Source organism: Rana temporaria, chromosome 4 (assembly GCF_905171775.1).
Source record: "Rana temporaria chromosome 4, aRanTem1.1, whole genome shotgun sequence".
NCBI lineage: Eukaryota > Metazoa > Chordata > Amphibia > Anura > Ranidae > Rana > Rana temporaria.
Window position 1 is genome coordinate 454,171,921 of NC_053492.1, and position 130,410 is coordinate 454,302,330.

General features: G+C 45.1%; 1 protein-coding gene across 2 annotated transcripts; it reads left to right on the forward strand.

Annotated features, from left to right (window-relative positions):
- Positions 1-23,933: 23,933 nt before the first annotated feature.
- Positions 23,934-121,265, forward strand: GTF2A1L (general transcription factor IIA subunit 1 like). 2 transcript variants are annotated; one of them, XM_040351595.1, is made up of 9 exons: positions 23,934-24,077; positions 28,678-28,779; positions 42,363-42,486; positions 51,430-51,470; positions 54,154-54,247; positions 58,523-59,145; positions 106,331-106,570; positions 114,225-114,314; positions 120,912-121,265. In XM_040351595.1, exons 1-9 carry the CDS (start codon positions 24,048-24,050, stop codon positions 121,017-121,019), a joined length of 1,452 nt encoding a protein of 483 aa, XP_040207529.1. In that variant the 5' UTR covers positions 23,934-24,047; the 3' UTR covers positions 121,020-121,265. The 2 variants fall into 2 exon arrangements, with proteins under 2 accessions (XP_040207529.1, XP_040207530.1); XM_040351596.1 differs by lacking the exon at positions 23,934-24,077 and adding an exon at positions 24,371-24,389.
- The last annotated feature ends 9,145 nt before the right edge of the window (positions 121,266-130,410 follow it).

Here is a 130,410-nt window from a genome sequence, read left to right on the forward strand (position 1 = left end):
TCACCTGGAAGGGAAAAGACAGGAGGATGTTAGTAATGCATGTGCCCCTCGTGATGTCTGCATCATGGGGGGGGACAGTCATACCTGACACCCATGTCACTCACCAACCAGCCAACTGTCCCCATACACATTCTGCTCAAATTGTCTTGGGATGTCACTTTGCCTGAATATAAAGCTGTCATGGCTGGATCCGGGGTGTTTTGCACGGACGTGCCATATGAGGCCATGTGCATCCACGATCACTTGGACATTGATAGAATGCCAATGTTTTCTGTTGCGGTATATGTGCTCGGTCTCGTGGGGGGGGCTGTATTGCCACATGGGTACAATCAATTGCACCCACAGTGCGTGGGAAACCATCAATTAGGCAGAAATCTGTCATTGCCTTCAGCCGCATGTCCTCCTGGGTGGGTCTGATTATGTGGTGCGACATGCGTCGGAGTATTGCGGGGACAACTTGGTGCACGCATCTACTCATGCTGGTTTGGGATATCCCAACCACGTCTCCACTGGTTCTTTGAAAAGAGCCTGTGGCAAGAAAATGCAATGTTGCCAGGACCTTCACCAGTGGCTGCACTGCATGGGATCGTTGTGTTGGGCTGCTGATGTCATTCTTCAGGGCTCTGGTAATTTCAAGGATGGCATCTATAACGGTGATACACATCCACATCAGCCATGCCAAAGAGGCTAATGCGCTGTGGGTAGATACTCTCACGTGCCCTCCTCCGTGCCCTCCTCCTTCTAAGTGCCTCTTCCTCCTCACACACTAGCAGTGCTAAGACCACGCCTGCCCCTGGCATGTTGGCATACGAATGTGTTGTCCGCAAAATTTGGTTGCTCAGCTCGTCCGGGATGGTGCTGCTGTATTTGCTTTTTTCAAGCTTACTCAGGTCTGGAGCAAAGTTAACCGAGCTTTATAAGGGGTAACTTTCAGCCGGACAATCGTCTTACGCGCACAGCGCGTAGCCTAAGCCGATCGCGCGTAGGTTCGGGAATCAGCGCATCTACATCATTTGCATATTTGAATACTAATTCTATGGCAGCCTAGGATGCCATCAGCTGAAATATACGCCTACGCTGCGTAAACTTAAACTAGTTAAGACGGACAGGAGTAGCCTGATTTCTGGCGGATCTGGTTCTGTGACTATGGCGCATAGATAGGACGGCGCATCTTTACACTTACGCCGCGCATCTCCATATACGCCGGTGTAACTTGTTTGAGAATATGGCCCATTATTCACAAATGGAGATAACTTGGAACAGTGATGAACCTTCCCAGGAGTGGCCGGCCTACAAAAATTACTCCAAGAGCATGACGACGACTCATCCAGGAGGTCATAAAAGAACCCAGAATAACATCTAAAGAACTGCAGGCCTCACCTGCCTCAGGTAAGATCAGTGTTCATGATTCAACAATAAGAAAGAGACTGGGCAAAAATGGCCTCCATGGGAGAGTTCCAAGGCCAATCAGTTATCCGATGAAGCTGACTGATGATCAGTCGTGCCTACACACCATCAGTTAAAAAACCGATCGTGTCAGAACGCAGTGACGTAAAACACAACGATGTGCTGAAAAAAACGAAGTTCAATGCTTCCAAGCATGCATCGACTTGATTCTGAGCATGTGTGGATTTTTAACCGATGGACGTACCTACAGACGATTGTTTTTTTCTATAGGTTTTTTATCCATCAGATAATTTTAAAACAAGTTCCTATTTTTTTAACCTATGGATAAATAACCGATGGGGCCCACACACGATCGGTTTGGTCTGATGAAAACGGTCCATCAGACCGTTTTCATCAGACTAACCTATTGTGTGTACGCGGCACTAGTCAAACAGGGGGCTTAAATCCAATTGAGATGCTGCATCATAACCTTACAAAGGATGTTCATGCTGGAAAACCCTCCAATGTGGCTGGATAAAAACAATTCTGCAAAGAAGAGTGGGCCAAAATTGCTCCACAGCAATTTAAAAGACTCATTGCCAGTTATCGCAAATGCTTGATTGCAGTTGTTGTCGCCAAGGGTAGCACAACCAGTTATTAGGTTTAGGGAGAAATTACTTTTTCACATAAAGCAAGACAGATTTAGACAGCTTTTTTGCCTTAATAAATTAAACCATAATATAAAAACTGCATTTTGTATTTACTCGGGTTATCTTTGTGTAATAATATTTTTTTTTTCGATGATCTGAGTCAAGTGTGACAAATATGCAAAAAATATATAAAAAATCAGAAAGGGACAAATAGTTTTTCACAGCTTTGTATATCTGTAGTGTGTGTAATTGTCTCTCTCCAAAGCTCTAATTGCTGTTTCTCTCTGCTGCTCCTTTCCTCTCTAATCAGCAGAGTAAATTCTGACAAGTTCTCCAACACATGAGATAACAGCAACTAAAAATTGGTGTCGGGGAGAGAGGGAGATAAGCAGAGAGCTTGTCTATTCAGACTGCAGCTCTGCACATTCCTTCGATCCTCGGCCTATGTGGAGGGAGGGTGTGTGCCTTTTCTCCAATCAACTCTCATACAGTGTAACCCCAGACTCCAGACCCACTGCTGGAAAAGGAAACAAGATTTCTAACACGATCTTCACTTTACAAAGCGTTTAGAAAGCGAAAGACAGCAGATAAACATATGTAGGGAGATTTGTTTAATCTCTTTGTATTATCTGAGGCTGTTCCCTTCACTGGGTATAGGAGAGGGTTTACATCCCATTTAAGTCTTCACTGTGGCTCCTCTAGCTTTTCTGCCTCCCGAGGCAGAGACTCTCCTGAAGGACTGGACCCAGGAACATTGCCCTTTGCTGCCAGGTCTCACTTATTGGCTCTCCCTCAACCTTCTGGGCACTCCCCCCCCCAAGGATTGCTTGGTGTCCCATAAATATTCAGGCTGATTGTTTTGCCCTATTCTCCCACTATGCTTCCAATCCAGAGGCCTCTAGAAGACAGGGTAGAGTAGCCGATCAGCAGCCTGTGAAACACTGAGAAGCCCAGAGAAATCAAGCCCTGCTCCACTGTTTAGAGGAGCTAAACTAAATTTTCCTAACAGCCTACTCTGAACCAGGAGGGTACTACAGTTTAAAAATAGTACGTCACAGGGTTTTTCCCAAAAATTATATTCATTGTAATGGGCCTTGAAATATATGTCACCCCCAACCTATCCCCAAAGTGCTCTTCTTACCATGGTTCATTGCTTTGGTACCTGGTTGTCAACCATTCCATAGACTGGTGACAAACCAAAACAGCTTTCCAACTCACTTGCTGACCCTATAGGCTAATGAAGCCGTAAATGTACAGTTGGAAAACAACATGATCAAGGATGTTGTTAAAAATGCATGCAGGTACCTGAGGATGACCTTACATTAAAAGGCACTATGTGGTGAACAGATGCCAAGGCCCTCTGGCACAGGGGGTAAGACTGGGGAGAAATGGTTATTTATGTAGAGACTTCTCTGGCCTATGCGTAGCTTTTTCATGACCGTGTTATTGGATAAATCCTGAAAAAAAAAAAAAAAGACTTTCAGCCAGAAAGTAAATCTACATTATTGTTCCTGAGGTTTTTCTTCAGGTCAAGATGGCACTAGACAGCTGTGGTCCGGTAGCAATGACAGTAAGCAATCAGTATAGTTTGTTGTCAAGTAATCACTATGACAGTCAAAGTGGTTACAGAGAAAAAGCTGTTAATAAAACTTGTCTTTCTATCTATTCTTGTCAATCTCTCTCCTGTCAGATCAATTTTATCTGTGAAAAAGAGACAGCAAGTACAGATAGACAGATACCAACAAAACTGCATTTTATAAATATTTCAAACCCATTTCCTCATATAAAGAAAAAAAAAATAAGAGGGGCATAATCCATCATTTAAAAAGTCATGGTCGATTAGGTAGAACAATTTACAAAATGTTACACCTTCAGAATCTGAGCATGCAATGGTTAAGCAAAAAATAAAAAAAATAAAAATTAATGTGGGTATTCTTTTTAATACATGAATACAAAATGCATCTGCTTACCTAGGATATGAACAACGGCATAAAGCAAACAGGAAAACAATGTGAAGCATAATATATAATGCCTGGTTAACAATGTGATGTGTCATAGATTCTCTAACTGCACTCATTAATTATCCTCATGTCCACTGCCCTTTCCAGCCGCCCAGAGCCTCTCGTAGTCTTGTCCTTTCTCTTGACCCAAGGCGGCAGATATTGACATTGAAAGATGGTGATACATCGGAAGGGCATTACCTTGGAAATTGAGCTTTTAATATTAAGGGTGGAACACATTAGAAATAATATTTTGCTGCTGAGTTGAAAAATAGTTTTTTTTTTTTTTTTTAGACTGGTAAGGCAAGACATATACAATGAGGTTACCGCTTCCTATTTTATATAATTAGGCCTTAGACTGTACTGATACCAAGAGGACAATGAGATAACAAGAACAGCAATGTATTAAAATGAGATAAGTAAGAAATAAATAGCAATGTTTAAAGAAGCTAAGAGAACCAGTTCTCACTATAGAAATAGGGCCAGATTCACGTAGATGAGCGGCGGCGTAACGTATCGTAGATACGTTACACCGCCGCAATTTTTCATCGCAAGTGCCTGATTCACCAAGCACTTGCGATCAAAACCTACGCCGGTGGCCTCCGGCGCAAGGCGGGCCAATTTAAATGGGCGTGTGCCATTTAAATTAGGCGCGCTCCCGCGCCGGACCTACCGCGCATGCTCCGTTTCCGAACTCCCGCCGTGCTTTGTGCGAAGTGACGTCATTTTTTCGAACGGCGACGCACGTAGCGTAATTCCGTATTCCCGGACGGCTTACGCAAACGACGTTATTTTTTAAATTTCGACGCGGGAACGACGGCCATACTTTATACAGCAATAAGATTGCTATGTAAAGTTAAGGCACCAAAAAAAAGACTAACTTTGCGACGGGAAACTAGACTAGCGGCGACGTAGCGAACGCGAAAAAACATTGTGGATCGCCGTAACTCCTAATTTGCATACCCGACGCTGGTTTACGACGCGAACTCCCCCCAGCGGCGGCCGCGGTATTGCATCTTAAGATCCGACAGTGTAAAACAATTACACCTGTCGGATCTTCTGCCTATCTATGCGTAACTGATTCTATGAATCAGTCGCATAGATAGAACAACAGATACGACGGCGTATCAGGAGATACGCCGTCGTATCTGCTCTGTGAATCTGGCCCATAGTACCTTATTCCAAACACAATATGGACGAGTCTTCGTGCAAATTTTTTAAAATATTATTTTTACAGTTATTTTTTTATATTGAATTAATATTTTATATATTTAATTAATATGAATATTTGTAAAATGTTATATTATTATATTTATTATATTTTATATTATTGTATTTTTATATTTATTAACCACTTGCCGACCGCGCACCGCCGTTCTACGTCGGCAACTTGGCTCTGTTGGGCGAGAGCACGTAGTATAACGTCCTCTCTCTCAGCCGCCGCGCCCCCCGCTCGCCCCCGACTCCTGTGCGTGTGCCCAGCGGGCCCGATCGCCGCCGGGCACACGCGATCGCTCGTTACAGAGCGGGGACCGGGAGCTGTGTGTGTAAACACACAGCTCCCGGTCCTGTTAGCGGGGGAAACGCTGATCTTCTGTTCATACAATGTATGAACAGAGGATCAGTGTTTCCCCTAGTGAGGCCACACCCCCCCCCCACAGTAAGAACACACCCAGGGACATACTTAACCCCTTCCCCGCCCCCTAGTGTTAACCCCTTCACTGCCAGTGGCATTTTTATAGTAATCCAATGCATTTTTATAGCACTGATCGCTATAAAAATGCCAATGGTGCCAAAAATGTGTCAAAAGTGTCCGAAGTGTCCGCCATAATGTCGCAATACCGAAAAAAAAATCGCTGATCGCCGCCATTACTAGTAAAAAAAATATATTAATAAAAATGACATAAAAATACCCCCTATTTTGTAAACGCTATAACTTTTGCGCAAACCAATCAATAAACGCTTATTGCGATTTTTTTTACGAAAAATAGGTAGAAGAATACGTATCGGCCTAAACTGAGGAAAAAAAAATGTTTTTTATATATTTTTGGGGGATATTTATTACAGCAAAAAGTAAAAAATATTATTTTTTTTCAAAATTGTCTCTCTATTTTTGTTTATAGCGCAAAAAATAAAAAACGCAGAGGTGATCAAATACCACCAAAAGAAAGCTCTATTTGTGGGAAAAAAAGGACGCCAATTTTGTTTGGGAGCCACGTCGCACGACCGCGCAATTGTCTGTTAAAGCGACGCATTCCCGAATCGCAAAAAGTACTCTGGTCTTTGGGCAGCAATATGGTCCGGGGGTTAAGTGGTTAATACAAACTGTTAGTCCACCTACACACGATAAGTTAAACAGAGGACAACGGTCTCATGGACTGTTTTCATCGGTCAAAACCGATCGTGTGTGGGCCCCATAGGTTATTTATCCATAGGTTAAAAAAAAGCCAACTTGCTTTAAATTTAACCGATGGATTCCCAACCGATAGGTCAAAACCGATTGTTAGTAGGCACAACCATCGGTTAAGAATCCACGCATGCTCAGAATCAAGTCGATGCATGCTTGGAAGCATTGAACTTCGCTTTTTTCAGCACGTCGTTGTGTTTTACGTCACCGCGTTTTGACACGATCGTTTTTTTAACCAATGGTGTGTAGGCGCAAGGGACCATCAGCCAGCTTCATCGGTTAACCGATGACAACGGTCCATCAGACCGTTCTCATCGGATGGACTGATCGTGTGTACGCGGCTTTACATTTAACCCATTTTGTAGTGAAGTCTTCTCTAGATTTGCTGGAGGTCTTATAGAACAAAATGGACCCAATGTTCCAGTGCGAGCAACATGTAAAACTAGACTTAAGCCTCGTACACACGATCGGATATCTGATGGAATCTAATCCGATGAATTTTTTCGTCGGATATCCGATGAAGCTGACTTTCATCAGTCTTGCCTACACACCATCAGTCAAAAATCCGACCGTGCCAAAACGCGGTGACGTAAAACACTACGACATGCTGAGAAAAATTAAGTTCAATGCTTCCGAGCATGCGTCGACTTGATTCTGAGCATGCGTGGATTTTTGACTGATGGACTTCCACACAGACGATCAAATTTTTTATTCATAGGAAAAATATAAAACATGTATTTTTTTTCACCGATGGAAAACAAACCGATGGGTCCCACACACGATCGTTTTTGTCCTATGAAAACGGTCCACCGATCGTGTGTACAGGGCTTTAGGCAGGCCACCGAAAATTTTATCTAAGAATTTTCGTTCGTATTTCGCACCATTAGGCCTCTTTCACACGGGGCGGATCAGTAATGACAAAGGCATAAAGAGCTAGTATGCATAGCATACTAGCTCATTATGAATTACTTACCTTAGATCAAAGCCCCCCGCAGCAGTCCTTGTCCACCCTCAGGCAGCAACATTTCTCCTGGGGGTCACTTTTAGGAATCACGGCTCCGGCGTTGTGATTGGCCGGAGCCGCAATGACGTCACTCCCGCGCGTGCACACGGGAGCCATCAGTAACAGCACATGGACTGAAGCAACGGCACATGCAGAGAACAGGGGATATCTTCTAAACTGTGCAGGTTTAGTAGATATCCAGGGTAGCTACAGGTAAACCTTAATATAGGCTTACCTGTAGCATTAAGTGGTTGTAAAGGGTTTACAACTTTAAGCCCTGTAAGTTGCGAGGTGGGGCCTTCTTGGACTGGACTTCCTATAGTGCATCCTGGTGTCATCTCTTCCCCAAGTAAGTGACACACACGCACCCAGCCATCAACATCATGGGCGTCCGCTGAAATTTTTTCAGGGGGGGCGATTCGGCATTTAACCCTTTCTTCAAACGCTAGCGGGGGTTAAAAGCGCACCACTAGCGACCGAATAGTGCAGCTAAAACTATGGTTAAGCACTTTACCGATAACGCGGCCAGCTGGCAGTGTAAAATAGCTCTTGAGATAATTCAGCTTCACTCCATGCCCATATAAATATAGCCTAGACAATGTACAGACCCCCCTTCAGCACAGACCAACCCATTCAAGACAGATGGACCCCCCCATTCAGCACAGATCCCCCCATTCTCCACAGACCCCTCCCTTCAGCACAGATGGACCTCCCCCTTCAGCACAGACCCCCCCCCCCTTCAGCACAGACCCCCCTTCAGCACAGATGGACCCCCTTTAAGCACAGACCCGCCTTCAGCACAAACCCCCCATTTCAGCACAGACACACCCTCCCTCCCCCATCCCATTCAGTACCTCATATCAGCCATCAGCGCAGCACAGCATGTTCCCTCCCCCTGTGTACGCATAAACACTGGAGGAGGAGGCGGCTTCACTCTGCTCGCTGTGCCTGTGTGACATTCGGCCCGGACCGCTCAGACAGCCCGTGGCCGCAAGAGAAGGAGTTGGTTGGTCAGGTGCAGTGGTGTCACCCCTTACCAGACCACCCCCGCCCCCCCCCCCTGCAATGCCACTGCCAGCAGTTTGCCACTCTCTCCCTGTTCTAACCTGCCTGTCACCGCAGCGCTCTTCACTCTTCAACACCTTCTTGATTTTCCAGGGGGGGTCAATTGCCCCCCCCCCTTGCCCTATGGAGCGGACGCCCATGATCAACATGATATAAAAAAAAATTGTGATGCATCAGACCAGGCCACCTTCTTCCATTGCTCCGTGGTCCAGTTATGATGCTCCCGTGCCCATTGCAGGCACTTTTGGCTGTGGATTTGGGTCAGCATGGGCACCCTGGCCAGTCTGCGGCTACATAGCCCTATACACAACAAGCTGTGATGCGCTGTGAGTTCTGACACTTTTCTATTAGAACAAGCATTAATATTTTTAGCAATTTTAGCTACAGTAGCTCTTCTATTGGATCAGACTACATGGGCCAGGATTTGCTTGGCACATTCATCAATATACCTTGACTACCCATGACCTTGTCACCAGTATGCCAGTTTTCCTTCCTTGGACCACTTCAGACCAGGAACATCCCACAAGAGCTGCAGTTTTGGAGATGCTCTGAACTTGTTGTCTAGCCATTACATTTTGGCCCTTGTCAAAGTCATTCAAATACTTATGCTTACCCATTTTTCTACTTTCATAACATCAACTTCAGGGACAACATGGTCACTTTCTGCCTAATATATCCCACCCACTTTCAGATGCCATTGTCACAAGATAATTAATGTTATTCACTTTGCCTGTCAGTGGTCATAATGTTATAGCCAGGGCCGCCATCAGGGGAGTACAGGCATTACACCTGTAAGGGGCCCAAATGTCTCCAGGGGCCCGGCCACCCCCCCCATTTTTTTCCATTTGACCCCCCCCCCACCTTGAGAAACACGCGGCAGGGCAGGCCGTTTTTTTTTTAATTACATTTTTGTATTATTTATTTAATTTTTCGTCTGACCCCCCCCCCCCACTTTAGCAACTTGCGGCAGGGGCCCGCCCCCCCTGTGTAAGGGCCCCCAAAATTTGTGATGGCTGCCCTGGTTATAGCTAATTGGTGAAAATTTCAGGGGATGTCTTTAATCTACTTAGTGCAGGGGTGCCCAACGTTTTTAAGAGCAAGGGCCACCTAAGAGACTTGGTAACCGGTCGCGGGCCACAATGAGCGGAGCGGGTAGATGGCAGCCTACTCGGCTCTATAGAGCCCACTCTGCTCTCAGCACACCAAACTCGCAGGTAATAGAAGCCTGTTGCTCAGTGCAGGTAACTCGCAGGTGCACTTTTATGCACCTGTGGATCAATTTGAAAGCAGCCCAGTAACCACTGAGAACAGATATGCCCATATATGCACTGTGTTTTTAGTAATAAACTTACCTTTAACCACTTAAGCCCCGGACCTTTAGGCAGCTAAATGCCCAGGCCAGGTTTTGCGATTCAGCACTGCGTCGCTTTAACAGACAATTGCGCGGTCGTGCAACGTGGCTCCCAAACAAAATTGGCGTCCTTTTTTCCCCACAAATAGAGCTTTCTTTTGGTGGTATTTGATCACCTCTGCGGTTTTTATTTTTTGCGCTATAAACAAAAATAAAGCGACAATTTTGAAAAGAAATTCAATATTTTTAACTTTTTGTTATAATAAATATCCCCCAAAAACATATAAAAAAAATTTTTTTCCCTCAGTTTAGGCCGATACGTATTCTTTGACCTATTTTTGGTGAAAAAAATCGCAATAAGCGCTTATCGATTGGTTTGCGCAAAATTTATAGCGTTTACAAAATAGGGGATAGATTTATGGCATTTTTTTTTACTAGTAATGGCGGCGATCTGCTATTTTTATCGTGACTGCGACATTATGGTGGACACATCGGACACTTTTGACACTATTTTGGGACCATTCACATTCATGCAGCGATCAGTGCTATAAAAATGCAATGATTACTGTGTAAATGTGACTGGCGGGAAGGGGTTAACCTGTAGGGGGCGGGGAAGGGGTTAAGTGTGTCCTAGGGAGTGATTCTAACTGTGAGGGGGATCGGTTAGTGTGACATGACACTGATCACCGCTCCCGATTACAGGGAGCTGTGATTCTGTGTTCTGTCACTAGGCAGAACGAGGAGATGCTTCTTTACATCAGCATTTCCCTGTTCTTCCTCTCCATGAGACGAACGCGGGATCCCCTGCGGACATCGAGTCCGCGGGACCCGCGGTCAGACTCACGGAGCTTGCGGTGGGCGCGCCTACAATGCCGCATCTTAAAGGCGATGTATATATATATATATAAATATATATATATATATATATATATATATATATATATATATATATATATATATATATACACGTCGATCTGCCCAGCCAAGCCATTCTGCCGATGTATATAGTTGTGCAGCGGTCGGCAAGGGGTTAAAGCAATATTCCGCTAAATATACAATAAAATCATCATTAGCAGTAGGCATGTGCAAAAGGGAAAAATTTGTTTCGTTTCGTTTTAATTCGTTATTTAATTAATTTCGTTAAGTTAGATTCGTTACATGTGTTAAATTCGTTTTCGGAATTCGTTCGTTTTCGACCGAATTTCGAAAAGTCCGGTCGAATTCGAAAATATTTTGACCGTATTCGAAAACAAATAGTCTCTTTTCGAATAGAATTTGTTTTCGAATCGAAAAGATTTTTTTTTTTTTCCGAATTCCGATCGAATTTCGTCCGCGGGTTTTCGATTCGGAATCGAAAACGGTCGTTCGGATTCGGTTAATTCATTAATATTGCAATTCGAGAATTCGTATGCATCCGAATGTCCGAATAATGAAAAATTCGTCCGAATTTCGATTCGGAAAGAAACTAAATGCACATGCCTAATTAGTAGACACAAATACAGCATAACTCACATACTTCCTGCTAAATCTAAAAGATAAAACTGAGTTAATACATAAAAATGAAGATGAAAAAAAAATACAGGCTGGAAAGTAAAAAAAAGAGAGCCGAGAGATCAGCTTTCAGCTGCTGGATGAAGAGTTCTGCAATTGTCGTCCATCACTAACCCCCCTCTCTGTGTAGGGCCCCCTGTGCGCTCGGGCCCCCTACAAGAGGACTGTTGGTCTCCCCCTATCAGCGGTCCTGGCTATATTGTTATTGAAAATGTTTACATTATTCTGTAACAAATTCTTTCACCATGTAAAACTTGAAATACGTTTGCTAATGTGTAGCTTCAAATTAAATTTACATATCATTTTAGCTGAGGTTGGTAAAAGGCATGTGAAAAAAAAAATGAACAAAATAACGTGTAAGTTATTAAAGTCGGTCTTTTAGGATTTAGCATTAGTGGCCATTTCAGCGCAGATGAAAGACGAGCGTTGCAAGGCTCGCGTGCATTTGCTGATAAAGTTAGCAGAGACACATTAGAAGTTTAATAAAAATTCTATATTTAACCCTCCAACAACTCCTGGTAGGGTCAGGATATTTTTTTCAAATGCAAGTATCAAAAGAGATGACAGCAATTATACACCCACCACACGATATAAACAACACTAATTAAGAACAGAGAGCTTTCAGACGGATACAGTCAGATAAAGAGCTAATCATCAGATCATTTGAAAAGGGAGGCGATATTGTGGTGTTAAATAAGGAAACGTAGGAAACAAAGCCCTCTGCCAAATAAGCAGTGAAACGACCTCATAGAATTTGACACAACTTTTCAAGTTGAACTGAAGGGATAAAGACTGGTGGCCAGATTCACGTACGGCGGCTTAAAGGTGTGCGGGCCTAGCATATGTAATTTACGTTACGCCGCCGCAAGTTAGAGAGGCAAGTGCTGTATTCACAAAGCACTTGCGTCCGAAGTTACGGCGGCGTAGCGTAAATGTGCCGGCGTAAGCGTGCCTAATTCAAATTGTGAAGAGGTGGGCGTGTTTTATGTAAATAAAGCATGACCCCACGTAAATGACGTTTTGAACGAACGGCGCATGCGCCGTCCGCGGTCGTATCCCAGTGCGCATGCTCCAAATCACGTCGCAAATGCTTTCGACGTGAACGTAACCTACGTCCAGACCTATTCTGAATCGACTTACGCAAACGACGTGAAATTCGACGGCGGTTCCGACGTCCATACTTAACATTGGCTGCGCCATCTTTTTGGTGGTTTATCTTTACGCCTGAAAACGCCTTACGTAAACGGCGTATCTTTACTGCGACGGGTGAGCGTACGTTCGCGGAATAGGCGTATCTCGCTGATTTACATATTCTAGGCGTAAATCAGTGTACACGCCCCTAGCGGCCAGCATAAATAGACAGCTAAGATACAACGGCGTAGGAAGACTTACGCCACTCGTATCTTAGCAACATTTAAGTGTATCTCAGTTTGAGCATACGCTTAAATGTAGGACGGCGTGGATTCAGAGTTACGACGGCGTATCTACTGATACGCCGGTGTAACTATACCTGAATCTGGCTATGGGAGAGCGGTGCCCACCCGGTCACCCAAATAAGGGGGATTTTAACCACTTCAGCCCCGGACCATTTGGGTGGTCAGATACGCCTCACTGTTGCCAAGAGGGGTGCATATTTACGCTGGCCACTAGGGACGCTTCCGTATATTTCCGTGTCGAATATACAAATGAGCTAGATACGCCGATTCACGAACGTACCTGCGCCCGGCGTATTAAAATATGCTGTTTACATAAGGCGTACGACCAGCGTAACTTTACCCCTCATAAAGCAGGGGTAAGTCATGTTAAGGTATAGACGTCGGAAACGATGGAACAGCGCCGTATTTTACGTTGTTTGCGTAAGTCGTACGTGAATGGGGATGGGCGTAGGTTACGTTCACGTCGACTAAGCATTGAGCCGGCGTAATTTACGGAGAAAATTCGACGTGATACTGAGCATGCGCGCACATGCGCCGTTCGCTAGGCGCGTCATTTACTTGGGGTCACGATTCATTTCCATACAACACGCCCCCTACCAGCCTACTTTGAATTACGCGGGCTTACGCCGGCCCATTTACGCTACGCCGCCGCAACTTACAGAGCAAGTGCTTTGTGAATACTGCACTTGTCTGTCTAAGTTGCGGCGGCGTAGCGTAAATAGGATACGCTACGCCCAACTAAAGATACGCCATTGTATCTGAATCTGGCCCCATATCTTTTACTTTTTGCTATAATAAATGAGGAGGAAAGAGGTACAGAGGGACATTGCTCCAAATCAAGGACAGTCCCTCAAAATCAGGGACAGTTGGGAGCTATGCTCTCCTCTGACTGTCCTATGAGACTGCAGGAACCCTGAGCCTCTGTCTGGACAGTGCTGATTGAGTTGAGTTGAGAGGTATCTTGATATAGCGCAGTCTTACCCTGATGGGTCCCGACGCGCTTGGGCCAATTTAGACAAGATCCGATTAACCTACCAGCATGTCTTTAGAGTGTGGAAGGAAACCGGAGCACCTGGAGAAAACCCACGCAGGCACAGGGAGAACATGCAAACTCCAGCCAGATGTCGTGGTCGGGATTCAAACCAGCGACCCTTTGCTGCTAGGTGAAATTGCTAACCACTACACCACTGTGCTGCCCGATTGGCCCAGTGCTGATCACATGCACCCTCCCAGTAAAAATAAAAATAAAAACGCTCTTGCAATACACACCAAACTGAGCATGTGCAGAGTGCCTCCAAGGCTCAGTTTTTATCAGGAGATGGATTGGGGACAGTGGAAGGAGGGGAGGATCAGAGAAGACAGGAGAAAACAGCCTTTTCACACAATGAGACTGTATATAGAAACTGATTTTACTGGTGTGGGTTTAGTAACACTTTAACCTAATCAAGTTACATTTAACAACAACAAAAAAAAGAATATGATAAAAAATATAACAAGATAAAATATTCCCTTTAGCATCTATCAGGTGTCAGCGGGATAACTTCACAGATATTTATCAGCACACCTAAAGGTCTTTGCTTTGAGAATCTGTTCCAGCAAAGCCCACAATCTCTCTAGCACATAAATAAAAGACCTCAGTGATAGAGAAAGAAAAGAAAATGACAGTATATCTAAAAGTAAAATTGCCTGAATACAAAGCCAGAGTCAGAGAAAAGGCTTTCTCGTGTCTGGAGGACGAGAAGTGGCAGTCATTTATCACAACCTGCCAAACTAGGCCAAATATAATGCACTGGCATCATACAAAAAATATCACTATTGATTTCACTGTCACTGTTGGCTGCTGATAGATTTGAGGCGGCTCCGTGACCCAGTTATGTAGCTGGAAGGCATTGTTGCAAGAGCTGAGCAGCATACAATGGCATGAAACCCCTTCAGAGAACGCGGAATATAAGATAATACCTTGAATAGGTGCCGACGGCCATTTTGCAAAGCGTACATTAGTATTAGCAGAGAAGATGGCCTCCATGTACAAATCATGCCAAAACGCTGACGCAAAGAATGGGAAAAATAAATCTCCAGCTTATATGAAGAGGGCATCCTCAACGTCCAGATGGACAGAAAAGTTTTGACTGAGATAGGTGATAAGGCAGCTGCCATGTTATAGATGTAGCACCCTGGTGTTTAGGCAAGGGCGCTAACAAATTTAGTCTGCCAGGTAGTAAGGGGGTAATCCACAAAGATCCGGCGTAACTTAATTTTTTCCATTTAAGTTACACTGCCTTAAAATTTCTACCTAAGTGCCCGATCCACAAAGCACTTACCTAGAAATTTTAGGCTGTGTAACTTATATTCCGCTGGCGCAAGGCGTTCCTATTTTCATGGGGGCGATTCCCATTTAAATTAGGCGCGCTCCCGCGCTGGCCGTACTGCGCATGCTCGTGACGTCATTTTCCCGATGTGCATAGCGCGAAATTGCGTTACGCCAAGCTTTGTGGATTGCGACGGGTCAATAAAGTTGCGTCGGGAAAAAAAAAAGATACGGCGCGAAAAAAAAAAAATTAAAAACAAAAAAAAAAATCGCGTTGCTGGACAGAAGGGTCTGTTTTTACAAGGTGTAAACAGTTTACACTTTGTAAAAGCAGCCCTAATTTTGCGTTTGCAAACTAAAACTTACGGAGAAAAAACGAAGCTGAAAAGCTTTGTGGATCTCCGTAAGTGCTAATTTGCATACCCGAGGCGGCATTTCGACACAAAATGCCCCCAGCGGCGGATGCGGTACTGCATCCTAAGATCCGGCAGTGTAAGTCCCTTACACATGCCGGATCTTCTGCCTAGCTATGGAAAACTGATTCTGTGGATCAGTTCCATAGTTAGAAACAGGGATACGACGGCGTAACAGCAGTTACGCCGGCGTATCCCTTTTGAGGATCTGGCCCTAAATGTCCTGGCTAATTGTTAGAGAATCCACTGGTTTTTCGCTAAATCTGTATTTGCAGCACTTCTTTTTTCTGTCACTGGGTGGCACTGTTGCCGGTGACATTGGATTGATTAGAGTCTACCAAAGTCAGACCATTAGGTGGATTCAGAAAGAGTTAGGCCGGCGTATCAGTAGATACGCCGACCTAACTCGGAATCTGCACCGTCCTAAGTTTAAGTGTATTCTCAAACTGAGGTGGCGTAGCCATTAGCCAATGTTAAGTATGGGCGTCGTTTCCGCGTCGAAATTTGAAATTTTTACGTCGTTTGCGTAAGTCGTCCGTGAATAGGGCTGGACGTAATTTACGTCCACGTCGAAACCAATACGTCCTTGCGGCGTACTTTGCCGCAATGCACACTGGGATATGTACACGGACGGCGCATGCACCGTTTGTAAAAAACGTCAATCACGTCGGGTCACAGTTAATATGCATAAAACACGCCCCCCACATCCTCATTTGAATTAGGCGCGCTTACACCGGCCTATTCACGCTACGCTGCTGTAACTTAGGAGGCAAGTACTTTGTGAATACAGTACTTGCCTCTCTGACTTACGGCGGCGTAGTGTAAATACGCTACGCTACGCCGCCGCAAAGATGCGCGCCCCTACCTGAATCCAGCTATATGAGTGGATGGGTTGTCTCGGCCAATTGGCAGGGGTCTCTTTAGTCCCTTGGCCTGCTGGGAGAGCCTATTTATTTGGGTGGAGTCAGGTGATCGTGGTTCTGTGCCACCTGGATGGCTGTCTGGGTGGACGTGTGTTGAAATGCCCCAGGTTGCAAGACCTGAAGCCTGAGGACTATCCTGGGAGTACCAGGTTTCTAGGCTGTCTAAGGCCTATCTCAGAGTAGGAGAAGCAGCGCAGGGTTGGGACTTCAGGCTTGGAGTCCAACCAAGTTGCAGAGGTTCAGCCGGATGGGGAACCAAGTTGTTGCTATTGGGAACGATCATTCCGGTTGCTAGCGACAATCATTGATCAAGGTCAGAGGTAAACGTAAAGCAGTTGCCACTAAGTGACCATCCTTCCTGTTATCAGAGGGCCAGTTTATGGAAGTTTGAAAGAAGTACCAGAGCAGCCTTTTTCACTAGCCGGGGATGGTGAAAAAGTGAGAAAGCTTCAGCTGAGTGTCAAGCCAGGGATCCAGCGGGTTAGTGGGGGCGACGCGGGTTAGCGGGATAGCTGTGGAAGAGCTCAGAGGATCCAGTGACGACTAGGATCTTGAAGTCCAGTGAGAGACCAGGAGCTCAGTGGGATCTACAGTGGGACACTGTGAGATGTAAGAAAAGATCTATACCAAGTGTAGCGCGTTCTGCCGCTCAACCCCAAGAACTGTCTCAACCCCTCTAGCACCTGTTTAACAATGTTAGTGTAGAACCCAGCAACAGAAAGTGACACAATAATGAAAGAGCATATAGTATATTTACAGAGCCGTCACTTCATCAGTTGTGGCAGTAAATGGAGACTCACACAAGATATCAATAAACAACTTGTAAAAGTTTACTATGATGAAAAATACCCGTATTTTCTGGTGTGTAAGACGACTTTTTGGATGCAAAAAGATGCATCCAAAGTCGGGGGTCGTCTTATACGCCGGTGACAGTCTCTGTCTGCTGCGAGCGTCCATTATTTAAAAGCCGCTCCTTCTTCTCAGCGTGTCCTATGATAGGCGGAACACAAATCTTCCCAGCAGCGCCTCTGTTCTGTGTTCCTCCTATCACAGATGCCTTCTCATCCTCAGACGAGAGGACGTCCGTGATAGGCGGAACACAGAACAGAGGCGCTGCTGGGAAAATTTGTGTTCCGCCTATCACAGGACACGCTGAGAAGAAGGCGCGGCTTTCAAATAATTGATGCTCGCAGCACAGAGACTGTCACCGGCCTGGAAACAAATTAGCAAAACGTGAGTGATGGCACTGTTGGCACAGTGGGGGCAAGTGATGGCACAGTGTAGGCAAGTGATGGCACAGTGTAGGCAAGTGATGGCACGGTGGGGGCAAGTGATGGCACGGTGGGGGCAAGTGATGGCACAGTGGGGGCAAGTGATGGCACAGTGGGGGCAAGTGATGGCACAGTGGGGGCATGTAATGTAATGGCACAGTGAGATTTGAAAAAAGCCTGTTTCTGTGAGCGGTTCCGGCTACCCCTCAGCTTCCAGAAAGACTAGAAGGAAGGGGGTAGTCTTATATGGCGAGTATATCCCAAAACCAACATTTTTCCTGGAAAATTAGGGGGTCGTCTTATACGCCCAGTCGTCTTATACGCCGGCAAATACGGTAGTGAAGAATAACATAAAGAAATGATGTGAATAACAGATAAATAACACATGTATTGATTGGCAGAGATATTTGTTAAAGCAATAACCGCTGTATCCAATAGCAACCTGATAAGGGTATATGTGAACAGGTGCACAGTGGAATAGATCCACAATACCTTAATACCTTTATTGAAGCACCTCCCCACTGAGGCCTCAGCACACAGACCACTGCATGCAGAATACACAACAGTGAACACAATATTAAAAGTACAAGTTCCAACTATATGTTGCTAAATGGCTCCCCCTAGAGTGCAGTTCAGAGTGATACAAAATGGTATAGCAGTAAAGCCTTGTGAAAAAATAAAGTATTGAAATTTCCTCCAGGCTGTGCTGTGACTCAGCATTGTGGGTTTGTAGCTTGGCATTGTGGGTTTGTAGTTCCTAGCATGATTTACCAACATGAGTGCCATCTCATTGTCCTATATATCCCACAATGCATAACTGTTTTTCTTAACCAGAAGGAAATATCCTAGCAGTTCTACAAATACAGTGACCGTACCCGGCCAGAATAAGGTGACCAGATTTTTTTAATGAAATCCGGGGACATATTTTTTCTTTACTAGTAAAAACAACAATCAGCGACTCTCTGCCCGTCGTCGCCCGCCTCACAGCCTTTTCAAGTCTAATGGCCCGTACACACGATCCGAATATCGTACGACGGATCGTACGACTTTTTTCGCTTAATAGTCGCAAGTAAAGTGAAATAGGTTAATAAAGTCACGAAAATTCTCGTACGACCGAAAAAAATAATCGGAAGTGATGTCATGTGTTGTAATGTATTTGTATTGTATTGTCGGACGACAACTGTACTGACTAAACGAAAATCGTACGATCTTACATCGTACGAGGAAAATTTTCGTGCATGTCCGATCGAAAAATATCGGATGAACGGTCGTGATCGGCTCTCGAAAGTAGTGTACACACGATCCGAAAATCGTACGATTCTTCATCGGACGATCGTTTTCGTCCGATATTCGGATCGTGTGTACGGGCCATTACACTCCGGCTACTACTGGATGGGGAGCGGAGGAAGATCACTCCGCCAGGGAAGGCAAGGAGATAGGCAGGTGGCTGGCCGGGATTTGAGCCAAGGCAGAAGAACATGCGAGCGAAGCTGAATGGGAATGCACCCGAAACTGAAGAAATATTCCCTCCGCTCCGACCAGCACATGATCATCAGAAAGGGGCACAGATAATGGGAAAAATACAACCCCCCTATGCTAGTAGGCATGGCGGAGCGGGGGGGTGTAATTCTAATTTTTTTTATTTTAATTCTGCACTGACTGTCTTTGAAATTGCCCCTGCCCCCTATTAAATCCAATCTGGGGACAAAACCAGGGACAGACTTGGTCTGGGGACAGTGTCCTCAATCAGGGGACTGTCCCCTGAAACTGGGGATGTCTGGTCACCCTAGGCTGGAAGGCCCTTAACCTATATAGCTGCCTATTTTGTCTCGGAGTCTGCCAGTTACCATTGTATCTGCCTAAGGCTGCATTCACACCTCCGCGAGTGTGTAACTTTTTTTTTTTATTTAACAAAGCCTTCCCATTGCTTTGTATGGCCGAACGCCAATGGCGCCTGAAAAAAAGGGTCCGGGACTTTTTTTCAGGCGGCAGGCGTACGGCGTTTATGCGATGTGAACCATCTCATAGACAGCAATGGGAATTCTCCCCTCCAGCGGCACGAGCGTCCGGCGTCGGGCGTTTTGTCGCGGAGGTGTGAAACGGGCCTAAGGGTGTCCTGGCCCTAACCCTCTCTCCTCCAGTTCTTGTTAAATTCAGCCATATAGTTTGTATGCAGGGCCGATCCGCCCTATAGGCTCACTATGCAAGCTGCTTAGGGCCCCACAAAGCTGCGGAGGGCCCCCCAAATTACTAGAGGCTGCCGCCTGGTGAGAAGTAATTTTCGGCCCCTCACCCCGCTCCTTAACTCGCTGGCGGCAGCATAGGAGAAGAGGTAAGAAGTCAGCACCCCGCTTCTGAACTTTAATCTTTAATGTGACATGTCACTGTCGGCAGCGCCAGCCTCCCCCCCCCCCCCCCCCCCCCGCTTCTCAAATTAATGTGACATGTCATTTTGCTTAGGGAGGTCAGGATCGGCACTGTTTGTATGGCTGAAATCACATCGCATTCAGACCAAAACGTTGAAGGACCTTTTTTTTTTCGCACTGGAATCAGATCACATGGGTGTTGAGACCCATGCGATTTAATTCCCGTCCAATTTCACAGTTTTCACTGCATTCTGAAAATCGATATGTGGTTGTCATTAACTTTATATTGACACCCGCAGGGGTTCGCAGAGAGCAGTGTGAACGGCCTGCGAGTCAGATGCGATAACCCGCACATGAGCCTTAGTGTCACTGGTTCCCACAATGTGTCAAAAGTGTCAGTTAGTGTTCGATTGTCTGCTGCAATATCGCAATCCCACTATAAGTCGCTGATCGCCGCCATTACTAGTAAAGAAAAAATAAATAAAAATTTCAATATATATCCCATAGTTTGTAGACACTATGGGACAGGTCCACGTACAGCAGCGCATTTATCCGCCGGGCGTAGCGTATCTAAGATACACTACGCCGCCGTAACTTACTTTTTTTTTTCAAATCCACAAAGAATCCGTGCCGTAAGTTACGGCGGCGTAGTGTATCTTTGGCAGGGTGATGGCGTTTTTTTTTAACTGCGCATGCGCCGTTCGTGGAGGTATCCCAGTGCTCATGTTCGAAATTAACCCGGAACAAGCCAATGCTCACGACGGTGACGTCATTCTACGCAAATCCCTATTCGCGAACAACTTACGCAAACAACGTAAAAAATTCAAAATGCGAGGCGGGAACGACAGCCATACTTAACATTGAGTACGCCTCATAACAGTAGCTTTAACTATATGCCGGAAAAAGCCGAACGCAAACGACGTAAAAAAATGCGCTGGCCGGACGTACAACCGTGGATCGCCGTAACTAGCTAATTTGCATACTCGACGTGGAATTCGACAGAAACGGCACCTAGCGGCCGCCGAAAAATTGCATCTTAGATCTGACGGCGTACTAAGACGTACGCCTGTCGGATCGACCCGAGATGCCGTCGTATCTTGTTTTGAATATACAAAACAAAGATATGATGCAGGAAATTTAAAATTACGCCGGAGTATCAATAGATACGCCGGCGTAATTCTTTTGTGGATCTGCCCCTATAACTTTTGCGGAAACCAATCAATATACGTTTATTGGGTTTAATTTTTTACCAAAAATATGTAGGAGAATACATATTGGCCTAAATTTATGAAGAAATTTTACTTTTTCAATTTGTTTTATTGGATGTTTTATAGCAGAAAGTAAAAAACATATTTTTTTCAAAATTGTTGCATTTTTTTGTTTATAGCGCAAAAAAATAAAAACCGCAGAGGTGAGCAAATACCACCAAAAGAAAGCTCTATTTGTGGGGAAAAAATTATATACATTGAGTTTGTGTACAACATTGCATGATCGCAAAATTGGCAGTTAACCACTTGCCGACCAGCCACCGTCATTATACTCGTCCCCGCAATTCGCCGTACTTGTACATCGGCTCCTTTAGGAGCTATAGTGGGCACGCATGTGTGCGCCCGCTGCACAGTGGGGAAGCTGATGCATGTGGCCGCGATGTCTGCCGGCCACCCACGATCGCTCCACAGAGAGCCAGAAAGGGGATCTGCCAATGTAAACAAAGAGATCCCTGTTCTGACAGGGGAGTACAGAGTGATCGTCTGTTCCTAGTGATTAGGAACAGCGATCTCTCTGTACTCCCAGTGAGTCCCATCCCCCCACTGTTAGAAACACTTCCCAGGGATTGGGAACACTTAACCCCTTGATCGCCACTAGTGTTAATGCCTTCCCTGCCAGTGTCATTTATACAATAATCAGTGCATTTTTATAGCACTAATAGCTGTATAAATGTCACTTATCCCAAAAAAGTGTCAAAAGTGTCCGATCTGTCGGCCGCAATGTCGCAGTCCTGCTAAAAATTGTGTATCACTGCCATTACTAGTAAAAAGAAAAAAATGATAATTAAAATGAAATACATCTATCCCCTATTTTGAAGGTGGTAACTTTTGTGAAAAACAATCAATATACGCTTATTGCGATTTTTTTTACCAACAATATGTAGAAGAATACATATTGGCCTAAACTGATGAAGAAATTATTTTTATTTTTTGGAGGATATTTTTTATAGCAAAATGTAAAAAATATATATTTTTTTCAAAATTGTCAGCCTTTTTTTGTTTATAGCAGTGGTCATCAACCCTGTCCTCAGGGCCCACTAACAGGCCAGGTTTTATGTATTACCTTGGGGAGATGCAGACTAGAATACTGCAATCACTGAGCAGCAAATGATATCACCTGTAATGTTTTTTAGGTATATTGCAAACCTGGCCTGTTAGTGGGCCCTGAGGACAGGAGTTGACCACTGGTTTATAGCAAAAAAATGCAGAGGTGATCAAATACCACCAAAAGAAAGCTTTATTTGTGAGAAAAAGGACGTCAATTTTGTTCGGGTACTACGTTGCACGACCGCGCAATTTTCAGTTAAAGCGACGCAGTACCATATCGCAAAAAATGGTGTGGTCATGAAGAGGGGTAAACCTTATGAAGGTCAGACAGCAGATGTTTGATTTATTCACTGGCTTAAAGGGGTTGTAAAGGTAATCCCCCCCCCCCCTAAATAGCTTCCTTTACCTTAGTGCAGTCCTCCTTCACTTACCTCATCCTTCCATTTTGCTTTTAAATGTCCTTATTTCTTCTGAGAAATCCTCACTTCCTGTTCTTCTGTCTGTAACTCCACACAGTAATGCAAGGCTTTCTCCCTGGTGTGGAGAAAACCTCTTTAGGGGGCGAGCAGGAGAGTCAGGACGCCCACTAACACACAGCTCCTTTCTATATCTGCAAAGTAGAGAGTGTCCTGACCCTCCTGCTCGCCCTCTCAAGAGGCTTTTCCGACACCAGGGAGCAGGGGCGGACTGACACCTCATGGGGCCCCCGGGCAATAGGAGATTATGGGGCCCCCAGGCAATAGATTATGGGGCAACACAGTATACACACACACATAGAGTATACATACACAATATACACACACAGTATACACATACACCCTGATGGGGCCCCCTAGTGGCATGGGGCCCTCGGGCAGTGCCCGAGTGCTCGAATGGTCAGTCCGCCCCTGCCAGGGAGAAAGCCTTGCATTACTGTGTGGAGTTACAGACAGAAAAACAGGAAGTGAGGATTTCTCAGAAGAAATGAGGACATTTAAAAGCAAAATGGAGGGATGAGGTAAGTGAAGGAGGACTGCACTAAGGTAAAGGAAGCTATTTGGGGGATTTTTTTTACCTTTACAACCCCTTTAAGGCTGGGTTCACACATATGCGTTACGGGAACCAGCACAATTCCTGTGCGGGTTCCCGCATTGCATCTAACTCAGGGGCAGTTCACACTGCTTTCTGTGAACAATAGAAAGTTAATGACACCCCCAAATCAGTTCGCAGAACGCAGTGCAAACTGTGGAATCAGATCGCATGGCTGTGAACACCCATATGATCTGATTCCAGTGTGGACCAAAAAAAGGGTCCTGCATCATTTTGGTGCGAATGCGATATCAGCCATACAAACTGTATGGCTGAATTTGTATCGCACAGACATCGCATGTCACGTGATGTGCACAGCAATGCGCTGCGAATCACATGTAATGTCTGGCATCGTAAATGTGTGAACCCAGCCTCAATGGTGCAGCATTGAGCATACCCTTCTAGAGGGTAGCTGGAAAGACATCTTCCAGGTAATGGCGGGGTCATGTGATTTTATGGTCATGTGATGCAGCTACTGAAGAGGAGCAGGTGGGGCAGCCTGACACAGCAGGTGAAGGTTGATGGGGATGAGTCATGGCTCACTCTGGTAATCCCAATCCTGTGGTAGGTAAAATACCATAGTAGTATTTAAGTCTTTATGGGCCGCTGTATAAAAACTGGAGGGAACAGCTGCTTACAGCATCCAGATTGCTTGCTTGATTTTTTAGGCCTCATGCACACTTGTGATTCGCTCCTGGGCACATACTGCATTTGCACTGCTCGGCCTATCGTCAGGCTTCAGCCTCTCCTAGAGTGTTACAGGAGACCGAACAAAGCCCTGCGGTCTCATGCATTGTGACTGAACACCCAGCGTGTGTGAGGCCTAAGAGGAGAACAACACCTAATTGTTTGCGAAGGCATCCATGACACTTTTTTGTAGGTTGCTGTGCAGTTTTTTTTTTTTTTAATGCTTTCCAGTTTATTTGCTAATAAATTTAGGTCTCATTCACACGGGTGTACATCCCTGCAAATGACCGTCTTAACCTGCAAGGGGTGCAAGCATTGGCATGCAGGCAGTCCCATTTGTGTTTACTGGGATGTAGTGGCTGCGCGAACACAGATGCTAGTCCCAATTTCACAGCCATGCAGACAGTGTGCGTTTGGGGACACGCACCCGCATGGTACACATAAGTATGCTTGTGTGAATGAGGCACCAGTCCACATGCTAAAATGTGTGCTCGCTACTGTGCATGTGAAGTGACAGTGGGGGGGGGGTTGTAATATGTTGTTATTGCACTCTACTGTGCATGTGAAGTGACCGTGGGGGTTGTGTAATGTTTTTTGTTATTGCACTGTGTATTTTATTTCTTTTTTATTTTAACTTTATTAATTTGTCACAAATTTACACCTCATTCAAGCATGCTTTTTGCGCTGCGTAAAAAAAGTGCAGACTTGGCCCTCATCCACCTCAAACACGGCTTTTTTTTTTTTTCACTTCAAGCTGTCAGCGTGAAATTAAAATAAGCCGTGGCTTTTGTTAAAGGGTCATCAGTCCCCTTAGCGCCCGAATGTGCCGCATACCAGTGTCACCTATCACTGCCCACCAGTGCTGCCAATCAGTGCCTCCTCATCATTGCCGCCTCATCAGTGCCCACCAGTGCAGCCACATCAGTGAAGGAAAAAATTACCTGTTTGCAAATGTTATAACAAAATATGAAAAACGTTTAGGTTTTTTTTTTTTCAAGATTTTTTAGCCTTTTTTTTGTTTGTTTAGCAAAAAATAACTCCAGTGGTGATTAAATACCACCAAAATAAATCTGTTTGTGTGAAAAAATGATAAACATTTCATATGGGGGACAGTGTTGCATGATCGTGCAATTGTCATTCAAAGAGTGAGAGCGCTAAAAATTGGCCAGGGGAGGAAGGGGGTATAAGTGCCCAGTAAGCAAGTGGTTAATTCCGTAGCCAGGTATAGTCTTTCAAAGATCAATCCATAATAGGTCTAAACGTGAATCTATGTAAACTGACGCATTTTCACTTGCATCTATGTAAACTGATGCGTTTTCAGGCTGAATAAAAAATGTACATTCCTACAATAAAATAAAATATATTTATTATATTACAATAATCAAACATGTACCAACCAGGGAATGAGGGGGGAAAAAAATACAGTAACAAATCAAACTTTTTTTTATATTATTATTAAACTTTACAGAGCAGTCCCCGTTACATTACTGTAATGTGATGGGGGGGACTGAGGACACCGATATAAAGGGGGGGATGTGGTGTGAAGGGGGCCTGAGGACTGACTCCATGAATATCCCATCCCCAGTTCAACAACCTTATCGCCACCTCTGCCATGAAACCGGTCCCTGGTGCCAAAAAGGCTGGGGATCGCTGTCTTAACATAACCATATCTAGACAATATAACGGCTTTGCACATTTGTATGTATGCCTTGTAATACAGAAGCAGAATCTAATGTTTTTGGCCCCACAGATTTTAATGCCCCATACACACGAGCGGAAATTCCGTCGGAAAAACCTTGGATGTTTTTTCCGACGGAATTCCGCTGAAGCTTGGCTTGCATACACACGGTCACGTGAAAATTCTCTGAACTTTCGACCGTTAAGAACGCGGTGACGTACAACACTACGACGAGCCGAGAAAATGAAGTTCAATGCTTCCGAGCATGCGTCGGAATTTTGCGCGTCGGAATTGCTACAGACGATCTGAATTTCTGATCTGAATATTTTTGTTTGAAAATTTGAGAACCTGCTCTCAATCTTTTGCTGGCGGAAATTCCGCCAGCAAAAGTCCGATGTAGCATACACACGGTCGGAATTTCCGACCAAAAGCTCACATCGGACTTTTGCTGGCGGAAATTCCGACCGTGTGTACGCCGCATAAGACTGTCTTCACACTTGGCCGCTCTGAAATCGCGGGCAGAATTGCGGCAAAACTCGATTGCGATGCCATTATTAATGGAACCCAAAACATGGTGCAATTTTTGCCATGTAACAAAATGTGCATCGCCAAAAGCGCCTGGCTCAGTGTCAGAATTTGGTACATGAGTTTCTTCGGCACGTTTATCACGAGTAGGGCAGCCCATTCAAGTGAAAAAAAACGCAAAAGAATATACTTTTATGAACTCTATGCAAAAAGTGATGCAATGCTCGGGTGTATTGAGTGCCTATTGAGAATTATAGGATTCTTCATCTTGAACACTGTTGCATTTCGGGGAATTGCATGAAAAAACTCTCCCAGCTACAAGTGTAAACTAGGTCCAAGTTGACCTTTTTTTTTTTTTTTTTATCTATCTCAGAAAGTTAGCAGGGCTATAAAACCCTCCATAGGCATGTGCCTGGACATACCCTAATCACCCTGTGTGCTGCATATTACCCCTGTTTAGACCCCTGATATTTCACCAAAGCCCCCTAATGGGACTCCTAACTTTTTTATTTTTTTTTAAATAATAAAATAATAAAAAGGACTGACATTGTCCACTGCCCTACTGACAACGGTAGTGTGTGTGTGTGTATATGTACATATCTCCACATGCACGCGCATAGGTGTGCGTAGCCTATTGCAATAGGGTGTGCACCCCAAAGCTCCAACACACACACTACTGATCAAGCACGATGTTCATTCAGAAAGAAAAGGGGCCAGTAAATGACATGCTTACTGGCCCCTTCCTCCACTCATCCTAAAACATCCCCACAGCAATAGTCGACAGGAGGAAAGCCGGAAGCAGGGCAGTGGTGGGAAATTGTGCTGCGCAAGGTGATTAGGGTGTGCCTGGGCACACCTGGCACACCCTGTGCGCACCCGCATATGTGTTTGAGCTTTGAGGTGCACACCCTAATGCAATAGGCTGCCCACACTTATGAAACCTTCTATAGTAGGGTGACCAGACATCTCCGGTTTCCGGGCACAGTCCCCGGACCAGGTCTGTCCCCGGATTGGATTTGAACAGGTTCTCGGGCAATTTCAAAGACGGTGCAGAATAAAAAAAAACTGAATTGCACCCCCTCTCCGCCGCACCTACTAGCATAGGGGGTGTATTTTTTTTCCATTATGTGTGCCCCTTTCACATGATCATGTGCTGGTCGGAGGGAATATTTCTTCAGTTTCGGGTGCATGCCCATTCAGCTCCGCTCACATGTTGTTCTGCCTTGGCTCAAGTCCCGGCCAGCCGCCTGCCTGTTTATCTCCTTGCCTTCCCTGGCGGAGTGATCTTCCTCCGCGCCCCACCCAGTAGTAGCCGGGCCCCGAAGAGTGAGACTTGACAGGCTGTGAGGCGGGCGGCGGCAACGACTGGCAGAGAATCGCTGATTGCCTCCATTACTAGAAAAATAAATATATCCCCGGATTTAATTAAAAAAAATTGGCCACCTTATTCTATAGGCCTCATTCACATGAGCATACTGATCTGTACACTCTCCACCCAGTAGTAGCCGGGCCCCGAAGAGTGAGACTTGACAGGCTGTGAGGCGGGCGGCGGCGACGACTGGCAGAGAATCGCTGATTGCCGCCATTACTAGAAAAAAAAAATATCCCCGAATTTAATTAAAAAAATGTGGCCACCTTATTCTATAGGCCTCATTCACATGAGCATACTGATCTGTACACTCTTGCGAAGACCAGTTTTCAGACTGCGTTCTGATCTGTGCATTGGAGTCCAGGATGCACTTGTAGATTAGGTACAGGTCCACCTTTCATTTCAACCGGGCATCGTGTGGGTGAAAACATTCCTTCGGGTGTATGGATTGGTATGTCTTTGAATGTGGCCCTAAAACACCAACATAATTTGAATATCTCTCTGCGTTCCTAAATAAAACCACCTGGGTATTGTCTGTGAATTCTTCTGAAAGGTTTTCCTAAATGTCAGGTGATTTTAATCAGAAAGAAAGACTATCAGGAGAAATTAATTTTATAACTTGCAGGACGGCTCACGTTGGAGGGACTGCATTTATTAACAGCGCCCGTCAAAAATGTTTACTTGAAAAGTGCAAGCCTTAAATGTCAATCCTCTGAAATGTTGATTGCTGTTTATTGAATTGGTAGGGCAGGCAGAGCTCATGATGGAAGACACATTGCACAGGTATTCGTTTTATCATAAGTTAGCAGAATGAGAACAGAGATGGAAGGAAGCGCTAGAACTGTGAGAACATTCCCAACAATGACTGACAGCCAATGCCGACTGACCTTTCTGTTCTTGCACAGCCCAAACTCTACAAGTCTATTATCGAAGATGTTATTGAAGGCGTAAGTGAACTTTTTACTGAAGAAGGTGTTGATGAGCAAGTTCTTAAGGAGCTTAAGCGAGTAAGTGTCAACATTTTTTTAGCTATTTAATAAATGTTATGCTGTTTATCATGTCCGTTCACAGTGAAGGGAACCTGTTGGCATGAAAAGGTGATCATTTTAAAGTGGCATAGTTCTCCAATAGCCAGCATTCTAGGATACCTGCAGATACGAAATGTTCTCATGAACGCAGCTGCTGGTTGTACCTTAAGAGGGAAGAGGAGGAAGGTGGGGAAGGGAGGGGGTGCAGATGTCCTTGAGGCCAAAGTTGAACACCTTGACATGCCTTCACATGACATACAATGCCAGGCAAAAGTGTACGTTCTCTAGAGAAGCGTTTCTCAACCTCTTTTTTTTCCTGTTGTGGCACCCTTTAAAAATATGTGCAATCTCGAGGTACCCCAGTCTAAATTAAAAAAAACATAAAGATTACTTATCAGTGGAAAATCTGAGCCTTCAACAACACATACAATCACTTTGATGAAATTAACACATCAGTGGTTCCTCCCCTATCACGTCATGGGTTCCTTCCCCTCCCCTATCACGCTAGAGGTCTCGTTCTCCCTCCCCTATCACGCTAGAGGTCTCGTTCTCCCTCCCCTATCACGCTAGAGGTCTCGTTCTCCCTCCCCTATCACGCTAGAGGTCTCGTTCTCCCTCCCCTATCACGCTAGAGGTCTCGTTCTCCCTCCCCTATCACGCTAGAGGTCTCGTTCTCCCTCCCCTATCACGCTAGAGGTCTCGTTCTCCCTCCCCTATCACGCTAGAGGTCTCGTTCTCCCTCCCCTATCACGCTAGAGGTCTCGTTCTCCCTCCCCTATCACGCTAGAGGTCTCGTTCTCCCTCCCCTATCACGCTAGAGGTCTCGTTCTCCCTCCCCTATCACGCTAGAGGTCTCGTTCTCCCTCCCCTATCACGCTAGAGGTCTCGTTCCCCCTCCCCTATCACGCTAGAGGTCTCGTTCCCCCTCCCCTATCACGCTAGAGGTCTCGTTCCCCCTCCCCTATCACGCTAGAGGTCTCGTTCCCCCTCCCCTATCACGCTAGAGGTCTCGTTCCCCCTCCCCTATCACGCTAGAGGTCTCGTTCCCCCTCCCCTATCACGCTAGAGGTCTCGTTCCCCCTCCCCTATCACGCTAGAGGTCTCTTCTCCCCTTCCCCCTATCACGCTAGAGGTCTCTTCTCCCCTTCCCCTATCACGCTAGAGGTCTCTTCTCCCCTTCCCCTATCAAGCTAGAGGTCTCTTCTCCCCCTCCCCTATCACGCTAGAGGTCTCTTTCCCCCTCCCCTATCACGCTAGAGGTCTCTTTCTCCCCCTCCCCTATCACGCTAGAGGTCTCTTTCTCCCCCTCCCCTATCACGCTAGAGGTCTCTTTCTCCCCCTCCCCTATCACGCTAGAGGTCTCTTTCTCCCCCTCCCCTATCACGCTAGAGGTCTCTTTCTCCCCCTCCCCTATCACGCTAGAGGTCTCTTTCTCCCCCTCCCCTATCACGCTAGAGGTCTCTTTCTCCCCCTCCCCTATCACGCTAGAGGTCTCTTTCTCCCCCTCCCCTATCACGCTAGAGGTCTCTTTCTCCCCCTCCCCTATCACGCTAGAGGTCTCTTTCTCCCCCTCCCCTATCACGCTAGAGGTCTCTTTCTCCCCCTCCCCTATCACGCTAGAGGTCTCTTTCTCCCCCTCCCCTATCACGCTAGAGGTCTCTTTCTCCCCCTCCCCTATCACGCTAGAGGTCTCTTTCTCCCCCTCCCCTATCACGCTAGAGGTCTCTTTCTCCCCCTCCCCTATCACGCTAGAGGTCTCTTTCTCCCCCTCCCCTGTCACGCTAGAGGTCTCTTTCTCCCCCTCCCCTGTCACGCTAGAGGTCTCTTTCTCCCCCTCCCCTGTCACGCTAGAGGTCTCTTTCTCCCCCTCCCCTGTCACGCTAGAGGTCTCTTTCTCCCCCTCCCCTGTCACGCTAGAGGTCTCTTTCTCCCCCTCCCCTGTCACGCTAGAGGTCTCTTGTCTCCCCCTCCCCTGTCACGCTAGAGGTCTCTTGTCTCCCCCTCCCCTGTCACGCTAGAGGTCTCTTGTCCCCCCCTCCCCTGTCACGCTAGAGGTCTCTTGTGTCCCCCCCTCCCCTGTCACGCTAGAGGTCTCTTGTGTCCCCCCCTCCCCTGTCACGCTAGAGGTCTCTTGTGTCCCCCCCTCCCCTGTCACGCTAGAGGTCTCTTGTGTCCCCCCCTCCCCTGTCACGCTAGAGGTCTCTTGTGTCCCCCCCTCCCCTGTCACGCTAGAGGTCTCTTGTGTCCCCCCCTCCCCTGTCACGCTAGAGGTCTCTTGTCCCCCCCCTCCCCTGTCACGCTAGTGGTCTCTTGTCCCCCCCCTCCCCTATCACGCTAGTGGTCTCTTGTCCCCCCCCCTCCCCTATCACGCTAGTGGTCTCTTGTCCCCCCCCCCTCCCCTATCACGCTAGTGGTCTCTTGTCCCCCCCCCCTCCCCTATCACGCTAGTGGTCTCTTGTCCCCCCCCCCTCCCCTGTCACGCTAGAGGTCTCTTGTCCCCCCCTCCCCTATCACGCTAGTGGTCTCTTGTCCCCCCCTCCCCTATCACGCTAGAGGTCTCTTGTCCCCCCCCCTATCACGCTAGAGGTCTCTGTCCCCCCCCTCCCCTATCACGCTAGAGGTCTCTGTCCCCCCCTCCCCTCCTTCCAGTGCTAAACCTTTCATCTGATTTCTAAATTGCTGCATTTGTAAATTCCAAGAGCCAATATAAAGGAATAGTAGTGGTAAAAAAGCACTTGTGGGTTTAACCAATCTTGTTTTTTTGTACAATTCTCCTTTTTAAGGGGGCGTGGCTGGGTGTGTGTCTTATACCGGCATACTTTGACTGATGGGTGTCCCTCATTCTCATCTCAAAACGTTGGGAGGTATGCAGCAGTCGCAAGAAGCAATTCATTCCTCTAAGATGCCTCTCTGACTATGGGTGCGACTTGCTGTAGGGCACATCTAAAATACAGTATCTATACTTTTCAATGTAAGGTAAAAAAAAAAATCCAAGGCCTGTGCGCTTTAAAAAAGCAAAGTCTCTTTTCTAGAAAGTCAAGTTCTGTTTATAAAAAATCTTCTGCAGGGGGAGAAAAAAAAAACTGCCTTGACACTTCAATAGCTTTATAAAGCTTCTGTGTGCCAAGAGAATTTTACTTGTATTTCAATTGATGTGGATTTCAGCAGCTTTTTTCCCTGCTGGGTGAAAATGCTTTAAGTAATGTATTTTGATGGCAGGAATCTTTTGTGAGCACCAGTGAGAATATATAATAAAACAGAATGCGGTAACCCATAGAAACCATTCAGCAATCTTTTTTTTTTTTCATTGCTGAGTACTAGTATGTGGTTTACTGTACATCAGAAATGCTGTTTGCTCCGGCTTATTAACTAAACCAGCATGTGGTGAGGCCTTCAACCACCTATATATGGTGCCCTGCTGAGAGGTGGTGGGTCTCATGGGATTGTCATTTAGCGTTGTATCACGACTGGGCAGATATTACAATCAAATTACTGTTTTCAAAGAGAAATGGTTACAGTATGTGCTTTTATTTTTTTTTTTTTTTTTTTTTCTTCTCTTTCGTTCATAGACGGACACAGCATTCTTTGACATTAGGGTTATATCCGCTTTCACTAGGAGAGTTTAGGCAGAAAAAAAGCACTTAAAGTGTTAAAACAAACCTCAGTGCAGCTCCTCCCAGGGGGCGTGGCCCCCCCGATATAACCCACACCCTGCTCTAGCAGCCTCAGTTTTTTCCTGCCTAACCGTCAGGAGAGTCAGGCACTCTGGAGTTCCTGTACTCTGGAGAATTTTTTCTTGCGATTTTTCTCGCTTTTTATTATTTTGTTCCTGCATTTTTGGAATCCTGTGATTCTTCTATCAACAGCCGACTGGGTGACAGGCTGGGTCCTCGACTCTTGTAGTCCCCCCAGGTTCGGCCATCGAGCGTGTGCCGGCCCTCAGCTCAGCTTTGGGACGTCCACGACAGGCCCCATTGCTCCAGGGGCGGCCGGGGAACTTCGGTTCTAGGGCACACATATGACCGGTCTTTTATGGCCTTGTCACAGTGTGTCTGGCCGACAGCCATGCCGTTTAGCGGACGTTGGATCTGTCTGGGATACCTCCAGCCGGGTAGTCGCAGGACGGGTAAGTAGTGGCCTCTTGCTCAGGTAAGTGGTCTGGCTGGAATTTTCCCCTGGGGAGGTTGACTGAGGGTTTGCCCTGCTTTCCTCTCTCCCTTTTTTCCTCTCCCTCCTTCCCAGTTTCTGGGTGATGGCCGTGAGGTGGGGGCCCCGCTTGGGGGGCTCAGTCTGACCTGGGGGCTGCTACTGCTGTGGGTGCTGTGTTTTTATGTGCTACATATGTGCGGAGGGGGTCCTGTGGGCCTGTGTACTGCGTGTGTCACTGGGCTTGGCTGTGTGTTTTTTATTTTTTTATTTTTGAAAAAAACGCCGTTTTCGGGCGCCATTTTGCCGCTGACGGCGGTGTTATATGGCGCAGTTGTAATTGCGGCGGCCATTTTCTCGGAGCCCGCAGACATATCGGCGGCCATCTTGAACAGCTCTTGTGCCTAGGATGACGGCGCGTACGGCTCTGCATTCTTTCCTTTGAATGGCGCAGCACAGGCAGCGTTTTTGGCTCTCGGCAGCGGCGGTCTGGTCGGACAGTGAGTCCTCTGGGGGGGGTTTCCCTGTTCTCTGTGGCGGCTGAGGGGATGTCCTGTGGAGCCTGCCAGTACTAGGGGATGTTAACCCTTGGTGTCCCTATTCCTGCAGCCTCCAGGGATGCTGTGCTGGCAGTCCCTGGGGCGTTTGGGTCAGGATGGGGGTGTTGGAGGAATGTGGGAGTTATAATTCATTCCCCCCTCTGCCTCCCTCTGGGATGTTATTATTTTTTCTGACAGGGAATCAGGCCTCGCTGAGGCGTCCGGCTCTGGTTCCGTTTTTTTGTCAGTAGCTGCTGGCTGAAGTCCACATGGACTGTGAGGATGGCCCTGTTTCAGGGTCAGCACTTGATGGTGCTGTTGTTGGGGCTGTTGACACTGCGGTGCGGGTTACCAAAGCTATGGTGGATTAGGCGGTGTTGTCAGTCCCTTTTGGGTTCCGTGCTGCCCCGCATCGCAATATGTGTTTTTTCCTTGCTTCCATGTATGGAATATGTTGTGCAAGGATTGGGTTCAGTCGCAGGGTACAAAATACTTTGCGGTCTGTCCGCTCCCCCCCCCCCCCCCCCTGCTGGGTAGCTTGTTTTGATACACGGCTGCCACGTTACCTGTGGAAGGGGCTCCCGCTTTTGGGGACCCTGCTGATGGGGGTGCTGTGGACACACGCGAAAGGTCCCCGGTTCGTAACCGGGCAGACACACCATGGTCACCCCCATATTCATAGCGGGGGGGCGGCGGTGAGTCCGGTTTTGGCCGGGACTCTGGTGTCGCAGACATTTCCCGGACGGGGAGCTGGAGGCGCAGAATGCTTCTGTGACCTGCGTGGTCCTGACCCACTAGTTGGTACTAGGTCAGATATTTGTCTGTGTGTCGACCCTGTATATGCTCCCCTTGCTATCCAGGGCCTCCGCCTGCGCCATGTTTTTCTGCCCTGCCTTGTATGGCTGGGGGTTGGTCTGCGGACGGTCTTTTCTGTAGTCCCTGGTGGTATTGCCCTGTGGGGGTGTACGCAGGGGTGTCTCTGATTGTCATCATAAAAGATGCCACGGGCGGTGTGAGCACTCTGCTCCCGCCATCTGACAAAAGGATGGGTGCCTCACTGTAGGCAAGGGCCCTCATTTACTATTCCCCATGCGGTTTCGTTTTCGCCCGCCAAGTGCGGCAGGAAAACATTTTCAGGGAGCTAGGACGTCCACTGAGGACACAGGCGCCCCTGGTGCCGCAAGCCCAGCAAGCCTGCTTCCGTTTGGAGGTTTGCCTCCACTCACATCTGGGGTGGGGGGCTGGCTCTGCGAATTTGCGGCTCGATTGAGGTCTCTCCTCTTTAACCGTTGGGGTTGCGGAGTAGTTTCATCTAGGTACGAGATTGGTTTTCTCTCTTGTCTACCAGACAGGTTTTTTTCCCTCCATCCTCTGGCTCGCTGGGTGGCTCTGTCAGGGGCTGTCCAGGATCTTCTGGTCAGGGGAGTGATTGTGCCAGTTCCCTCGTGGAACAGGCTCGGGGGTTTTTTCTCCAATCTGTTTTTGTAGTCCCCCAAGGAGGACGGGGTCCGTCCAATCCTGGGCCTCAGGCCCTTGTTTGTTTTTTGTCAAAGTGCAAAATTTCAGGATGGGGTTTTTTTCTGGCGTCTTTGGATGTCATGAACGCATACCTGCATGTTCCCATATGCTCAAAGCACCAGATATTCTGGGCTTTGCGGTCAGGGAGGACCATTTTCATTTTGTGGCCCTCCCGCTCGGCTTGGTGTCGACACCACAGGTTTTCACCGAGGTGCTCATCCCGATACTGGCCCGGCTGTGGCAGCGGGGGTTTGTTATTGTGGGATGCCTGTACGAAATTCTCCCACACGCTTCTTCGAGCTCTGAATTAGTGGAGCCGTGTCTGTCACATGTCAGACTCTCCAAGAGTTTGGCTGACTTCTGTTTTGTCCAGAAGTCAGTGTTGGTCCCGTCTCAGGGACTGGAATTCCTGGGACTAGTCCTGGATTCCGCCGGGGCGGGAGTTTTTTTCTCCTAACGGAAAGAATTCAGACTCTGCAATCTGCTGAGCAGCAGTTGTCGACCTAGTAGTGGTCATCTCTGCGATTCTGCATGAGGGTTCTGGGTCTGACGGTGGCCTCTTTCGAGGCGGTTCCGTATGCCCAATTCCACACCAGGGTGCTACAGAGGGAACTGCTGTCAGACAAGCTTCCGTCATCTCTGGATTACCAGGTTCAGTTGTGTCAACTGGTCCCTGGTGTGGTGGCTGACGTTTCCGGTGCTTCGGGCCGGGAAGTCGTGTTCTGCCATGTCACTGGACAGTGGTCGCGGCGGAGGCCAGCCTCTCCGGTTGGGGAGGGGTTTTTGGGACCCCAGTCAGCCCTGGGGCGCTGGACTCCGGTGGAGTCCCCACCTACCAAGCGGTGTTCTGGATCAAGCTTTGCCTTGCCTGGTGGTCCCTGGATCTACAGGGCCGACCATTCGGGACCCTGTCCGACAACGCTGTGGCGTATGTCGACCATCAGGGAGGCACACTGAGTTCTGTTGCAGCGACGAGGTCGCGCACATCCTTCGGTGGGCCGCAAGGTCCGTTTCCGGCTCTATCGGCCGTGTACATTCCGGGAGTACAGAATTGGCGAGCCGACTCCTAAGTCGGACTGCGCTAGACCAAGGAGAGTGGTCTCTCCACCCATAGGGGTTTTCAGTGTCTGTGCCGAAAGTGGGGCACTCCAGGCGTGAACCTGCTAGCGTCCCGCCTCAACCGGAAGGTGCCATGTTTTGGCCTGGTCAAGGGACCCGTGGGCTGACGCGTCAGGCGCGTTGGTGGCTCCTTGGGGTCACTGTCGCCTACTTTAAACCTTCCCTCCTCGGTAGCTTCTTCCTCGCCTGCTGCACAGAGTGGAAGCCGATGGAATTCTGTCAATCCTGATTGCCCCAGATTGGCCACGTCGTTCCTGGTACGCGGACCTGGTGCGTCTGGTGGCAGACGCCCCCTAGCGTCTTCCCCTGGGGGTTGATCTTCTGTTACAGGGTCCGATTTTCCACCCTGTTTTTACAGCCACTGGCTTAGCGGCGTGGCTGTTGGGAGCCTGGGGCTGAAGGTCCGAGGCCTATTGGGCTCGGTGGTCTCTACCGTGCTGCCTGCACGGAAGTCTACCTCACGTAGGATTTTACATCCTATGTGGAGGGCCTGCATCTCTGTGCGTGAGGAGATGAAATGGCACTCTCGTACATACGTGGTGTCCAGGATTCTGCTGTTTTTTACAGCTGGGAGTGGATCAGGCTCTCGCCTTCAGTACAGTTAGGAGTCAGTTTTTCTGCTCCGGCGGTTACTTTCATTGCGCCTTGGCGTCGCACTCCTTGGTGCGTACGTCTGGTCTGGGGGTCTGGCATGTGGCCCCTCCACTACCCCCATGGGGCTTGAATTTAGTCCTTTCGGTTCTTCTGGATGCTCCCTTTGTGGACATTCGGGAGATTTTTTTGTTGACTGTCACAAAAAGGGAGCAGGTTTAGCTCGGCGCTAGAGTACCTGCCCTTCATGCATTTGTCTCTGGGTTCAAGCCCAGGAAGGTCTGCGTTGTCACCTGGCCATGGTTCAGTGTGGGCATCTCCACTGTAATTTTTCTGGTAGCAAATTACCGCGATCAGACGAGTGTCTGTCTGTTCTGGCAGCCTTGTCTTGCAAGGCTCCCTACTGGGTCATCCATGAGGATGAGATGGTGCTGCGGCCGCAGCCGTCTTTTCTCCACAAGGTCGTTTTCGGCTTTTCACGTTGATGTGGACATTGTTCTTACACCCTTATGTCCTCGGCCGAAAGGCAAGGAGGCGGCCTCTTTACATCCTCTGTATGTGATTCGGGCCCTACGAGTGTACTTATCTGCTATGATTCCGTTCCGGAAGTCGGACTCACTGTTCGTGTCGCTGGCTGGTCCTACAAGGGGGCCTGGTAGTCTCGTTGGCCACCTTTTCTGGGTGGATCCGATGGTTTGTGCTTCAGGCCTATGCCCTGAAGGGGCTGGCGCCTCCCTTTTGGGTTACGGCGCATTCGACCAGGGCGATCGGAGCCTCTTGGGTTTTTTTCTGGCATCATGCCTCTGTGTTACAGGGGTATATGGCAGCGACCTGGTCGTTGATCCACACTTTTTCAAGGTCTTACGAGGTGGATGTGTGTGCATCTTCTGATGCCTCCTTTGGCCGCAGATGTTACAGGCGGCGTTTTATGCTAGGAGTTTCTCCGTTGAGTAACTCCGGTTTTGTTTGGGATGTAACCTGTTTTGCTGTGTTAGTTTCCCACCCCTCTAATTTTTTTGACACTGCTTGGGGACGTCCCTAATGTCAAAGAATGCTGTGTCCGTCTATGAACGAAAGAGAAAATAGGATTTTTGTACTCACCGTAAAATCCATTTCTCTGAGTTCATAGACGGACACAGCACCCACCCCTCCTTTGTTTGTACTGCTTGTTACGAACTGAGGCTGCTAGAGCAGGGTGTGGGTTATATCGGGGGGGCCACGCCCCCTGGGAGGAGCTGCACTGAGGTTTGTTTTAACACTTTAAGTGCTTTTTTTCTGCCTAAACTCTCCTAGTGAAAGCGGATATAACCCTAATGTCAAAGAATGCTGTGTCCGTCTATGAACTCAGAGAAATGGATTTTACGGTGAGTACAAAAATCCTACTTTAATCTTCTGGTCTTTCTGTGGGCAAAACGCAAACAAGGATGCATGTAAAATGCATGTCAGTTTGAATGGGACATACCCCCCCCTTATCATTCTAGAGTCCTGCAGTGAGTTATGTGACTCTGGGTATCTTTTAACCACTTCAGCCCTGGACCATTTGGCTGGCCAAAGACCAGAGCACTTTTTGCTATTCGGCACTGCGTCGCTTTAACTGACAAATGCACGGTCGTGCGACGTGACTCCCAAAATTGACGTCCTTCTTTTTTTTTTTTTTTTTCAATCGAGCTTTCTTTTGGTGGTATTTGATTACCTCCTGCGGTTTTTATTTTTTTGTGCTATAAACAAAAATAGAGCGACAATTTTTGCTATGATAAATATCCAGCAAAAATATATAAAAAAAAAGTTTTTCCTCAGTTTAGGCCGATGTGTATTCTTCTACATAATTTTGGTAAAAAAATCGCAATAAGTGCTTGGTTTGCGCAAAAGTTATAGCATCTACAAAATAGGGGATAGTTTTATGGCATTTTTATTACTAATTTTTTTTATTGGCGGCGATCTGTGATTTTTATCGTGACTGCGACATTATGGCGGACACAACGGACACTTTTGGCGCTAGATTGGGACCATTCACATTTATGTAGCGCCTGTGTACTTTCAGTACAGGTGCTATTTTAAATTTAAGGGGGATGAGAGAGTTAGTTGGCTCTCATCCAGTTGATTTGTCCAAATTGGGTCTCTGTTTCAGCTGGGCTGTACTGTGGGCTCATTCTGTTGTTGCTGGGGTGCTGTGCCACCCCGGAGAGACAGGTGGCGCCAGTGGAGTCCAGGCTGGGGTGCCTCTTGCCAGCAGCCAATCGGGAGGGGTTTTCCCTTGCGGGGCATGCTGGGAGAGGGTACTTCTGGAGCAGACGCCATTTTGGCAGGGTTCTTGTTCCGGGTGCGTCACCCACCTTCAGGGTGACCACACGTCACGGCTCCCCGGCGATATGGCCTACCAGGCCGGGGGGCGCGTGCCACGTGGAGTTCCTGGTTCCGGGACCATGTTCGCCTGGAACATCTAAAGCTGTGGCGGGGCTCCAGTAGTCGACTGGGCCCCAACTCCGAGAAGATCCCAAGCAAGTGTAGCTGTTCGGTGGGGAGTTCGTCTGAGGAGCGCCAATGAGAGGTTGGCGGTCCAGCAGGGCCTAGACAATCCACCGGGATCGAGGTAACCGAATGCTGAGGGGGTGGATATTAGCCACCTGTCAGTTGGTAACCTAATTGAGACTACCTGAGCGAGACCCAGGCCAGAAGAAGTTTACTGAGGAGAACAGTCTCCATAACCTAAGTTCTGAGGCCAGGTCTGTGGCAGAGACCTGTTTCCTCTCAAAGTTCCGAGTGATATCCTGGCTGCCAGGTCGGTGTGAGAGGCCTGTCCAGATACACTATACCCACTCCGGCTGGGGTGGCGACGAAGGTGAAGTGTCATTGGAAGCAGGATTGCTTCTGTGCTGTTGGGCCTGAATCTGTTACTTCTCCTCCTCATCTATCCCTGCTATCTACCTCAAGTTTGTATTTTACCCTGTTGGGTAAAATAAAGCACAAGAAAAGACACCTGCTGTTTGGACATTCCATCATTGCTGTTGTCATCATCATCTACCCCTAGACGCTCACAGAGGTAACACGCAATCCCTATTCTATCCAGCGACTCCTTCGGGGGTGAGCGCTACATTTATAAAGCGGTCAGTGCTATAAAAGCGCACTGATTACTGTGTAAATGTGACTGGCAGTGAAGGGGTTAACCACTAGGGGGCTAGGAAGTGGTTAAGTGTGTCCTAGGGATGTGTTCTAACTGTTAGGGGGCGTGGCTACGAGTGAAACGTCACTGATCGCTGCTCCCGTTGAGAGGGAGCAGACGATCAGTGACCTGTCACCAAGCAGAACAGGTAACACCGAGTTTGCGGGTCCTGCGGGCACGGAGCTTGCGTCAGGGTCGTGCACGTGGCCACACGGCGGAAAATTTAAAGGGATGTACCTGTACGGCCATTTGCCTGTCCATGCCATTCTGTCGACGTATATGTTCATGCAATGGTCGGCAAGTGGTTAAAGCTAAACTTAGGGAGTAAAATATTTTCTTCTGCCCCAGTTTTATGTCATTTGTCTGTTTTATTGAACCAGAATAGGTTATTAGTGTTTTTTTAGTATGCTGACATCTAAGTTTTGGGCCACTGCAACTACGCTATATTACCAACAGTATTGGGACACCTGCCTTTACACGCACATGAACTTTAATTGCATCCCAGTCTTAGTTCGTTGGGTTCAATATTGAGTTGGCCCACCCTTTGCAGCTATAACAGCTTCAACTCTTCTGGGAAGGCCATCCACAAGGTTTAGGAGTGTGTCTATGGGAATGTTTGACCATTCTTCCAGAAGCGCATTTGTGAGGTCAGGCACTGATTTTGGATAAGAAGGCCTGGCTCACATTCTCTGCTCTAATTCATGCAAAAGGTGTTGTATTGGGTTGAGGTCAGGACTCTGTGCAGGCCAGTCAGGTTCCTCCACCCCAAACTCGCTCATCCATGGCTTTATGGACCTTGCTTTGTGCACTGGTGTGCAGTCATGCTGGAACAGGAAGTTGGGAGCATGAAATTGTCCAAAATGTCTTGGTATGAGGACGCCTTAAGTAAGAGTTCCCTTCACTGGAACTAAGGGGCCAATCCCTGAAAAACAAACCCTGCGCCATAATCCCCCTTCCACCAAATGATTTGAACCAGTGCACAAAGCAAGGTCCATAAAGACATGGATGAGCGAGTTTGGGGTGGAGAAACTTGACTGGCCTGCACAGAGTCCTGACCGCAACCTGATAGAACACCTTTGGGATAAATTAGATTAGAGACTGTGAGCCAGGCCTTCTCGTCCAACATCAGTCCCTGACCTCACAATGAGCTTCTGGAAGAATGGTCAAACATTCCCATAGACACACTCCTAAACCTTGTGGACATCCTTCCCAGAAGAGTTGAAGCTGTTATAGCTGCAAAGGGTGGGTCAGCTCAATATTGAACCTTACGGACTAAGACTGGGATGCCATTAAAGTTCATTAATGTGTAAATACAGGTGTCCCAATACTTTTGGTAATATAGTGTGGTTTACTATGTGATTTTTGGTTTCCCCTTTATCTACTCCTCCTATTTATTACTTGTTAGTTCAGTCCTAACTAGACCCTCCACTTTTTCTTACATTTTTCCCTTTGTCAGTGTTAGTACTTTGCAGAGACAGGGCTTTCTAAAGCCATTGGGCCAGATTCACAAAGACTTACGACGGCGTATCTCCTGATACGCCGTCGTAAGTCCGAATGTGAGGCGTCGCGTCTCTGCGCCTGATTCAGACTCAGATACGCCTCACTGTTGCCTAGATACGAGCGGTGTAAGTCTCCTACGCGTCGTATCTTGGGGTGCATAATTACGCTGGCCGCTAGGGGCGCTTCTGTAGATTTACATGTCGAATATGTAAATTAGGTAGATACGCCGATTCACGAACGTACTTGCGCCCGCTACGCCGTTTACGTTGGGCTTACGTCTGGCGTAAAGTTACCCCTGCTATTATGAGGCGCAGCCAATCCAAAGTATGGACGTCGGCAAGCGTATCTTTTTTATGTAAGTCGTACGTGAATGGGGATGGGCGTAGGTTACATTCACGCCGACTAAGCATTGAGCCGGCGTAAATTACGGAGTAAATTCGACGTGATACTGAGCATGCGCGCGCATGCGCCGTTCGTTAAGAGCGTCATTTACGTGTGGTCACGATTCATTTCCATAAAACACGCCCACCTCTTCCACATTTGAATTAGGCGGGCTTACACCGGCCCATTTACGCTACGCCACCGCAACTTACGGAGCAAGTGCTTTGTGAATACTACACTTGCCCGTCTAAGTTGCGGAGGCGTAGCGTAAATAGGATACGCTACGCCCGCACAAAAATACGCCAGGGTACTTGAATCTGGCCCATTGTCTTGATAACATGAAAACATCCTCTATACTGCAATTGCTTGAAGTAAAATTATGTTGGATTTAACTGCTGTGTCTTATTGAAGAGTTAAGCTACTTGTGGATAGTGCCAAGTCAGCAGGTGACCAATACTATCTAGACCAGGGGTCTTCAAGCTATGGCCCTCCAGTTGTTCGGGAACTTGTACACAGACCCTTTTTAAAAAGCACCCTCTGCAATGCATTATGTAAAAATAAAGTGTGGTAACACTGGAAGGCACTTCGATATCTTTTCTCTGTTACAGTTATGGGAAACCAAAGTTATGCAGTCCAAAGCAACGGAGGGATTCTTCAGAGATCACTGCAACGTGCCGCAGTTTGTTCTGCAGTTGCCACACCATTTGCACCAGTCTCTTCATACAACAACAGGTTGGCTGATTTATGTTTTATTTTTTTCTTGAATTTTTTGATTTATAGATCAATATAGTGTACAAATGAGGCATTGTACACTCCTAATCTGTCAAAAATAAAAGGCACATGTTGCGGCATATGTGACGCACCTCCATAACTAAGCCCCGTGGGCGGGGTGAAACGCATTGGGGCTTGGACAGAGTCTCTTACTTTCCATACAGGGTTTTGTGTGATGTGCGGCATTCAGGACCGTCTTCCTGCTTGTGGTGCACTGTGTTGGGTATGAATGAAATTGATGTGCCATGTGTTGTGGTGGGCAAAGGTGCTTTGCAGCGCAGGTAATATGTGGAGATGTTTCAGTAACACACGTGTAAATGGGCCCCAATTGCAGGAAAGTGAAGCTGAAACTATCACGCGCCTGGTAGCAGTGCCTGAAATGATGAACACTTCTCTTACACCTCAAACCCTGATATTGAGAACAGAAGGCAAAGAAGTGCAGAGTGGCATGAGTGCCTGTAGGTCTTGCCAGTAGCAGAGCGGGTATCCACACCAGACAGGAGAGGAGGTCAGTAGACTTCAGTGAAGCAGGCGGGCTGGTAGACAGCTGGTGGATGGCAGACTGAAGCAGGCTGGTACTGGCGACTTCGGGCAGGTGAGGTATGCACTGGTAGCAGACAGTAGAACGGCAGGATGTGTCAGGAAGCAGGGATGGGCAAGCCGGGTCATTGACTGGCAGGACGGATCAGGTACAGTAAAAGTAGCCTCAGCCCAGCTCCTTCCAAGCCACGCCTCTGACACGTTTCACCCCACCCATGGTGCTTCGTTATGGACCTCCATTACAAAGTGCTGTGGGTGGGGCTAAACGTGTAGTAGGCGTCGCTCGGACTGAGCTGGGCTGATGCTGCTTTTACCTAAGTGACTGTTGGGCATGGTGTGTGACGCTCGGGACATTTCTCTTGCTGGATTTAGTGCACCGAGTCAGGATGGGCCCTCCCCAGCCAGCACACTTGGTGTAAGCCAACAGATGGGATCAATGGTGAATGAGTCTGGAGCAGCACCTACAGTTTTCTGAATCTGGTTCAAGGCAGCCATGATTGCTCAGAGACTAGTCTGAAGCTATTCAAGAGGGGCATGTGAGGATATGGAACATCGGCATCCTTAACCACAATTAAGAGCAGAGGTGGCCTGTCCATTAAGGGCACACAGGCACCGCTCCCTCTATCCACGCCACCCCCCTTGTATGGTTAATGGATAGATTTATGCCTAGCATGAATCTATCCACAGCTGTGGCCACCCCCTAATAATGCCTTTGCTCCACGGGAACCCAGGATGGAAAGGGTTAACAGCAGGCACTCAATGGCAAACCAGCTCCACTTCATTCGGTTAGGACATAAAAAAAGGTGCACCATAGCGTGACTCCGTTTACAAAAGGATTTAATAAAAAAGATGAGATATACTCACAAGCATAAGGATTAAAACTGCGTGTAAAAACAAACAAATGCCGGCCGGCATACAAGGAGCCCTCCTCCTTTGCGTGGTGACGTCATTGCATAGCCTTCCAGACGCGTTTCGTCATCAAAGGACGTTTTCAATGGCAGTTTTAATCCTTATGCTGACACTTTCCAATTTTTGCCAGCACCCCCCGGTTCTCCGCTCGCGGCAGGAGAGAGAAGGAAGAGGTGAGTGAGTGAGTGAGTGAGAAACTTGTATAGTGCAACACATGCGAACTGAATCGCCTCTGAGCTGACACTTTGGAATTTCGCCCCCCCCCCCACCCCGTCCGGTTCTCTGCTCGTGGCAGGAGAGAGGTGAGATAACACGTTGGAATTTCGGCCCCCCCCACCCCCTCCGGTTCTCTGCTCGTGGCAGGAGAGAGGTGAGATGACGCTTTCAGATTTTCGCCAGTACCCCCCCCCCCCTGTTCTCTGCTTGCGGCAGGTGAGAGGTAAGATGACACTTTTTTTTGTTTTTTTTTTAGATTTTCGGCAGCACCCCAATACCCCCACCCCTCGGTTCTCTGCTCCAGGGGGGCCGCCATGCCTGAAGCTGTGTAAGGGGTCCCAAAATTTGTGATGGCTGCCCTGCCCCACGTGCAAGGGTTAACAATCCCGTTCAATGCCTGGCATAGCACAAAAAATACATCACAAGGGGGGAACCAGTTGTGTGGCCCTCACTTGGCGCCCACCAAAAAAAGAAAACCTGGAGGATATGATGGACAACCGGTCAGGAGACTGCAGCTTGCATAGTCTCCTGAAAAATGAATAAGATCTGAATAAGTCAGAGCTTTATGTTGCCCATTCACTAGCTATCCTTACTATGCCTCCCATCAAGATCAGCAAACAGCCAATCGCTGCTTGGAAAGAAAATTATCTGAATACTTTTTGTTTATTTTTTGAAGTCCAATCTACTATCATCCCCTACTCCTGCACTCTACTTTCCTCCCACCCAGAATCAATTAAAAACTAGTTTTTGTTCTCCTGGCTGTAGGTTACTTCTTCAATACATATTTTCTTTTTAATTTTCACGAAGAAAGCATTAGCAACAGTTACAAAAATGCATACCTCCTACCCAAAAACCCCTGAAGCCCCTTTTTATATTTTAGAGATCTTTAGATTCAGCTTTTTTCTCTGTTAAACTCCATGAATCGCTAGCAGATGACATTTTTCGTTACTTATTCCGTTAATAATAATCACCCCCTCCCGTGCGCAACATGTCATTTTTAAGAATAACTGCTGGAATGAAGTTCTAGGGTTATGCTTCATGCCCTGCGTAATAGTATAAATAATTTTTAAGCAATGCTTTTTAATATCATTCAATAATTCATCAAAGCACATTTTGCTCTTTTTTTTGGAGTCAAAAACAAACTGTGAAAACATTTTGCAGATTTATGAGGTTCATGCAAAGTGCAAAAACAGTTCATGTGAACAGCTGTGTTCTTGTGAGATACTCGTCATATGAGAAGAAAAATCTGAATGTTCAAAGTAAACCATTCGTTTGGTTAGATTTCATAACTAAAATTCTGTTCTTGCATTGCTTGACAATGAAAATTATTCGTTGTGCGCTCAGATTTAATGAAAAATATTACTTATAAGGTTGGTCCGCGTTCTGGTTTATTTCCGAGAAATGTGTTTGGCCTATGAACTTCATATACTATTGTAAATCAACTTAAACTCTCAATTGCATCCTTTTTTTTTTCAGTGTTCAGTGGCTCCTCATAAATCTTAGATTCTGTGGGAAGTTGTTGAACAAATCTGTTAAGAATAATTTCATTTGCTATTTTTAAAGCTCAAAGTTAAGGATATCTCTGGTTCTGGCTACTGGTTAGAAATTCAATTCTAGTTTCAGATTATTGGACCTTTTTGCTGTTGTTCTAACATTTATTATTATTATTATTATTCTTCTTATTATTATTATTATCATTATTATTACCAGGGCTTTTTTATTTATTTATTATTATTATTAATAATAATAATAATAATAATAGTAATATTATTATAATATTATTACCAGGGCTTTATTTATTATTATTATTATTATTATTAATTATATTACCATGGATTTTATTATTATTGAGAATAATAATACCAGGGCATTATTATTATTATTATTATTATTATTATTATTATTATTATTATTAATAATATTACCCTTTTTTTTTTTGATCAGAACAGGTGAAGGAATTCCTCCCTTCCGTGTCACCCTTTTACTCCACCCCCCTACCCACCTCCGAGCACCATTCCTTTGTTCAACCCACCTACCAGAACCACCCCTTTTAGAGAATACAGAACCAAGTATCATTTTGTGGTGCTAAGTATTTTGCATTAAATTAATGATAAAGGCAGTAAAAGAGATCTAGTAACAATAGACCCACCCCAGCAACAATAGACTCCCAATAGCCAGCATCAATAGACTCTCCAGCAGCTAGCAAAATTAGACCCCTACCTCAACAGTAGAAATTTCCCAGCAATGGTTGACCGCCTGGCAACCTAAGACCAGCCCCAGAAACAATATATTCCCCCTCTAGCAACAATAGACCCCCCCTCCAGCAACAATAGATTCCCCAGCAGTCGGCAACAAAGACCCCCACTCAACAGTAGATGCCTCCCAGCAATGATTGACCCCCCCAGTAGCACAAGACCCACCCCCATCAGTCAGCAACAAAGACCCCTCACTCAACAGTAGATACCTCCTAGCAATGATTGACCCCCCCAGTAGCACAAGACCCACCCCCAACAACAATGGATTCCACATGAGGAACTGGAGACCTCCCCAGAAATAATAGACCCCCTCCAACAATAGGTCCCACAGCAGCCAGCATCAATAGACCCTTCCAGCAGTCGGAAACAAAGACCCCTCCCTCAACAGTAAATCCCTTCCAGCAATGATTTACCCCCCCAGCAACATAAGACTTTAAGCAACAATAGATCCCCCACAAGTAACAGAAGAGCTCCCTAGCAACAGTAGTTCCCCTCCAGCAACAATGGATCCCCTAGCAGCCAGCGTCAATGGACCCTCCAGCACACCTCTGCACCCCTTGCCATTACATACATTTGGTTCTGGAAGTCCCAAGAACTGCGTTCCTGCTGAAAAAAGCTGTGATCATTATTAATATTGTACAGGATTTATATAGCGCCAATAGTTTGTGCATCACTTTACAACATTAGGGCACAATTCCATACAGGAGGAATCGGAGGGCCCTGCTTGTTAGAGCTTACAACATTTAGGACTTGGGCCAGGGAAGGAACAAGACGGCTTACAAAATGTGCCAAAAACTGTGGTTTTGCATGCATTTTTATGTGCGTTCATGTACGTTTGATGTAAATGCATTCTATTGACCAAAATATTTTATTCTGCCCATTAGAATGCATGTATAAGGAGTAATGAGGGTTGCCATAGGCACCACATCCTATTAACGTGGAACATTATGGGTAGTAGAAAGATGGATTTTCTTGTTGCCAAGACAATCGTACAATATAATAAAAAATAGAAGGTTTTTATTCCAAAATTAAATAATTAAAAAAACATTAAAACTATACCAAATACAGTATACAAAAGTGTGGCCTCCCTTTACTTAAAGGGTTGTAAAGTCAATAATTTTTTTTACCTTAATGCATTCTTTGCATTAAGGTAAAAAATAGATGTCGGCATCGCCCCCTCAGCCCCCCTTTACTTACCTGAGTAGGAAAGTATAGACATGTTTGTTATTTAAAAAAAAACACTAATGTTTACCTTTACAAACGCTTTAACCACTTAAGTCCCGGACCATTTTGTTAGCTATGATTAAGCATTGACACTCAATGCGAAACGTGTCAGCTGTTTATCCCACTGTGTGCTGATACCTGTAGTGCATTTTTTCCTGTACCCAATAAAGGGCACGTCTTTTTTCAAGTTACTGGAGTGCGGCTGTCCATATCCTTATTGTTTTTGCACTCCCGGACCATTTTGTTGCTGAAGGACCTGGCCACTTTTTGCGATTCGGCACTGCGTCGCTTTAACTGACAATTGCGCGGTCAGGCGACGTGGCTCCCAAACAAAATTGACGTCCTTTTTTCCCCACAAATAGAGCTTTCTTTTGGTGGTATATGATTACCTCTGCTTTTTTTTTTTTTTTTGTGCTATAAACAAAAATGGAGAGACAATTTTGAAAAAAATTCAATTATTTTTTTACTTTTTTGCTATAATAAATATCCCCCAAAAATATACAGTTTAGTCCGATACGTATTCTTCTACACATTTTTGGTAAAAAAAATCGCAATAGGCGTTTATTGATTGGTTTGCGCAAAAGTTATAGCTTCTACAAAGTAGGGGACTGTTTTATGGCATTTTTAATATTTTATTTTTTTACTAGTTATGGCGGCGATCAGCGATTTTTATCGTGACTGCAACATTATGGCGGACACATTATTGGACACCATTTTGTGACCATTGTCATTTTTACAGTGATCCTTGCTATAAAAATGCACTGATTCCTGTAAAAATTACTTTGCCAGTGAAGGGGTTAACCTGTAGGGGGCGCTGAAGGGGTTTAAGAGTGACCTAGGGAGTGTTTATAACTGCGTGGCTTTGCATAACCCGTCATTGATCGCTGTTCCCGATGACAGGGAACAGACTATCACTGACAGTGTCACTGAGAATGGGGAGACTTGCATATCCCCATTCTTCAGCTCTGTGACCCGATCGCGGGACACCGGCGGCGATCGGGTCACGGAGCTCCGGACCGGGTCGTGAGCACGCCGCCCACGGCTTGCATCTTAAAGGGGGATGTACCTGTACGTGCCTATGTCCAGCCGTGCCGCTCTGCTGACGTACATGTACATGCGGCGGTCCTTAAGTGGTTAATCTTAATGCATTTCAGGCATTAAGATGAAAAGCCTTCTGTGTGCAGCAGCCCCTTAATACTTACCGGAGCCCATCTCGATCCAGCGATGTTGCTGGAGAGTCTTGGCTGCCTGTGACTCTCCCTCCTGATTGGCTGAGACCGCAGCACGATGCCAATGGCTTCTGCTGCTGGCAATCAGTCAGTAAGCCAATGAAGGGAGAGGGGGCAACAGGGCCGCCATCAGGAGTTATGGGGCCCCATACACAGCTTCAGGCATGGGCCCCCTGGGGCAGAGAACCGGGGGGGGGGGGGGGATGCCGCCTATAATTGAGAAGCGGGGGGGGGGGCTGCCGCGAAATTGAGAAGCGGGGGGGCCTTTACAAAAAAAAGAAGAAATAAAGAAAAATATATATAAAAAAAAAAAGGGGGGGTAGCCATCCGGGGCCTTGGGGACCTCGGGCCCTTTAATAAAAAGAAATAAAAATATATATATATATATATATATATATATATATATATATATATATATATATATATATATATATATATATATATATATATATATATATATATATATATATATATATTTTTTTTTTTTAAAGGGTAAAAGGGAGGTTGCCATCTGGGGACCTCTGGGATATTATATTTATTTATATATATATATATATATATATATATATATAATATTATTATTTTTTATAAAAAGAAATTACGAAAAAAGTGGGGTTGCCATTCGGGACCTCTGGGCCCTTTAATTTTAAAAAAATAAATAAAAAAGAAACCTCTGGGCTCTTTAATAAAAAGAAAATAAAAACCCTTTAAAAAAAAAATTATATATATATATATATATATATATATATATATATATATATATATAACATTAATAAAAAATAAATAAAAAAAGGGGGGTTGCCATCTGGAACAAAACCTGAAACTACTAAATGTTTTTAATTTGCAAAAATAAGTGCCATTAAATGTGTATCACTGGATTTGTCTCTCCCACCTTCTGTTTGGATCTGCTTCTATGATGGTCTTGCTTTAAGGTGTGTTTGTGGTGGCCGACCCAATCAGCCCCTGCCGGGCAGCTGAGCCCTGTCCGTGGCTGCACCCTAGGTGGCAGTGCACACTAGGAGACTATCTAGTTTGCCTAGTGGTAGAAAGCAGGGCCGGTGCTAACTGTATGGGAGATGGACTCGCTGGATGAGCAGGAACACAAGATCACTGTGTTCATCCCTGACAGAACAGGGGACTGCCTTGTTTACATCGGCAGACCGCCAATCTACCTCTCTGGGGAGCGATCGTGGGTGACTGGCAGACATCGCGTCCACTGGACCTGCTGATTGGCTCCCCCTGTGGCCAATCTGTGCGCCCCCCCCCCTGCTGGCTATTGCACAAAATGACGTACAGGTAGGTTATTTCGCACAATAGAGCCGACCTGCCGCAGTATATGTACTGTGGCTGGTCGGCAGGAGGTTAAGCAGTACAAAAGCTCACTAAACCAAATGAGGATCCACACACCAAAGAGGGTCATTTGAACGTACAATTTTGAGGTCATTACCCAACAGTGAGTTTCTTGTCCCCGTGGAAATTAAGTAAAGGGAGGCCATGCTTTTATATACTGTGTTTTTTGTATTGGTTTAATAATTTTTAAATATTTGATTTTGTAATAAAAACTTCTGTTTATAATTATATTGTCACCAAGAAATCCCTCTAATGTTCGATTAACACACGAACACGTCTAAACGAGTCTAGCATTATTGCACGTTTATATGCATTTGGCGTTTTTTCTGCCCAAACGCTCCTCTTTTGAATGTGCAAGTGACTTTTTTTTTTTTCTCCCTGTAAATTCTCCCGCCACTAAATGCCTGTAAATGCCTATATCTACATGCACACATAGGCTAACATGGAGGAGCTTTTAGAGGCAGAAAAAAAAAAAAGTCAAACTCCCCTAAAAGCAGAGTTTTTGACTCCCAGTGTGCATGAGGACTAAATGGCATGCAGTATGCATGTACTGTACAGTACAATATTTTCAGTATTGGTCAAGTAGCCAAGTAATTAAAAATTAAAGCAGTTGTATAGGCAAACATTTTTTTTTCCTGGCACCTGTAAAGGAAAAAGCATAATGAGCTAGTATGCACCGCATACTCGCTCATTATGAAATACTTACCTTGGAACGAGGCGTCGTTACCGCTGCTGGTCCACGCCGAGGGAGATGACATTTCCCCTCAGCGTGTCTTCCGGGTATCGCGGCTCCAGCGCTGTGAGTGACTGGAGCCGCGATGTTGTCACTCCCGCGCATGTGCGCAGGAAACTTCTGTCCGGCAAGGTCCGGCGGCTGCCGGGCCTTAAGCTGCACATCCACTGTGCGCATGGGCCGCTGCATTCAGTGGCCCATGCGAGGGGAATTGCGAGGGGAATATCTCCTAAACCGTAAAGATTTAGGAGATATTTTTTTTACCTAAAAGATAAAAAAAAAAAACTATACAACCACTTTAAGGAAAAATAAGGTCAACTTAAGTTTTTTTATTTTTTTTAAAGGGCAGGGTCAGCCACAATTCATTAAATATCTGGGTGTGTGTTTATAAAAAATTGTATTTTCCTACAAATATAATGTTTTTTATTTCTCACTTTTTATTTTTCAGTCCTTCAAGGAAATAGAAACATTTCCAGTTTTACAGACCTGGTAGGTGGTATATTGCTGGGTGAAAATGTTGTATTTCCCAGGGTTATGATGTGCAAAACATTTGGCAGCTGTTAAACTATTATTTGGGACATTGACATCAGTTTCTATCCTTTACATACATTTACAAGCTAACGTTTCTATACCAGTTGGGCTTTAATGTGCTAGTCACTTATGCAAAGTCCATCTCAATCTACTAGTCCATCTATGGCAAGCCATGGGTTGAAGGAAAGAAAATGACTAGATTCCACCATCAACACAGTCATGCCGCATACACACGACCGTTTTTCATGTCATGGAAAAAAAACTAAGTTTTTCTCGACGTGATTTCTCTCAAGCCTGCCTTGCATACACACGATCGTGATAAAAAATGCTCAAGCAAAGTGCGGTGACTTACGACGGCACTATACAGAGGAAGTTCTATTTGAATGGCGCCACCCTTTGGGCCGATTGTGCAAATTTCCCTTCTCATAACTTGCTTCTGAGCATGCACTTTTTTTTCCCCGTCGTTAAAGCGACCGTTTTTCATGACGAGAAAAAAGACGACGTGAAAAACGAGAAAAAATAGAGCAGGTTCTACATTTTTCTCATCGAGAAAAATGCTCTGGAGCCTACACACGACCGTTTTTAACTACTAGCCGACCAGCCGCCGTCATTCTACGGCGGCAGGTCGGCTCTCCTGGGCGAGAGCCCGTCATACTACGTCGGCTCTTCGGTGGCTCGATCGCCGCCGGGCACCCGCGATTGCTCGTTACAGAGCGGGGACCGGGAGTTGTGTGTGTAAACACACAGCTCCCGGTCCTGTCAGGGGGCAAATGCTGATCTTCTGTTCATACAACGTATGAACAGAGGATCAGTGTTTCCCCTAGTGAGGCCACCCCCCCCTACAGTAAGAACACACCCAGGCACATACTTAACCCCTTCCCCGCCCCCTAGTGTTAACCCCTTCACTGCCAGTGGCATTTTTATAGTAATCCAATGCATTTTTATAGCACTGATCGCTATAAAAATGCCAATGGTCCCAAAAATGTGTCAAAAGTGTCCGCCACAATGTCGCAGTACCGAAAAAAAATCGCTGATCGCCACCATTACTAGTAAAAAAAATATATTAATAAAAATGCCATAAAAATACCCCCTATTTTGTAAACGCTATAACTTTTGCGCAAACCAATCAATAAACGCTTATTGCGATTTTTTTTTTTTACGAAAAATATGTAGAAGAATACGTATCCGCCTAAACTGAGGAAAAAAAAGTTTTTTTATATATTTGTGGGGGATATTTATTACAGCAAAAAGTAAAAAATATTTTTTTTTTTCAAAATTGTCGCTCTATTTTTGTTTATAGCGCAAAAAATAAAAACCGCAGAGGTGATCAAATACCACCAAAAGAAAGCTCTATTTGTGGGAAAAAAAGGACGCCAATTTTGTTCGGGAGCCACGTCGCACGACCGCGCAATTGTCAGTTAAAGCGGCGCAGTCCCGAATCGCAAAAAGTGCTCTGGTCTTTGGGCAGCAATATGGTCCGGGGGTTAAGTGATTAATGGGCAATTTAAATTTTTTTTATTTTTCTCGTCATGAAAAACTGTGTAAGCGGCATTAGTGTTAATGGTGGAATGCCTCCTGCAGCGATAATGTGTTTTGCCAGTGAGGAAACTCTGGGAGCCTTCCTAGCCGCCAGAATACGATTACTTCTAGCAGCTATAGCCACTGGCAGTAAGCGCATGTAGAAAAATTCAACAGATTGATTTTACCCAAGTCGATTTATGGATGCATAAATTACGCCTTAAATGGATGCATTGGCAGGCACACATACAAAAATCCGTCTTCCTGGGATTCGAGGGTTATGGTGACATTGGCGCTCCGCTAAACCCTATTCATATGTTGATGTCGTTCAGGGGGTAACACACCCACACAGGTTGAACTGAACTGGTTAGTGTCTTTATTCAACCTTACCAATTATGTATAATTCGTCACTTTGCCCTACTTGTAAAATGGTGTACTTCCCAACAGTATAGTAGTTATTTTTTTGGGAAGTTATGTCACACAAAAGACAATTAGCTGGAAAAATAATGAACTGGTCTTTAAAGGTTGTGAACAAAAGGGTAGACTTGCTGGTGAAACGGGCAAGCTTAGATAACGTGTTCATTGCCTTCAGTGGTAAACTGATCATGCAATTTGTTTCTATATTTTCACAAATTTGCAGCTTTATAAAGGGGAACATTTTTTATAACCACAACAAGTGGGCATGATTACAAGATGGCTATTTGTAGACCTTTAAAGAGCATACAAGATGTGTGGACACCATCCCAACTGACATAAACACGAATTTCCAATTACACATGCATACGTGTTTATGTTAATAAACACTAAAGAACAAGCAGACCTCTCTCACATAATCCTAAGGGAAACAAATGCGACTGTCTGAAAAGGTCAATTGAATGCTGTTTTCTTAATACTTGTTGGCCAGGACCTTCTGCTGTAGTTTGCTGATACTGGTATATACGAGCCTTGTTGCACGTTCATATCGACATGGAGTGATAATCTGAGCTGAGCTTTTGGTATTGAAATGTTTTATTTCAAAATAAAATTTTCCGGGTTTTATAATTAGATTTAAGACACAATTATTTATAGTGCAGTTTTGGTTTATCTAATTAAAGGCCAAGGGTGCTTTTTTATGTTTTTCTAGCATTCATCAGGGTCAAGCAGTTCATTTACTTTACCCCATGGACTCACATATCCAATCCACCTACCAGCTGGAATGACGGTGCAAACTGCTTCTGGTAAGTTGGTCTTTTTGGGAAAAAAGCATAAGTGGTACACCCCAATGTCTCCTTCCCATTCATTATGGTGCTGGCTAAAACTGCCATAGTGGCCTTGCATGTAAATCCCGGTTAAGGATCTCGGTCATACTGGTGCATCACTTCTCAATATGGCTTACACGTATTAAATAATTAATTGTAGTTATTTCTAGCACAACCAGTATGAACTAAGGGCCAGATCCACAAAAGGGATACGACGGCGTATCTACTGATACGCCATCGTATCCCTGTTTCTATCTTTGGAACTGATCCACAGAATCAGTTTCCAATAGATAGGGAGAAGATCCGACATGTGTAAGGGACTTGCACTGTCGGATCTTAGGATGCAGTACCGCATCTGCCGCTGGGGGCATTTCAAGTCGAAATGCCGCTTCGGGTATGCAAATTAGCACTTACGGAGATCCACAAAGCTTTTACGCTTCGTTTTTTCTCCGTAAGTATTAGTTTGCAATCGTAAAATTAGGGCTGCTTTTACAAGGCCTAAACTGTTTAGGCCTTGTAAAAGTAGACCCTTCTATCCCGCGTCGCCGTCTTTTTTTTTTTTTTTCAAATTTTTCTTTTTTTATCCGCCGCAACTCGTATTTTTTTTTTACGCCCGTCGCGATTCTCAAAACCCGTAAAACCGCGCTAAGCACGTCGGGAAAATGACGTCGTGAGCATGCACAGTATGGCTGGCGCGGGAGTGCGCCTAATTTAAATGGGACTTAAATGGGACTTATTTGAATAGGAACGCCTTGCGCCGGCCGGATTTAAGTTACACAGCCGAAAATTTCTAGGTAAGTGCTTTGTGGATCGGGCACTTAGGTAGAAATTTTTCGGCCGTGTAACTTAAATTGAAAAAGTTTCGTTGCGCCGGGTTTTTGTGGATCTGGCCCTAAGCTTGCAGATTATGAACAAAATGGGAGTATAGCCTCATGTAAAAAAATAATAATAAATAATAATAAGTACCTTCATCCCAGTTATAGTAGAGAAAAGGTAAGAGTTGGGGCAGGGGAATAGTAGCTGGGGCTAAACCCAAAGCTTCCCACTCAGTTGGTTTGAGGGACTATCTCGGTACTGATGAAATACAATAAACATAATAGTATAAAAAGTTAATTTGTATATAAAATTGCAAAACAAACAACTGTACAAATCAACGATTGGTCAAGGTCGACTAGTTTCGTGGGAAATACTGCTTCATCAGGAAAGCCAATCTATAGAATAAATAATACAATAAAAACATGTAATATAATTCAGCAATAAAGTATAAAATTCATGAAAACAATAACTTACCCGATTAGTTAATTGATAAGGCACGGAGCCGGGCGGCCCAGGAGGTTCCCCCCGCAGCGGACAGGGGGATATTTAATCGTGGAGATCTGGGTATAGACAAAAAATATGTAACCCCATAGGACCCATAGCATGGCAGGATAAGGGAAACGGGGGGATGGGACGCGGAGGGGAAGGGTAAAAAAAGAAGGAATAGGGGAGGGAGAGAAAGGGAAGGGAAGGTGGGGGAGGGAGTGAGGGACATGGGAAAGGGGGGTTAGGAAGGAAAGGGAAGGGGGGAGGGGAAGGGAAATTGGGGGGAGGAACAGGGAAGAAGGGGAAAAAAAGGGGGGAGGGGGGGGCCAATGGAGTGGTGTCAAATTGGGGGTTGAACTTACCACGGCAGTAAATCTGTGGGAGATGAGGCCAGGCCATGATGAGAGAGATTCCTGGAGGTATTCAGACAGATGGACAGGATGGAAAAACTGAAGGACGCAAGCTAGTGCAGTCATGTGGGGGTTAATTGGGATGCATTGATAAAATTGAGGTCCGGTAATGCTGGTAATAGCCAGTATTGTGTCATCAAAGGGAGGTATCCGTGTTGTTTTTTTCTAAGCTTGTAGATTCATATTACTTCATTCTTTCCAAACAGGAAGCCCAACTCAGTATTTGGTATCACTGACAAAGTAAGAGGGGTTTCCCATAGGTGGAAGAACTAGAGAAAATATCTAAAGCTGGCTATAGATAGAACGAGAAAGGGATATCACCGCTCCAGGCAGGTCAAACAAAGGTAGAAAACCTAGGTGCTGGCAATGCATGTAACAATGCAAAATGGGAAGAAATTCTGGACAGCTGCACTCCAAAAAACGTTTTTGCCTTTATTCAAAAAAATTGATTAAAAAATACATGCAACAGAAGATCAGAATGGACAGAAGAGCTGACGCGTTTCACACTAACAAACAGTACTTGGTTATAGCTTAGACTATGACTAAGCACTATTTGTTAGTGTGAAACGCGTCAGTCCTGTGCGTTGTGATCTTCTGTGCGTTGTGATCTGCCGTGGCTTGTATGTTTTTAATCAATTTTTTGTAATAAAGGCAAAAACTTTGTTTGGAGTGCGGCTGTCCAGAATTTCTTCCCATTTTGTATAATAGAATGAAATCTGACTGGTTCAGCGAGGACCATCAGAATTTCAATCCATCTATGACCCTTCTCACTCAAAGGGAATGTGAATGTTAGAAAACCTTTGCAGATCGGCGGCTGCAGACCAGTGTATTCTGACAGCAGAAAATTCCTGCCGTCTGAATACAAAGGCACATGAAGGATTGCTTAATCCACATTACTTGTATGGATTGCAGAATCCCTTTTTTTTTTGGCCTACTGTCTGAACGGAAAAAAAAAAGAATAATCTATGGCCAGCCTAACTTTACCTAATATTATCCAGAGGTATTACTAGCCCATTTCAAGTATGTTTCATTTCTTGGATTAAGTATAAACCGGAGCCGAACTCCTGCCATAAAAGCTTCTATTTAACTATACTCCTCACTATTCACAAAGGATGTAAATCTACGTTGTGTGAATTAAATGACTTTGCAAACCCAGAAATGTTGTATAAGTAGCAGTGACATCCTCACTATGCTGCACATAACAACTGTAGGACCCAGCAGCTCCGCCCACTACAGGTTGCCTGCAGGAAACTTCATGGGGGCGGACACAAGACCAGTCACCCTGCACAAGGAAAGAGAGCAGCAGTGACTGGTCTTTGTTGAATCTGCTACACAGAGGCATGGATTGACTCATGTTAGATTACTGCACATATCTGAAAGAAATTAAAAAAAAGATCCCAAGATTTAAGAAAAAATATACACGAGCTCTTGTTTTTAAAGGAGAAGTGTGGGGGAAAAATAAAAAAAACATACTGTACATACTTGCCTATATGGCTGTAGCATTGGTCTGATGCTGTAGCTATGCCCTGCTGGCTCTAAGACTGAGCAATCTCATGACCATTGATCACTCAGTTCTTGGTTTTCACTGAGCAGAGACTGTCAGTCACCACTCTCTGCTTTGTCCCTCCAGCACTCACTGGAGCACCAGACTATGGAGGGGGCAGGAGCAGCTGGCTTAGCCTCTCAGCAGCAAAAATCTGATTTTTCGACAGGAAAAGTGTAACGGCAGGCTGTTGTCAGAAAATCCAACCGTTTGTACGCTCCATCGGACAATTGTTGCCGGAATTTCCACCAACACATGTGGGATAGCAGGCTTTCAAATTTTCCGACAACAAAGGTGTGTTGTCGGATTATCTGATCGTGAGTACACAAGACCTTCGGAAAAAAAATCCAAAGTACAAACACGCATGCTCAGAAGCAGTGCTAACCATAACACAACATTAGACAAACGGACAGATATCTCACCGCTCCAGGTGAGCCCCGTGAGCAATCAAGGGTTGTTGAACCACCAAGGTGCTGGCAATGCTAATGATAGCAAATAAATGGACGAGAACTGGACAGCCGCACTCCAAAATCACTTAAAAAAGTTGTCTTTTTATTTTTCTACTGCACAAACAGTCACTGCAAACCAACAAGATACAGTATGGCCGACGCGTTTCGCACTTACAGTCAGTGCTTAGTCATGACTAAGCACTGACTGTAAGTGCGAAACGCGTCGGCCATACTGTATCTTGTTGGTTTGCAGTGACTGTTTGTGCAGTTGAAAAATAAAAAGACAACTTTTTTAAGTGATTTTGGAGTGCGGCTGTCCAGTTCTCGTCCATTTATTTGCATAACACAACATTAGTGGACGTTGCCCAAGAGGTGGCGCTAAAAAGCTTGTGTTTGTTGGCCGACAATTCTTTGCCATTTGTATGCAAGACAAGTTCATGGCCAACGCCCTTTGGACAAAAGTCCTACGCTTTGTGCAATGGAAATTCGATCGTGTGTACAAGGTTTTACAATGACATTTGCTGATATGGATTTTTTGTTTGTGTTTTAGGACAACTTTACAAAGTGACTGTGCCAGTAATGGTAACTCAGGCACCTGGAGCACCAAGAATTCTTCATCAGCCGGTTCAGCAGTACTTTCAGCACATCACCCGTCTTCCCAAACCAGCCGCTAACACCCAACTGGGTGGGGAGATTCAGGGGGCACAAAAATGGCAGCAGCCGCACGTGACTCAAACCAACAAGTTTAATGAGGTCACCGGTACACTTGATGGCAAAAGCACTTTGGATAATAATTTTGGAAATGCTAATGCAGGGCCATTTATTCAGCAGACTGTTGATATGCAGAAGCAGCAACTTGTAAGTAATGTGCTTAATCAGCCATTGAATGGTTTAAAAGAAAATAATTGTAATGATATGCCACCACTGCTGTTTAGTCCCAAGCAGACGGAATTAACCTTGGCTGATAACTCTGAATCTTTGCTGAATAACTTAAACATGGCTCAGACAGTTCAAGGACAGCCAGACAATGACTGCACAAGCCTATTAAAATCACAGGTTGCTGATGATATCGTTGATCTGTTAATGCTGGATGACGAAGATGACAATGGGAATAAAAATATACCACTGGACAACAACACCACCGCAAACGTACCAGATAATGAGCAAAGTCAGGTGAGGCTTATTTTATTAGCAAATATGTGGTAAAAGGAAAAAGAAAAGTTTTGGGACTTTAGATGAAGCATGTGTATGTAACATAATGAATGGAATGATACCTATTTTTTCGGGGTCGTGTGTTGTGAAAATCCAATTATTAATGTAGCACTACCCCCGAAGGAGCTGCTGTTTTTTTTTTGGTGGCATGTTGCCTCATGGCTCCTCCGCCGTCTAAGGGTGTATGGTGAATGTAGCAGTAATGGAATGTCCACGACAGGCAGGGATGGACTGGCCATTGGGACTACAGGGAGTTTCCCGGGGGGGGGGCGATGGGTCAGTGGGCCGGCTTCAGTGACAGCGGACCTCCGCCCCCATCCGCTTCTCTGTCTCTCCCTTCCTGCAGCGCTCACCTCCTCTCCCTCCCAGCAGCGCTCACCTGGGGGGAACAAAGAAGCAGAGGGAGGACCAGAGGAGCAGGGGGGACGACAGAGGAGCATGGGGGAGGGGACAGACGGCTAACTCCGCAGCTATGGCCTGGGAGTTTCTCACTTCTGCCTAATCTTGTCCCATAAGGGGGGGCACCAAACTGATACTTTGCCCCGGGTGAAATAATGTCTAGCTTCCCCACTGGTACTGCCTATAAGAGTACCAGTACCAGCTGTTCTACTCTAATAAAGTAGAACAGCTGGTGGCTAGTGAAGGGGCAGAGGGTCTGGCCGCCATGGGAGAGACCTGTCAAAGTGGGCCAGTCTGGATGAAGTCCAGGGCCAAATTTTTGTCCCAGTACAACCCTGACGACAGGTGTCTTTTTCTATGCTCTTTGTAAAAACAATAAAACTTGTGGTGAAGAGTAGAGGTGAAGCAGAAGGAGAAATAGCAGATTCAGGCATAACAATAGGGAAACCGTCCTGCTTCCAACAACACTTGGCCTTCCTCGCCACTCCAGCTGGAGTGGGTATAGCGTACCTGGACAGGCCTCTCTCACTGACCTGGCAGCCAGAGTATCACTCGGAACTTAGAGGAAAAGTCTCTGCCACAGACCCTCCTTAGGATTGAAACAGCGGAGATAACCCTCCTTTTATAGACTTTGGCCTGGATCTCCTTCAGGTTGTTTTCAGGTTACCGACTGATAGGTGACCAACGTCCAACCTCTCGGTACCCGGTTACTTTGATCCCCGGTGGATTGTCGAGACCCTATTGGATCACCAGCCTCTCTTGGCTCTCCTCAGATGGACTCCCCACCGAACAGCTTCCTCTCACTGGGAACAATGCTTGAGATCTTCTCAGAATTGGGGACCCAGTAGATCACTGGGGCTCGGCCACAGCTTTAAATGTTCCAGACCAACATGGTGCCGGATCCAGGAACACCGTGTGGCACGCGCACCCCGGCATGGAAGGCCATTTCGCCGGGGCGCCATGATGCAGTCACTCTAAAGGTGGGTGCCGCACTCAAAGAAGAAGCCAGACCAATGGCGTCTGTCTCATAAATACCCCCCAGCATGCACAGCAAGGAAAACCCCTACTGATAGGCTGCTGGGGAAAAGCACCCAAACCTCAACTCCACTGCTGCCACCTGTCGTCCTGGGGTGGGAATAGCACCCCAGAAGCGTCATAATGAGCCCACAGTCAGCCAAGCTGAAAAAGAGACCCAAATCTGAACAAATCAGCTGGGTCAGAGCTAATTACCTCTCTGACCCCCTCTAAATTTAACTTGGCACCGGTACTTAGAAGTGACCAGGCGCTTCATTAACATTTGATCAATTTAAGGTCCATGAATACCCATAGTACCCTTTGTAACATAGATTGTGTCATGTAGCAATGCATGACACACGGTTTCAAAAAGAAGCGTAAAAATAAAATAAAAATGAACATGATCAAGTCGACATATTTAATAAACATAATTGATACAGAAAAGAGCAATTGATAAATGAATTAAATACATATACAGATCCAATAAAGTATAAGCATCATAAAAAATGAAATCGTACAATAAAGTGCATAAAAGAGAACTAAGCTTGGCATCCTTGAATCAGAAGACTCATGTGTCTCAGCGCGTTTTGTGGCAGTTATAGCCACTCGCCAGGAGAGGGATGCATGTACTTTAGCTACAAAGCAAGATGAAAGAGAATGGATAAATAAATACATACTTAAAGGATGTTCTGTAAACTCTATAAGAGTGAACTAAGGACTAATATATTACCTATGGTGAAACCTGTGTGAAAATTATTTTATTAGCATTTTTATTTCTGCTGCATTTTTATCTGAATGTCAAACACTTGTTGCTATAAAAAAAAAAAAGGGGCCCATGTGGTTGGAAATATGGGGTGGCATCCATACATGTGGGCCACCCAACAATAGAGGTTCCTCCACCTTTGCAAACTGCTACTGACTATTCTATAATTTCTCCTCTCCCTTCGTTTCTCTTCCTTTTTCTGCTAACGTGACCTCAGTGCGGACAGATGTGGCAGGGAAGGGGCAAACAAAGATGCTGTGCAGGCGTCCAACATCATTCGTTGGTAGGGTGCCAGTGGCTGTCCTGCATGGTACCCAAGGTTATAATGCTGCACAATATATGTATATATGTGTGTACGACTGTGTGTCCCAACCGTGTCGAGATCCTACGGGGTAAAATGACTGCACCAGCCAAGCAGACACTGGCTGCAAATAGCGCCTAGAGGCGATTCAGTTCGCATGTGTAGCGCTATACAAGTCACTCACTCATTTATTCACAATAGAAACCTATGGCTTTGTGCAACAAAAAAAGCAGGCTTGATCCACTTTGTCTTGTTGATAATTTTTGGGCAATTTGTGGCAATTTTTAGGCATTTTGCCAAGGCACCCCTGAAGAACCCAGAAGTCACCCAAGTTGAAAAAGGCTGCTCTAGCCTGTTGTATGCGTTTCCTGGGTAGATGAAGACCAAATAATTATTCTACCACTCTAATGACCGTAAAGCTGTGTACTCAGCAATCATTACTAAAAGACCTTGTGGATAACTAAACGCTAACATTTCACATCCAACATGTTCCACTATAAAGGAACTGGTTTGGGTCGATTTTTTATTTGAATGTTTTGTTAAAGGTTGTAATTTTAAACTGATGTTTTATTTATTATTTTTTGTGCTTCACACTTGTAGACAGGTGCAGTCTATTTTCTCCACTGCAGGTGGCGCTCAACCACAGCAGCAGTGCAAGGGGAGAAGAACGCAAGATTTCTCTATGGTTTCCTGGGTCATCCGGTTGGATGCTGACAGCCCATGTGACTCTGGTGGCCATCTTGGGTCAGGCAGGGTCTACTTTAGACCCTGGCCCCTGGGTTTGGTTTGCATTTAACATGTGGATAATGTAGGGAACACTTGGTGACCCACCACCCTTCTTGGAAAACTTTCCACTTGAGCTCGGACTGGCCAGGCCACATTCCGCCTTTTAAGACAGACGCTGTCAGCTTGGCTGAGACCTTTTTTGCTATACGCTGCTGTCGTCTGAGTGTTCCTTGCTGGGCTTCCTCCCGCTGGGACTGTTGTGAACTTGCCTTGATTATAAGTTCTTTCAATTGCATCTAAACTGAGTGTATGTTTTTGCCGCTGCACTCGCCCTCATACTATCTTTATTTCACAAAAAATATTTAATACATGGCATAGGATTCCAAGAGCTCCAGAAAAACTCACCATGAGTTTTTTTGGATAGTGTGTAAAGTTTCCTTTCAGGCACACACTCTCTTAAAGGGGTTGTAAAGGAAAAACATTTTTTTCATAACAAGCATCCTTTACCTGCAGACATTCCTCTTTTCACTTCCTCATTGTTCGTTTTTGCTCAGAAGTTGCTCTATTTCTTCTCTGTTCTGTTCACTTCCTGCTTGTCTGATTTTACTGACCACCGTGATGGGAGGCTTAATTGCGGTGGTCAGTAACGTGCTCACCCCCTCCTGGGAACTACATCTGTGCGGCAGGACGCTCTCTACATGTTAGAGACTTCAAGAAGGTGTGAATTACTGGGCGTGCTGCAATGCATACTGGGAAATGTAGTTCTTGCATGAACAAACGATGCAAACCAGGAAGTGAATGAGAGAATAGAAACTAAAATGCTGGAGGTGATATAGATGAATGAATTTAATAGGTATTTACTCGTTTTTTAACAGAATCATAACACTATTCTGTCTGTCTACCTTGCAGACATTAATTTTAGGCAATTTTTTTTTTCCTTTAGTGACCCTTTAAGCCTCGTACACACGACCGGTTTTCCCAGCAGGAAAACTGCCAGGAGAGCATTTGGCCGGGAATCCCGGCCGTGTGTATGCTCCCTAGCAGTTTTCCCGACAGGAAAACTGCCCGGGAAAAATGGAGAACCTGGCTCTCTATTTTCCCGTCAGGATTCCCAGCAGAGTGTTTCCTGTTGAGAAAACCGGTCATCTGTATGCTTACCTGTTCCATTGGAATCCCGCGCATGCTCGATAAGAGTCTGATGCATGGAATCCATGTGCCATTGTCCAGAAAGGGGCTGGACGCATGAATGAGGGGGGTGGCGATGGACAAGTAGGGAAAAAAACATCTAAGTAGGTGCAGAGCTCCTCCTGTTGGCTAGATTTGATAACACAATATTTATATGCAACATTTCTTATTTACCTCCCGAAAATAAAAAATAAACGGTTTAAAATTTTATTTTTTGTCTGACCTGAATAAAGAGAGAAAATATGTACAAGAATACTAAATGTCCCTTTTTAAAAATTTTAGATTTCTTAAAATATTTCATACTATCTGCAAAAATCCTTATACAAAAAAAAAAAAACATCTCATTCCTGAATGTGGTGATAATGCGATGGCCATTTAAATGCATTGTGTAAACAGAAGTTGTGAGTAAGTATGTAAGGTCACAGTTTTGTCTTTAAATCCTTAGTACCTATATTGCAGAAAATATGTTCCAATATTTATGAAATGAGTAAATCCCATTAATTCTGTGGTGGTAATTGCCCGTTATATCTGCTCCCAAATGTAGAAAGGCCGGGCAGCCTGTCATTAATAATAGATGGATGCTGAAACCCAACACTTAGGGGAGGCAGGTATTTTAATATACAGGCATAAACTTTTTGCTGACGACCTTAGTCCTGTGTATGAAATCCATATACTGTTTATTGACTTTTATAAGCAGGGTGTTGGTTGAAATACTTCACGGACTATGAACCATTGTATATAAATAGGCTCTAAATCCAGCCATCTATCCATTTCATTGTCCCTATTGAATAGAATTGGGTTAGAGAGAATACAATTTCTCAGACGGGGAGATTTTAGGATCCCATGTAGTAAGGAAAACTAGGCATGCCATTTTCCTCCATATTCTCTAACAGATGTATGAATCGGCAAGTCTCTAGATTTGCTTTGCATGTAAACATATTAACCACTTGCTTACTGGGCACATATACCCCCCTCCTGCCCAGGTGAAATTTCAGCTTCCGGCACTGCTTCACTTTAACTGACAATTGCACATGCATGTGGCTCCCAAACAAAATTGACGTCCTTTTTTTCCCCACAAGTAGAGCTTTCTTTTGGTGGTATTTGATCACCTCTGCGGTTTTTATTTTTTGCGCTATAAACAAAAAAGAGCGACAATTTTTTTAAAAAAAATACAATATTTTTTACTTGTTGCTATAATAAATAGCCCCATTTTTTAAAAAAAAATATTTTTTTTCTCAGTCTAGGCCGATACGTATTCTACATATTTTTGGTAAAAAAAAAAAAAAATCGCAATAAGCGACTGGTTTGCGCAAAAGTTATAGCGCCTACAAAATAGGGGACAGAATTATTATTATTATTATTATTATTATTATTATTATTTTTTTTTTACTAGTAATGGCGGCGATCTGCGATTTTTATTGGGACTGCGACATTATGGCGGACACATTGGACACTTTTGACACATTTTTGGCACCATTCACATTTATACTGCGATCAGTGCTCTAAATATGCACTAATTACAGTATAAATGTGACTGGCAGGGAAGGGGTTAACATTAGGGGGTGAGGAAGGGGTTAAATGTGTACCCTGCATAGTGTTCTAACTGTGGGGGAAGGGGACTGACTGGGGGAGGTGACCGATCTGTGTCCCTATGTACAAGAGACACAGATCGGTCTCCTCTCTCCCTGACAGGACGCTGTCTGTGTGAGCCAGCAATGAGAGATGGTCTCGTATGTTTACATTGGCCGCACAGATCGCATACCAAACGGCCACTCCGATTGGCCGTTCACGGCGATCTGTGATTGGCTGTGTCCAAGGGACACGGCCAGCACAGAATTTCCCCGCTGTGCGCTCGGGAGCGAGGAAAGGGGCGCACGTCAAATGACGACGTCCTGGATTTTCAGGTCCGCGCTGAAGCCGTCATTCGGTGATAGCGCGGGCCTCAAGTAGTTAACTAATCTGGCAATCCCATTCCCACCTCTCTCTTCTTCCTGTATACACCACATCTACATTCCATAGCTGTACAAAATACACTGGAGCATTACTGACTTAAAGTGGTTGTATTGATAACCTTTAAAGCCAAACATGAACACCGCACATCTTTCTATAGTGTGTACTTGCCTCAGCCCAAAGCAACCGGTATGATTTCTGTCTGCTGTCTCATTCCTCTATCTGCATATGCCACTTTTGACAATCTACCCGAACAGCAGACTAGCCTGGGTGGTGGATGCCCCCTGCACACAGCAGGTGTTCGGCTCAGCTGTGCATGTTTCCCTAAGAGACTTTGTAGAGGGGGGGTGTGTCCATTCCCTCCACCCAGGTTTCAGATTACACTCAGCTGTGTGCAGTGTGTGACATCAGCTCCCCTCCCCCTGTCTTCTGAAGCTCATAAATGCTTTGTAAAAGCTGTAGAGCAGTGGTTCTCAACCTGGGGGTCGGGACCCCCTCAGGGGTCGAATGATGATTTGCCAGGGGTCACCGAATCCTGGGCTGTTCCTGAAGCCTGCACCGCTCTCCTAACCTTTTTGCGGCCACATAGCAGGACTGTCCCTGGAGCCTGTGGCCGCCCAGCTGGGCTGTTCCTGAAGCCCGTGGCCGTCCACTCAGCTTTTTTGCAGCCGCCCATTCCATTCACGGCATGGCTGGGGGGGGGGCATAGACTAATGGTCAGCTGACTGGTGAGGAATGTGAAGTAGGAGGGTCTGGAAGAGACCCTATCTCCTGATTTTGGCATTGATGTCACTGCTACAAGATACCACAAAGTCAGAGACACAGTGAAGCCAGAGACACAGTGAGTAACACCACCTGTGATTATAGTTTCCATTAAAAGTCCCCACTACAGTTCTCAGATCAGCAAATGACCCTGATCAAGAGCTTCTAAGTTGGCTGATCAGAACTTCCCCCAGCACTGCCACTGATTCCACCCCCCACCAGCACTGCCACTCATCCCAACTCCCTGCCAGCACTGCCACTCATCCCATTCAATTCCCCCCACCAGCACTGCCACTCATCCCATTTGTCCCCCCCCCCCCCCCACAAAGAAGTAAGAGAAGGAATACAAATAGAAATAGAAAATACATGGAAGGGAGAGGAAAAGAGGCGGAGAAACAAAGAAAAAGGGAGAGGAAGAATAAGAGAACAAGAAAGGCAGCTATAGAGAGGGATGAAGAAAAAAAAAAGAAAAAGAAATGAGGAAAGAGAGAGATAAAAGGGAAAGAAAGGAGAACAAAGAGAAAGAGTGGTACATCCTAAAATGTACCACAGGGGGTTTTAATACTGCACAAGTGGAAGGGACTCAGGGAGCGCTAAATGTCCATGGGTTAGGGGCACAAATTACTTGTCTTGCCTTGTGTGCGGACAACCCACACTACGAAAATAATTTTACTGTTAGGGGTCCCCACAACTTGGGAAATTTTTTCAAGGGGTCACGGTACTAGAAAGGTTGAGAACCACTGCTGTAGAGGGAGAGAGGGTTGCAGATTAACAGGTACAACTCATGTAGGAGGCCAGTCACTTCACTGGGTATATGTAAATGTTTACAACCACTGTAAAGTATATCCAGAAGCTTCTGTGTGGCGCTCTCGTGTGTCAATGTGCCAAAGCATCAGGTCCTGGCAGGGCTCCTTGATACATATGTCATACCTCCCAACTGTCCCTGATTTTGAGGGACTGTCCCTGATTTGGAGCAATGTCCCTCGGTCCCTCATTCCTCCTCATTTGTCCCTCATTTTGGTCTGATCTATATAGATGTATATAAAATGCACTTTTTATCTATCAAAAAGTGTTTCCCAGAGCTAAACCTTTCATCTGATTTCTAAATTGTTGCATTTCTAAATTCCAAAAGCCAATATAAAGGAATAGTAGTGGTAAAAAAAGCACTTGTGGGTTGAACCAATCTTATTTTTTTGTACAATTCTCCTTTAAGGGGGCGTGGCAGGGGGTGTGTCCTATGCTTGAATACTTTTGCTGATGGGTGTCCCTCATTCCCGTCTCAAAAAGTTGGGAGGTGTGCATATGTGCCTACGCAGGATTCATCCTGTGCATGCACAAGGACGGAGAACATTTCATACATTCATCCTACCGTCTTTGTGTATTTGTGGAGAAAACAGCAGATGTGCTTCAGGACTGTTGGGGCCTGAAGCTATGCTGAACATCTGCACATGTGCAGCAGGACCAAGGAGGAGAGTGTGGGGCCCAAGATGTCATCTTGACTAGGTGTCTTTGCATTTCAATTAATATTTAAAAGTAATTAAAAAAAAATCCAATCTAGAGAGAGGAGGCATGTCATGTTACATGATATTATTTTTATTATGTACTGTCGCTTTAATGCCTATCTAGTTTGTCTCTTGTGGCATTCCTTAGTTTGCATGCTGCTCAGTCTCCTCCCCCTCTTTGCTGTATCAGTCATTTTAATGCTGTAATTCATCTGACCTGTGTCTATTCTCTATACCTGCATGGAAGAATCGTTCTTTTACCTGTTGTAACTTGCATTCTACGGATCATACGACGAATAAACATCGCCAGATCTTCTTTCATGTGAGTTGTGACTGAGTAAGCTATCTGTAAAGGTGATTTGGGATGGATAATCTCTTCAGGGCAATGAGCTCCATGTGCTACTGAAAACCACATTCATAGCCTTTGTAGCCGATTCAGAATAGTAAAAGAACGTATCCAGCAGCCTGCACAGAGATAACTGCGTCACAGGACAGATCATAGTGAAGTGTAACCGTGTGTATTGCATGAGAATTCTGCATACAACCCCAGCACAGCTTGTTACAGCTCCTCACAGTATACAGACACTCTTCACTGCTACAGTCAAGCCTGTGTACTGCAGGCCATCATGAGTGGAAAGGGCTCAGTGTGTGATGAAACACCACAGCATGCACCACACAGAGAAAGCCAGGATGAGGACCCAGAGTTCACTGCATTGACCAAACGCTCTGTCAAACCCACTTGGAAGGTTAAAGAGAACTATGAATCCATGAGAACTGAACTAGCAACCAGTTTGAAGCAGATTTGGGATAAAATCCTCACCCACATTGATGTGATTTCATGTCCCAGCCATGAGGTACTGCAACTAGAGGGCGCCATAAAGCATCTCTCTGCTTCATACGAACTGTACCAGACTACAAGCAACAAATATAAAACTATTCTGCAAAGCATCAACACTGAGGAGTCCTTAGAGCAACTTAACAATGCCCAGCTTCTTAATGAGGAAAGAGAAAGCTTTATCCAGCGAACTAAAGCAAAGGCAGAAGCAAAATTAATGCTGCCACGGGACACTGTATCTCACAAATCTGTATCCACCAGACGTTCTAAAGGTTCCTCTAGATCCCGAAGTTCAAGGCACTCAACGCTTAGTGAACAGCTAATAAATGCCCGCGCCGAAGCAGAGGCTATCAAGGTACGGGCCGCATATGCAAAAAAGAGAGCAGAAATGGAAACCGAGGCAGCGCATCAAAAGGCAGTAATGGAAGCCGAGGCAGCGCATCAAAAGGCAGCAATTGAAGCTTTAAAGGAACAGAGCAACTACGAGGCAGCTGCAGCAAAACTAAAGGTTTTGGAACAAGCTATCGGTGCAGATGAAAACGCTAGCGAAAGGGTCAGCGTCAAGGCAGATGTAGAAGATCCTTTTGAACGCACTAAGAACTATGTTCTAAACCACAGCAGTGAACACTCAATTACCTCCACGTTTCACGGCAACGCAAGGACTTCACCACATCATCAGGTAAAAGCTGTTCCAGCCACTTCCTACATGCAAACCCACACCAGTGCAGCTCCCGACTGTCATGCTGATCCCGCATATGTCACAAAACGGCACACTAATCCGCAAGCAAGTCGCCAGCCTCCTGCTAACAGTACTGTTCCAGACCTTCACCCAACAATTCAGCTGAATGCCCTTGCTGCACCATATCTCCCCACGTCTCTTTGCAACGATACCATAAACAATGCAATCCACAACAATCAACCAGCAACCTCCTATGTAAAGTCAGAGGCAACCGATACAACAGAGGTAGTAAAGTACTTACTTCGACATGAGCTCGCCAAGTCAGGCCTAGTAAACTTCGACGACCATCCTGAAAATTATAGAAGCTGGAAAGCCGCTTTCAAAACTACATTAGGCGGTATCGGTTTTACTGCCGATCGTGAGCTGGATCTGCTGATCGGGTTGCTTGGCCCACAGTCAACAGAACGTGTCAAGAGCCTCAGGTCAGTTTACATCGACAATCCAACTGCAGGTCTCACCGCAGCATGGGAGCGTCTAGAACAGACTTACGGTAGTCCTGAAGCCATAGAGAATGCATTGCTCAAACGATTGGAAAATTTCCCAAGGATATCTGGTAAGGACAATATAGAGTTCCAGAGACTCAGCGACCTTCTTCTCGAAGTCCAGCTTGCCAAAACTGACCCTAAGCTACCTGGCCTCAGTTACCTGGACACTGCTCGAGGAGTTAACCCTATCGTTTGCAAGCTTCCGCATGGCCTACAAGAAAAGTGGATCCAAGTTGGGTCATCATACAAACGGGAAAACAAGGTTTCCTTTCCCCCGTTCTCCTACTTCTGCAATTTCGTCAGGAACATTGCTGACACCAAGAACGATCCTAGTTTTGCATTCAGCGAGTTCAATACTCCCTCACCTAAAGGTGACAACCTACATACTAGCTACAGGAACCGCAGAGGTCCTGTGTCCGTTAGGAAGACAGACATTATTCCCACTCCCGCCCCAAACAAGAGCGGCAAGATCGAAAACCCAAACCGATTATGTCCCATCCACAAGAAGCCTCATCCCCTCAAAAAATGTATCGGTTTCAGAAAGAAGCCCCTACAAGAACGAAAAGGAACTCCTAAAGACCTTTGGGGTATGTTATAGATGCTGTGCTTCCACCGATCACTTTGCCAAGGAATGTAAAACTCCTATCAAGTGCATAGAGTGCGGTTCCGAGGACCATGTGCAAGCACTCCATCCCCTTGAGTCCAATCCTTCACAACATGCAGACCTTCCTCCTGGGCAGAACCACAGCGGGAAGAGTACAGATCACGTACCTAATTCCACCATGGTATTTTCTTTGTGCACTGAAGTCTGTGGGGAAGACCACTGTGACAAATCTTGCGCTAAAATATGCCTAGTGAATATTCATCACAAGGATCAGCCAGAAAAGACTTTAAGGGTGTATGCTATCTTAGACGATCAAAGCAATCGATCGCTTGCACGATCCGAACTGTTCGATCTATTTTGCACAAAAGGAGAGGTTCACCCTTACACCTTAGGCACTTGTAGTGGAACTACAGAGGTTTTTGGAAGAAGGGCTCATGGATTTATTGTGTCCTCCCTAGAAAATAACCTACAATTACCCTTACCTACACTTGTAGAGTGTAACCAGATACCAGCCAACAAAGAAGAAATACCTACACCAGAAGTTGCCTTCTACCACCCTCATCTAAGGTCAATAGCCAGTGAAATCCCACCACTTGACAAAGATGCTAAAATCCTTCTTCTGCTGGGAAGAGATATTCTAAGGATCCACAAGGTACACAGGCAGGTCAGCGGACCTCCAGAGGCCCCATTCGCCCAGTACCTGGACTTAGGCTGGGTCATCATAGGCAACGTCTGTATAGGCAAAATGAAAAGGCCTACTAACATTTCTTCATTCAAGACAAATGTATTGCCAAATGGTCGTAATACTCACTTTGAGCCATGCCCACATCACTACTGGGTAAAGAAGAAGGTAACTAGCTGCAAGTTGCAACATTGCAACACAAACCTTTCCCGCACCTACGATGACAGCTTTGGTTCTACAGTTTTCAATGTAAGCAGTGAAGACGACAAGTTGGCTCCTTCGGCAGAAGACAAAGAATTCCTTAAAGTAATGGACAATGAGTTCTTTCAGGAAGATTCCAATAGCTGGGTAGCACCCCTACCCTTTCGCCTCCCGAGAGAGAAGCTACCAAACAATCTACATCAAGCAGTCAAAAGATTCTCCTCCTTAAAGCGTACCTTAAGCAGGAAGCCAGAGATGGAAAGACATTTTGTGGACTTCATACAGAATATCTTTGACAGGGGTCATGCCGAACCCGCACCCCCATTGAAAGAAGGAGAAGAATGCTGGTACCTCCCTTCCTTCGGTGTGTATCACCCACGAAAGCCAGACCAAATCAGAGTTGTCTTTGACTCCAGTGCCCAACATGAAGGCTTCTCACTTAACGACATGCTCCTCACAGGGCCCAACTTGAACAACAACCTCATTGGAGTCCTAATTCGCTTTCGTCAAGAACCTGTAGCGGTGATGGCCGACATTCAACAAATGTTCCACTGCTTCATCGTCAAGGAAGATAACAGGAATTACCTCAGGTTTCTATGGCACAAGGACAACGACATCAACAAAGAGGTAATTGATTACCGAATGAGGGTACATGTCTTTGGGAACAGCCCTTCCCCAGCTGTAGCAATCTATGGACTAAAAAAGACAGCTCAGCTTGGAGAAGCTGAGTATGGATCCGATGCTCGTCAATTTGTTGAAAGGAACTTTTACGTAGACGACGGGCTCAAATCCTTTCCTACTGCTAAAGAAGCAATTAATCTTCTTACCAGAACAAAGGAGATGCTAGCTGTAGCAAACTTGAGACTTCACAAAATTATATCTAACAGCCAAGAGCTAATGAATGCATTTCACCCTGAGGACTATGCTGCCAGTGTGAAAGACCTTGACCTTGGGTCAGACACACCCCCTATACAGAGAAGTCTAGGTCTGCTGTGGAACATCAAGGCAGACACATTCACCTTCCAGGTGTCAACCTGTGACAAACCCTTCACCAAGAGAGGAGTCTTGTCCGTAGTGAACAGCATCTACGACCCACTGGGATTTATAGCCCCAGTCACCATCCAAGGTAAGATGTTATTAAGACAGCTTACTACTGATAACATAGATTGGGACACTCCGTTACCTATTGAGAAACAACAAAGATGGGAGAAATGGAGAGGTTCTCTGAAGACATTAGAACAGCTCCAAATTCCACGTTGCTATGCCCCAGTCTCCATCTCAGCCGCTGTCCAGAGGGAAATCCATATTTTCTCTGATGCATCAGTTGAAGCTATAGCTGCAGTGGCCTATTTGAAGACCTCAGGAGTTAATGGAGACATACACTGCAACTTTGTTCTAGGCAAGACAAAGCTAACACCAAAACCCGCACATACCATACCCAGACTTGAACTTTGTGCAGCTGTGCTAGCAGTGGAAATAGCAGAAGTCATAAAGAGTGAAATGGACATTAACATTGATTCCTTCACATTTTACACAGACAGCAAGATAGTGCTTGGTTACATTTACAACCAAACTAAACAATTTTACGTGTACGTCAGCAATAGAGTAGAACGTATCAGAAGGTTCTCCTTGCCAAAGCAATGGCATCATATTCCCACTGACCTTAATCCCGCCGATTGTGGGACAAGAGCTATATCTCCAGTAGCTCCCCTCGACTGCTTGTGGCTGTCGCCTCCAAGATTTCTTTCTGAAAACTCCTACTCAATTTCCACGGACACTACCTATGAACTGGTACATCCTGACGATGATAGAGAAATCAGGTCTATGTACACCACACTGCGTACCTCTGCGAGTTCAGAACAAAAACTAAAGTCGCATCGTTTTGAACGTTTCTCAACCTGGTCATCAGCTGTTAGGGCTGTTGCTTATTTGATACACATTGCCCATTGTTTTTAAAGGAGGTTCTGCTCGGACTTTCTCACGACCAACCACGGAATTGGTGCTTCTTCTCCCAATTGAGTGACTTAGGCAGGAGTACCGGCTATACCTGTTATGGCGGGGAGAATATCACTATCACTATTGACTGTGCTACTGTTGAAGTCCCACGATTACAAACGATAGACTGCAGGACTCAAGCCATCTGTTTTTTGGACGTCATGTTTCATTGTTCATTTACTGCATACCTTCTTGTGTTTGCGGGTATCTCGTATCTATGGTTTACACACCAGTTTTACCTTTAACGTTTCTTCCCCTACAGGTTCAAGTTGGACTTATCTTTATATATGTAATAGACTTTGAAATCTAAAGATTTCAGGCGGGGAGTGTCATGTTACATGATATTATTTTTATTATGTACTGTCGCTTTAATGCCTATCTAGTTTGTCTCTTGTGGCATTCCTTAGTTTGCATGCTGCTCAGTCTCCTCCCCCTCTTTGCTGTATCAGTCATTTTAATGCTGTAATTCATCTGACCTGTGTCTATTCTCTATACCTGCATGGAAGAATCGTTCTTTTACCTGTTGTAACTTGCATTCTACGGATCATACGACGAATAAACATCGCCAGATCTTCTTTCATGTGAGTTGTGACTGAGTAAGCTATCTGTAAAGGTGATGGGGGCGTGGCCGGACCTAGCTGAGGAATGGACGTGTGAAGCTTGAGCTCCTGTCACCTCAGAGCTATTACTACTGATTAACGGAGATTACCGACCCGGTATTCAATTAATAATTATGGGTACAGCTTCCAGACCGTCCTCTGCCTCCAGATCTCGCTCACCGAGGAGAAATACAGGCGCTGTCACACAGACCATCCCGGACATGTTCCGATCCCAAAGGGGGAACATGGCATCTTCCCACCTCAGCTCCTCATCGGCTCACCCGCTGATTCTCCCGGACGACCACTCCGAACAATCGGATATAATACTAACTGTGTCGCCATCGGTTCATTCCATATTGAATGAGGGAGATAACGCGGTACCATTTACCTCACAACCGCAACGACAGCTTACAATTGATGATCTTCGGTCTGTCGCAACCGACATCAAAGACGCACTAGCAGCCGCCGTATCGGAATTGCGCCTGGATCTTCGTTCCCTTACCGATCGAGTCTCCCACACAGAACAGGTTGTTGAGGATCAAGGCATTGTCCTCCAGCGATCATCGAGGAAAGTGGACGATCATACATTGCAACTAAGAGAGATGAACCGCCATCTTGAAGACCTGGACAATCGAGGCCGCCGCCATAACCTGAGAGTGCGGGGCCTCCCAGAGTCCGTCGAGGGGGACATGGTACCTCAGGCTGTGACAGGCATTTTCAATTATGCATTGGATAGACCTCCGCAGGAACCCGTCGCCATGGATAGAATCCACCGCGCATTGCGCCCGAAGGGCAGAGATACGGATCCCCCGAGGGACATTATCTGCTGTTTGGCTGATTATCGGCTTAAGGAGGATATTCTGAGGATGGCTAGGGGTAAACGCCTTACTTACAGGGATACACCGATACAAATCTTCCAAGATTTGTCGGGTATCACACTGAAACATCGTCGAGATCTCAGACCCTTGCTGGACACCCTACGCGAGAAGGACATTAGATACAAATGGAAGTTTCCATTTTGCCTTTCTGCCTCTCATCAGGGCCGCACCGCTATGCTCAGGGTACCGGAGGATTTGCCTCGATTTTGCGAGACTCTGGGGATCCCCCATATTGCTGTCCCGGAATGGTACGCTGCATTCAGACAGTCAGTCTGCAGGTGGCCGAAAATGCGTGAGGAACAGATGGAGACTCAAGCGTCCAGGCAACGGAGACAGAGATCCCCGTCGGTTACCAGACATCATTCCAGTGCTCAATTGCCCAGACAGGAGCAGGAACCCTCTCCAACTCCGTGTGCTAGGAGAGCTCGGAGAGATCGTTAAGCTAATTTATTGGCGGCTGCCTTCACACAAGTTCTAATGAGCAAATATATCTTATTGTGACACTTTTTCTGGATATGTAGGGATTTTATCCGCTTTCTTTGTTAGCCTTTTATTTTCAAAGGAATAAACAACAAAAAAAAAAAAAAAAAACTAAATAAAAAACTAAATAAAAAAGAAAAAATTAGGAAAAAGTTCACTAACAATCCCAATCTATGGATGGCTCCCGTTATCCTGCCTGTTCCTGAGGTGTTAGATGTGATGGGCTTTCATACTTTGTTCTCAGTTTTAGTACGCTTCCTCCGTTGATTATCTTTTACTCAACAGTTCTCCTCACATCGACTTTCCCGCCTGAAGATAGACCGCCCATAAACTACAACACCCAGACTACTCTGCGGCAATGATTGTTCTGAGGTATGGAGGAGTGTCCTATCAGGGATTCGCTCTTGGTCTACGTTACCAGATTTGCATAGCGCTGGGACGTGCTTGGACTGCGGGATCGGACGCCACAATGTGCAACCCCTTCACGCTGTATGCAGACGTGCATGGATGCCTTTCACCACGCGCTGTCCCTGCTCTTTTTACTCCAACAGGATCCCGTAACTCACCCGTTCCTGGTTCAGTGAGCATTAGCCACGGTCATGCTTGGCTTGGCTTTGACGTTTACAGCCATCCCCGGGGGACAGATTGATCTGCAAATGCAATTGTTGGTGGCGTCCTCGTGCAGAGACTTTGGCTTGAGGATTCTAACCGATGGACTTTTTCCCTTCAAATAGCCATGGAGATCTCATCCAAACTCCTTTAATATGTATTTGTTGGCACATGATTGGTTGCCCTTCCTATCAGTCAACAAACTCATCCACTCCTAAGGGATGGGCTCTGGAATCTAGACTCCTCTCCCCGCTTTATCTGCTAAGTAATGCTGGCCTATATAACTTTTACTGTACTTTACACTTAGCACGATGACTACGCCTACTTCTTGTTGGTCCATTCACTGACCGTTCAGTGCAACTTTGGTGGGGATTAAAAGACCTCGTCGTACATGACTTTAATTGGACCATATTTGGAGCTCGTCCTGGGACGCTTACCGAGACTAATCGTTTCATGCGGAATGGAGGGGAGTATTTAATCCATTTTGACTACCCACTGGACTAATGACTTAATGTATGTTCCTTTCTGATTTTCATATTTCTTTTTAATTGCATCCCAGGTTTTTACGGTAAGCTAGTTATAGGATGAGTTGTGCATCACGAAGATACACCGACACACGTTTTAGTAAGGGCTTTTCTTGGGTTGCCAATGTTTTTGTGCAACACTAGCGAAAGGCCCCTCGCTTATCCTTTCAGAAGGGGTTTTGTTCATATAGTGTTTGTTCCTCCCTCACTGAGTCTTAATTTTCCAATGCACCTTAGTCTCTTGGAACATGTTGTTCCACTTTTCAAAGATAGGGGTTAGGGTAATTTTTGCAATATTATATTGATTAAGGGAACTTGGACTCTCCCTTAATATTTGCTTATGATACATGGATATGTTCCCGATTTAGGTCTTGGCTTTCTATAGCTTAGTTCATTGGATATCCCCCTTTTTTTGGACTTATAGGCTTGGTAATCTCCCCAGAGTCATGCTGTTTTTTTGACTTGTGCTCTGAGGTGACAGGTTACACCTCCGTTACATTAAGTAGAAGTTTCCTTCTATTTGGTTTTGCTGTTCTGTTTTTTTTTTTTTTTTGGCTGGTCTTGGCCAACCCCCACACGGTTGTGCGCAGTGGTTCGTACGCCCCTTATTGAGGTGTGCTTGCCCTGTGCATACCGTACATACCCGAATTACCATCCCCCCCTCAGGCGAGGGGAATTTTTTCCCCTCTCCTGTTCGGTTTATCTGACGTGTGTCATACTTCATTCACGTGGTGCCATAATTACCTTGCACCTCTCCCCCCCCCCCCTTGCCCTTGGATATATTCCGTCCCCCTTTCATAAAGTTTTTCGTTCCTCCCCCCCCCTTACCTAATTCCTGTGAATATGATGGATACCGGTGACAATACTTCTCCTGTCGAGAATCGGGCGCTTCTATCTATGAAGCTCAAGGTATACACACTAAATGTTCGGGGACTCAACACGCCTGAAAAACGCTCCCGTCTGCTCTACTCCCTTCATAGGGATAAGCCACACATTGTTCTCCTACAGGAGACCCATTTTCGAACAGATAGTATACCGACACTGCGTAATCGTTATTTCCCGACGGGATACCACGCTACGAACGATACGTCCAAATCAAAAGGGGTCACTATCTTACTCTCTAAAAGCTGCCCATTACAAGTTGAAGACGTCCATAGAGATACACAAGGTAGATATATTTTTATCAAGGGGAAGTTACAAGGCTCTCCAATCACAATCGCAAACATTTATGCTCCTAATTCGCAACATGTGCGATTTTTTCGAGACACGCTTCAACGGCTTACAGAATTTAAGGTGGGGATGCTGATTGTTGGAGGGGATTTTAATGTGCCATTGAATCCCCTTTTAGACACATCTACCGGATCCACTTGTCTAACCTACCGTGCCCTTAAGGCCATTAAATCTCAATTGGGTATGTTGACCCTTCATGATTCCTGGCGCACACTCCACCCTAATGTTAAAGACTTTACTTACTTCTCTCATCCACATAACAAATACTCCCGCATTGATCTTCTATTTCTCACTCAGAATGACCTTGCACTTATATCTGATGCAACCATTGAACCAATGGTACTCTCGGACCATCACCCGGTCACTATGACATTGTCATGGCGTGGTCGCCACCAAGCATCAAAGATCTGGAGAATGGATGATTCTCTTCTCTTGGATCCAGGAGACACACAAATATTGTCCACTAAAATATCCCAATACTTTGCGGAAAATGACACCGCCGACGTAGCCCCGGCAACTGTTTGGGCGGCACATAAATGCGTACTTAGAGGGGAAATCATATCCCTCATGGCCAAACGACGCAAACTTCGAAGGGTGCGTATAGATGAATTGCTTAATAGAATCGCGACCCTTGAACGTGCCCACAAACGTTCTCTAGCGGTTGACGCTTATGACTCACTAATAAAGGCTAGGACAGATCTACTAACCGAACTCCACATCAGGCTAAAACGTAATTTTGTCCTAACGCATAAACTATACTATGAATTTGGGAATAAATCGAGTAAACTTCTTGCTAACGCCCTACAGAAAACGAAATCCGCGCACACGATACATGCCATCACATCCCCTACAGGTATGTCTGTCACTAGGACAGATCACATTGCCGACCAATTTTCCAAATACCTTTCTTCGCTTTACAATCTACCATCGTCTCCCTCTAAGGGAACGACCCAAAATCGCGCAACATTATTAGAGGAATTCCTTACTGCGTACGGTTCCTCCCCAGCCCCTGCTCCGGACATGTCCGGCTTGGACGCACCGATAACAGCTGAAGAGACCTTGATGGCTTTAAAACAACTAAAACCAGGGAAGAGCCCGGGTCCTGACGGACTTCCCTCAGGGTATTACAAAGCATTTTCCGATCTGCTGATCCCTAGGTTTGTGAAAGCCTTTAGTGATATTCCCCTCCCTCCCCACGTTGATGTTGATTTGCTAGAAGCACACATCACCTTAATCCCCAAGCCGGATAAAGATACCACGCTTGTCCCTAATTGCCGACCCATTTCTTTAATTAACGTAGACGTAAAGCTTTATGCTAAAATTTTAGCAAATAGGTTACTCCCTTTTTTGCCTGATTTGATCTCGAGCGACCAGGTGGGTTTTGTCCCTGGGAGGGAAGCCAGGGACAATACCATTAAGGCTATTGACATCCATCATTGGCTGTCTATGAGTGCTACGAAGGGCTTCTTCCTGTCCCTCGACGCTGAGAAGGCGTTTGATAGGGTGGCATGGGACTATATGGAGGCGGCCTTACGAAAAGTGGGTTTGCCTTCCCGTTTCCTTCAAATGGTGCTGGCTCTTTACTCTAGCCCCACGGCCAGGATTCGGGTGAACGGCCATATATCAGACGCCTTCTCGGTCCACAATGGCACCAGACAGGGTTGCCCTTTGTCACCCTTACTTTTTGTTTTGACCCTTGAACCTTTTCTCCGTAGATTGAGGGATAATCAGGATATAAAAGGAGTTATGATCAACGGACGGCAACACAAAATAGCCGCTTATGCAGACGATATCCTGCTGTTCCTGACTAGCCCGCACGTTACCCTACCCAACCTTCTTAAGGATTTCCAGACGTTCAGAATTCTCTCTAATTTTCAGATTAATTTTGGTAAATCCAAAGCTCTTAACATCTCCTTACCAAGCACGGAGGTTGATTTATGTAAACTGAACTTCCCGTTTCAATGGGAACCACATGAGATCACATACTTAGGTATCAAACTTCCAAAGCACTTAGCTGACCTCTACACAAAAAACTTTCTACCGATACTTCAGGCTATAAAGGGAGATTTACTTAAATGGACGAAGGGTAGTATCTCTTGGTTTGGGAGGGCAGCAGTGTTAAAAATGAACATCCTACCTAGGTTGCTATATCTATTACAAGCAGTCCCAATCAGACTCCCAGCTGCATTTTTCAACTCCTTTAAGACGATTTGTAGATCCTTCCTTTGGGCGGGTCGTCCTGCGAGATTGAGTTGGTCAAGACTTATTCTTCCTAAACAGAGGGGTGGTATTGGTTTGCCGGATTTGTCTTTATACTATAAGGCTTGTCAACTAGTACGGATAGTAGACTGGCATGTACACAAATCTAGTAAAGCTTGGGTGGAGGTGGAAGACGCTTCCGTTGGAATGCGAGTTTCACACTTACCTTGGATTAACCCACGCTCAACCCCTAAACAGTGCATGTCCCACCCATTGATCGGATCCACCATTTCTAATTTTAGGGTCGCATGTAAATCCTTAGACACGACACCGTACCCAGGACCGATGACGCCCTTGACCCAAAACCCTGATTTTCCGGCTGACATCCAACTTTCAGACCGTTCAACTTCCCACGACATTCACACATTGCGGGCCCATTGCCTTTTCAACAATGGCAACCTCCTTTCTCATCCAGACATGGTTTCTAAATTTTCCGATTTTGTCATTCCTTTGTTTAAGTTTTTCCAGCTTAGACACTTTATCCAAGCAGTACCGTCGTTGCAATCGTGGTATAGAGACCTTACTCCTTTTGAACGCCTTTGCTCTCAGACAAGCCCACAGAAACATTTGATCTCATTCTTATATTCCATCCTTGTCTCGACGGCGAAACCCAACGTTGACATTCATCGACTTTGGGACACAGACCTGTCGGTTGTATTAACCGACAACGACTGGGAAGCAGTGTGGACGCACGTTCATAAGGGCTCTATTAATGTCTCAGCTCAAGAGAATAGGTTTAAAATCTATTCTCGCTGGTATAGGACACCGGATAAAATTCACAAAATGTTCCCCAATGTCCCCTCCACATGTTGGCGTTGTAAATCAGAGACGGGTTCTTTGTTGCATATATGGTGGAATTGTCCAATTATCCAACCATTCTGGAGAGAAGTGCATAAGGTCATCTCTCACATCACTACTTTTACACCTGATTACACACCCGCACAATATCTCCTTCATCATACATCCATACCCAAATCGTTGTATCACAAGTCCCTGCTGCTGCATCTCATTAACGCCGCTACGCAATGTATTCCTCTTCGTTGGAGGGATATCCTCCCCCCCACCTTAGACGATTGGCGGTCCAGGGTTGACAAAATTGTTGAGATGGAGAAGGTTATACATCAAGCCAAAGATGGGCATGATAAATTCAGGCATACTTGGGCTTGCTGGATAAATTATAAGGAAAATTTGAACCCTGCGAATCCCCCCACGCCTCCTATTTCATCATGGCCGGATATGACAGACGGCACAGGATCCAATTAGTCTACTAGTTGTCTTCCTTCATTCCTTTTCCTTTCCCTTTTCCTCCTCACCACCCTTCATGTTGGTCAGGTCTCCATCACCATAGGGCCTTATTTACTGCTCCTATATGGTTTACCATCACAAATCCCCCTGCCGCCCACAGTGTGTTCCCTTCCGGGGTGGGCGGTGGTAGGGGATGATGCTGGTTGGTCCTTTACCTTTCCATGTTCCCGTTGATCTCGACCCGTACACTAACACATTTTTACATGTTTGCTCTAGCAGGTCCCTCTACAGAATTTTAGATGTTCATTGCAGATACTTCTTAAAACTTATAGTACCATGTATTGTTATACATCACTTGTTTTGTACTCCTCACGATTGCTTTTGTGTTAGGACTTGCTTCTTACCTACCGTTCACGGGGTATTCCCTTTTGGATGGGAAGAGGGGATGTGATGCTTGCTGGTCTTTTGCCTCTCCATGTTCATGTTGGGGTCATTGTCCCCGACTCTCCTTTGTCCTCGGCTTATTGACCGGCATAGTTCCCATATCTCCTCTAACTGATCCCCCTACTAGATTTAGGATATTAGTTGAGGATATTTTTTTTTTTTTTTTTTGTTTGTGATTTGTGGTGCCCGGTGTTATTATGTATCTTTTGTTTCGAGTATTTATGAATGTCTTTATGCTATGATCTTCATTTTGTACTCTGTAAACTGAATTTCATGCCATGTTTGTACTTTCATTAAAACCCAATAAATTTCTTGAAAAAAAAAAAAAAAAAAAAGTAAAGGTGATTTGGGATGGATAATCTCTTCAGGGCAATGAGCTCCATGTGCTACTGAAAACCACATTCATAGCCTTTGTAGCCGATTCAGAATAAGGCAGGTTGAGGACATTAGGTTTAGGGTGAAGTTTCACTTTAACCACTTAAAGGACCGCCTAACGATGATATACGTCGACAGAGCAGCACGGCTGGGCATAAGCACGTACAGGTACGTCCCCTTTAAGAGCCCAGCCGTGGGTCGCGAGCTCCGTGACCGTGTACCCGATCGCTGCCGGTGTCCCACGATCGGGTCACAGAGCTGAGGAACGGGGAGAGGTAAGTGTAAACAAACCTTTCCCCGTTCTTCCTAGTGAGTGTCACTGATCGTCTGTTCCCTGTCATATGGAACGACGATCAGTGATGTCACACGCCAAGCCACACCCCCACACAGTAAGAATCACTCCCTTAGGTCACACTTAACTCCTTCAGCGCCCCCTACAGGTTAACCCCTTCACTGCCAGTGTCATTTTCACAGTAATCAGTGCATTTTTATAGCACTGATCGCTGTAAAAATTACAATGGTCCCAAAATGGTGTCCGATGCGTCCGCCATAATGTCGCAGTGGCAATAAAAATCACTGATCGCCGCCATTACTAGTAAAAAAAAAAAAAAATATTAATAAAAATGCCATAAATCTATCCCCTATTTTGTAGACGCTATAACTTTTGCGCAAACCAATCAAACGCTTATTGCAATTTTTATTACCAAAAATATGTAGAAGAATACATATCGGCCTAAACTGAGGGAAACAAATGTTTTTTTTATATATTTTTTTGGGGGGGGGGGGGGGGTATTTATTATAGCAAAAAGTAAAAAATATTGTTTTTTTTTTTTTACAATTTTTGTTTATAGCGCCAAAAAATTAAGACCGCAGAGGTGATCAAATACCACCAAAATAAAGCTTTATTTGTGGGAAAAAAAGGCCGCCAATTTTGTTTGGGAGCAACGTCGCAGGACCGCGCAATTGTCAGTTAAAGCGACGCAGTGCCAAATCGCAAAAAGGGGCCTGGTCCTTTTAGCAACAAAATGGTCTGGGGCTTAAGTGGTTAAAAACATTTTTACTTCTTTTTTTTTTTTTTTCCCCAGTAATCTACATGCTTATGGCAACTGTGTGTGTGTGTGAATGATGCCTTATGGTTCAGTGTTTAACAACTGAATGTTTAATCAACTTGGAACGAGGACGATATTAGCTGATAAATAAAGTATATTCATTTTCCTCTGTCTAGAGAACAAGATTTTCACTGCGGTTAACCTCAGTTTTTATCTGCTGCGGCTCGGTGAGGTTGTAACTTCTTTCGGCAAATCTCTACATAGCATCGTCATTTTTCTGATGTAGTTCATCGGATGAACTAAGGCAGTTGACCCTAATAAAATATTGTAATTGTAAGTGGAAATTGTAACATTTTGATAGGCGAGCATCCCTGCTGTGGGTGATGGTATGGAGGATGGTAGGAACTGCGGTGGCTCAATGCGATTGGCACTGCGCTGACAAGCCATTCACCTCTGCAGCTAGGGGTTCGGATCCCGGTCTCGGCTACATGTAAATTGAGTTTGGTGGTCTCAGCCCGGCTCCTGGTGGGTGTGCTATGCGAGATAAGCCTGCGCTTAGTATGCCCACCCCCCTCCCACAAAAACCACCACACTTGCACGCACTCGAAATTGGGTTAACATGCACTAAAAAGAGAGGCGAAGGACTAACGGGGCTGGTTGAGCGGGCTAGATCCTCTCACTCCCTTATAGGGAGTCCCTCTGCCCCGTTGGGCTTCAAAGCGGAGCAGGTAGGGTGGGCTATGTGGGAGGACCCCCTCACACCCGCCATTGCCACCCGGGGCATGGAGAAAGGTGGCAGATAGCCTCTGGGGGAGGCCTGCCTACTCCCAACTCCTGCAGTCCGGCTCCTCTCTCGAGTACACGCACAAAATACACTTTAAAAAGCAAAAAAAAGAACCTGTTGCACACGAGATAGCATTCCTGGCTTAATCTAAAATATTACGGTACTTTTAGAGTTAAATTTGCAGAAGAATCTTAAGGCAAGTGATCGTTGTTATACGCAGAGCTGATCATGGGTTGGCATCATACACGCTGAATTTTGTAATCATAACATCATCAATGACATTGACCAGTATCCAGACATAACACCAGGGCTCAAGTCCTGCGGGAAACGCGTGGGAACGGAGTTCCTGCACTTTTTTCACAGCAGGAACTCCGTTCCCTTTGCAGAACTAGAGCAGCCGAGCCGCCCGAGCCAATCCTTCACTAAGCGGCAATGCCCAGCTCGAGTCACTGTCAGGGGCAGGGCAAACCTTAGTAATCCTTTATGTTTCTGTCCGCTTCCTGTATATGGATTCATCAGGTAGTGTGCAGGTATTCCGTCACTTCCTCGATGCCGCAATGTCTCCTGGGAGCTTTTGTCATTGTTCCCAGGAGATAATGCGGAACATTCTTTCTAAATCACACGATAACTCGCGGCAGATCTCCGCAATGTCTCCTGGGAACAATGACAAAAGCTCCCAGGAGACATTGCGGCATCGAGGAAGTGACGGAATACCCGCACACTACCCGATGAATCCATTAACCAGTAACATAAAGGATTACTAAGGTACAGTGGATCGAAAAAAAAACATGCGGTTTAGTAATTATGCATATGAGCGTATCATTTTTTTTTTTTTGGTGGGGGAGTGGATCTTGGGTGGGGGTTCCCACACTTTTTTCCCCAGGACTTGACCCCTGCATAACACAGTGGTTTAAAGTCCTTCCCCTCTTCATGGTGGACCTCCAAATGCTTGCAGCAGCTTAAAGAGGAAGTAAACCCTCCTAAAGAAACTGAAATGACAAAAAATCCTGCAAGGCAAAGACATAATCAGCCAGTATGCATAGCATAGCATACTGGCTGATTATGTATTGCTTACTTCAGATGGAGGCACCCGCAGTGGTCCGCGTATCCCCCTCCGGCCACCGAACTGCACAGTACAACTGAAGCAGCGGCACATAGTGCTTCAGTTGGCTCAAGTGCACATGTGCCGCATGACGTTGGCACATGCAAATACAGGGATATCTTCTAAACTGTGCAGGTTTTGGAGATATTCTTGTTAGCTACAGGTAAGCCTTAGACCCCTTTCACACTGGGGCGTTTTTAGGGCTTTTTTCAGGTGCTTTGGTGTTGAAAAAAAGCCTGTAAAACGCCTGAAAGAAGTCTCATCTGCAATCCCAATGTGAAAGCCTGAGACCCCTTTCACACTGCCAGCGCCGGAAAAACCCTGGTAAAGCGTCACTTATACCCCTTTCACACTGGGGCATTTTTCAGGCGCGTTGGCGTTAAAAAAAGCTCCCTCAATGGGAAGGGGGCTTTAGGAGAGGTGTGTTTAACACTCCTAAAGCCCTGCAAAGAAGCTGCTCGCAGGACATTTTTTGACGCCCTGCCAGCACAGCGCCTCAGTGTGAAAGCACTCAGGCTTTCACATTGGGATTGCAGATGCAGCTTCTTTCAGGCGATTTTTCTAACGCTAAGACCCCTTTCACACTGGGGCGTTTTTCAGGCGCTTTAGCATTAAAAAAAGCACCTGAAAGAATCTGCATCTGCAATCCCAATGTGAAAACCCGAGTGCTTTCACACTGAGGCGCTGCGCTGGCAGGGCGTCAAAAAAGTCCTGCAAGCAGTATCTTTGCAGCGCTTTAGAAGCGTTGAATACACCGCTCCTAAAGCCCCCTTCCCATTGAGGGAGCTTTTTTTTTTTAACGCCAAAGCACCTGAAAAATGCCCCCAGTGTGAAAGGGGTCTTAGCGGCGCTTTACCAGCGTTATTCGGGCACTGGCAGTGTGAAAGGGCTCTGAAAGCACTCAGGCTTTCACATTGGGCTTGCAGATGAGGCTTCTTTCAGGCGCTTTACAGGCTTTTTTTTTTTTTTTAACGCCAAGGCGCCTGAAAAATGCCAGGAAAAAATACTGGTAAGGGAAACTTTAGAAGGAATATTTTAAAACAAATGACTGTGATAAGTCCATATAGTCCATAATAATAAAACACTTTGAAGGTAGCCCACTGAAGATAAGAAGCAACTCTTGGGATAGCTGAGGGAAAAGCACAGAGGCACCACTCTAATGCCCCGTACACACGATCCGATTATCGGACGAATGATCGTCCGTTTTATTTTGTATGCTAATCTCATGTCGAATCTGATGAGTTTACTTATGCCCCGTACACACGATCCGAAAATCGTACGGAAAATGCCGCTTTCGAAACGATCGTACGATAATCGGATCATTAGTACAGCGCTTCCGAGAGCCGATCAGGACAGTTCATCCGATTTTATTTATCGGACATGCACGAAAATCTTTTTCGTACGATGCCAGATCGTCCGATTTTCGTATAATCAGTACAGCTGTCGTTCGAAAATGCAATACAAATGCATTACAACACATGACATCACTTCCGATTTTTTATTCTGCCGTACGAGAATTTTCGTGACTCATCAGATCCGACATGAGATTAGCATACAAAAAAAAACGGACGATCATTCGTCCGATAATCGGATTGTGTGTACGGGGCATAAAGTCACGAAAATTCTCGTACGCAGAATAAAAAATCGGAAGTGATGTCATGTGTTGTAATGCATTTGTATTGCATTTTCGAACGACAGCTGTACTGATTATACGAAAATCGGACGATCTGGCATCGTACGAAAAAGATTTTCGTGCATGTCCGATAAATAAAATCGGATGAACTGTCCTGATCGGCTCTCGGAAGCGCTGTACTAATGATCCGATTATCGTACGATCGTTTCGAAAGCGGCATTTTCCGTACGATTTTCGGATCGTGTGTACGGGGCATTAGTGCAGTATAGTAAATTAATTTTAATGAGCAAACTGAGTGTACATACTCGCAAGAGTAGGGTTAAAATGGGCATGTCAGACATAAGTTGTCAGATTGTCCGGGAAGTGGAGTTCATCCGTTGGCTATTTAGCTAAGATGACCAGATTGGCGAAAGGAGCAGAACGGCGAGTCGGCGCTATACTGCGCATGCGCACCGCCGTTCGGCTCCTTTCGCCAATCGTGACGTGGCTTACGCGACGGGGGGAGAGCTCGTTTTTGGGCAAAACGTCAATCAACAGCATGTGAGAAACGCCCACTCCCGCGGGACTCGCAACCCGGATGCACGGGTGAAGATGCTGTATCAAGGTATGTACAGCAGCACAAAAAAAAATAAGAGCCTTAATTCGATTGTAATGTGGGGGGGCAGTGGAATAAAAAAAGTTGTTTTTAAGGGGGAACCACCGCTTTAACCACTTAAGGACCACCTCCTGCACATATACGTCGGCAGAATGGCACGGCTGGGCACAAGCACGTACAGGTACGTCCTCTTTAAGTGCCTAGCCGTGGGTCGCGGGCATGCACCCCCGAGCCGGTCCGAAGCTCCGTGACCGCGGGACCAGCGGACCCGATCGCCGCTGAAGAACGGGGAGAGCTGTGTGTAAACACAGTTTCCCTGTTCTTCACTGTGGCGCCGTCATTGATCGTGTGTTCCCTTTTATAGGGAAACACAATCAATGACGTCACACCTACAACCACACCCCCCTACAGTTAGAAACACAAATGAAGTCACACTTAATCCCTTCAGCGCCCCCTTGTGGTTAACTCCCGAACTGCAATTGTCATTTTCATAGTAAACAATGCATTTTTAATGCATTTTTTGCTGTGAAAATGACAATGGTCCTAAAAATTTGACAAAATTGTCCGAAGTGTCCGCCATAATGTCGCAGTCATGAAAAAAATCGCTGATCGCCGCCATTAGTAGTGCAATAAAACTATCCCCTATTTTGTAAACGCTATAAATTTTGCGCAAACCAATCGATAAACGCTTATTGCGATTATTTTTTTTTTTACCAAAAATAGGTAGAAGAATACGTATCGGCCTAAACTGAGGACATATATATTTTTGGGGGATATTTATTATAGCAAAAAGTAAAAAATATAGAATTTTTCTCAAAATTGTCGCTCTATTTTTGTTTATAGCGCAAAAAATAAAAACCGCAGAGGTGATCAAATACCACCAAAAGAAAGCTCTATTTGTGGGGGAAAAAAGGACGCCAATTTTGTTTGGGAGCCACGTCACACGACCGCGCAATTGTCAGTTAAAGCGACGCAGGTCCTTTAAGTGGTTAAAGACATGGATGAGTGAATTTGGGGTGAAGGAACTTGACTGGCCTACACAGAGTCCTGACCTCAATCCAATAGAGCAACTTTGGAATGAATTAGAGCGGAGACTGTGAGCCAGGTCTTCTCGTCCAACATCAGAGCCGCCCCCCCCCCCCCCAAAAAAAAAAAAAATTCTGATATACAGCGACATTTGTGTTTCTGAACTGCAACAGAAAAAAAATGGGGCTCCTGTCCTTCCAAACTACGCAGCAGAACTGTTTAAATCTCAGCACTGGATGGACACAAATACAAATCCTTAGAACAGCTGTCATAAGTGTATTTCATCAGTCTATGGGCCAGATTCACAAAAGAGATACGACGGCGTATCTCCTGATATGCCGTCGTATCTCTGTGATCCGCGCGTCCTAACTATGCGACTGATTAATAGAATCAGTTCCGCATTGCTAGCCCTAATATCCGACAGGTGTAAATGAATTACACTGTCGGATCTTAAGGATGCAATTCTAGGCCGGCCGCTAGTTGGCGAGGCCATTGCGGTCGGCGTAGAATATGCAAATGACTAGTTACGGCGATTCCCGAACGTCCGCGCTGCCCGTCGATCTAACTTTACATTGTTTCCGTCGAGTTACGCCGCGTAAAATTAGGGCTGAGCCCTAGTTGTTCTAAGCCATGTTAAGTATGGCCGTCGTTCCCGCGTTGAAATTTAAAAAAACACGTTGTTTGCGTAAGTCGTCCGTGAATGGCGCTGGACGCCATTTACGTTAACGTCTAAACAAATGACGTCCGTGCAACGTCATTTAGCGCAATGCACGTCGGGTAATTTTCCCGACGGAGCATGCGCAGTACGTTTGGCGCGGGGAACGCGCCCAATTTAAATGGTGCCCGCCCCATTTGAATTAGGCGGGCTTGCGCCAAGCGGATTTACGTTACACCGCCGCAAGTTTACAGGTAAGAGCTTTGGGAATCAGGCACTTACGCTGTAAACTTTCGGCGGTGTAACGTAAATCACATACGTTACGCTGCCGTGGAGCAACGTAATTCTATCAGAATCTGGCCCTATGTACCTGTCTGCCTGACGTTCGGCTTTAGCAGGAATCCCTTCGTATTTGCAATGGGCTGACTAGACGGGGAAATAGATTTTTGATCTGCCATAAATACAGAGTTTTTATATGATGAAGTTTAGTGCATGATTCACTTTGCTCTGTTGTTAGATGTTTAATGCAATATTAAGGCAACTTAAATTTAACATTTTTATTTATCAAACAACAAAATCTTTTTTGCTTCTTCACGTTTGTGTTCTGAGCCATGTGTATTCAATGATTCAGAGGCAAACTCTAGCTGACGACTCTCCATGTAAATTGGTTTTTAGAAGCTTTTGAAAAATGAGGCTGTAAAAATATATTGATTTTTATTTTTTGTTTAGTTTTCTGTGGATCTGAAAGAGCCCTTAAGATGTTCTTTTCAGCTTGTTGCTCTGAGACACACTGGGTATTACATATATTGGGGAAGACATTGAAGAAACCAATAAAGCCCTGTTTGGGCTGCTGTACTGTATGGACGGCTGTTTCAATTAAAAACAAAGGACAGTACCGGTAGGTGCACCCGGGTGGGTAAACCTCACAAGTTATATAAAACATGGTAAATGAGAGCTGCACCAGTCCTAACACTTTATAAAATAACATTCATGAGAATGTATAGCACTTAGGTTACCGTATTTGCCGGCGTATAAGACGACCCCCTAATTTTCTAGCTAAAATGCTGGTTTAGGGATATACTCACCATATAAGACGACCCCTCACTGTGCCATTATACATGCCTCACTGTGCCAGTATGCCTGCCTCACTGTGCCAGTATGCCTGCCTCGACGATCTTCCTACCTTCTCCTGTTTGCAGAGTTTCTCAGGCTGCGGGCGTCCATTTTTCAAAAGCCGTGCCTCCTCCTCAAGCTGTTCCCGTGATAGGCGGAACACTAATTTTCCCAGCAGAGCCTCTGTTCAGTGTTCCGCCTATCACGGATGTCCTCTCGTCCGAGGCTGAGGATGAGAAGGCATCCGCGATAGGCGGAACACTGAACAGAGGCTCTGCTGGGAAAATTAGTGTTCCGCCTATCACGGAACAGTCTGAGGAGGAGGTGCGGCTTTTGAATAATGGATGGTCGCCGTCTGACAGACAGGTACCGGCGTATAAGACGACCCCTGACCTTTGGGGTATGATTTTAGATGCAAAAAGTCGTCTTAAATACAGTATGTTATAAAGCGGGGGTCTCCAAACTGCAGGATGTGGCCCTTTGCTGTCCTTTATCCGGCCCTTTGGACACTATTTATCCCACTGACACCAATAATGGAGAACCAATTCTCCCACTGACAGCAGAGATGGGGCACTATGCCTTCCACTGACACCGATCATGGGGTTCTTTGCCTTCCACTGACACCAATCATGGGGTACTATGCCTTCCACTGACACCAATCATGGGGTACTATGCCTTCCACTGACTCCAATCATGGGGTCCTATGCCTTCCACTGACACCGATCATGGGGGACTATGCCTTCCACTGACACCGATCATGGGGTACTATGCCTTCCAATGATACTGATGCAGTGGCAGCTGATGTTTTTTTTTGGGGGGGGGGGGCAAACGGTATGTCAGAGGTACCCCCCTCCTCATCAGATGGTTGCACTTACCCGATCGCGGGTTCCCATGCTCGGCGGCAGCCTCCTATTCCCCTGCTCTCCACGGTGGCAGCGGCTTTTTTTTTCCCCTCCTCTGCGAGCAATCGGGACTATTCTCTTTTCGGCCAATCAGAAAACGGGTCTCACACCCGCTTCTGATTGGCCGGATTGAGGATCAGTGCTACAACAGCGAACACTAATTTGCTGTTGTAACACTTGAGTGGGCTCAGGATGCAATGCGCCACGAGCCATCTTGTTTTGAAGCCTATTACAGCCTATGGGTCTAATAAAAAACACCCCTGACGCAATAATTCAGGCGCCCAGCGAATAAGGGGTGGCCATGGCAGTCTTGGATAGATTCATGCTATGCATGAATCCATTATTCATATAGGAGGTGGCGAGAATAGAGAGGGCGGAGGCACTATTCCTCCCACTGATACCAATGATGTAGCATTATTCCTCCCATTGACACCGATGGGCCACTATGCCTACCAATGATGGGACACTATTCCTTCTACTGATACCAATGGTGTAGCCTTATTCCTCCCATTGACACTGATGGGCCACTATGCCTACCAATGATGGGGCACTATTCCTTCCACTGATACCAATGATGTAGCATTATTCCTCCTACTGACACTGATGATGGGCCACTGATCCTCCCACTGAAACCAATTGTTATTTTTTTATTCCCACTGACCAACCAGCCTATGACATTGTTTACTGCCACCGATGCCAGGGCATTTTCTACTCCTACACTAGACATGTGTAGAACAGAAACATTTGTTTCGTTTTGGATAGATTCGTTATGTTACTAATTTTGTTTCGAATTTCGTTTAGTTTGGTTCCCGAATTTGTTTTGTTCGGTTTTCATAAAATGTGTTGTTTCCTAATTTTCTAAGGAATTCCAAATTTTCAGAACGATTTGATTTTGGATCATTTGAAAAATGATTGACCAATTCGAAATTCTGTGTAAAGAATAGCGGAGCCCCAAAGCTCCCACATTTTCCTTCTGCAATACATCCTTGTGGTTTTCAATTAGACTTAACACTTGCTGATATCAATCTTTCCTTCCAAGCCCAAGTAGCAGAGTAACAATCTCAAGATTTCCATCTGCAACCATGGGTGTAGGAACCCTTACAAATCTGGGGGGGACAGCTTTTTTACTCGCCAGGTATATTCTTATTCAGTAAACTGGGAGTTGTTTGCGAATTTGCCTTTCATAAATAACCCCGAATGTGTTTTGTAGAGCATAGAGGGTTCTAAACGGCCATCGGGAGGAGATCGCTGTCACTTGTAAATACAGCAGCGCATCTGTATTTACAAGTGACAGTAGAGAGGATTTTTCACCCCCCCTGTTACCTCCGCGCTTAGGGTGACCACATTTCCAAACTGCCATTCAGGGACACCACTCCCCCCCCCCTTCTTGAGGGACCTGTTTCGTGGAACAAACTTTTTCCAATGACCGAGGGGGTGGAGGCAACTGGCGGTTGGGTGGTGGCGTGCGAGGTGGAATGTAGTCTCTGGAGTTGATGGGGAATTTGGCAGCAGGTGATTTGTTGGGTTAATGGCTGGTGTTAGCACTTTATTCATCCTGACACCATGCTTGATATGGTGTCAGGATGATCAAATCACATTATTTCTGTTACTACATTGTAATATATAATGAAATAGTTGAACTCACCATAATGCAGAATCAGTGGGAACCCTGAGCTTGTCACCAGATGCAGAGTGTCCAATTTGTCCACTGCAACATCACAGTCCCGCTATACGTCGCTATTTGCCACCATTATGAGTAGAAGAAAAATAAAAAAAAATTCCATAAATGTTCCATGTAGACGCTATAACCATATAGGCGCAAACCAATCAATATACGCTTATTGGGATTTTTTTTACCAAGAATATGTAGCAGAATACGTATTGGCGATTTTTTTATTGGATGTTTTATAGCAGGAAAAAAAAAAAAAAAAAAAATATATATATATATATATATATATACACATATACACACATACATATACACACACATTTTTAAAATTGTTGGTCTTTTTTTGTTTATAGCGCAAAAAATTAAAACCGCAGAGATGATCAAATACCACCAAAAGAAAGCTCTATTTGTGGGGGGGAAAAAAGACACCAATTTTGTTTGGTTACAGTGTCGCATGACTGTGCAATTGTCAGTTAAAATAACGCAGTGACGTTTTGCAAAAAATGGCCTAGTCATTAAGGAGGGGTAAATCTTTCGGAGAGCAAGTGGATAATAAGGACTGTTTCTTTAATGGACTGTCTATAACATGGAACCCCTCCATACATTAGGGACTATGCTTATCGATCAGGGATTAGAACTATGATAGTTACTTGGTAGAGGGACAGAAGACAATAAAAGAACAGAGGGGTAGGTTTCTAAAACAGGGATATTGCCATACACAGTAGTGGGTGAAGGAGGGGGACTGGTCTCTAGGTCAGGGGCTGTCTCTCTGTGTACAGTGACATGCTGTGATTGGGTGAGCAGTCTCTTTGCACACAGCCAGTTTTGTGTCTCAGTGTAGCACACATAGGCAGTAGACATGTACAAACACACTGAGAGCTGTACATTCCCCCCCCCCCCCTCCCTCCCTCCTGAGCACTCGTTCATGCTCCCCTCACAGTGATTTATGATTCTTCTAGCACGGCCACCGCGGAGCATTCCAAGCTGGCAGGTTAGGGAGGGGGGAGATAAAGAAAGTAACTGACAAGGAGGCACAGGCTCATCCATCAAACAGACAGGTCCACACCAAGAACTCCTAAAACTCCTTGGTGTGGGCAGAGGCTGGCAGGTCCCCCCCCCCCCCCTACTACAATAACACTCACTGTGCAGTGTGATCAGGAACATCGCTGGTGTCTGCTGCTCGTGCTGTGAAGGGTCAGTCAGACTCAGGTGCCCAGTGGAGACGGAAGTGAAGCAGCATAGATTCCTGTGTGGGATGCCGTGAGTGGGGCCCCCACTGACAGCCCAGATGCACTTGCCAGACGATGGATGAGGACATGCAGCATGGTGGAGAGCACTTGGCGCGGAGGAGGAGGAAGTTAACTCCTCCTCCGCTTTGAGTGCTGAGCAGGGAGTCGCATCCATGACGTCACTGGTTGCTACACGCCGGGCGGCTGTAGCAACCAATATCCAGTAGAATATCAGGTAGAGGCGGAGGTGGGGTGAGTTTCACTGTATTGTCCCGGGATTAATATGGAAGTCGGAATCCGGCCCTGAACCTGGGGGGGATTTTACCATACCTGTCCCCGCCGCATTATTTCCTGGGGGGGATGTGTCCCCCCCATCCCCCCCGGTTCCTACGCCCATGTCTGCAACATGGGTTTTCCAAAGATTCATTCTTTTTAAATCCAAGTATCTTGTCGTTTTTTGAATTCACAATATTTTCTTCAGGGATTTGCAGAGACTCTGTTAACTGGTTCATGTGATGAAAATGGTCAGCTAAGTCGGCAAGTTTCTGTAGCTTTTCTTAATCTTCAAAGCACTGAGCAAAAATTTGGCCTACTTTCTTGAATTCTTCCTTCAAATCCTTTGCAAAGTCACCAAATTTCTATATGTGCCAGAAGATCTACGTGCTTTTTTTTTTTTTTTCATGTTTTCAAGATTCTTGAGTGAACTGGTCCTTTTGTCTGATAAAGTTAACAATTTTTGAAGAACATCATTCAGAACCTTTTTTCCTTTCCGCTCCAAAAGCTTTGAAGAATTTTGTTTATGAAGAACGCAATATGTTCTGACAATATTAGGGTTTTCCTTTTTTAAGCACTAGATGTGATAACGATCGAACATTCAACACAGTTCTGTTTTAAACTTTGGTCCCATTTGGATTTACAGATCTCTACTTTTTTTATGCAACAATTTGAAGCTTATAGCGCTGCTGAAGTTTGAAGGACTTTTTTAATTTTAGTTTTGATTGCTTCCTTTTTTTTTTTAAATGTTGGTTTATACTATAGCAGCTGCTCTCTCATTCCACTAGTGTATTTTTATAAGTGCCGGATAAGTGATCTTTGAGCACTTTTGTGGTGAGCATAGAAGTGATAATTGAGCGCATGTGATCTAAGCAGTTGGCCAAGTGGAAAGATGTAAATGCTAAAAAGTAAGGGACCCAAGATTGAGCCCTGCGGAACATTGTACTTAAAGCGGAGTTCCGGACACAATTTCACTGTTTAAATATAAATACCCCTGTAATACACAAGCTTAATATATTCTAATAAAGTTAGTCTGTAAACTAAGGTCCGTTTTGTTAGGTTGTTACAGCATTTAGACACTTTATAAAATAGAAATTGACTGGGGCCATCTTAAGTGTGGGCATCATGAAGCCAGACTGTATGACTTCCTGGATTTCAGCCTTGCAAATCTCGCACATGCTCAGTGCTGCACAAGCAGTGTCAGATCAGGTTTCAGCACCTGTGCTGTCCAAGTCACATGATTCTTTGAGACTGGGGAGTGCACAGACGCCTGGAAAGTTACACCCACTACATTCCCAGCAGTCTGTGCGGTGTAGGTTTGGAAGCATTAAGCACCTAGGTGCAGGAAGTGGGAAGATTAACTATTCTGCCTAGCAACAACACTTTAAAGGCATCTAAAAAAAAAAAAAAATTCGTAAAGGACTAATGACATTTTTTTAAAACTACTGATGTAATGTTATATTTATGGGTGGAACTCCACTTTAAGTGGACCAACTTCAAACTGGAAACTGCCAAGAGAAACAATCACAGCGATCAATAAAATACAACTTAAAAAACAGCCAATTCTGAGACTCCAAATATGGTTTCAAGGCAAGAGCGCAAAAGACTGTGGTCTATAGTATCAAAGGCAGAGCAAAGGCAGATCCAGTAGAGTAAGAATAGTTAGTGAGCTGGAATCGATCCATCATCAGTTCGATGGCAAGCCTTTTGTTTTTAGATACACAGACAAAATAATAAATCTTGACCTTTGCTTGCTTCAAGCAGCACTTTGCAGCAGAAAGTTTTTTTTTTCAAAATGTTGCCATAATTTAGAAATCGTATGCCCCGTACACACGATCGTTTACGGCATGAAAAAAAACGACGTTTTTCAGCATGTCCAAAAAACATAGTTTTCCAACTTTATCATTAAAAATGATGTTGCCCACACACCATCGTTTTAAAAAAATTATTTAGTAAAGCGCGGTGACGTACAACACGTACGACGGCACTCTAAAGGGGAAGTTCCATTCGCCTTTGGGCTGCTTTAGCTGATTCCGTGTTGGTAAAAGACGATTCACGCTTTTTTGTCTGTTACAGCGTGATGAATGTGCTTACTCCATTATGAATGGTAGTTTTACCAGAACGAGCGCTCCCATCTCATAACTTGCTTCTGGGCATGCGTGGGTTTAAAACGTCGTTTTAGCCCACACACGATAATTTTTTACAACCCGAAAAACGACATTTTAAAAAACGACGTTAAAAAATGCAGCTTGTTCGAATTTTTTTTTGTTGTTTTTCAGAAGCCGAAAAACGATGTGAAGCCTACACGCGATCATTTTAAATGACAACGTTTTTAAAAACGTATTTTTTTCATGCCGAAAAACGACCGTGTGTACGCTGCATTACATCTGCTACAACATGGCATGCATAGGTGAGGTTTGTTGGCTCAACCTGGATAGGTAAGTTGTTGTCCCCAATATGTGGACTTCTCATACTGTTTGAGAGTGGAACCTTTTTACTTTCATTTACTGTATCTGGTCCTAGAATTTTACTCACTATAATTTTACAGGCTGGTATTATTAGATTCTTACAAACTGGATTCCCTTTTCTTTTCCGGCCAATACGTTCTGCCATTAAAAAGTTTGCTTCCTGTGCCTTTTTACTGACTCGTAAAAAAGAAAAAAAAGAAGTTGTACTTTGAAATCTTTGCAATATTTATAATCTGTTTGCAGCAGACGATGTACAATGAAAAAGGGACATTGGGATCACCTGTCTATCTAAAACATGTGTAGCCACCCTGAGGTGTCTAGTCATTTTTTTTTGTTGTCCTGGGTAGTAGATTTGCAGGCCAGTTTGTTGTTTTTGTGTCACTTGGTTTCTCCCCTAGGTTGCTGCTGTAACAGCTTGTTGTCACTATCACTCAGGGCAATAGTTATGGGGGAGATGACAATTTTGGGCCGTTGAGCATTTATGTCCTCTCTGGCAAATACTAGGCTGTTCATGGCCATTGGTGATTGGTGGGGGAGGATATAAATGATTGTGGAGAGGCCTGGTGAGTGGTGAGCTCTTTTTTTTCCCCAGGGCTGTGAGCTAGGGAGGTATGTGCAATGGTTTGAGCTAAGCAGGCCACAGACTGTTTGGGACCGATCTCAGAATTCATTAACCTACCCTGCCTGGTTGAGGAGGGGTACAGCACCCAAGGTGGGAGAGGCAGTCAATGGAAGTCCTGGAGGGGGATTGGTGTCTGCCCTCAGAGGATCCTGGCACTCCTTTGGATAGAAGAGAAATCTGGTGCAGTCTGGAGCCCTGATACTGGAGGGGACCTATACCCTAGCTCTCCCTTTACCATGAGGTGGAGCAAATAACTTGAAAAAGACTTGACAAAGTTCAAAAAGTGACTGGCGCACATCATCAATGTCATGACTTTTTTCATGACTTTTTTCACTGTTGCTATGGATTCACCTTGGGGTAATGCCAACCCTCACTCTGCATTGGGGCATGTTTTCCTACACATGGAAAAGTAGCTTTCATTGCAAAGAAGTATGAATTTTTGGTGCCCAAGATCATGCTATTGCGTGGAATGTTATAATTCTTATCAGAGTTTTCTGTAGACGAAGGCCTAGAATGTTCTTATATCCCCTGTTTCACAAAATACCACTTTGGATCATAAGCTGTGTTTGTAAAACACAGATGCCCAAAAAAATCACAGAATAGTATACTACGGCAAATATTTTACATCACAAATAACACCAACTTTGCATTGGTGCTCAAACGAAAATAAAGCATTTTTTATGTCGGATCTTTTGGTTTTCGTTTCTTGCACTTTCGTTATCGTTTGTTAAAACGATAACGAAAAAAAACGGATTTTCGGACGAAAATGCATTCTAACGAAAACTAATGCACATGTCTAGTAAATAGACACATGACTGTTTACACCCGCCGCACCTAAGACAATGGAGGGTCCGATCGGGTCCACCTAAAAAAACGAGAAGTGGACCCAATCGGTCCACTCATGCGAAAAGGGGCCTAACATTTCTTAAAGGGGTTGTAAAGGTTTGTTTTTTATTTTCTAAATGGGTTCCTTTACGCTAGTGCATTGTTGGTTCACTTACCTTTTCCTTCCATTTCCCTTCTAAATGTTTTTTTTCTTTGTCTGAATTTCTCACTTCCTGTTTCTCCTCAGTAAGGTTGCCCCCATCATCCATGGGGGTTAGTCAGCCAGAACAGCTTACTGAGGAGAAACAGGAAGTGAGAAATTCAGACAAAGAAAAAAAAACATTTAGAAGGGAAATCGAAGGAAAAGGTAAGTGAACCAACAATGCTTAAAGGAACCAATTCAGAAAATAAAAACAAACCTTTACAACCCCTTTAATGTTCACTAGAACATAGAAAAGCTTCACATATTTTGAGTTCGGGTCCACTTTCAGGGTCCTCTTTTATTTAACCAATTCAGTGAAGGGTTAAAGTGGTTGTATGCCCCACCAAAAAACAAACAAAAGGGAAACCTTTAGGCAAAGGCATAATGAGCTAGTCGTTTGTCCCCCCCCCCCTATTACATTCACTGGCTGTCTACCCAACACAAAAAATAATTTAATCTTCTACAGCTTTGTTTTTTTTTTATCTTGTAACAAATCTTTATCCTTTCCAATTTACCTTTTTATTGCTTTTTTTTATTTATTTTTTATGTGTTATGTGTCTGTACAAAATTTTGTTATTTAATCCTTAAACTGGACTGCTTTTTGGCTTCACGTAGCTTTAGAGATACAACTTATTCTTATATGTCCATGTATCTGGTGAAGGGTCTGTTTTTACAGTGGCCTCCACATTCGTCACTTGAACTTATTATTTTTTTTTTTTTTTTATAAACTTTCATAGTGATGCCAGGAAAGATTGAGCAATTGTTTTATTTGTGTAAAATATAATAAAACACATCTCTGATCTGTGTTCATATAATCTGTTGATGGATTCTAGAGATGTCTGGCTGCTTTTAAAAGAACATCTTGTTGATATGCTGTATTGTTGTATATTTCATATATTTCCATGGCTTTTTTTTTTTCATAATTTTACACGGGTCAATAATTATCCACATCCTATTTCTATAATATCCAGGGCCGTCTTTAATATGGTTTGGGCCCAGGGCAAACATTTTTTTTTGGGCCCCCCTCCAGCTTATTTTGGGCCTGGCTGGTTCACATGTATGTTTTGGCGGTCCTCATTTGTGCAGGTACAGCAGCCCATTGATTTGAATGGGCTGCCATGCCTTTGTTTCCTGCAGAAAAAAAGGTGCATTCAGCATTTTAAAAATACAGTTGCCTTGAAATCCATTCTGCTTTTGCGCCATGCTACTTACCTGCAGTTCCTGCACACACAAACGCACTGTGTTTTTAAAAGCGTGACCTAAACGTCTAAAAATGCAGCAAGTTTGACAGTGCGGGAACTGCAGATAAGTCACAGCAGACAGCAGAATGGACAGACAGTGCTGTATTTCAGTGCTTGATGGGCATAGACGTGCCGTGTGCGCAGCCTATTACATGAGGCATGCACTTTTCTTTGCAGGAAACGCAGGCATGGCGGCCCATTCAAATGAATGGGCTGCTATGCCTGCGCAAATGTGGGCCGCCAAAACACATACATGTGAACCAGCCAGGCCCAAAATAAGCCCATCAAGCAGTTAAATACAGACAGTAATGCCATGTGCTCTGAGGCCTTACTCAGCCTGGACTGCAGGTCTGGTCTGTGATTTAAAGAGTTCCTCTATTTTACACATGGCATGGCATGGGGTCCCATGGTGCTAAAGCAGAATGGACAGACGGTGCTGTGACCCCCATGCCATGCCATGTGTAAAATAGAGGAACTTTTTAAAACACTGACCAGACCTGCAGTGAATCATCAAATATTATAAAGACTTTGGGCACACTCTACAGAAAACTTCTATTTACAATATAGATTAGCAAACAGTGACATACCTTGAGGAGCAGGACATGAAGAAGTCAGCCTCGGGAAGAGCAAACTGGGGATGTTATAAAATTACATTCTAATTCACTTTTATATACAAGCAGCACCCAGTGGCAGGAAGGGAGAAGTGCGCGTCTAAAGGGAAGCCAGGGGTGCTGTACATTTTAAAACACTGGGAAGGGAAGCAGTACTGTCACTGGCTGCGTGCCGCTGATGATTTTCAGCCTGATTTGTGGGCAGCACAGGGGCTTAACGGGCGACAGGGCCGCCATCAGGAATTATGGGGCCACTTACACAGCTTCAGGCATGGGCCCCCTGGAGCAGAGAACTGGGATGGGGGGGGTGCTGCAGCCTGAAATTGAGAAGCAGGGGGGGGGGGGGGCTGCCACGAATTTAGAAGCGGGGGCCCTTTACAAAAAAAGAAAAAATAAATAAACAAAAATATATATAAAAAAAGGGGTGTAGTCATCCTCTGGGCCCTTTAATAAAAAGAAAAAAATAAATAAAAAATATATATAAAAAATATATTTTAAAAGGGGGGTTGCAATCTGGGGCCATGGGGACCTCTGGGCCCTTTAATAATTTGTTTTTTAATAAAAATAAATTGCACAAAAAAGGGGATTGCCATCCGGGACCTCTGGGCCCTTTAATAAAAAATAAAAAATATATATATATATAAAAAAGAAACGTTTATAAAAAAAAAAAGGAGGGGGTTGCCATCCAGGGCCCTGGGGACCTCTGGGCCCTTCAATAAAAAAAAATATATAAACAAAAATAAAAAAATAAACATTTATAAAAAAAATAAAGGGTGTTTGCCACATGGGGACCTCTGAGCCCTTTAATAAAAAAAAAATATATTAAAAAAAATAAAAAAATTTTATAAAAAAAAAAAAAAAATGGGGGGTTGCCATCTGGGGCCCTGGGGGCCTCCGGACCCCTAAAAAAAAAAAAAAAAAAAATATTTTTTTTTTTTTTTTTTTTTAACCACTTCCCGCCCGGCCTATGGCCGATTTACGTCCGGGAAGTGGTTATGAAATCCTGACAGGACGTTCCAGAACGTCCTGCAGGATTTCATGCCGCGCGCGCCCGTGGGGGCGCGCATCGCGGCGATCGGTGATGCGGGGTGTCAGTCTGACACCCTGCATCTCCGATCTCGGTAAAGAGCCTCCGGCGGAGACTCTTTACCACGTGATCAGCCGTGTCCAACCACGGCTGATCACGATGTAAACAGGAAGAGCCGTTGATGGCTCTTCCTCCTCGCGTCTGACAGACGCGAGTAGAGGATAGCCGATCGGCGGCTCTCCTGACAGGGGGGGTTCGCGCTGATTGGTTATCAGCGCAGCCCCCCCTCGGATCGCCACACTGGACCACCAGGGATGCCCACCCTGGACCACCAGGGTGGGCAAAAAAAACAGAAAAAAAAAAAGTTAAAAAAAGCATAAAGAAAAAAGATGCCAGTCAGTGCCCACAAATGGGCACTGACTGGCAACAATCAGTGCTGCCACCCCAGTGTCCATCAGCGCCACCCCAGTGTCCATCAGCGCCACCCCAGTGTCCATCAGCGCCACCCCAGTGTCCATCAGCGCCACCCCACAGTGCCCATCCATGCCCAGTGCCCACCTAGCAGTGCCCATCTGTGCCACCCATAAGTATACATCAGTGCATCCCATGAGTGCCCATCTGTGCCGCCTATGTGTGCCCATCTGTGCCGCCTATGTGTGCCCATCAGTGCCGCCTATGTGTGCCCATCAGTGCTGCCTATGTGTGCCCATCAGTGCCGCCTATGTGTGCCCATCAGTGCCGCCTGTGTGCCCATCAGTGCCGCCTATGTGTGCCCATCAGTGCCGCCTATGTGTGCCCATCAGTGTCGCATACCAGCGCCGCCAATCGGTGCCACCTCATCTGTGCCCGTCAGTACTACCTCATCGATGTCCATCAGTGCCATCTCATCGGTGCCCATTAGTGCCGCCATATCAGTGCCCGTAATTGAAAGAGAAAACTTATTTACAAAAAAATTAACAGAAAAAAATAAAAACGTATTTTTTTTTCCAAATTTTCAGCCTTTTTTTAGTTGTTGCGCAAAAAAAAAAAATCGCAGAGGTGATCAAATACCACCAAAAGAAAGCTCTATTTGTGGGGGAAAAAAGGACGCCAATTTTGTTTGGGTACAGTGTAGCATGACCGCGCAATTGCCATTCAAAGTGCGACAGTGCTGAAAGCTGAAAATTGGCTTGGGCGGGAAGCTGCGTAAGTACCTGGTATGGAAGTGGTTAAAGGGGGTCTCTTTGGGCCCCCAACAGTGACAGGGCCCAGGGCACCTGCCCCATTTTCCCTGCGGTAAAGACGGCCCTGATAATATCTTCGATCAACAGTAGAGAACGTACAGTTACCGTATTTATTGGGGTATAGCGCGCTCCCGCGTATAGCGCGCACCCCTAAAGTTGCCCCGAAATTCCTGTAAAAAAAAAAGTTATAAGATTGTATTACTTACAGTTTTGGTGTCTTGCCCAGCGTCCATCGTCCGGTCCGGCGTCCGTCTGCGGCCTCGGTGGTGTCCTTCCGGCTTCTCCAGCGCGCGCCTCAAGTCGAGTCCCCGCTTCTCGCGCTCAGTTCGAACGCCTCCGCCGACATATACCGAGTGCAGTACACTCGGGTACATTCGGCAAGACTCGGCTTCGCTCGTGCTCACGCTCTGTGACCTTTATGCGTGAGCACGAGCGAAGCCGAGCCTAGCCGAATGTACCCGAGTGTACTGCACTCGGTATATGTCGGCGGCTCAATTCAAACTGAGCGCGGGAAGCGGCTATCGGCGTATATCGCGCACCCACGATTTTCCCCTTATTTTAAGGGGAAAAAAGTGCGCGATATACGCCGATAAATACGGTATTTTTCAACATGGTCGCTTGTTTTTCTATGCACTTGTTCCAGTGTTCCACACGCTTTGTACTGCATGGTGCTCAACCTGTGGCCTTCCAGCTGCTGCAGAGCTAAAAGTACCACGAGGCATTGCAAGGCTGACCATTACAAGCATGACACCCAAAGGCTGTGGCATGATGGGACTTGTAGTTCTGCAACAGCTGGAGGGCCACAGGTTGAGCACCCATGTTGTACTGTATATTCCCTTATAATGAAATTGTTTTAGTTTATCGCTCAGCCATGTGTATACAGTACAGTATATACGGCTTCTTACACATGCTGGTCTGTGGAAAATCGACGACCTGTTGAGGAGCTCCAGGCTCCTTCAGAAAATACAAATACGGTAGCTGCTGACTTTTAATATTTGGGCACTTACCTGTCCATGAATCCAGCGGTGTCTGCACTCAAGCCGATTTTTCAATTGGCTCTCGGGTGCTGCTGCTGCCATCTTGGCTAAGGGAAATCGGCAGTGAAGCCTTGTGTCTTCCCTACTGCGAAGCGTGTTGCGCTTTGTGAATGGCCCAGCTACAGGGGAAGGAGGATTGGGGCAAACCCCCTGGCTGAGTTTGCAGTGGCAAACTCAGATGGAAGTGGGAGCTGGTACCTGTCAAAACCAGCGTGCGAGGCGGGCTGGCTCTGTAGCGATGATGTAGGGCCTGGGCGTCGAACAACGTGGAGCGCTGACACGTTTGTTTGCGCTCCAAGCACTGCCTCTTGCGGAAGTATACCATCGCCGCCATAGACCCTGACACTGTGGTTTGATCTACAGTCGTAGCCTTTTTCATCTAGGTAAGCGATGTCCCTTTCAGATCACTCCAAAACAAGCTAAGAGCTAGATATATATTTTTACATCTGTACAGTGGCACCATAAGTTCTACGGTGACTGGAAGTTTTGTTAGTGACAGGGCATGGATATCTAATACCTAATATCATCTACCTGGCTAAGCCAGTGTTCTGGTACTATTGGCAGTATTATTATCCACTTGAGAGCCGCACTATAGACGAAAGACATCCACAGCGCGGCTCTCAAGTGCCGGGTAGATGTCCCTGGACGTCCTTTTATGTGCATTACCTGCGCGCTCCGCTGGGGGCGCGCAGCGAGTAAACATTGTGCCCGGCGCATCGCTCAGATGCCGATGCGTGTGCCTGGCGGCCGCGATGTCCGCCAGGTACCCGCGATCGGCGGGGACAGCAGGGACGTGGAGCTCTGTGTGTAAACACAGAGCTCCACGTCCTGTCATGGAGAGAGGAGACCAACCTGTGTCCCTTGTACAGCATGTTAACCCCTTCCCTGCCAGTCACATTTATATAGTAATCAATGCATTTTTATAGCACTGATCGCTGTATAAATGTAAATGGTCCCAAAATTGTGTCAAAAGTGTCCGATATGTCTGTCGCAATATCGCAGGCCTGACAAGAAAAATCGCAGATCACCGCCATTACTAGTAAAAAATTAATCATAAAACTATCCCTTATTTTGTAGGCGCTATAACTTTTGCGCAAACCAATCAATATACGCTTATTGCGATTTTTTTTAACAAAAATATGTAGAAGAATACGTATCGTATCGTAAAAAAAAAAAAAATTGGGATATTATTATAACAAAAAGTAAAAAATATTTTTTTTTTTTTCAAAATGTTCTGTCTTTTTTTGTTTATAGCGCAAAAAAATACAAATTGCAGAGATGATCAAATACCACCAAAAGAAAGCTCTATTTGTGGGAAAAAATTGCAAAAATATAATTTGGGTACAGTGTTGTAAGACCGCGCAATTGTCATTAAAAATGCATTGGCGCTGAAAATTGGTCTAGGCACGAAGGGGGTTTAAGTGCCCAGTAATGAAGTGATGGTTATTATTATTATTATTATTATTATTATCATGATTACTATTACTGGCTATCACCATCACCACTATTGGTTTTCTTATATATATATATATATATATATATATATCTACTATTTTCATTGTCATTATTACATGTTATGTCCACCCTTCTAGCTGTCTATTACTACGCCTCTTGTCAGGCATGCAAGACCACCCATTTGGGTGGGAGGAGTCTAGATGATCCCTGGGAGGTTCTCCACGGCTTGCTTTGTCATGTGGGCGTGTGTGTGTATATAAAGGGGGTCTTCAGAGGGTAGCACACTGCTGGGCTCTGATGAAGAAGCTTTGTGACCCTCTTCATTTCCTCCATGACCGGTTGGAGTATAGTTCGAGGTCTACATGCTGCAGCTTGTGTGGAAAAAGCCTCTTACTGCGATTCTTTCTACCACAGTTGTGAGTAGGTCTTGTATATTTTATTCCAATAAATTTGCTTTAATGGTAATACACTAGGCTGGTGCACCTTTTTTTCTTTCTTTTTCTTGTTTACCTACTCCCCCGTCCCTGCCGAAAGGTGCCACATGTGGCAGCGGAGGGGGGAGGCAAACAAGCGGAGCTTCCCCTTTTGGGTGGAGTTCAGCTTTAAGGTGGCCTTCGTCCCTTTTTAGAGCACACAGTACCAAAGGGTCGGCCCAAGAAAAACCCACCAAGAAAGTTGCGGGAAACAATTATCTCCCAACTTCCTGGCTGGGGGGTAGTGTTAACCACTAACTGCCTACAAGATGCAGGTTTAGAGTTCTTTATAATGCTTAGTTTTACTTTATTTTTCTTTTGGTTGAATACCATGGAGAGGTCTTTTTATTTTATTCTGAATAACTATGGGCCAGATTCAGGTACATTTACGTTGCGCAGCGGCAGCGTAACGTATCCCATTTACGTTACACTGCCGCAGGTTTACAGCGTAAGTGCCTGATTCACAAAGCTCTTACCTGTAAACTTGCGGCGGTGTAACGTAAATCCGCTCGGCGCAAGCCCGCCTAATTCAAATGGTGCGGGCACCATTTAAATTAGCCGCGTTCCCGCGCTGAACGTTCTGCGCATGCTCCATTAGGAAATTTCCCGGCGTGCTTTGTGCGAAATTTTGGCGCCCCGGCATTTTTTTTAACGGCGATGTGCGTTACGTCGTTTTGTATTCCCGGACGTCTTACGCAAAAAAAAAAAAAATTGAAATTCGACACGGGAACGACGGCCATACTTTAACATGGGTGTTCTAAAGATAAGCCATGAAAAAGCAGGCCTAAGTTTGCGACAGGAAAAACCGACTAGCGACGACGTAAGAAATTGCGACGAATGCGCGTATCTTCGTGGATCGCCGTAACTAGTCATTTGCATATTCTACGCCGACCGCAATGGAATCGCCACCTAGCGGCCGGCCTAGAATTGCATCCTAAGATTCGACGGTGTAAGTCAATTACACCTGTCGGATCTTAGGGCTATCTATGCGTAACTGATTCTATGAATCAGCCGCATAGTTAGGACAGGTGGATCACAGAGATACGACGGCGTATCAGGAGATACGCCGTCGTATCTCTTTTGTGAATCTGGCCCTATGTAACTACAGATTTCAAGGGATGAGCACATTGCTGTTTTCTCTTCTAGGTATCCACCCTGGAGGACCTGCTCTCTCCCGGAGACAATGACATAATTCAGCTTGATGGGACTGGAGATACTTCCTCTGAGGAAGAACTTGGAACCGTCAGGGACGTTGATGAAAATGAGTTTCTTGGCATCATTGACACAGAAGATCTTAAAGCTCTGGAAGAGGAAGATTCCGGCTCAAACAACTCCACCAGCAGTAGCAGTGATGATGAGGATCCCGAGATTGACATAATTGAAGAGGTAGATTCCTTCTCTTTTTTTTTTGCAATAAAACATCATAGATCATCAGTGACTATTATTTAGCTCCTGTTTTTGTGACTTGAATTTTTTATTTTTTATTCTCTGAAAATATCGCTGATAAAACGAGACAAACTTAAGACCTTGCCACATACTATTCCACAAACGTCTTTTATGTTACATTTTATATACTCTTTGCATATTCTATAGATAAACTAAACCTGAACAGCAGGGAGCTGAGCATAGCAGGAGATCTACCGCTGAGAAGTAGATCACTAGTTGGGGACAGGTAGAAAATAAACTGGGAATATTCACTGGTAGGTATATTTATATCGGTTAGAAAAGTACCGTACTCATTTTACAGTTCCTACATCTTCAAAAGTTATGCAGCCTTTGCTAAATCATTCCAACCAAGGACTGGATAAAAATGTTTTATTGGAAGTGCAAACACACATCCTTCACTTGGGGCCATGAAGGGAATACATATGGAGGGATAATCACACAGTTCAGGGATACAGGCAAGGCTGCATTCACACCTGAGCATCGGTCGTTTTTTTGGGCGTTTTTTTCCGGCGTTTTGTCGCGCGTATTCATGCTTATTTGCTCGTTTGCATACAGCGTTGTCCGACGTTTTTGTACTTCGACGTTTTTTATTTTAGCCAATAGGAAAAATTATCATCTTTTCATCACTTGTTGCTATGTTGGTAGATTTTTTTAATCTTCTGCATGGGCGACAAGTTCTATTGATTAAAGCAACGAAACGCCCGTAGCAAACGCCCGTTGTCGCGCAAGTTGCTTGAATCGAGCGTTTCCATTACTTTCTATGGGAAATGGAAACGCTCAAATACGCCGCTGTTCGCGCGACAAAAAAAGGTCCGGGACTTGTTTGAGCTTCGCGCGACAGGCGTTTGGGCGTTTGGGCGTTTGGGCGTTTGGCGTTCAGGTGTGAACAGTCACCATAGCAAATAATGTATTTTCATCCCTCTGGCGTTTGTGAGCGTAGCGCTTCAGGCGTAAAAACGCCTAGGTGTGAATGGAGCCCAATGGTGATTCATTATTATTATTATTATTATTATTATTATTATTATTATTATTATTATTACAAAATATGTATTAAATGGATAAAGAATACATTACAAAAATTATGGAACTGAGATTTTTTTAATTGAGCGAGGAATAAGGAATAAGGGAAAATGTATCAGTGATGAAGCAATATACACTCACCAGCCACTTTATTAGGTACAAAATAATGAAAAATAAATGCAGCGCTATACAAATAACCAATGTGCATATGAAAAAAAATTATATAAAGTGCAATATGCTGTAAATTTTCACGGATAATATGGTCAAAAAAATGATGCCGTAAATCTAACAATAAAGTGCAATGTTCTCCATATTCCACACAGTCAGGGCTGGTGCAAGGATTTTTGACACCCTAGGAGAAAACCTAATTTTGCCGCCCCCTTCCTGACTCCACCCCCTTTGCCCTGGCCACGTATACCCCACCTTTTTAATGAAGCGCCCATCAATGCAGCCTTAGCAGTGCCCATCAATGCAGCCTTAGCAGTGCCCATCAATGCAGCTTTAGCAGTGCCCATCAAGGCAGCCTCACCAGCGCCCATCAAATGCAGGCTCACCAGCACCCATCAATGCAGCCTATCAGTGCTCATCAATGAATGTTTGCTTGCTTCCAATCATTCGGCAGTCGGGACAGAGACACAGTCCTCGGCCGATGCTGTGCCTCTGACACTATGTGCGAACGGAATGGCAGCTGCCTGCTGGTGCTGAGACTTAGTTGCTTGCTGTAGAGAGAAGAGAGTAGAAATGCCAGTGGCCGTGCCCCTTAGGTTGCAGTGCGCCCTAGGCGGCTGCCTAGTTTGCCTAGTGGTAGCACCAGCCCTGCACACAGTGTCCTTATGAATTCCAATGAACAGTGCAAAAAAAAAGCGATTTTTGATATCTCTATGAATGAAGAAAATATCTTCACATTAATCCACCTCTGTGAATATACAGATATCCCCCTGTCGCCACAAAAAAAAACTACAACTCATAGTATATTAACATTATCAATGAGTTGTAGAGCTGGGCGATTTTTTCCCCCAAAAAAAATCTGCATTTTTTTTTTTTTGATGGACAAGGCGCCGGTCCTGTAGAGTAGAGCTGTGGGCAGAAGTCTTTAGGCGAAGACGCGGCTTCAGCCTAGTCCGTGGCGTCCGGCCTCGCGGACTAGGCCGAAGCCGCGGCCTCGCCTAAAATCTCCTGCCCACAGCTCCTCAGGACCGGCGCAGTGTCAAAACTCAAAAAAAATCGATTTGCTGAAAATTTTAATCGATTTGACCTTCAAATCGTTTTTTTCCCCAGCCCTAATGAGTTGTAGCTCCATTTTCTTTTCTTTTTATTTTTTATTTATTTTTTTAAGCAGGGGTTCCTCAAGAACCTAAAAATTATTTCAAAGGTTTCCCAGGGCCAGTGCTGGCCCAAGACATTGTGCTGCCTGGTACCAAGAATGAAATGCTCCCCCCCCCCCCAAAAAAAAAATTACGCCCACCAAAAGGCCCCCACATGCATTATTTTATATCATGATAACTAAAGTGGACCTATCATGGCTCTAGACATGTATATCGGAGTATAAAAAGGACCTGTTATGGCTCTATTAATGCAATTAGCCCCACAGTGGAGCGGAGAGTGGAACGGGAGGAGCGGTGGGGCAGCAATTAGCCCCACAGTGGAGTGGAGAGCGGAGCTGGCGGAATGGGGTGGCGGGCGGGCGGCAATTTGCCGTCCCCCTGAAAGTGCCGCCTGGTACAATGGTACCATCGGGTCCCATGGTAGGGCCGGCCCTGGGTCAGAGACTGCAAAACGTACTACAGGCGAGGGTCAGAGACTGCAGAGATGGTCAGGAGGAGCGGGCGGGCATGCAAATAGCCCCACAGTGGAGCTGAGCTGGCAGAATGGGATGGCGGGGGGGGGGGGGTGGGTGACAATTTACCCATGGTAGGGCCGGCCCTGCCCTGGGCTTAAAGGTTGTAAAAAGCTGGGTTTGAGCTTTGCGTTTATAAATTGGTGCAGTTGAGCAGTATAAAATTCAATCTTTGACCACTTAAGTTTTTTTCCCTTGTGCCCAGAAATCATGATTAGATGTTGGTCAAGGATGCTGTCATTTAGGACTTGCTCATGTAAGCACTTGCATTCATCAGTATGTAGGAGCAGCTTGAGAACTGTACAATAGAGACACAATGTCTAGTTTGTTTAGAAGCAGATAGGAATGGGTGAAATTAAGTAAAGCTGACATTGCTAAAAACTCTTTGCATTTTGATATGGAATGAACAGTATGTAATTATGTCTGTCTGGCTATCTCTATAAGCCTTAGGGCTATGAATGTGTTATACAATATATTTTTATTACAAAGCTGTCAAATTGAAGGCATACCTTGGTGCTTTTTCTTCTCATTGATTCTTTTTTTTTTTTTTTTTCGTCGTGCTGACACATCTTGAGGAATCAATTAATGTTATCGATTTAATTGTGCTCTATAAATCAGGGTAATATTGGACGCAATTGTCTCAGGCAGCTTCAAATGTGTTTAGTGTGTCTCTTCAAGGCATCTAAATCTACGGTTCTGCTTTACGCTGTCACATAACTTAAATTACGTGTTTCCTTTAGCAAAATTAATGAATTCATTGTGCAGACGTAGGATTGGTTTCCAAAAAACCGCAGCAAATTGATGGAGCAAACAATTGACCTTTGTAGTCCATTACACATAATAATGTTCGACTTCTTTATGGCGGTTTTGCGAGTCCATTTTTAAATGTTTAGTTACTAGAAATGCAGCATTAGCTCTTTTCTGTAAATATAAAATTGTTACTGCAAGGTGTTGTTCAGTCTTTATTTATGTAGCACTCCTGTACAAAGAGCATAGTACCATTTGTGGCAGTCCCCGCCCCAGAGGATCCTGTAGTGGAAAACCCAATTACTGTTAAATATACAGTAAATGGAGGTGGGTGCACACTAGGGTCAGTTCACCTAGCATTATGTTTTTGGGCTGTAGCAGAACTCTAAAATCCACACATACCGTGTTTCCCCCGAAAATAAGCCCGGGTCTTATATTAATTTTGGCAACAAAAGACACAGTAGGGCTTATTTTCGGGGTAGGTCTTGCCATGTAATGTGCGGTCTTCTCTCCCCCGATCTCTCCCTGCCTGACAGGAATCCCCGGTGTGAACAGAGTTAAAATGCTTGTAAAATCCTATAATCCACTCTAGTAGAATATAATGTATAACGTGTGGGCCAGATCCACAAAGTAGTTACATCGGCGTATCTATTGATACGCCGCGTAACTTCTAGGGTGCCCCGTCGTAGCTTTGTTTTGTATCCACAAAACAAGATACGACTGAATGGGGGCTCGATCCGACTGACGTACGTCTTAGTACGCTGTCGGATCTTAGGTGCATATTTACGCTGGCCGATAGGTGGCGCTTCCGTTGATTTCCGCGTAGAGTATGCAAATTGGCTAGATGCGCCGATTCTCAGAACGTACATCCGGCCGGCGCATTTTTTACGTAGTTTACGTAAGGCTTTTTTCGGCGTAACGTTACCCCTGGGTCTATGAGGCGTACGCAATGTTAAGTATGGACGTCGGGCCAGCGTCAAATTTTCCGTTGTGTACGTCGTTTGCGTAAAACGTTCGCGAATAGGGCTTTGCGTAAATTACGTTCACGTCAAAAGCATTGACTATTTGCAACGTGATTTTGAGCATGCGCACTGGGATACCCCCACGGACGGCGCATGCGCCGTTAAAAAAAAAACGGCATTTACGTGGGGTCAAGTTGAATTAACATAAAACACGCCCACATCTTTGTCATTTGAATTCCACGCCCTTACGCCGACACATTTACACTACGCCGCCGTAACTATAGATGCTTTGTGAATACAGCACTTGCCTCTCAAAGTAGCTGCGGCGTAGCGTAACTACGATATGCTACGCCTGCTTAAAGTTACATCGATCTACGTGGATCTGGCCCTCTGTGTTTCTGTAATATAATTGTGCCAAATACCTTCATTATAGCACCGCACAGCACATGATGGCTTCCAGTACTGTCCACTCTGAATACTGGTGTACATCTGTTTCCCAATCTGTTGGTAATTCTTTAATAATTGATTGCTGCTATAGCGACGTTCGTAAAGTGACGATAGTTGGTACTACCTGAATTTGCCGCACGCGTTGGTAATGTTACCAACACTGGCCAAATGTTTTTTTGAATTAGGTGCAGTAGGTTGACTAAGTGATTGATTGTAAAGTCTGTTTTCTTTTTTTTTTTAAATAACAAACAGGTCATACTTACCTACTCTGTGCAGTTGGTTTTGCTTTGATTGGCTAACTGAGTTTGACAGCAGCGGGAGCCAATTGCGCTGCTGCTGTGTCTCAGCCAATCAGTAGGGAGAGTCCCTGGAAGGCTGAGGCACTCTTGGCCATCGCTGGATAGAGAGGGGGCTCAGTAAGTATTAGGGGGTCTGAGGGAGGCTTCTGCTGCACACAGAAGGATTTTTATCTTCATGCATAGAATGCATGAAGATAAAAAAAACTTCTGCCTTTACAATCACTAAAAGTGAACTACCACCAGAAAAGTACCATTAGGGCTGTTTTGAATTCCCCATATAGTCCTTGTAAACACACCTGTATCCTCACCACTAATGCCATGTACACACGGTCGGAATTTCTGATGGAAAAAGTCAGACGGAATTTTTTCATCGGATATTCCGACGGTGTGTGTGCCCCATCTGACTTTTTCCGTCGGAAATTCCGACGGACTTGGAAAGGGAACATGTTCTCTTTATTTCCCGACGGAAATTCCGTTCGTCTGTATGGAATTCTGACGGAGAAAAAAATATGCATGCTCGGAAACAATTCGACGAATGCTTAGAATCATTTAACTTTATTATTCTAGGCTCGTCGTAGTGTTGTACGTCACCGCGTTTTGAACGGTCAGAATTTGGTACGTCTGTGTGTATGCAAGACAGCTTGAGCGAATCCTGTTGGAAAAACCCATCAGAGTTTATTCAGACTGGAAATCTGATCGTGTGTGCGGGGCATAGGAGTGCAAGCTGGGATAATTAAACAATACGTCACACTAAATGATCCATTTCACAAAGGGCTGCACCATTTTTTCATGTGTTTGTAGACACTATAACTTTTGCACAAACCAATTAATATATACCTATTGAGATTTTTTTTATTACAAAGACATATATATACATATATATATATATATATATATATATATATATATATATATATATATATATATATATATATATATATATATATATATATATATATATATATATATATATATATATATATAAATTTTTTTTAACTTTTCATTTATATGTTAAAAAAATAAAAAACCCAGTGGTGATCAAATACCACTAAAGGAAAACACTATGGGCCAGATTCATAAAGAATCGCGGCGGCGTAACGTATCGTCTTTACGTTACACTGCCGCAAGTTTTCAGCGCAAGTGCCTGATTCACCAAGCACTTGCGTGTAAACTTACGGCAGTGTAACGTAAAGCCGTCCGGCGCAAGCCCGCCTAATTCAAATGGGGCATGTACCATTTAAATTAGGCGCTTTCCCGCGCCGAACGTTCTGCGCATGCTCCGTGCGAAAATTTCCTGCCGTGCTTTGCGCGAAATGACGTCGCCCCGACATAATGTTTTGAACGGCGACGTGCGTTACGTCGTTTCGTATTCCCGGACGTCTTACGCAAAAAAAAAAAAATTGAAATTCGACGCGGGAACGACGGCCATACTTTAACATGTTGTCTATTGTTACACCACCTTAATAGCAGCCGTAACTTTGCGATGGGAAAAACCGACTAGCGACGATGTAACGAACGCGCGTACTTTCGTGGATCGCCGTAAAAGCTAATTTGCATACCCGACACTGGAAAACGACGCGAACTCCACCCAGCGGCGGCCGAAGTATTGCATCCTAAGATCCGAAGCCGTACGCCTGTCGGATCTTAGCCAAATGCCGTCGTATCTTGTTTGTGAATCACAAATTAAGATACGACGCAGGAAATTTGAAAGTACGCCGGAGTATCAGCAGATACTCCGGCGTATTTTTTCTGTGAATCTGGCCCTATTTGTCTGTAAAAAATTATATAAATGTTATTTGCGTACAGTGTTGCATGACTGCACAATTGTCAGTTAAAGTAGCGCAGTGCTGAATAGCAAAAAATGCTCTGGTCATGAAGGGGTACAATTTTCCAGACATCAAGTGGTTAAAGTACACCTGTGTTTTTTTTTTTTTACTGCCTGTGTCCTGTTAGGGGGAATCTTCCTTCACATCCTGTCTCAAATCACAACCGGAAGTGAGAGGAAATTTCAGTTAGTAAGCGTAATCTTCTCTTAGCGAGTTGCCACTGGAATAAAATTTACCTCTACTCCTGATCAAGAGACAACACAAAGTACCTTTTTAGTTCCAGTGACAATGGCCACCAGGACAAATAGAGTAAGAGTAAAGTTAACCAGATGGGACATCGGCTATGAAAAAAAAAAAAACTGATGGGTTCAAACCTTTCCCCACTCTATCCAGATAGAAAGCTTAAAATGCATTCCCATTCAATTGTTAAATGCATGTTATTTCTTTTTTGGACAGGATCCATTAAACTCTGGAGATGATGTGAGTGAGCAAGAAGTCCCGGACATGTTTGACACAGACAATGTAATCGTATGTCAGTATGACAAGGTATTCCGCGTTTTATATGAACTTCAACCTTTACATTTCTTACGGAAAATTCTAGGTATGGATATTTCTATGCAGTTGCACTGATCCAGCGTGGACCAATGTAACTATTAGGTAGATTCAGGTAGATTCAGGTAGAGTTAGGCTGGCTTATCAGTAGATAAGCCGACCTAACTCAGAATCTACGCCGACCTATGTTTAAGCTTATGCTCAAACAGAGATACGCTTAAACATATCTAAGATACGACGGCTTGCGCCGTCCTATCTTAGATTGCAATATTTTGGATGGTCGCTAGGTGGCGCTTCCATTGCGGTCGGCGTAGAATATGTAAATGAGGTGATACGCCGATTTACGAACGTACGCCCGGCCGCCGCAGTCGATTTACGCCGTTTCCGTAAGGCATTAGCAGGCCTAAAGTTATTCCACCTATTAGGTGGAATAACAATGTTAAAGTATGGCCGCCGTTCCCGCCGCGAGATTCAAATTTTTTACGTAGTTTGCGTAAGTCGTCCACGAATCGGGATTTACGTTGTCTACGTCCACGACGAAATCAATAGGCCCGTGCGGCGTACGTAGCCGCAATGCACACTGGGAAATGTAGGCGCCCAGCGCATGCGCAGTTAAAAAAAAAACGTAAAAAACGTAAGGTCTAACCTCATTACCATCAAACACGCCCCCCTCCAACACATTTGAATTAGGCGCCCTTACGCCCGCCACATTTATGCTACGCGGCCCTAAGTAAGGAGGCAAGTACTTTGAGAATACAGTACTTGCCTCTCTTACTTAAGGCGGTGTAGTGTAAACACGCTAGGCTACGCCGCCTTAGATTTGCGCGCCCCTACCTGAATCTACCTATATGTATATACCATTCTTGCCCGATGCACCTTGAAGCTGGAAATTACTGAATTAGATACTACTACTCCAGTGATCTCCACTTGCTCATGGGTTCCATGCTGAGTGGCGGCCCTGCTGTATTCTGGACACAGGCGGTCAGCCGCTCAGTATGGGCACTATTGAGACAATGCTTTACATTTTCTGAATGAATACAAAATGTTCTCCGATTGGACGAGGTTGAGAGGGGTGGTGACGTCATGCTCTCCAGTTCACCCAAGTACCAATTTGAGGTGAAAATTAAAATGTTTTGGCTGAAGTTGCCCTTTAAAAATTCTATGTATATTTGTTATATTCATGTAGTGGTTTTGTTCATTATTTTTTCTTTATTATGGTGGTCAAATATAAAAAAATAAAAATAAATATATATATATATATATATATATATATATATATATATATATAGCACCTGGTTACTTGGGCTGGAGCATTTGAGCAGTGGCAGGGACCCAGTGATCGACTGGGTTCCCATTCTTGAAGATCCCAAGCGGTATAGCTGTTCGGTGGGGAGTCTATCTGCGTAGAGCCATTGAGAGGCTGGCGATCCAAAAAGATTACGACAAACCACCGGGGATCAAGGTAGCCGGACACTGAAGGATTGATCACCTGTCAGTCGGTACCTGGGCGACAATAAGAAGGAGATCCTGGCGTAATTCTTCAAGGAGGATTGTCTCCGTAATTGCCATCAGTGAGGGCCTGTGGCAGAGGTCCCTCCCTGAGTCCAGGAGGGTCTGTGGCAGAGACTTTTCCCAGAAAAAGGTTTGAGCGATACTCCGGCTGCCAGCTCAGTGAGAGAGACCTTTCCGGGTACGCTAAGCCCACTCAGGCAGGAGTTGTGCAAAAAGTGTTACATACGGGAGCAGGACTGTTTCCAAATACTACGCCTGAATCTGCTGTTCTCCTTCTTCCTTCAACTCTATCCTTTCATCACCAGTTTGTTTTTACCCGGCTGGGTGATAAAGAGCACAGCAAAAGAACACCTGTTCTGGACATTTCTCTTTACTATCACTATATGCACCATGCACCTCTAGGAATTTCACAAGAGCCACGAGGTAAATGTGCCACCCAAAACAAACCAGCAGCTCCTCCGGGGGTAGTGATACACATATATATATATATATATATGTGTGTATATGTGTATATGTGTATATGTGTATGTGTATATGTGTATATGTATGTGTATATGTGTATATGTATGTGTATATGTATGTGTATATATGTGTATATATGTGTATATGTGTGTATATGTGTGTATATGTGTGTATATGTGTGTATATGTGTGTATATATGTGTATATATGTGTATATATGTGTATATATGTGTATATATGTGTATATATGTGTATATATGTGTATATATGTGTATATATGTGTGTGTGTATATATATATATATGTATATGTAGCGGGGCCATCCTGTCAGAGTCTAATGACAGGCCTGGATCCCGCTGGAACTTTGCTCACGCTTGTAAAGATGTATGATACCTTTAAGAAGTTATGCATTGTGGGACTGCGAGTAGAGGGAGATATGGACTCCATTGACTCTTAGGAGAAACAGACTACACTTCCCACAATGACCTGTTTTATTGGAACATGTGACACCTCCACACAGACTTATGGGGGAGGGTACTTAAGGAAAGGGAGTGGCTGATCTCGCTCTCTCGGGACCTGCTTTTTCTCCTCTGTGGAGCTGCTGACTACAGCCCAGCCGTGCTGTTAGGCCTGAAGCCTGGGCCTAACTTTTGCGGGAGATCAGCCATCCAGATGGAAGCAAGACCACTTACCCAGCTCGTGTTCCAGGAGATCGGAGAGGCTGCCCAGCTGACAACTGAAACAGTGGAGAGCCTGATGCCGGTGACTTGTCCTCAATGTTCCCCTAACGGGGAAGTTCCTTCACTGACTGCGCAGGCGCAAACTTCCCGACGGAAATCCCCAAACCTCGCCCGGCATCCAGGCTCATTCTTTAACATCCCCGTGGATTGGAGGATGTTAAAAAAAGAGCCAGGAGGCCGAGCGAGCGGAGCGAGCCGTCCGAGCGCAGCGAGGACGTGAGGCCGACTGGCCACTTACCTCGAAATCCACGTCGCCCTGGATGCCGGCCGCGGTTCGGGGATTTCCGTCAGCAAGTTTGCGCCTGCGCAGTCAGTGAAGGAACTTTCCCGATAGCTGGAACCGTCTCAGCACATCAGTTTGCGCATGCGCTGGAACTTCCACGATAGCTGGAACCAGCACGGCAGATCACCGGAATCCTTGTGCTGTGGAGCAGTGATCTACTAACGCGCCCTTTTTGAGAGAACTCAGGCGGATCGGGCCTGTTGGGTGAGAGAGCACATGCTCGACTTCCAATCCTCCTTTTCAGACAGTTAACTTAGTGCCACCCTACAAGCCGGAGACACGTGTTTGGCCTCTAGCTGAAACTTAGAGGCCCTTTAACTTTCTAGTTATTATACAGAAGTGACAGATGCTGACGAGCGATCAGTTCACCAGATTCATTTCACTGATTATCATTTTTAGTGCTACATATTAACCCCTACTTGTCTCTGAATTTTTGTCACATTCTTGTGTAGCTGCTTTTCCTTTTTTGTTTTGGGTTAGCTCAATAATCACTTCCATTCACATTCTATTTGGATTTTCCAGCGCCCTGTAAATAGGGGTTTCCGGGACAAGCAAGTTGACGCGAAGGAACCAGGAGAGGCTTGCTTATGTATTAGAAAGTGAATTTTTATGACTTTAGTATCACATTAAGCTCGCTTTAAGTTTCTGAATAACAAACAATATGCACTCAGATTTGTTCCACATGTGATGTATTATTTATTAAAATGTAAAACAGCTCTTCTGATTTATTTCAACACTTACAACGTTAGATACCAGAAGTATCTCTAGGGGTACACAAACCACCATCTGAGAATCCCTGCATAACATATTTTTCAAGTATTCTCTGATATCTCCTGCTCAGCTGTTTCTGCATAAACCAGCAATGATTACAAACAAATAGATGACAAGTTGGGGTAGGTTTGCAGCTTTGAGTAGAACTAGATGTTGAATTCTGGGGCTTTAATTACTCCCAGCAAACAAAACAACCACTCCCCCCCAAAATAAATAAATACAATAAATACTCATATGCAAGTCTGGAAAATTGTTTGTATTTCTGTTCATCCAGTCCTGGGATTTGCACAGCTCTCCCACACAGCACAGCCCATTCTGGCAGGGCAGGAGACCTGCTGCAATCTAATAACACTTACAGGTCTTGTACCTTCCACAGCCTGCGCCTGTCCAGTAAAATGAGAAGCGGCATGTAGGCAGTTGCAGTCTACTTTCTCCACTGCAGGTGGCGCTCATCCGTAGTGGCATTGTAGTTGGAGAAGTCATGATTTCCTGGGTCACTGGGGAAGCTATTCCATTGGATGCTGCCACCCCATGTGACTTCAGCAGCCACCTTGGGTCAGGCAGAGCATATTTAAAAAAATATTTTTAAGTCAGCAGCTACAAACACTGTAGCTGCTGACTTTTAATAAGGATACTTATCTTTCCAGGGTGCCCGCGATGTTCCCGACGCGGAGCAATTGCTCGGTTCTCCGCTGTCCCGCCGCCGTCCTCGGTGAGGGAATCAGGAAGTGAAGCATTGAGGCTTCACTGTCCGATTCCCTACTGCACATTGCGCGAGCCACGTGGCGCTGCCATTGTAACAAAGGGAAACTGTAAGTGGAGCCTTCAGGCTTCACAGCTGGTTTCCTACTGCGCATGCACGAATTGCGCATCACTTTCTAAATGGTCTCGTCGTCTTCTGTGACACACACAGGTCCCAGAAGGCAGGGGGAGGAAGGAGGTGGGGCAGAACCAGAAGTGAAGATGACATCCCTCGGCGCGGCGAGGCTGGGACGGAAGTTCACCTTTTTACTACTAAGGTAATAAAAAAATTGTATATCCAAAAATGAGGGGTGGAGTGGTGGTCTTTTGTTTTAAGACCAAGTACTAAAGTTGGGTGGAATTTCGCTTTAATATAGAGCATGCATGAAGGTAAAATAATGTCTTCCTTTAGAGCCACTTTAAGCAGGTAAAACAGTTCATGAAAATATATTTACCGTAGTTCTATGCCGGAATTTTGGCTTTAACCACTTAAGACCCGGACCAAAATGCAGCTAAAGGACCTTGCTCCTTTTTGTTGATTCGGCACTGCGTCGCTTTAACTGACAATTACGCGGTCGTGCAACGTGGCTCCCAAACAAAATTGGCGTCCTTTTTTCCCACAAATAGAGCTTTCTTTTGGTGGTATTTGATCACCTTTGCGGTTTTTATTTTTTGCACTATAAACAAAAATAGAGCGACAATTTTGAAAAAAATGCAATATTTTTTACTTTTTGCTATAGTAAATATCCCCAAAAAATATATCTAAATTTTTTTTTTTCCTCAGTTTAGGCCGATACGTATTCTTCTACCTATTTTTGGTAAAAAAAATCGCAATAAGCGTTTATCGATTGGTTTGCGCAAAATTGATAGCGTTTACAAAATAGGGGATCGTTTTATTGCATTTTTATTCATTTTTTTTTTTTTTTTTTACTACTAATGGCGGCGTTCAGCGTTTTTTTTTCGTGACTGCGACATTATGGCGAAAACTTGGGACAATTTTGACACATTTTTGGGACCATTGTCATTTTCACAGTAAAAAATGCATTTAAGATGCGTTGTTTATTGTGAAAATTACAATTGCAGTTTGGGAGTTAACCACTAGGGGGCGCCGATTGGTTTATGTGTTCCCTGAAGTGTGTTTACAAATGTAGGGGGGTGTGGCTGTAGGCGTGACGTCATCGATTGTGTCCCCCTATAAAAGGGATGACTCGATCGATGACGCCGCCACAGTGAAGAACGGGGAAGCCGTGTTTACACGCGGCTTTCCCCGTTCTCCAGCTCCGGGAAACGGATCGCGGGACTCCAGCGGCGACCGGGTCGCGTGCGGGCCGCGACCCACGGCTTGGTACTAGTACAGGACGTACCTGTACGTACATGTGCCCAACCGTGCCATTCTGCCGACGTATATGTGCAGGAGGCGGTCCTTAAGTGGTTAAAGTGTTACTAAACCCACAACAGTAAAATCAGTGTGTATATGCAGTAAAGCATGCTTGTTATATTTTTGAACCTAAGGGGTTAATCCAGGGATCCTCAAACTACGGCCCTCCAGCTGTTGCAGAACTACACATCCCATGAGGCATTGTAACACACTGACATTCACAGACATGACTAGGCATGATGGGAATTGTAGTTCCTGAACAACTGGAGGGCCGTAGTTTGAAGACCCATGGGTTAATCCATCTGCTGATATAACCAAGCCTTTGGAGCCACTCTGGACATGCTCAGTTTGGTGTCTATTGCTAGAAGGTTTTTTTTTTCCCTGGAAGGCTGCATATAATCAGCACAGGGCCAATCATCACTGTCCAGACAGAGGGTCAGTGGTCCTGCAGCCTCATAGGACAGTTGGAGTAGAATGAAAAATCCTATTACAAGCTTTAACCAGACACTGATAGCGGTTACAAGACTGCTATATTCTGGTGATGAGAAAAGGCATTTAGCAGTTTATTTACTAAAATAATTGTTTTCCATGTTCTGTGTACTGTGGGAGACCAGATCTAGCTAATGCAGGGTCCTGGGTTTAGGAACGCTTTAAGAACCATTGCCCAGCAACAAATATCTTATTAAAATATTTTCCATTTTTCCAGATACACCGAAGTAAGAATAAGTGGAAGTTCTACTTAAAAGATGGAGTTATGTGCTTTGGAGGAAAGGATTATATTTTTTCTAAAGCAATCGGGGAGGCCGAATGGTGAAGTAAATAGAAATTTTGCCTGAACTCGATCTAAAACACAAGTCTTATTTATTTACTTTGATAAGGATTTAAGTTGGAAATAAATGTTTGGATTAAACTGTAATTCAACTTTCCTGCCAAAATGTTGTTTTGTAAAGTGGGATCGAGAAATACAAAATGTTGTAAATAGCATTTATTACTGTTTATGTTGTTTTTTTGAATGTGAAATTCAATAAAATATCCACTGTGTGTGGTAGGTAAGGGGTAATGGGTTTCAATTACATTTGTTGCCATATATGTCTGGCTATGTTGATGATGGAAAGCTGATAAAGATGCAATATGATAGGCTTCTACAGGGTCTGCATGTCAATATGCTCCATTGAAAGTGTGAGGATCTAAATGTGAGCTGACATCACAAATTGTTTGGCAGGCTTTAGTGCTGTCCATTTAGAGCAGTGGTTCTCAACCTCGCTAGTGCCGTGACCCCTTGATAAAATTTCCCAAGTTGTGGGGACCCCTAACAGTAAAATTATTTTCGTAGCATGGGTTGTCAGCAACCAAGGCAAGACAAGTAATTTGCGCCCCTAACCCACAGATATTTAGCGTTCCCCGAGTCCCTTCCACTCGTACAGTATTAAAACAATTTGGCTGGGAAAGCTTCAGGAACAGTCCAGGATTTGGTGACCCCTGGCAAATCCTCATTCGACCCCCAGGTTGAGAACCACTGATTTAGAGGTTGGTGACCAAGCGAAGTCCAGCTCCAGACTTGGTGTAAGTGCAGTGTGGTCAGGGTCAGGGCAAGGACAAGTTGGTGGGGCACCTGCCCCTGGGTGCAGTGTTATGGTGATGGTGGCAGCTTGTTGGTCAGCAGAGATTCAACAGGGCAGGCGTCTGCTGAAAAGGCACCTCCTTCTCAGCACAGGTGCCTGTCGGAGAATGAGGGTAGACTGCTCTTCTTCTTGTCTCCTTTTGTCATGTAACATAATAAATGACCAAAGCAGGAAGAAGAAGCTGCCTTCATTCCTGGGCAGGTGGTGCCTTCACCATGGACATTGAGTGATCTTGTCGCCGCAACAGAGGTAGTATACATTTCCATTGCAGCCCGTGGTCCCAGAGTAGCTTTGGAGCTTCACGACATCAGGCATCATCCAGACTCTTCCTCAGCAGTCTGGGGGTCATGGACACCTCACCAACTTTTATCATGCATGCCGCAGAGTTACATGGAGTAATCTCATGCACCCACAGTTGGCACTGCCTACACTGTAATGAGTGAAAGAAGGTGCAGCTCTCCCGACCAGCCAGCATAACACAGACAATTGAGGACAACTTCAGCCTACATGTCTCCACAAAGAGGCCACACCCCCTGACATGTTTCACTCCACCCACTGGGTGGGACCATATGACCAGGTCCCCCCAGTGGGTGGGGTGAAACACATCATGGGAGCGTGACCTCCTGGTGGAGACATGTAAGCTGAAGCTGTCCTTTTTTTTTCTGTCTCACGCTGGCTGGTCAGGAGCGCAACACCTTCTATCACTCATTACATGCTATAATGATGTGGCTGTGATCTGAAAGGGCACACCTTCATCAGACATAGACTTCTTCCACTGGGAGGGATGCTAATCCTTAAATGCCACAGGGCATTTACAAAAAATATTTTTGTTTGGGCCAGTACGTGAGGGGTATTTAGTATTGTATATTTGGAGTTGCATAGAAACATAGAAAAATGATGGCAGAAAAAGACAGAAATAGTCCACCAAGTCTGCCCATTTTTTTTTTTTTATTATTATTATTTGTTTGACTATAAATCTATGTTTATCCCAATCATGTTTGAGATTAACATGGATCTATAGTCAGACAATAAAGATAATAATAAAAAAAAAAATACAACCACCCCCCCCCCCCCCAAAAAAAAAGAAAAAAAAAGAAAAACAAACATCAAAACAAAAAAAAATTACTTGATGCACTTTAGTATGTTTGGAGTTGCAAGGAAACACAGAAACGTGACAGCAAAAAAAAAAAGACTGAGTAGTCCATTGAGTCTGCCTTTTTTTTTTATTGTTTCTTTTGTTAACTTTGTTGTCTGACTATAGATCTGTTTATCTCAAACATGATTGGGATAATGATCTGTAGTCAGACTACAATGTTAAAGCGGTAGTTCACCCTCACCCACATGATTTTACCATCGAGACAGGCATTGTAGCGCGAGCTACAGTATGCCTGTCCCGATTTTTTTAACCCCGGACTCACCTTGTAATCGGACATCGTAGATTTCGGCTCCCGTGGGGAATGGGCGTGCCTATGGAGAGGGAGGATGATTGACGGCCGGCCCTGGCACGTCACTCTCCCCGAAGACAGCCGGAGTAGGTCTCGGCTCTTCACGGCGCCTGCGCACAGGCTATGCGCAGGCGCCGTGAAGAGCCAAGCCTATTTCGGCTATTTCCGGAGAAGCGTGACGCGCCAGAGCCGGCCGTCAATCATCCTCCGTCTCCATAGGCACGCCCATTCCCCGGTATCTTCGATGAACGATTACAAGGTGAGTACGGGGGTAAAAAAATCGGGACAGGCATACTGTAGCTTGCGCTACAATGCCTGATTTTATGGTAGTAGAAAAAAAAAAAAAAAAATTCCGTTCATAGGGTGAACCCCCGCTTTAACGAAACAAAAAAGCAAAACAATAAAAAAAAGAAAAACGAGACAAAACAAAAAAATGGGCAGACTCCATGGACTACTCAGCCTTTTTTTGCTATCACTTTTCTATGTTTCTATGCAACTCCAGATATACCAAATACCCCTTACGTACGGGCCCCAAATAAAAATATATTTTCAGCTTTAATTGCAGTAGTGAGATCATGAACCTGATGTCTGGTAGGGGTGCTTAGATCACACTGGATGGGATGTTGGCCAATCCATTTCAGTGCTCAGTCACATATTAGATTAACTAAAACGTTAACGATTATTTATTTTTATATTTTCACAACAGCTGTACACAATGGCACTATATAAGTTAGTTACAAAAAAAAAAAAATGTCTGCAATAAAAAAAACATGACATTTATGGTTTTAATTTATTCAGCTCCTCAGAATTACAAATTAATTATTTTCACTTTCTCTATGTTGGGTGTTTTTTGCATCTTATTTAAGTATAGGAGAGCACACTGAGGTCTGCGGTGCCAATGTGGGCAGATTTCTCAGTATCTGGTAAAAAATTCTTAAGGCTTGGAATCTGCCTGACCTACTTTTCTTCTTATGAGTGAATAAAAAACACATTATCCATATGCAACATCTACTTAAACAACTGATGATCTCTGCAGTAACGTTGAATAGCACTGTTGCTCTAAATATGTAAAGCAAATTGTAGATAATGGTCATGCAGTTGCTTAAAGGTATTTCACACTTTTTAAATGTTCTTGTTGTTTTTGCTAGGTAGTAATGCAGTTATAGGAAAAAAGATGATCCCCAACTCCATACATACTCTTAAAAAATCTTCAAATTTATTGGTGCTCCATGTCTGTAGACACGTGTAGTAGAGGCAGATGTTAATGAGTTTTAGCCAGGTCAGCCATGTTCACAACAAAAAATTAATGCAATTATAATCCCTATGTTGTTTGTCTTACCTTGTAATGATCGGCTCACATGTTGTAGCTGCAGTTTTTAGAGTCATGGCAGATTGCTTGCCCTATGTTCATGTACTCATTCACCTAGCTTGTGTTTTTTTGCTAGTAGGGTTTTCCCGATACCGAGCATTTGCCCGAGTACTTGTACTCGGGCAAATGCACCCGATGCTTCACCCGATACCTGTATACCACCCGATACCAGTCAGCGGTGATTAGGGATGAGCTTCGAGTATACTTTTTTTGCTTTCTATATCTAAGTACTAGTGTACAGCTGCAGGACGTCCCTCTCAGGACCCACCCTTAATTGTTTTATTAGTTCATTCACTTAACGCAGATTTCCCCACCCCACAACGAACAATTTGGAGTGTTCGCTGCAAATTCGAAAAGCCGCGGAAGTCTTTGGGAGAAATCTAAAGTGCTAATTTTAAAGGCTAATATGCAAGTTATTGTCCTAAAAAGTGTTTGGGGACCTGGGTCCTGTCCCAGGGGACATGTATCAATGCAAAAAAAAGTTTTAATAAATTTTAAAGTGAAACAATAAAAGTGAAATATTCCTTTAAATTTCGTACCTATGGGGGGTGTAAAGTTAGCATGTGAAATATCACATGTTTCCCGTACATAGAACTGGCAATTCAGAGAGAATTCATTCATAAAAAAAAGAAAAAGCATGGGGTCCCCCCAAATTCAATTACCAGGCCCTTTAGGTCTGGAATGGATATTAAGGGGAACCCTGCAGTCAATTAAAAAAAAAGACATGGGGTTCCCCCCAAATATCCATTCCAGACCCTTCAGGTCTGGGGTGAATTTTAAGGGGAACTCCACCCCAAATAAAAAAATAAAATGGCGTGGAGTTCCTCGAAAATCCACACCAGACCCCTTGTCCGAGCACGTAACCTGGCCGGCCGCAGAAAAGAGGGGGGGACAGAGCGCCCCCCCTCCTGAACCATACCAGGCCACATGCCCTCAACATGGGGAGGATGTCCCCATGTTGATGGGGACAAGGGCCTCATCCCCACAACCCTTGCCCGGTGGTTGTGGGGGTCTGCGGGCGGGGGGCTTATCAGAATCTGGAAGACCCCTTTAACAAAAAGGACCCCCAGATCCTGCCCCCCCTATGTGAATTGGTAATGGTGTACATTGTACCCCTACCATTTCACAGAGTGTATTACCATCGCTGGATTTTATTTTTTTATTTTTAATAAAGGACTTTTTCCCACGGTGTGTGTGTGTGTGTTTTTTACAACTATTTACACTTCCTTCGTGAAATGGTAGGGGTACAAAGGTACCCCATTACCAATTCACATAGGGGGGGCCAGGATCTGGGGGTCCCCTTTTTTTTACAGATTCTGATAAGCCCCCCACCCGCAGACCCCCACAACCACCGGGCAAGGGTTGTGGGGATGAGGCTCTTGTCCCCATCAACATGGGGACATCCTCCCCATGTTGAGAGCATGTGGTCTGGTACGGTTCAGGAGGGGGGGCACTCTCTGTCCCCCCCTCTTTTCTGCGGCCGGCCAGGTTACGCACTCGGATAAGGGGTCTGTGTGGATTTTTGGGGGAACTCCACGCCATTTTTAAAAAAATTTGGGGTGGAGTTCCCCTTAAAATCCACACCAGACCTGAAGGGTCTGGAATGGATATTTGGGGGGAACCCCACATCATTTTTTTTTTAAATTGGCGGCGGGGTACCCCTTATTATCCATACCAGACCTGAAGGGCCTGGTAATTGAATTTGGGGGGAACCCACGCTTTTTTTTAATATGAATGAATTCTCTCTGAATTGCCGGGAGCCGACAATTCATTATAGCCGCAAGTCCGTTTTAAATGACTTTTTTTTCTTTCAGAAATTACACTTTGTGCAGAGACAGTTCTAAGTACGGGAAACATGCGCTATTTCACATGCTTACTTTACACCCCTAGGTACGAAATTTTAAAGGAATATTTCACTTTTATTGTTTCACTTCAAGCTTTATTAAATTCAATGCTCCCAAAAAAACTGCAGTTTTTAAAACTTTTTTGCATTGATACATGTCCCCTAGGGCAGGACCCAGGTCCCCAAACACTTTTTAGGACAATATCTTGCATATTAGCCTTTAAAATTAGCACTTTAGAGTTCAAACGTTCGAGTCCCATAGACTTTAACGGGGTTCTAAAGTTCACACAAATATTTGGTGTGTTCGTAGGTTCTGGTGCGAACCGAACAGGGGGGTGTTCAGCTCATCCCTAGCAATGATCAGTGCAGTGGTTTAAAAGTCTGACACACTTTTCTCCGCCCCCCCCCCCCCCTGAACGGCATTCAGCTGCTTTAGTGAAATCAGTGGTGATCGGTGCTTGCAACTCCCCCCCACACACAATCACCAAATGACTGTCTCCGTATCCTCCGGCAGCCTGCCTCCATTCTGCAGCTGTGTCCCCCTCCATGCTGCGGTCTCCCTCCATGTCCCCCTCCATGCTGCGGTCTCCCTCCGTGTCCCCCTCCATGCTGCGGTCTCCCTCTTTGGCCCCCTCCATGCTGCGGTCTCCCTCCGTGTCCCCCTCCGTGTCCCCCTCCATGCTGCGGTCTCCCTCCGTGCCCCCCTCCATGCTGCGGTCTCCCTCCGTGCCCCCCTCCATGCTGCGGTCTCCCTCCGTGCCCCCCTCCATGCTGCGGTCTCCCTCCGTGCCCCCCTCCATGCTGCGGTCTCCTTCCGTGCCCCCCTCCATGCTGCGGTCTCCCTCTGTGTCCCCCGCCATGCTGCTCGTTCCCTCTGTGTCCCCTTCCATGCTGCGGTCTCCCTCCGTGTCCCCCTCCATGCTGCGGTCTCCCTCCTGTCAGAGGTCTGTTAAGACCCCTGATATCTCACCAAGGCCCTCCAATAGGGCTGATAAAAACAAATAGTAAAAAAAATAATTGTAAAAAATAATAAAAAATAATAGGAAAAGAAAAACACTGACTGACACTGTCCAGCCACCCCCCCCCCCCCCCCTTAAAAAAAAAAAGGAAAAAAATCCATTGTAAAAAAACAAACAAAAAATAAATAAAATTGTAAAAAAAAAAAAAAAAAAACTACTGACAAATGTGCCACTGATATAGCAAAAATGATCGGTACTTGTACTCGTCTTAAAAAAGTGGTATCCGGACAACTCTATTTGCTAGCATGACAAGTCAACTTCCTGTTCTAGGTCACTCAACATCCAGTTAATCCATCCCTATTTCCCCTGTGTTTCCTCATCACAAATGTGGGAGTCAAGTTGTGTTAAAAAAATGAAATTTTTTTTTAACCACTGGATCTCTGGGAAGATTTACCCCCTTCATGGCCAGGCCTTTTTTTTCGCCATATGGCACTGTGTACTTTACCTGACAATTGCACAGTCATGTGACACTGTACCCAAATAAAATGTATGTCTCCTTTTCCCACAAATAGAGCTTTCTTTTGGTGGTATTTGATCACCTTTTCTTATTTGTTGCACTATAAACAAAAAACATCTTTTACTTTCTGCTATAAAACATTTCCAATGAAAAAAAGTAAAACATAAAATCTCTATCAATTTAGGCCAATATGTATTCTGCTACATATTTTTGGTAAAAAAATTAATCCCAATAAGATAATTCTATTACTAGACCTCCTCCTGTAAAAGAGTAAAGAGTCGCCGATGGAGATTTTTACGTACTGACGATTTTCACCCTTCCACGAGTGTGCGCATGACATGTTAACTACTTGCCGACCAGCCGCCGTAGTTATACGGCGGCAGGTCTTCTCCCCTGCGCGAGATCACATAGATCTACGCTACCTCGCGAATCGGCCACTAGGGGCGCGTGTGCGAGCCCCTGATCGCTGGTTACAGAGCGAGAACCGGGAGCTGTGTGTGTAAACACACAGCTCCCGGTCCTGTCAGGGGGGGAAATGACCTATTATCTGTTAATACAATGTATGAACAGCGATTTGTCATTTCCCCATGTCAGTCCCACCCCCCCTTCAGTTAGAACACACCCAGGGAACATACTTAACCCCTTCCTCGCCCCCTAGTGTTAACCCCCTTTACTGCCAGTGCCATTTTTATAGTAATCAATGCATTTGTTTATAGCACTGATCACTATAAAAATTCCAATGGTCCCAAAAATGTGCCAAAAGTGTCCGAAGTGTCCGCCATAATGTCGCAGTACCGATAAAAATCGCTGATCGCCGCTATTACTAGTAAAAAATAAATCTTAATAAAAATTTCATAAAAACACCCCCTATTTTGTAAACACTATAACTTTTGCGCAAACCAATCAATAAACGGTTATTGCGATTTTTTTAACATAAAATATGTAGAAGAATACGTATCGGCCTAAACTGAGGAAAAAAATCGTTTTTTTTATATATTTTTGGGGGAAATTTATTATAGCAAAAAGTAAAAAATATAATTTTTTTTCAAAATTGTCGCTCTATTTTTGTTTATAGCGCAAAAACTAAAAAACGCAGAGGTGATCAAATACCACCAAAAGAAAGCTCTATTTGTGGGAAAAAAGGGACGCCAATTTTGTTTGGGAGCCACGTCGCACGACCGCGCAATTGTCCGTTAAAGCGACGCAGTGCCGAATCGCAAAAAGTGGCCCGGTCATTGACCAGCAATATGGTCCGGGGCTTAAGTGGTTAATGAGGTGGGCACTTGGTTGTAGACCAGGCGTTTAGGGAGTTTAGAGGAAAAGGGGAGCAAGGAGATGGGGCGTAGGTTAAGGTTGGTAGGGTCCAAGGATGGCAATTCTGTCTTGCAAGGCTGAGATACGTTCTACAGCACTCTGGTAGAGATTGGTTTAAGTTTCCCAGGCTTCTTTTGCAATATCTAGCAGCCCTTGCAGATATCGCATCCAAGATGGTGGCGCCCAGCATCAATATCAGGGATTTTGGATGTCTACACATGGGACATGTTTACAGGTAAATGACATGCAGAAAATTATATTAAAACATAACTCCAGGCCAGAACAAACTATTTCAATCACTAAGAAATGCAGTCCCTATCGGCACTGTAGCATCACCAGCACATACAGTGATTTTTGCCAGCAGCAGTACGGGGTTATACCATCCCATTCCTGGAATAAATTCAATTCAGGTTGTATAAATAAAAAGCTTCTTATGAATGGCCAAGTTAAAGAGGTAGGTGGATGACCTCACGATCTGTACTTCAGCCTATTAGAGGAAGCCTTGTATTCCTGCAGCGCTCACCCCAACTAATTTTTGTTCCAGGAACAGGATGGGAAGTCCCATTCTATTGCTGAAACACTGGCCCAGATTCAAGAAGCAATTGCGTCTGCGTAACCATAATTACGCAGCGCAATTGCTTACTTGCGCAGGCGTAACGACTTCTCCTGATTTAGAGAGCTCGTTACGCCGACTGCAGCCTAAGATATGCGTGGCATAAGGCTCTTATGCCCTCATATCTTAGGCTGCATTCTTACGCAGGCCGCTAGGTGGCGTTCCCGTTGTGGTCAGCGTATAGTATGCAAATTGCATACTAACGCCGATTCACAACGTTACGCGAGCCCTGCGTACGTAGTTTGCGTACGTCGGGTTTCGCGTAAGGCTGCACATGCTAAAAGCAGGGGCAGCCAATGCTAAGGATACCCGTCGTTCCCGCGTTGCGAGGTTTAAATTTTACGTTGTTTGCATAAGTGAATCGTGAATGGCGCTGGACGCCATTCACGTTCACTTTGAAGCAAATGACGTCCTTGCGACGTCATTTACCGCAATGCACGTCGAGAAAGTTTCCCGACGGAGCATGCGGGAACGCGCCTAATTTAAATGATTCATTTACATTAGGCGCCCTTACGCAGGGCAT

Coding starts and splice junctions, on each gene's coding strand:
- GTF2A1L (XM_040351595.1), top strand. CDS start 24,048: ATGGCTCACTCTGGTAATCCCAATCCTGTG. Junction 54,248..58,522: donor GACGGTGCAAACTGCTTCTG/GTAAGTTGGTCT, acceptor TTTGTGTTTTAG/GACAACTTTACAAAGTGACT. Junction 106,571..114,224: donor AGATTGACATAATTGAAGAG/GTAGATTCCTTC, acceptor TTTTTTGGACAG/GATCCATTAAACTCTGGAGA.